The following is a 144179-nucleotide window of genomic DNA, read 5'->3' as shown; positions in this document are numbered from 1 at the left end:
TTGAGTAGGAAAATGTGTTAGCTGCAGGTTGGAAAGTTGTTTTGGGAAGTTTTAGTAAAATGAGCATGCAGTGACAGACGTCATTTGACTTCCTATCACTCATTAAAGAACTGAAAGAAAATTTTTTCTAGTTTTATTGATGTAATACTGACAAATGAAATTGCATAAACAAACATAAGGTGTATAATAAATGATTTGATATACAAATAAATCTTAAAATGAGTACCATCATAAAGTTACTAAACACATCCATTACCTGATGTAGTTACCATTTAAAGAAAATTCAGATAAAAAAATTAGTGGAATGTGAAATAAAAGTGGTCACTATGAAGAATGAAATCAGTAGAAATTAGTCTGACGTCAAGAAGCATATTATGAAAAAAATTTTCAGATCATACCAAAAGCAGTAATTCATCAAGGGGAAGTGGTAAATTTCACATAGAGGTGAAAAATAGGTTTTTGGATTATTTGACAATTCCATTAATGAAAGGAGTGAAAATATATTTAATTGGAAAAATGTTTAAATTTCTTGCTAACTTGACATGAAACACTTTCATCTAAAAAGATAACAGAAATCAAAATATACCACTACAAGGAGGTCATCGAGCCAAGATGGCTAATACATGTTAACAGTTCAAACTGTACTATTAAATACTCTATAAGAAAACTAGAAATTCAGCCATAAGAAAGAAACAAATCCTACCATTTGCAACAACATGGATGGAGCTGGAGGATATTATGCTCAGTGAAATAAGCCAGGCAGAGAAAGACAAGTACCAAATGATTTCCCTCATTTGTAGAGTATAAGAACAAAGCAAAACTGAAGGAACAAAACAGCAACAGACTCACAGACTCCAAGAAGGGACTAGCAGTTACCAAAGGGTAGGGGTGTGGGAGGGTGGGTGGGGAGGGAGGGAGAAGGGGATTGAGGGGTATCATGATTGGCATACATGGTTTGGGGGAGATCATGGAGAGAACAGTATAGCACAGAGAAGACAAGTAGTGACTCTGTGGTATCTTACTGCACTGATGGGCAGTGACTGCAATGGAGTATGGGGGGGGACACGATAATATGGGTGAATGCAATAACCAAATTGTTTTTTCATGTGAAACCTTCATAAGAGTGTATATCAATAATACCTTAAAAAAGAAAAAGATCTAGAGGTAAAAAAAAAAAAACTAGAAAATGTCCTGACAACTTTAACCCATACATAGAGTTTTCCCCAGATGTGACCACAAACCTCAATATGAACACAATTTTCAAATGAATGCTGAGGGAAATTTTTCTCAGCTATCAATAATAAACAAATTGTAATGAACCACGATCAAGGAAAATCTGAATTATCTTTCCATTCTAACCATAGAAAATATTACAAAATCATTTTCTTATGAAGAGAAAGAACATTTTAAATGTAGGGAAAAAGAATGTTAGAGAGGCGTGTGCGACAGTTAAGTAATAAAAAAGATTTTTCTGGATTGTGCAGTGTTTGTGATGGTGGTCAGTTTTTAAAAATCTTTTCTCATTTTAAAATGGATACTCTCTTCCCTACCTAATTTTGTATTATTTCATCTTAAAGAGGACCCCCAAGATTGAATAAGCTGCAAGTCCCACAAAACCAGGACCTGACCCTGGATGTGAGTTAAAATGGGAATGTATTTTTGTAATAAGAAATCGGGCCTCTTTTTGCAGTCTTTGCGGGGCACTCAATCTACAGCGAGCCAGGGTGGTCACCGGACCTTGGGTTGTACCAAGGCTTGACCAGCAGGTGGCAGTGGGGTAGAGCAATTCCAGATAAAAGCCCCAGTTGCCATCAAAAATAGCTGCAAGACAGGTTATTTTTGAATACTTCCTAGTACCACATGCTTTTCTTTAGTGCTTTGGAATATTTTTAGAGGAGTAGTATTTTAAGAAAGCTATGAAGCTAAATATAGCTTCCCAAACCAGTTAAAATATGCCAAAAGTCATATATTTAAATAGCATGTAGACCCTCCCACTCATATTGTAATTATTTGGTTATACCATTATAAGCACCGTTCTTCAGAGTTTTACTACACCAAAACCAGTTTCTCCTAAGAACTTGCTTCTTCTTTAGTACCCTTTAGGAGAAGCCATTGTTTCTCCATTTAAGAACAGCCTCTGCTCATCTTGAAAAGCAAATATGAATTTGCAGGGTCTGTTCCATGCAAAACTGAAAGAACTTCATTTTGATGAAAAACAGCCAAAACAGTCACAGCAGCCACATGGGCCAGGGGCAGGTAAACAAATCATAATCAGTTAAATCCATGGATCCTTTTCAACCCTGATGCCCAAGATCCTTGGCATAACAATTCACAGCAATAGCTAATACTTCCAAGGGTCTGGCATTGTTACACGTATTGTTTTATGAAGTTGAATAATACTCACAACAATCCCACCAGGTGGCACTATTGTTACTCTTGTCAGATGAGAAAACTGGGCCACAGAGAGGTTAAATAACTTGCCTTAAGTCACACACAGCTGGGCTTTGAGTCTAGACAGCCTGGCTCACAAATGGAGGCACTTAGCCACCTGCTACTGCCTTTTGCTACATGTTCAGTCCTATTTTTGTTCCTTCTGAAGACACCATCATTATAAAACAATCAGTAGGATCTACTCCGAGAACAATGGTATTGTGATATTCCTCTCTTTTAACAGTGATGTAAAGAATGCCGCTACTAAATCTAATTCTCTCCTGCAATGTTAAGGAAGCTGCCCTGGCCAAGCATGAAAGAGAGGGCTCTACTTCACCCCCTTGAGTTGTGCAGGACTGACTAGGGCAGCTGCCAACTCTCAAACTTCACACGGTATCTCACTGAGATTCCTCTCTATGAGGAGCGCCTCTCAGATGGTCCTGAGTCTCTCCTTCCGCTGCTGTGGAACTCGGAAAGGGAGAAATAGACTGTACTCACAGGCCCTGCTGCCTAGCCATCCGCTCCCTCCTCAGTCCTCACCTGAATCTGTCCTGTCCGCTCCGGGTGAGGTCACCAAGAATCTTCAGTCAGCCAAATCCACCTCTCCTAGTCTCTTCCTTGGTGCCCTTCTCCCATGGGGTCTCCTTCTACCTCTCTGCCCTTTCTTCCTGAGCCTCATTTGCTGACTGTCCCTTCTCTCCTCTCCCCTCCCTTTTCTCCCCTCCCCTCCCCTCGCTTCTTCTTTTCACCATCTTCTCTCGGTTTACCCCTCTTCCTGGCCCTCTTATCCTTCTGGCCCCAACTGTCTCTTAGACACTGACGATTTCCAACACTTTCTTATTCCAGCCACTCTCCCCTGCTCACATCTCATATTTCTGCATCCATATTATACATCTTTCTTTGGACGTCTCTGCTCAAACTGTCCAAAATACTATCTTCCATCACTGTTCCTTTTCTTATAGCCCTTGTCTCAGCCAATGGCATCATCCTTCAGTGCAGCGAGGAATCCCCTCCCCTCCCTCAAATCCCTGGTCCCTAAGTGCCCTGGCTGTGCCTCTGAGATGTTTCCAGGCCTTGTCCCTCAGTCTCCGTTCCCCCCGCACAGCCCTGCTCCCTCTCATGTGCGTCCTCGTCAGCTCTGTGCAGCAGCCTTTCCTAACTTGCCTGCCCTCGCCAGGGCCCCCATCTCCAGCTTCCACCCCACCAGCTTATCTTCCTAAAATAAAGACTGACAACATCACTCTCCTACTTTACGGTCTTTAGTGGCTTCTCACTAGGGAACGGTGTGTGTGCTTTGGAATGTCATTTAGGGACAGCTGTGGCCCCATCCCAACCTGTTTCTAAGCTCACCTCTGGCTACAGTGCCCACTCTATTCCCTCACTAGACACACTACAGTTGAGCCACATGTGGGCACTTTAGCCACACCGCTGGACTTGGTGAAGAACACATCGTTAGGCAGACAGTCTGGGTCAGTATCTAACCCTACCACTCCTACCTACGTGTCTTTAAAACTATTACTTAGTCTTTCTGCACCTGTTTCTTTATCTACAAAATAGCTGTAATGATTCTTTCCTAATAAGGATGCCTATTCGCTGAACAAATATTTATAGAGCATCTACTGTGTACCAAATGCTGTGCTTAGAACTCAATAAATATTAATTCCTTTTCTCTTCCTACTTCCTCCTCACCTTTGTTAACACGATTCTTTCTACCTGAGCAGACGCCTGCCACCACCCCACCAAATCCTTCAAGGGCAGGTTCAGTAGTTCTTTGAGACATTAATGAATGTCACAAATAATTGGTGAAGGAATGCCGTGCCTTGCCTTGAGGGTAGGGGGAGTACTTGGAACCAGTATTATACGATGTATTTTGTTAGCTTTCTAAGAGAATCTTTCCTCCTCTAGGCTCCTCTTTGGAAGTAGAAATGGTGTCTTATATATCTTTGCTTCTTGTGCCTCTAAATATGAACATAAATATATTTAAGATGAAAAAACTACAGTGTTTTCTGTTGCTACCAAGACTTTATGATTCTTAGCATGATTCTCTGGAAATTAATTGTAAATATGCACTGTGTTGAAGTGTCCTAAATATTTTCAAACTGCCTTTCATATTGTGCTGAATAACTTTCTGCCTTGATTACACACAACAAAACCTTGTCCATTTGACTTATGAAGTGCTAGAGGAAAAAGGCTTTGAATGAATGATGTTTGAATTTTCTAATATTGGTATTAAAAAACAGTTGATTAGTTAGCTAGAAAACAGCCATTGCTAATGTGTAGTATTTTGAATATAGTTTTGAATTATTGCTATTTAATTATTCTTGCTTCTGCTAATATTACACACATTTGATTATTTGGTGTTTTGTCTGTTTTGCCTGTCTCTTGCCAGAGTGTAAATGTTCAAAAAGGCAGGGATCTTGACTATTTTGTTCACTGTTCTGCCTCCAGAGTCTGAAAGGATGTTTAATATTTGTTGACTAGATGATGAATAAATGAATGTATATTACATTTTGATTTTTAATAGAATGTAGATTAAAATGTAAAATATTATGTGCACTAATCAATATATTTAAGAAGTTGAATTATAACCTAGATGATATTTGTAGATAACACCTCAAGATTTCATGTCTTAATGTCTGAGTTTCTAGCCCACATCCTACAGCTGAACCTTCTCCACATTCCTTTAGACCCAAATTCCTCCCCATTCCTTTCTTCTTTCCTTACGTTGAAATTTAGGCCCTCTCAACTTCTCTTTTATTTCAAAGTTAACTCATGTTAAGTTTACTCATGGTTCCCTTTCCATGCCTCACAGTTTCACTTCTGCACATTCCCTATTTTCCTAGATTTCTCTTTGCAACTCTCTGTGCCTGCATCCTATTCATCCATCACAGCTAATCACAGAAACCAATTTCACCATGAAGCCTTCTTGGACTTCTCCAGCCAAAGTAACCCACCCCTCATCTGACTGTTCCCAGTGCTGTGTGTACACTTCACATCTAACAGAAATAAGGCCCACCTTGTGCAAAGCATTGACGTGTTGGGAAGGTTAACAGAACATGGTTCTAGCCCTTGAGGAGTTAACTAGCTAGAAACTGCAGCCCAGTGAACAGCTAGGAAGCACTGTTATGAAGATGTTAGATCTCTGCTGAGAATACAAACTACCTGAAGCAGGTCTTTGATGTTCTCATCTGTAATCCCACAGAGCATGTTGTACAGTTCCTGAATAAGTACATGTTTCTAGATTATTTAAGAAAATTCTGGATTTCTACACAAAAAGTGTTTGCCTGTCCTTCATACAACATTGTCCAGAGAAGAAGTCCTCCACACTTTTCCCCAGAATAAGGTAAGTTTCCTTATGACCAGTCAGCAGAGACAAACGAGAAAAGCTGTGACTAAAAAAAGATTGTTCCTTCATGTTTTTTAAAATTAGCCTGCTAAAAGTGGAGACTGGAGCAGAAAAAGGGAAAGAGGTGAAGGAGAATATAGTTAAGATGTGCTAAGACCAGAGAACCCTGAGCAGGCAGATGGTCATTTTCCATAAGAAAGAAAGGGAGGGAGGGAGGAGGAGGAGGGAAGCAGAGGGAGAGAGATGGAGAGGGAGAAGGGAGGAGCCACCTTCTTTCTGGAAGAATGCAACGTTGCTATGCCCATCAGAAGCTAATGAAAAGTAGTTGTTGTGTTTTTAAGGGGGAAGATAAGTGTTTTTTTTTTTTAACATGGTTTCCTAATGTATGCTACAGTATGACCAAACCTAAAAACACACTAAATGGCAGAAGCCAGTCACAAAAGGCCACATATTGTATGATTCCATGTACATGAAATATCTAAAATAGGCAAATCCTTAGAGACAGAAAGCAGATTAGTGATTGCAGGGTCTGCGGGCAGGAGGATATGGGCAGTGACTACAGATGGATCTGGAGTTTCTTTTTGGGGTGATAAATTATTCTGGAATAAGTGTTGGTTGTTGTGCTATTTTGTGGTTACATATTTAAAAACCACTGAATTGTACATTTTTTAAATGTGAATTTTATGATATGTAAATTATATCTCAATAAAGCTATGCTTTCAAGTAACTGTCCCTGACAATAGGAACTTTAACGTCCAGGCAGAGGGCTCTCTCCAGCCAAGGCCTTTGCCACCCTCCCCTTCATCAAACCCCCAAACAGCAGGAATTATTCAGCCATTGTAATGTGAACACTTAAATCTAAAATTAGAGAGGTTTTTTCTTTTTATTTGAGAAACCATCCTTAATAAAGAGATTCATGCAAGTCTCTGTTTTTAATTGAGCTATTCAGTGATTTGTTAGGTGGTCTTTAAGAAAAAGAATTTTGTATAGGTATAACTTCTCACATTTACAACCTAATTAGATAATGAAGACTGCATTACCACTGTCCAGTGGTAAATAGTACAAGAGCTAACTAGTACAGGAGAGAATAAAAATGTTTCTGTTAGTAAAGAGGCTATTTCTAACATTATTATCCATCCAAAAAATCGGGTGCAACCTAAAGGTCCAACATTAAGGATGATTAAATTGCAGTGCACATTTCCAAATGAAAAAAAAAGTTTTTGAGGGGATATAGAATAATATGGGAAGATGCTCATGATATTTTCATAAGTGGTCAAAGAAGACACAGAATGGTTTATAAAGCGTGATTTTATCAATGATCTCATGTGACTATTCCTTCTACCTACCTCCCCTACCGACAAATCCATTCTAACAGGACCTTAACATTGGCCTCCCCAGAGCCAAAAAGCCTTGCCTGATATTTTGGGATTTCTCTGTCCTCATATGTTTTCTCCATTTTGCTCCTTAGGGTCTAAAATCCCTTTAACTGGAATAGAGCTTTTCATGCACAGTGAAGATAAAAGGCTAAAATGTTGGGTGAGCTAAATACTATAAACTTGTTACAGCACAGGTCAAAGACGTCATCATCTAGCCGACAGCACAGAAGCCAGGCATCTTCCTCTAATCTCTGGTCCTTCTGGCCTAGTGTTTCTCAAACTTCAGTCACTCACATGCCATCTTCAGGATTTTTGCTTATCCACCTATTCAATTCTTAATTTTTCCTTTAAATTAACTCACTTTTGTTCTTAAATATATTTTAAAACAAATGTTTATTATACAGTAGTTTCTAAATTCAGAGTCGAGTATAACAATTAACCTTTTAAATAGTGTCCATGTACCTAGGGGTTACGTAGGAAACACACAGAAATCCAGAAAGGCAGAGGGACCATGCCTGGGCAATGGGGCTCGGTCAGGTCTCATTAGCTGAGTGAGAGTTAATGCCTAAAAAGAGGGTCAGCCCAGCACAGCCCACTTGAAACTGTCCTGTGTGCCACCAGTATGCACTCACTGTACTTTGGACACTCTGCTTCAATCTTTGCTACATTTATTTGCAAATTTACTCTTCCTGAAATATAAACCTGATGTTACTTTCAGATCAAAAATTTCCAGTGGCCACTGCCTCGCACACCTTCAGCAAAAAGTCCAAACCCTTTCACCAGACATTCAAAGCTTCTGTAATACGGCTATAGCCTAACTTTAATGTGTTCATTTCATGGATAATATTTATTGAACACCTATGATGTGTCTTTCCAGCTTTATTTTCCACAACTATCTTTAATGGATAAAAAAAGTACCACTTTAACATATCTTGAACCCCAGTTACACTTAAACCCCAGCATATGTCCTGCTCCTTCCCATTTGTTCCTTTCTCATTGTATCCATTCCTCCCTGCTGCAATGCCCTTCCATCTGTCAAAATTCTTCACAGCTTCAGAACCCAGTTCAAATGCTTTCTCCTCTGTGAAGCCATCCCATATCCTTCTGAACCAGAAAGTCTCTTCCTCCCCTTCTCTCCCATAGTCTTTGGCCATCTACAGAGTATGCAAGTCTGTCATAGCCACATGCGGGCTAACTTCACAACTTACAGAAGGTGTACATTCCCAAAGCAGTCTTGCCTGACCAACCTCCCCTCCCCTACCAATGACCAGCCCAATTCCTTGCATCATTTAATAATGTTTTTTGAACTTACCTTCATATAAAAACTGTCCCCTAGCAATATCCCTACCTATTCCACAACATCTCAAGTTTTAAAAATGTAAATTAGCCGTAGGACACGTACTTATTCAGTTGTCACTTGTCCAGAGATACCTATTTAGGAAAGCTTTCCAAAACCAACTTTGCAGGACACCATGTTGTCTTCCACTGGTTCACATTTCATAACTGAGATGGAATGTTTCCAAAGACAATGAAAGGAAAGTATGGAGAATCAAAAGATCCATAAATCTTACCTGTGCCAACTATTGCAACCAGCAGGCCATGTAAAAGATGCCGAGAGGGAAAATCCCTTGTGAGTCAGCCATGGTGCCCATGGAAACCAGGGAAAAACACTTCCAGGTGCTTGGCCATCAAGACACTACCCCATCATTCTCTCTTAATTTCTGATCTAGCTGGAAAGGCCATAAAGTGATTTGTAAATTGATTTCGTGAGCTTTCAGCCATGTTAAAATTTTATGCTTTGTATTTCCCCTTCCCAGTTAAAAACCATAAAACTGAGCTCTAATTAGGCTCAATGAAGTGGCATGACATTTATTCAGAACTTCCTAAATGCACACCTGCCTCATAGTGGGGAAAAAAAAACAAAATTCATAGGGAGAAAAACATGAACAAAACCACTGACCCCTAAAGTGTCCAGCACTTTCTAGTTCATGTCTTTGAATCTCCAGTTGGGAAACTGCTCTGTGTTTCATGTCCCCTCAGCATTCTCCTGCTTTGATTCCTATTGCCTCCATCAACCCTAGGAGCTCCTGAGGTCTGCTTGCACCTCCTTCAAGGACCTGGTTTGTGCATATCCAAGAAACATTTCCTTACCCCTCAGCACAGTTGAGACCAGATAAAATTTTCAAGATTTTACAAAACACCAAAGGGCACAAGGAAAGTAAATCCAGGAAACACAAGAGCAGTCTGGTTCAGCAGTCCTCAAACAGGAGACATTCGGCAATATCTGGAGACACTTTTTACTGTCATAACTGGGGAGCTGCTATGGCATCTTATGAGCAGAGCGTTTCATCCCTCTCTGCTCCAGCACCTGCAGTACAGTGCTGCCAACTCTCCTATCATGCCCATGACATCCCCTCGGCCACAAGGAATCATCCAGGCCAAGTGTCAGTAGCGATGAAGAAGTTGAGAAGCTCTGGTCACAAGTTAAGAGCCAAAAGGAAAAAGAGGCCCCTGCTCTTTTTTGGAGTCAAAGTAGAGCTGTCTCAGATGACAGTCAGAATAAGATTAGGACTAGGACTACGAGAAAGAGTGGCCACTTGGAGGGTGTCATGGACAGACCTCTGTTTCACAATCTCTCCTTGGCATCTTGACATCTCTGTGGTCAAGTCCAAGAGGAACAAAGATCCCCATCTGTTATCCCCCTTACACTTCTCCCAACCAATTCTGGGATAGAGGCCTCTTGCCTAGTTGATGACACAATGAATTTTCTCCCCACTCAGGTACAACCTTACTCCTTACACCCCTTACACACAAGACTGTGTGTGGCTCTACCCTTAGAGCTAACAGCATAAAAACACATTATGCAAAACAATCACTATAGCACGGACATAACACCAACACTCCATATATGGCCCCCAAGGAAGTAATCCAGGTGTAAGTAACATCACACAATAACAGTTCTAGCCGCAGACGAACGGCGGCCCAAATAACATGGATATGAAGTCATTCAGTCAGTAAGTCCTGGTGCCAGCACACTGAGCAAGATAAATATGAGCTATAAAATGAATCAATAAGTTGGCAATTATAGTTAACTATGTCTCAGACACAAAGCTGTCTGCTTTAGATACATGATTTCAAATGATTATAACAATCATCCTATGAGTTCTGTACTTTAAAGTAGAGAAAATAGGATCAGAGAGAGGTCAGATAACTTTCTTAATAGTCATGCTTTTCTTAAGTTGAAGAGGCAAGATTCTAATCCAAATCTGTCTGAGGCCATACCCCAAGCTCATAACCCCTCTTAGGATACACCAGGAGTCATTGTTAGAGCCCAAGCCCATATTCTCTTCTGCCCCCTGTCTGGTTAGCAACACAATTCTGAATCCCTTCAGTGGCAACAATAGGAAGGAAAGTGAGAGTGGGAGAGGAGTGCTGATTCAGGCTTCTCCTTGCTCCTCCAGTAAATTCATTGGTTCAGTTGCATCGAGGAAGCATCTGGTTTTTGCACCTGAGGTTATATCCAGAGGAAGAGATCACAGGCCTTCTCCCACATGTACCTACATTGCCATCCTGCTACTAGCAAGGGCATAGTGCTCGGCTGGAAGAACCGAAGATAAGAAATTAAAATGCCTTTAAATGTTGGCCAGACTCAGACAAGAGAAAAGGAAAGGATAGAACTGAAGCAGCCAGAAAATAAATTTGTTCAATGTAATCCAGGAAGGAATTGCAAAAGTCTATCTTCACAAATGTTATAAAAAGCGTCCCACATGATTATCTGTGACATGGATCATGGAGCCCACCAGTCTGTAGCCTGGTCTAAATTCCAACGTTTCCACGTTCGGGAATGGTTAATCTTGTAATCTGGACACACCTAAGAGGCAATTGCTCCCTTTAATTGGTTAAATGCTTCTTTAACCTAGAAAAGATTAGCATTAAATAGAAATGAAGAAGCAAATCAAAGCTGTAAAATTAATAGCTTTATATTAACTTCAGGAATCAGTTTCCTAAGCATAAGGCCAATAGACAGCTGTTACTGCAAAGGTTATTTAAAGGGTTAAGAGATATGGCTGATTAGGAAATCTGATTAGCCTTGTGACTTCAGTTTGAAATGTTTAGTGGGTTTTTGGCTTGTACTTTAACCTGAAAAGCAACAGAAACCTTGAAGAAATATTTATCCAGCATTGAAATAGTTAAGAGAACAAAAAGATAACTATATTTATAAATTTAACTTATTGAATGTGTGAATTACCTAAGTGCACAGAAAGGTTTTGCTTGTTAAGTCTTGTCAGGCACTTAAAGCACGTAAGAAAATAAATATATTATGTATATAAATGCAGTTTAAAATGTTTAAAGAATTTAATTAAGTTCGTTAAATAGGACCAATGTTTGGGGGAATTCAATCTGTCCAAATTGAGTTAATCTAACATTCATCTGAGAGCAATTAAAGTTGAACTTGTTTTATTAGTACAACAAATTAAGATTCAAAAATAGACTTTGTGCTTTTCTTCCCAGAATTAAGGACATGAAGTCCACAAAGTTGCCTTTTCATATCAGTATTTTCATCTGGAAATTTTCTTTAAATATCAAGGATAATTAGGTTACTTTTGGAAAATGTCAGAAAGGAAGAAACTTTGGCCTCTGAGTCACTTTGGATCCTAGTATCCAACTGTCATATCTTTTCTTTTGTGTGTTGTATACCAGCAAAATTAGTTATAATATTAATCTCTGAGGAGTAAATCTTATTCTTTCAATGACTAGCAAAATTAGTGGTATATTTCCAGGGTGAGAGTTGGGAATTATTCCTTGATAGATCAAATTAAAAAGTCTTCAGGAAACATGGGAGCCTCCTTTTACATAATTTGATAAATGTTAACCTAGCTACAGTGGGTTTATTTTAAATGGAGGCTATCTGTATAACGTAACTGTCTAAGTAAACTTGAGAAACAAAAAGTATTTAAATCCTTTTTGCTGATAGCTTCCTTTTTAGGAACATACTAATCCCAACCACAGTGGTTAGTCAGGAATGGGGCACACGCTCACTGAACTAGTCATTCCTGAAACAGGATTCAGGAAAGGGCAGTTCTGGGATACAAGCAATTTTGGAATGACTATTATTAAGGAAGGAAAAAAAATGTTCTCTGGGTAGTCAGAATGAGTCAGACTCCAAAAGTATCACATGATTTATATAATGTGCCAGCCTTGGCTTGCTCAGGAGGTAAAGTCCTTGAGGACTTACATACTTATGTAAAAACTAATGCAAAAAAGTACAGAACATCACTGTTATTTAAAAGCAAGAATTTGAGATTATGGTGGGGGAAAGCCATTCAGTGATCAGGGGAGACTTACATGGCATATGCAGAAGGAATCCTATTCTGCATGTGCAGGCCCTTCAGTAGTGGTGCTGAGCATCTGTCACGCAGAGAGCATCTGCCTCAGGGACTAAGCAAGTTACAAAGTAATAAATAATAGAAATACATATCTTGGTGTCACATGGACATAGTTATTCCTGCCTAGGTGCCAACATTAGATTGAAAACCATTAAAATTTATTAGAACCAGTACCCAAGGAAGAAAGTGAAAACCTTCTCAGAGAATTGGCTATATAAATAGACTTCAACATCAGCCAGGCAGACTGCCCATATTCTCACATTTTCAAAGAACAGTTAATTCCAGTGCAATATAAATTGATCTAAAATATTTAAAAAATTACCAAATTATTTTATGAAGCTAGCATACCTGACAGCAAACTGTGACACAACTAGCACAAAAAGAGAAAAATATGAAAATAAGATTTCTTCCAGAGAGCCTTTTGGCATTACTTAGCCAAATTAAGTGCATTATGTGCCCTCTACTCAGAAATTAACCGCTGAGTATATATATCCTGGGGGTTCCTGAGGGAAATGTACATGGCAGGTCACTGGGACATGGTGGTGCTAGGGAGATAGAGTCCTGGGCATATATCACCAGGAGAGTGAATGAGTAATCTGTGTGGGCACACCTTGGAGTATTTTGCAGCAAGTAGAAGCAATAAGTTGGACCTGCTTATAGCAGCATGTATTGATCTAAAAACATGGTGCTTAGTGAAAAATGCAGAAAATGGAACAATACAATATGAAAAATTATTATCTTTCACTTAAATGAAAAATACATTACATAAAACAACAATATACGTTTTCCAAAAACACATTCAAATAGAAATATGCACATTAAGAGGGTTGTTTATTGGGGACAAAGACTGGGATATAGAATAAAGGAAATGCACAAATGCAGGGCCACATTCTGATTTCCATAGGCCCTTGGCCCTTTTGTATTTGTGGGCTCTTTTGTCCATAAAAAACCATTCAAAATCACCTTTTACAACTGTGTTAGTATAAAGATGGATATATTAATATTACAAATAAAAAACATCTTCTTTGACCTGAAACATAACCTTTACATCTGATTTTAAAGCAATTAAAACATTTTTGTAGACCCCTAAAAGTACCATGAGCCCCAAAACACTGTATTTACTGTGCCCCATGTTAAATCAGCTCCAGATAAAGGAAAGGAAGAAGTAGACAGGAACCTTGCATGAACCAGGAATAATCATGGCTACAAACTGATGAGTATGATTCATGCAGTCCTCTGCATCTAAGATCCAAAAACCCTTCCAGGAAAAGCAGTCCCTTAGGTGTGCTGGAGAACTCTGGTGCCCTGGGTATTATAAAGCTTAAGGAAAAAAGGAAGTTTCTCACCAACAGTGCTCTATTTGGGAAATGCTGAGTTAAACAAAATTAAGATAATTTTTATTATCATATGATCAGTCAGAACCTTTACAATACACTATAATATAAATCATAAATCTCCAAGGGAGTGAGCACAGGAATTGGTATATAGAATTTCCCAAAGTGATTGGGCAATAGAATCCTGTGGTGGAGAAGTCGGCGGTAGAGGCAATGAAAGCAGGAAATTCTCTAGGAAGCTTGGCCCAGGGTAGTAACTGTCCCTGATTCAGGCAGGTAAACTCACTCACCAGAGTCTCACCCTGACTAGGGTCTGCCCTGCTCACTCCAGCAGAGCTGGGCTCCCACTTGCTGGAGGGGGAAGATGTGGATCGTTTAGCCTGCAGGTTGCAAGGACAGCCCTGGGAGCACTGTGGCCATGCTGGGCACAAGGGCAAGGCTGCAACGCAACTTGACTTACAACTTCTGAATATTGAGACATGTGATGCGCAAGCTTTCATCCATGCTATTGCCATGGGGCCCTCAAATATTAGGGGCAGTCCTGAGATGATGTTCTTCTAAGAAGGATGATCCTATTGCACCATGCCAAAATTGGCTTTACATAATCAAAACCGCAATCATTCAGACTCTCAAGACCCCTTTCCCAGGATGTCTAGGCAGGCCAGATGTGGGTATCCACTACCTCACGAACTCAGAACAATCACAGGTCTGAGTCCTCCACCGTAGAAGCTCCTCCCTGCTTTCAGGGGAATGCACACACACACACACACACAGATACACAAGACACACAATACAGAGAAATACACACAGAGAGACACACATATAGACACACAGACTCACACAGATATGTTTACACAGACACACATGGAGACACACATACATACACATACATAAATACAAAGACATGCATGCACACACACACACCTGCACACAGATACACATGCAGACACAGCAAGGTTATAGTTATTAATCTAATCTTTGGGAAAATCCAAGGTCTTAGTTGAGTTATGACATTCTAGAGTTTGAAGCAAGGAATCAGAATCTCCCTAAATATTCTTCCCTGAGGCACTGGGTTGATTATTCTCCATTTGCCCCCTCAAGTCCATTCCCTGCCCCTTTCAGCCATGTTCTGTGTCCCATTAGGCTGGCCCCTAGGGACTTCTGGATGGGGCTTCCCTGTCCAACCAGCCTGCAGGCTTTGGGAGGAATGTACTAGAGGAGATGAAGGAGGAGAGGATGCTCAATTATCAGCCCTGCCAAGGAGGAATCCTGGTATGCTGCTATCACTGTGAAAGCATTTTTATATCCATACTCAGAAAAGTATTACACTGAGGAATAGTTCTTTACGTAACAAGCTGACTTCAGGGAAGACTGGACCCCTACTTCTACCCATTTATGAACCCTAATGAAAAGAGAATTATCCAATTGAGCTTAGAACAACTTAGCCTGGATTGGGTTCTTGGTATTTCACACATGGTTTTATTTGAGACTGAATAACCCAGTGTTTGAAATGTACCAGCATAAGGCCATGATATGATCATCTTGTTGAGACCATAGAGCCAGACCATTCTCTTCTGTGCAGTCTCTCCATTGGGAATGAACATCTGCAACCCCCAGTCATTTATGCAATGGACTGATTTGTTGGGGACGGTCTTTGTCTTCTCACATGTTTGTAGGCAGAATGGGAAAGCATTCACGGGAAAGCACCAGCTTGAGAACAACAACCAGTGCAGTCCTTGGAAGTTATCTGCCCACAAAAACATATCTTGTCCTCGAAGACGAGCCAAGACTCCTCACATGCTGATATAGCAGGAATGGAGAACAAAGAACATCCTGTTTACGCATTCCATGAGGAACTGAAGGAGCCCTGTTGTTTTTAATCATGCCTGGCTAGTTCAGTTGGTAGAGCATGAGACTCTTAACCTCAGAGTCGTGAGTTTGAGCCCTACTGGAGCCGTTGCACAGGAGCGTCAGCCCTCCCAGGTCTGTTTATCTTCTCCTTTTTCTCCAGTCTCACCCCCCTCTCTCCAGGTCCAGTTCGACTCGGCGCAGCTGGACCGCATCACTGATTATCAAAGGCAAACAGGCCAAAGACAGAAGTGAGGAAGAAACTCCCCTTTCTCTCCTTTCTCTCTAGGGATGGGGGAAAGTTAGCACTAACCCTGAAGCACTTAGAACCTTCCAGTAGGGAGTGAGCTTCCCCAGCCTGGTTAAGAGAGACCTGGGGTTAAACAAGGAGCCCGAGTACTGTTAGGGACACTGAGTACTTGTCTGGTTTTCTCTGCTGTATTGTATACCCTTTCATTATCATCAACTCTTCAGCAAACTATCCTTAAAATAGAGACATAGGGAACAAAGAGATAGGAGTGTAAGCAGTGTCCCCTCACCGGTGCAGAGTGGTGGAAACAGCATCAGGGAGCAGAAGATCACCTCAGCCAACAGAGAAGAATCCCATGTGGCTCAGCCACAGACACGGCCGCAGCAAGAGGAACATATGGGGAGACACGGGACGTACATCCTCAGGATGGCTCGGAAATCACTGAGGGTGCAGTGTAATCACCTGTAAGAGCAATTTGAGTTACGGTTAGGGTAGATCAATTCAAATAAATGAAAGAGAGAGACATGTAGGTTATACCTAATCTTGAGATACTCATTCAATTTTAGGAATTCAACTTCAAAAACATCACTCTAAATCATATATGATGATCCTTCATCCAAAGCTCATATAGTACAATTCTAAAACAGGTGGGTAGTCACTTAAAAATTCTGTCCCTACATTTGAAAAATGAAACAATTTTATACTCCAAAAAGCCAACTTGACTTGAAGCTATAAAAAGGAAACAATTCTTTCAAAAGGCATCTATTTAAATCTCTCATGCTACTGAGATATTAAAATAATCAGATGCAATTGGATGCTGCTTGATTGATGATCTTTGCTCATAATACTCCTTTAAAAGTGCATTCAGGCCTGCTGCTAATACATAAATCACATAACCACACAGAAAACTGGGCAAGGGGTAATTATGTCAGCTAATAAAAGTGAAAAATAGCCATCCATTAGAATTGGGAAGTAATTTTTATACAAAGTACAGCCTCAAAGTACAGGATCAGTGTGACATATTCAGGGTAGAGCTATCTATGTACAAGGAGCAAAAAGTAGGTAAATCTGATCTCAAAATAAACGTTTCTGTCACATAAAACCAAAAAGGACTTAATGCTCAAATCCAGCCTTGGAGTGGGACAGGGTCCTGGGACAACCACATGCACAGCACTAACCGGGTGTCCCCAGTGCGTCACTGAGCTTCTCTGGGATTCAGCCTCAACTGCAAAAGAGCGGGTGGACTAAGTCCTCTCTCAATTTCATTCCTTTTTTTTTTTTTTTTTTTTGCAAACTCCTTATAACATTTTTTTACTTTTATTATCATTAATCTACAATTACATGAAGAACATTATGGTTACTAGACTCCCCCCCTCACCAAGTCCCTCCCCACATACCCCTTCATAGTCACTGTCCATCAGCGTAGTAAGATGCTGTAAAATCACTACTTGTCTTCTCTGTGTTGCACATCCCTCCCTATGCCCCCCACATTATACATGCTAATCATAAGGCCCCCTTTCTTTTTCCCTGCCCTTATCCCTCCCTTCCCACCCCTCCTGCCCAGTTCCTTTCCCTTTGGTAACCGTTACTCCATTTTTGGGTTCTGTGGTTCTGCTGCTGTTTTGTTCCTTCAGTTTTTCATTGTTCTTATACTCCGCATATGAGTGAAATCATTTGGTACTTGTCTTTCTCCGCCTGGCTTATTTCACTGAGCATAATACCCTCTAGCTCCATCCATGTTGTTGCAAATGGTAGAATTTGTTTTCTTCTTATGGCTGAATAATATTCCATTGTGCATATGTACCACATCTTCTTTATCCATTCATCTGCTGATGGACACTTAGGTTGCTTCCATTTCTTGGCTATTGTAAATAGTGCTGCAATAAACATAGGGGTGCATCTGTCTTTTTCAAAATGGAGTGCTGCATTCTTAGGGTAAATTCCTAGAAGTGGAATTCCTGGGTCAAATGGTATTTCTATTTTGAGCATTTTGAGGAACCTCCATACTGATTTCACAATGGTTGAACCAATTCGCATTCCCACCAGCAGTGCAGGAGGGTTTCCTTTTCTCTGCAACCTCGCCAACATTTGTTGTTGTTTGTCTTTTGGATGGTGGCGATCCTAACTGGTGTAAGGTGATATCTCATTGTGGTTTTAATTTGCATTTCTCTGATGAAAAGCAATGTGGAGCATCTTTTCATGTGTCTGTTGGCCATCTGAATTTCTTCTTTGGAGAACATCTGTTCAGCCCCTCTGCCCATTTTTTAATTGGATTGTTCACTTTTTGTTTGTTGAGGTGTGTAAGCTCCTTATATATTTTGGATGTCAACCCTTTATCGGATCTGTCATTTATGAATATATTCTCCCATACTGTAAGGGACCTTTTTGTTTTATTGATTGTGTCCTTTGCTGTACAGAAGCTTTTTAGCTTGATATAGTCCCACTTGTTCATTTTTGCTTTTGTTTCTCTTGCCCAGGGAGATATGTTCATGAAGAACTCACTCACGTTTATGTCCAAGAGATTTTTGCCTATGTTTTTTCCTAAGAGTTTTATGGCTTCATGACTTAACATTCAGGTCTTTGATCCATTTTGAATTTACTTTTGTGTATGGTGTTAGACAGTGATTCTATTTCCTTCTCTTACATGTAGCTGTCCAGTTTTGCCAGCACCATCTGTTGAAGAGACTGTCATTTCTGCCTTGTATGTCCATGGGCTCCTTTATCATATATTAATTGACCATATATGTTTGGGTTAATATCTGGGGTCTCTATTCTGTTCCACTGCTCTGTGGCTCTGTTCTTGTGCTAGTACCAAACTGTCTTGATTACTGTGGCTTTGTAGTAGAGCTTGAAGTTGAGGAGCGAGATCCCCCCCACACTTTATTCTTCCTTCTCAGGATTGCTTTGGCTATTCAGGGTCTTTGGTGTTTCCATATGAATTTTTGAACTATTTGGTCTAGTTCATTTAAGAATGTTGTTGGTAATTTGATAGGGGTTGCATCAAATCTGTATATTGCTTTGGGCAGGATGGCCATTTTGACAATATTAATTCTTCCTAGCCAAGAGCATGGGATGAGTTTCCATTTGTTAGTGTCCTCTTTAATTTCTCTTAAGAGTGTCTTTTGGATCTCAGGGTATAGGTCTTTCACTTCCTTGGTAAGGTTTATTCCTAAGTATTTTATTCTTTTTGATGCAATTGTGAATGGAATTGTTTTCCTGATTTCTCTTTCTATTAGTTCATTGTTAGTGTATAGGAAAGCCACAGATTTCTGTGTGTTAGTTTTGTATCCTGCAACTTTGCTGTATTCTGATATCAGTTCTAGTAGTTTTGGAGTGGAGTCTTTAGGGTTTTTTATGTACAGTATCATGTCATCTACAAATAGTGACAGTTTGACTTCTTCTTTACCAATTTGGATTCCTTGTATTTCTTTGTTTTGTCTAATTGCCATGACTAGGACCTCCAGTACTATGTTGAATAACAGTGGGGAGAGTGGGCATCCCTGTCTTGTTCCTGATCTCAGAGGAAAAGCTTTAAGCTTTTCACTGTTCAGTATGATGTTGGCTGTGGGTTTATAATATATGGCCTTTATTATGTTGAGGTACCTTCCCTCTATACCCATTTTGTTGAGAGTTTTTATCATGAATGGATGTTGAATTTTGTCGAATGCTTTTTCAGCATCTATAGAGATGATCATGTGGTTTTTGTCCTTCTTTTTGTTGATGTGGTGGACGATGTTGATGGATTTTCGGATGTTGTACCATCCTTGCATCCCTGGGATGAATCCCACTTGGTCATGGTGTATGATCCTTTTGATGTATTTTTGAATTCGGTTTGCTAATATTTTGTTGAGTATTTTTGCATCTACATTCATCAGGGATATTGGTCTGTAATTTTCCTTTTTGGTGGAGTCTTTGCCTGGTTTTGGTATTAGGGTGATGTTGGCTTCATTGAATGAGTTTGTGAGCATTCCCTCCTATTTTTTGGAAAACTTTAAGGAGAATGGGTATTATATCTTCTCTGTATGTCTGATAAAATTCTGAGGTAAATCCATCTGGCCTGGGGGTTTTGTTCTTGGGTAGTTTTTTGATTACCACTTCAATTTCTTTGCTGGTAACTGGTTTGTTTAGATTTTGTGTTTCTTCCTTGGTCAGTCTTGGAAGGTTGTATTTTTCTAGGAAGTTGTCCATTTCTTCTAGGTTTTCCAGCTTCTTAGCGTATAGGTTTTCATAGTATTCTCTAATAATTCTTTGTATTTCTGTGGGGTCTGTCGTGATTTTTCCTTTCTTGTTTCTGATTCTGTTGATGTGTGTTGATTCTCTTTTTCTCTTAATAAGACTGGCTAGAGGCTTATCTATTTTGTTTATTTTCTCAAAGAACCAGCTCTTGGTTTTATTGATTTTTGCTATTGTTTTATTCTTCTCAATTTTGTTTATTTCTTCTCTGATCTTTATTATGTCCCTCCCTCTGCTAACGTTAGGCCTCATTTGTTCTTCTTTTTCCGATTTTGATAATTGTGACGTTAGATTATTCATTTGGGTTTGTTCTTCCTTCTTTAAATATGCCTGGATTGCTATATACTTTCCTCTTAAGACTGCATCCCACAGAAGTTGGGGCTTTGTGTTGTTGTTGTCATTTATTTCCATGTATTGCTGGATCTCCATTTTAATTTGGTCGTTGATCCATTGACTATTTAGGAGAGTGTTGTTAAGCCTCCATGTGTTTGTGAGCCTTTTTTGCTTTCTTTGTACAATTTATTTCTAGTTTTATACCTTTGTGATCTGAAAAGATGGTTGGTAGGATTTCAACCTTTTTGAATTTACTGAGGCTCTTTTTGTGGCCTAGTATGTGGTCTATGCTGGAGAATGTTCCATGTGCACTTGAGAAGAATGTGTATCCTTTTGCTTTTGGGTGTAGAGTTCTATACATGTCCATTAGGTCCATCTGTTCTAGTGTGTTGTTCAGTGCCTCTGTGTCCTTATTTATTTTCTTTCTGGTGGATCTGTCCTTTGGAGTGAGTGTTGTGTTGAAGTCTCCTAAAATGAATGCATTCATTCTTTTTTTTTTTTTTGAGAGGGCATCTCTCATATTTATTGATCAAATGGTTGTTAAAAAATTCTGTATAGGGGACACAATGCACAATCACTAATCAACCCCAAGCCTAATTCTCAACAGTCTCCAATCTTCTGAAGCATAATGAACAAGTTCTTACATGGTGAACAAGTTCTTACATAGTGAATAAGTTCTTACATGGTGAACAGTGCAAGGGCAGTCATCACAGAAACTTTCGGTTTTGATCACGCATCATGAACTATAAACAATCAAGTCAGATATGATTATTCGTTTGATTTTTATACTTGATTTATATGTGAATCCCACATTTCTCCCTTATTATTATTATTTTTTTAAATAAAATGCTGAAGTGGTAGGTAGATGCAAGATAAAGGTAGAAAACATAGTTTAGTGCTGTAAGAGGGCAAATGTAGATGATCAGGTGTGTGCCTATAGACTAACTATTAATCCAAGCTAGATAAGGGCAACAAAACATCCACGGATGCAGAAGATTTCTCTCAAAACAGGGGGTTGAGGTTCTAAGCCTCACCTCTGTTGATCCCCAATTTCTCACCTGATGGCCCCCCTGCGACTGTGCCTGTCTTAGGTTGTTCCTCCCTTGAGGAATCTTACCCGTCTCTGGCTAACCAGTCATCTTCTGGGGCCATACAGGGAAATGTAAAGTTGGTAAGTGAGAGAGAAGCAATATTCTTTGAAAAGGTTAGCTTTTTACTTCTTTGCAGATTTATGCCCTGTGGCTTCTATGCCCAGCATTGTCTTGAGGTATCTTTACCACTTGGAAGAATTATGATACTTGGTAATTTTCGATATGAGGCACGAATTCAACTAAAGGGTTGTAATTAGGAAGGAAGAAGAAAAGCTATAGAAGTAGCAGACGGAAGAAAACATGGAAAGATTGATTATTTATTTGACATATCTTCTTGTAGAGTAACTTAAGCATGTATAGGTTTTAAACTACTAATTAAATTGCGTACACACATTAACATAATAGGAATACAGCTACATAACAAAAGCAGACCTACAATTACCAGCTGTATCCAGTGAAACCAAGAAAACCAGTCAGGTACCCTAGGCATTTGTGAAAACTTATCAATGATATGATGGATATTGTCTAACTGAATTTGAATAGTTTGAGAAAAATCAGACAAATTAAAACAACACATTCCTGGGAACTGTTCACATCCCAAATGTTCTTTTAACAGTAGATAGTCTGTAGTCGCAAGATTTTGGAGCGCTGCAACTTGCACTTCTCCTAATTCTTGGTGGAGTTCCGACAGTATAGATCCAGTCAAATTTGTTGTTTTACTGTATGCACAGGCCAGCTTAGATATCTCCTTCTTCATTCCAATGGCAATTCAAGGAACCAGTGGGATGAATGCAGCTACAACTCCAACAGCACCAGGATCTTTGTTGAAGTTTTTTGATGATCATCTTCTGGAATGACTCTTCCAGAGAGTGCTGATGTTGGAAGTTCTTCTTCATATCGTATCTTAATTCTTTTTCTGGGTAGCCAAATTAGGCATTGATCCTCTGTATAAACACAAACAAACCCTTTGCCCAAACAAACTTTGATATGCCCTTTATACCATTGTGAAGAACTTATTGGAGATCACTGCACAGGAACTGCTTTTTTTTTTAAGAGAAAGGAATAATATCAGAAAAATGTATTTCCATAGCTGATCATCTGACACCCTTTAAATAATCAAAATTAAGGATATTTAAAGCATGCATTAATAGTTGATTTACAGTTAGTTTTATCCTATCAGGGAGTAATCCCCCTTTTCTTTCCTTTTTTTTTTGTTATCTTTAATCTACAATTACATGAAGAATATTATGTTTACTAGGCTCTCCCCTATACCAGGTCCCCCCAACAAACCCCTTTACAGTCACTGTCCATCAGCATAGCAAAATGTTCTAGAAACACTACTTGTCTTCTCTGTGTTGTACAGCCCTCCCCTTTCTCCCACCCCCCCATTATGCATGCTAATCATAATACCCCCTTTCTTCTTCCCCCCTTATCTCTTCCTACCTACCCATCCTCCCCAGTCCCTTTCCCTTTGGTACCTGTTAGTCAATTCTTGGGTTCTGTGATTCTGCTGCTGTTTTGTTCCTTTAGTTTTTCCTTTGTTCTTATACTCCACAGATGAGTGAAATCATTTGGTATTTCTCTTTCTCCACTTGGCTTATTTCACTGAGCATAATACCCTCTAGCTCCATCCATGTTGTTGCAAATGGTAGGATTTGTTTTCTTCTTATGGCTGAGTTATATTCCATTGTGTATATGTACCACATCTTCTTTATCCATTCATCTGCTGATGGACACTTAGGTTGCTTCCAATTCTTGGCTATTGTAAATAGTGCAGCAATAAACATAGGGGTGCATCTGTCTTTTTCAAACTTGAGTGCTGCATTCTTAGGGTCAATTCCTAGGAGTGGAATTCCTGGGTCAAATGGTAAGTCTATTTTGAGCATTTTGAGGAACCTCCATACTGCTTTCCATAATGGTTGAACTAATTTACATTCCCACCAGCAGTGTAGGAGAGTTCCCCTTTCTCCACAGCCTCGCCAACATTTGTTGTTGTTTGTCTTTTGGATGGTAGCCATCTTTACTGGTGTGAGGTGATATCTCATTGTGGTTTTAATTTGCATGTCTCTGATAATTAGCGATGTGGAGCATCTTTTCATGTGTCTGTTGGCCATCTGAATTTCTTTTTTGGAGAACTGTCTGTTCAGTTCTTCTGCACATTTTTCAATTGGACTATTTGTTTTCTGTTTGTTGAGGTGGGTGAGCTCTTTATATATTTTGGATTTCAAGCCTTTATCAGATCTGTCATTTACAAATATATTCTCCCATACTGTAGGGTACCTTTTTGTTCTATTGGTGGTATTTTCTGCTGTACAGACCCTTTTCAGCTTAATATAGTCCCACTTGTTCATTTTTGCTTTTGTTTTCCTTGCCCAGGGAGATATGTTCAAGAAAAGGTCACTCATGTTTATGCCTAAGAGATTTTTGCCTATTTTTTTTCTAAGAATTTTATGGTTTCATGACTTACATTCAGGTCTTTGATCCATTTTGAATTTACTTTTGTGTATGGGGTTAGTGAATGCATTGCATTCTATTTCCTCCTTTAGTTCTGTTTGTATTTGTTTCACATATGCTGGTGCTCCTGTGTTGGGTGCATATATGTTTATAATGGTTATATCCTCTTGTTGGACTGAGCCCTTTATCATTATGTAATGTCCTTCTTTATCTCTTGTGACTTTCTTTGTTTTGAAGTCTATTTTGTCTGATACTAGTACTGCAACACCTGCTTTTTCTCCCTATTGTTTGCATGAAATATCTTTTTCCATCCCTTGATTTTTAGTCTGTGCATGTCTTTGGGTTTGAGATGAGTCTCTTGTAAGCAGCATATAGATGGGTTTGCTTTTTTATCCATTCAGTGACTCTATGTCTTTTGGTTGGTGCATTCAGTCCATTTACATTTAGGGTGATTATTGATAGGTATGTACTTATTGCCATTTCAGGCTTTAGATTCATGGTTACCAAAGGTTCCAGGTTACTTTCCTTACTATTGAAGAGTCTAACTTAACTCACTTATTATGCTGTTACAAACACAATCTAAAGGTTCTTTTCTGTTTCTCCTCCTTTTTCTTCCTCCTTCATTCTTTATATATTAGCTGTCAAATTTTGTACTTTTTGTCTATCCCTTGATTGACTTTGGGGATAGTCAATTTAATTTTGAATTTGCCTCGCAATCAGCTGCTCCACCCTCCCTACCGTGTTTTTACTACCTCTGGTGACAGCTATCCAACCCTCAGAACACTTTCATCTGTAGCAGTCCCTCCAAAATAGACTGCAGAGATGGTTTGTGGGAGGTAAACTCTCTCAGCTTTTGCTTATCTGGAAATTGTTTAATCCCTCCTTCAAATTTAAATGATAATCTTGCTGAATAAAGTCATCTTGGTTCCAGGCCCTTCTGCTTCATGGCATTAAATACATCATGTCACTCCCTTCTGGCCTGTAAGATTTCTGCTGAGAAGTCTGATGTTAGCCTGATGGACTTTCCTTTGTATGTGATCTTATTTCTGTCTCTGGCTGCTTTTAACAGTCTGTCCTTATCCTTGATCTTTCCCATTTTAATTACTATGTGTCTTGGTGTTGTCTTCCTTGGGTCCCTTGTGTAGGGGGATCTGTGGATCTCCATGGCCTGAGAGACTATCTCCTTCCCCAGATTGGGGAAGTTTTCAGCAACTACCTCCTCAAAGACACTTTCTATCCCTTTCTCTCTCTTCTTCTTCTTCTGGTATCCCTCTAATGCAAATATTGTTCCACTTGGATTGGTCACACAGTTCTCTCAATATTCTTTCATTTTTAGAGATCCATTTTTTTCTCTGTGCCTCAGCTTCTTTGTATTCCTCTTCTCTAGTTTCTGTTTCATTTATTGTCTCCTCCACCATATCTAACCTGCTTTTAATACCCTCCATTGTGCTCTTCAACAATTGGATCTCTGACCTGAATTCATTCCTGAGTTCTTGGATGTCTTTCCATACCTCCATGAGAATACTGATGATTTTTATTTTGAACTCCCTTTGAGGAAGAGTCAGGAGGTCCATATCATTTAAATCTTTCTCGGGAGTTGTATTAATAATTTTACTCTGGACAAGGTTCCTTTGGCGTTTCATGTTTGTATATGGCGCCCTCTAGTGTCCAGAAGCTCTATTCTGAAGCTGCTCAGCCCCTAAAACAATGTTGGAGGTTGCAGGGGAGTAGTACTGGTGCCTGGGGGTAGGAAAGAGCTGTTCCCCGCCTCCCTGCTGCTGTGCCTGTCTCCACTGCCTGAGCCAGTGGGCTGGTCACACAGGTATAAGTTTTTGTCCCAGAGCAGCCAGATATGGATCCCTGCTTTCCACAAGCGGCCGGAATCCCAGTCTCCCCAGGAACTCTGCCTGTATTAACTTTCCAACCCAGTAATCATGCGAGTCTCATGAAAGCACCATGAAATGTAGGTTTGTGCTCCCAGAGCAGATCTCTGGAGCTAGGTATTCAGCAGTCCCAGGCCTTCCACTCCCTCCCTGCTCTGTTTCTCTTCCTCCTGCCGGTGAGCTGGGGTGGGGGAGGGGCCCGGGTCCCACAGAGCCACAGCTCTGGTACGTTACCCTCCGTGAGGTCGGCTCTTTTCTCCAGGTGTGTGCAGTCTGGCACCGTCCTCTTTCCTGTTGCTCTCTCAGGATTAGTTGCGTCAATTAAATTTTCTAATTGTATCCAGTTTTAGGAGGAAGCCTCTGTCTCTGCTCTCACACTGCCATCTTTAATCTCAGTTCCTTTCTAACTCCAAATTTCTCTTTATAATTGATGCAGAATTCATTCAATACTTGGAAGCCAAAGAAACCCACTTGTTGTAGGCTCTGACTTAAACAAAGCTTGTGATCAGTAGCTCTGATACCTGGTGTCCATCAGAGCCTGCCAGACATAGTCCTGGAAATTCTGATCCTGTGACTCTGAAGTGGGCATCAGGTGGTGGCATATTTGATAAATTTCTGGGATGATTCTAAAAATATGCTCTGAAATTTAAGATCTACTTGTTCTGCTAAGTCATCAGGCATGATGACCAGTTATTGAAAGGACTGCAAACAGAAGCAACATTTTCTGACAACTTGCTCTTTGCCAACACTGAACATATTATCTCATTTAATCTTCATAACAGTCTTAGGTTCAAAAAGGAAGGGCATCTTTCCTTAGGAGAAGCAATCAGTTCCTGTAAAAAGTAAGGCAATAAAGAATCCTAGATAATTCCTATAAATTAATTTCCCCTATTGACTCTTGCCCAGGTAAAGAAATTTAAGCTAACTGTATACATTTCTTTGTATATTTGCTTTCTTCTTTTGAAGTAGGGTAATAAATAAAAGTAGAAGTAAATTTCATAAATTCATCATTGCTGCATAAATACCAGCTTTATAAATAAGCTAATTGAGAGAGGAAAAAAAATCAACAAGAATTAGGACCCTCCTTGGAGACTTGTCAAGCCATCATTTAATTGTACATTTCATCTTTGTGTGTGCCAACCAACATTCCAGATAGATTTACTCAGCTCCAATAGAAAATTAAGAGCTCATACTTTGCACATAAATTCTCTTTAATGATGTTTGTGTTTCTTCCCTTAGATGTGCCAAATGCAGGGGAAGACTAATAAAAAGTTTTAAATTTCAGGTTGCTAGGACACATTACCCATTTATTCTGAAGGCCAGATCTCCATTGCTCATGCTGGAAGAAATTATGTTACTAAAACCTTCAGAAATACAGTCAGCTCTCAAAATGCTTACCCCAGAATATGTATTCAAATAGCACTTCTTTAGAAAGGCTACATGTTCTTTATTCTTAGTAGCTTGGGATGGTGCGCTGACAGTCCTATGAGTTAGCATTTGGTGAGATATTTACACCCCACCAGTAGTTCAAGCACCAGAGAGGAGAAATTTACAGGTATTTTGAAACTTCCAAGTGAAAATAGAATTTGACCCTTAGAAGGATGGGGGAAGTGAATGGAATTTTTCCCAATGTTTATTTTTGCATCATTTCAGATCTAAAGCTACTTCATCCAAGACATAAAAATTGGATTATGATTAGTTTACTTAACCTAATTATCATGTGTGATGTCTTATATTTTGGAGTATAATTTATTCAGATATTTTCAAATATGTTACCTGAGTGTTCTTTGCAATATTCAAAATCATTCCTACAGGTGGAGCTATCTATTGCCAAATGGAGAGAAATCCAGCATCTCTAGATTTTGCTAAAAGCAGGCTGAAGTCTGCAGAGCAGGAGAGGAAAGAAGCATTTTAGAATATTTAGTATATGCAGGCAGACTTTCACATAGGTGATCTCAGATTATCTCAGAATCCTTGAGAGGTGGGATTACTGGCCCATTTTACAGATGAAAAAGATGGGGCTTAGGGAAGTCCAGGGGTCACTCAGCTAGTGAGTGATGGAACAGGGATGGCACTCAGGTGGACTCCACAGGCCATGCTCGCTCACTTACACCACTCGGATGAATGTGGGAGCCGTCAGCCAACAGGGGGCCTGCAGAAGGAAGCATCTGGAGTACTGAAATGCCATTATCCTTTCCTTTCCTCTACTGCCTTGATATGATAGCACCTGTGACAAAGTTTGTGGCAAAGGGGGACAAAAAAAAGAAGCAGGTTCTAAAGTCCACCCAGTAGAAGACAGAACCGTGGATGCTGCCAATTCTGAACAATTTCTCCAGGAAAGAATCAAGCGGATGGAAAAGCTAGGATTTTCCATAGAGGCTTTATAGACATTGAAAGGAACAAAAGCAAGATTACCATAACTTCTGAGGTGCTTTTTCCAAAAGACATTTGAAATGTCTCATCAAAAGACGTTTGAAGAAGGATAATTGACATGATGGGTTGTGCATAGTCGCTAATAGCAAAGAGAGTTAACCAGCTACATCACCTCCAGATTAACCAAGATGAAGAAGAGGAGGAAGACAGGATTAAAATTCATTTACCTGGAATATTTTGTATGAGTTCCCAAATAAAACTTGGGACCAAAAAAATAATAATAATGCCATCAAGCAATCACCATGCATAGCGAGTGATCCAGGGAGGGTAATGACCCAGGCAGAGCCAAATGGAGAGCCTTCCTGAGTCTGACGTGGATAACGGGAAGAAGTTCCGAGTTGGGAAGCTGTGACATTTGGGTTGCCAGTAGCCATGTTCCCTACTGTGACCCTGTGGAGAAGGTGTAAAACGAAGTCGGAGGTAAGAAATAGAGGGAGAGAGGAAGAGTTCGGGTGGCGCCCACTGCCAGAATGGGCACCGGGGGTGGCAGCCCCATCTCCAGTCTGTGGGCCACCCTGGAAACAGCCTCAGCTGTAGAAACCAGCATATCCTCTTCTGCTCTCAAGGTGCGATGGCTTTCTCTCCTCTGGAATTGACAGAGCTTTGATTAACACACTTGGTTACTTTTCCTAGGAACTGAGAACTCCCTTGGTGTTCAGCCTTGTCTCTGGTATTTCTTTGACACGGTTTAGTTCACAATTCCTCCATTTAACTCCTTGAAGTTGAACTATATTGCCACGCATATATCCATCTCCTGAAGTCTGCAGAAATAAGTCACCCCGAAGAAACAACAGCTCCATTATTTTGGTGAAAACATTTAGGGATACTGATTAAGCACACACAGGATGGTGATGCCATGCACACGCCAGGTGCAGTGATGATTTACTGTGTCTCTGCAGAGGTGGCTAAATACCAGATATGGGATGACTAATGAGGGGCCTTTGTGGGGCCAGCTGCTTCCATTTCAGATTGGAATCCATCCTCGTGAAATGTCAGCCTTATTATCTGCTTTCACTCTTAGGATGGCACATTTTGTATTTGCCTTTACAGAATGTGTGCTGACTATTGGCTTTGCATATGCATTTACACCAGAGTTTCTCAGCAGCAGCACTATTGACCTTTTAGGCTGGATATCCTTTATGCTGGCAGCTGTCCTGTGCATGTATCATGGTGAGCTGGCTCCCACCCACTAGATGCCAGTAGTGCCTCCCGCCACTGTGACAATCAAAAATGTGTTCAGTACTGCCAAGAGTTCCCTACAGACAAAACTGCCTCCGGTTGAGAACCACTGGTTTAGACAGATTACCAAGTTCAGACATTTGGTCTTTAGAAGGTACTTTCATCTTCCATCATGTCCTTAAAACATGCTAGTTCACCATCTATATATATTTAGACTTCCAAATAATGGAGACCATTTCTCCAGCAACTGCTGGATTGGAGCCATTGTCTCAGGTAAGCTTCTGTAATGCATAGATACACACCAACACACGCACCAGTGTCTCTGAGCCATCACTCCCACAAGTCCTCTGACTGAACTAATCCGTATTTTCTAATTGCCTCAGTCACAATAACTAGCCTAAAACAAGGGCTTCAATCAAAGTCTGCTTCCAGTGTCCAGTTCTTTCTAGACCTGACCCTGTGCCCCCATATTTCTTCCTGCACAGCCTGGCATTGAAGCCAGCTCTCAACATGAGCTCATTCTCTATTAAGCTTGCCAGATTTAGCAAATAAAAATTCAGGACACCCAATCCAGTTTGAATTTCACATGAGTCATGAACAATCATTTACTCTATGTCCCAAATATAGCTAAAGATCCTACCATGCATGAGACAGCACCAGCAACTAAGAATTATACAGTCTATATGTTACATGAGACATATATGGATTTTATCTGGCAACCCTGTATCTCTCTCCTCTCTGCCTTGAACCTGCTGACTTGTGTCATTTTCACTAGAGTCTTTTCCCACCTAACTGCTTAGAACAGTGAAGACATTCCTTTGTCCAGAGCTGCCCTGGTGCACAGGGTGCTTGTCAGATTCTGGGTTACCAGTGTTTCACCCAGAGTCCAGTCGGTAACCCAGAAACCCATTTGGGTTTTTAACATAGGGAATTGGTTATATAGATGATGGAAGAGGCTTGAAAAATCATCAGGAAACAATGAAGTGATGAGCAAAAGCGTAAAGTGTCTTCCAGTCCTTAGGTTGGAGGGACAAAAGGAGGAGGCGGAGCTACTGAATCCCAGGGCTCGGGGCCACCTGGCAGAACCTGGAACTTGGAAGCAGACCGTCCAGTGGAAGCAGGAGACAAGACAAATGCCATCCCAGTTTCCTACCAGCGCTTCCCACCTGCCAAACCCAGTCAGAAACCAGCCATCAAGAAACCTGGGCCTGCACTAGCAGAAAGCAGCCTCAGTTTCTGACCTGATCCACACAAACCCTTCTCCTCGTGCTGGGGCTGAGCTGTCTTTTCTAGCTCCATGGAGCCCAGGAGAGGTGGGCTCTTCCTGTCTTTGAGATCTAGGTGAAGTCTTGATAGCCACTCCCTCATTCACCCGTGCCTACTCCAAATGTAGTAGAGAGACATTTTGAACTTTTAAAAAATCCTGATTATGTGCAATCTGTCACCAACTGAGTTTCCCCGTCATGAGTCACACTTTTGCTGTTCTAAGTCCTATTCTTCCCAGTTCTGCACTTCTGTATGCTCATTCTTAGAGCTGTTCACAGAGGCTCTCATTCTCCACTTGGAGGCACGTGGCAGCTTTGGACACCTCACCTCCTTTGAAGTCAAGTGTGACCATATGACTTGTGTTGGCCAAGGAAATGGAAGTAGAGGAAATATCTGTTTTAAAATAAGCAATAAGCTTTATGAGCAGGCACATAATTTATTGCTTTTTTGTTTTCGGTCTTAAGGACTATGAAAGTACTTTTCAAGGTGAAACACAGTCCCTCTATTAGTTTCCTATTGCTTCTGTAACAAATTACTACAGACTAAGTGATTTAATACAAACATGTCATCTGGAGGTCACAGTCCAAAATGAGTCTCACTGGGCTGAAGTCAGGATGTCAACAGGGCTCGTTCCTTCTAGAGGCTTTAGGGAAGAATCCACTTCTTTGCCTTCTTTAGTGTCTAGAGGCCGCCTGCATTCTTTGACCATGGACCTCCTTCACATCACTCCAACCTCTTCCTTGTGTGGTCACATCTCCTGCTACAACTTTGACTGTTTGCCTCCTCCTTATAATAATCCTTCTGATTACACTGGGCCTGCCTGGATAATCCAAGATGATCATTCTATCTCAGAATCCCTAATTACATCATCAAAGACCTTTTGCCATACATGGTAGCATATTCACAGGTTCTGGAGGTTAAGGTCTAGATATCTCTGGGGGCCATTATTCTGCCTACCATAGTCTTTGAGAGATTTCAGTGAGCAGAGTCCCATCTGCCAAGCAGTATTAGACATGCAGAGTAGAAAGTAAACTTTTATAGCATTTAGCCACCAAGATGGGGAAGGGGGGTCTGTTACTGGTCCACAATTTAGCCCACATTTATACCCTGAATCTTTTCTCTCTCCTGTCAGTATTTTGTAAAATTTAAAAATAACTTAAAATATTAAATGTGACTATTTTCTCCATAAAGTACACTTTTAAAATAATACACCATAAGCAATCTATGAGCAAACCAAGGGTTTTTTGTTCCTGAAAGTCTTCCTAACTTTAGATCTGTAGAGTAGACCTAAAAAGTCAGTATTATACATATTCAGTACTCTAGTAAATTCTTCCCTGAATCTGAAAAATCTTCATAGACTCCCTTTGTTCCAAAAAACTGGTAGGTTAGCAGTGCTGATTTACTTAGAAGTTGAACCAGCTGAATGTAAAAGGAAAACACCTCACTGAAAGATTATTAAACCTAGACCAGTTCTTCCTAGAAGTCAGGTGGGGGGCTCCCCCTCTTTCCTCAGGGCTGCTCAATGTGATACAAACACAACACAAGACCCTCTGATATCTGGATCAAGTGGGGGTACCCATGTCAATCCATGTATTTAATATTACCATGCTTCTGGGATGCATGTGCCATACTCTGTAGAACTCTAAAACACAAGTCTCCCCATATCTATGGGGAATATGTTCCAAGACCCTCAGAGGGTACCTGAAACCTTGGATAATAGTGAATTCTACATATACTATGTTTTTTCCTAGGCACACATACCTATGATAAAGTTAACTTACAAATTAGTCACAGTAAGAGATTAACAACAGCTAATAAAAGAGAACAATTATAACAATATACTGTAATAAAAGCCATATGAATGTGGTCTCTCTCTCTCAAATATTTTACGGCACTGGACTCACCCTTCTTGTTCTTGTGATGATATGAGATGATTAAATGCCTATGTGATGAGATGAAGGGACGTGAATGCTGTAGGCATTGTGACCTAGCGTTAGGCTACTATTGACCTTCTGATGATAGGTTAGGAGGGGAATCATCTACTACCAGATGGTGGTTGACTGCACGTAAGGAGGGAAACCATGGGAAGCAAAACTGTAGATAAGGAGGGACCACTGTATAAATAACTGCAATGCAAGCTTCTAAAAAGGCTTTTACAAAAGCAATTAATTTAGGTATGTGGCAGAAAATCCATAATTTATTCAATTAGCACTGCTTGTAGGAAACAAATCACAAAGAAACTGAAGCCCAGAGAAGCTGGATAATTTTCCTCTAAGCCCACAAAGGATTCTTGTTAATGTGGACCGAAACCAGATCCTCTGAGCTCAGACCAACATGCTTCCCATTACACCATGAGATTGTGAATAGTAAATTTAGCAATTACGTGACTGAATTAAGTCCTGCTGGCCTCCTTCAGCTTAGTGCTATGTGATGAGGAGGAAAGACTCATGCCAAGAACAAAGAGAAGAAACCAGGAGGTGACAGGTCCAGGCCCGGAGATTGGAGAGTTTTAATTAGTTCTCCACAAGATTCGAGAGGTAGTTGCCTTTTCCCTGTTTCTCTAGCTCCCAGTTCCTGGCTGTTTCTGTGACAAGGACCTTTAAATGGAGTGACTAAGGTTCTCCTGGAAAAAGTTCTTTTGAACCTCCCCTATTGACATTATAGTCAATGTCCTACTGATTATACTGTGTATACTGATTAATTCGGGGACAGCCAGCCAGAAAGGTGTCTGACATGGCGATCTATAGGGAATGATGAAATGTCCCTGGAAATGTAAGAAGATGAAGAGAGTTACATTTCCTCTTGCACCAGTAAAGTTAAATCAGGGAAGCAAGACCCCTGTGAGTATTATGGGACAGATTATTTATTATGGAACTAGACCTTAAACACAGTTTGGAGGAGATGAAGAAAAATTCCAAAAACTATCAGAGAAAAGTCCTGACCAGCCTTGAGCAGCTGCACAGGTCTGTGGACACTGGGTAAAACCAGCTGTGGGAGAAGAGCTGCATAGAAGGTTGGTGTAGAAGCATCTGGAAGGCTGTTGGCTCATTATGGCTTCCACCTCTGTGAGCTCACAGCAAAGCATCTCATGGAGGGTCTGGTCATTGCTGATCAGTAAGCCCAGCAGCTGGGAAGAAGAGCTGAACTCAGAGTAGGGAAAGCAAAGGGCAAAATGGAACCCACTGGCATCTCTGCAGCTGGCCCTGATTGCCTCCACCAACCTTCAAAATGTAATGGCTGCAAAACTGAAGGGACAAAACAGCAGCAGACTCACAGACTCCAAGAAGGGACTCATGGTTACCAAAGGGGAGGGGTGTGGGAGGGCAGGTGGGGAGGGAGGGAGAAGGGGATTGTGGGGTATCATGATCCATGCACATGGTGTGTGTGAGCTCACGGGGAAGACAGTGTAGCTCAGAGAAGACAAACAGGGACTCTGTGTCATCTTACTACACTGATGGACAGTGACTGCAATGGGGTATGGGGGAAGACTCAATCATAAGGGTGATGTAATAACCACATTGTTTTTCTTGTGAAACCTTCATAAGAGTGCATATCAATGATACCTTAATAAAAAAAAATGTAATGGCTGCTTCATTCCAGCCTCTCAAATATCACACAGATGACTCTTGCAGCACCTATAACTCTCAACCATACAGGGTACTCCCAGATCTAGGTATCTGGAAAGTGTAATTCCAGTTCAGCCAAGCTGACTGTACAAGGCCACCCAAGCTCTGCTCAGGGACAAACATCGCATGGCCGGAAGCAATGGCTTGATAAGCTGTGTGGGGTAGAATGGAGGCTCATGCAAGGATCTAGCTCCGGTTCATTCATGGTTGCTGTGCTCCTGGGGATGTGGAGCTGCCTGCCCACAGGGCTATGGCTGTGTGTGTGGAATATGCTGGTTTGGAGCCAGACCCGAATGTGGAGGTAAGGAAGCAAGGTGCCCCTATGGTATTTCTTCACTGCCTTTGCCTGTCACGGGGCTCAGCTTCTCTAGAAATAAACCATCTATAGCATATAGGTTTGGGGAGAAATCTGTAGTACTTATCAAAATTATAAATGCACTTAAACTTTGGGCCAGCAATCCCACTGCTGAGAATTTTGGCCTCACCATGAACCAGTTGTGTGAACTTGTATGTACCTACATATGTGTAAAATTCTGCTCTAAATGTATTCATTGCAGCATAAGAAAAAATTAGAAATTATCCTAACCTCTACCCATGGGTGCCTGGTTAAATAAACTGGCACATCCACTGACAGAATTCTATGAAACTAAGAAAAAAGAACAAGAAAATTCTCTATACTAATGTGGAAAGATCCCTGGAATAAGTTAAGAAGAAACAAAAGAATAAAAGAAAAAGAGAGAAAGATGCAGAACAATGTTTATAGTATGCTAACTTTTATATAAGACAAAGGAAGATACACATATTTGGATTTGCTAATATGTTGATAAAGCATGAAAAGGAAGAAACAGCAGCGGTTACCTATGGGGTGGGAAAGGTGGCAAGAATGTGGTAGACAGGGAGAGGGGTGGAGCCGGAGTTCTCAGTGTGCACTTTTGTGTACGGTTTTGCTTTTTGAGCTGTAGTAGTCTTTTAGATATTTTTTAAATTAAATTTGAAAACTTAAATTCAGGTCACTTTCAAAGAAAGAGAGGAAAGAAGAAGTTGGAGAAGGATCAAATTGTTAGCCTGGGACAGCTGATGTTTTGGTCAGACCCTGTCTCCACATGACCCAGACACTGGATTTGGGCAAACAGAATTCTATACAGCGAGTAGAGGAGGTTGGGAGGCAGAATGGTGTCAAGTTTAAGAGCACAGTTGATTCTAGAACCAACCGAGGTTCAAGTTTGGCTCCACAACTTACAAGCTGGGCAACCTTGGGTGAATTACCTAACTTTTCAGAGCCTCAGTTTCCTCATCTATAAAATGGGGCATAATAATGATGCCTCTTCAGTATGGATGTTGAGAATTAAATAAATTAACATATATGAAGTGCTTAGAATAGTGCCCAGCATACAAAAAGGACTCTAGAACACTGTTTTATTTATTTATCCACTTTTACACAGGACATTCCACTCAGGGAGAGATCATTAAGTGTGACTCCTCTAATCTGATTTTAACCTGGGTCAGGTGGTCTTGAATCTGCCCTAGGACTCAGTAGAAAGTGATTCTTTAATGTAACTACTCTGTAGGAATCCTTCCAGGAGACTCCTCCAAAACATTACCTATCTGATCCACCTTCCTTCCCAGTAGGGTTTCAGGGGGATTTCCTCAGGTTCAGGGTGTCCTCAGCTCTCCTCTCTTCTGTGAGAAGTTAGTGTGGGGATTCCCTCCAACAGTTGAGGACTGGATAGCTGTCCTACCGATGGGTTTCAGTGCCCGGCAAGTTCGCTATGGAATCAGTGTGACCACAGAAATGATAGTAGAACGTTCTTGTGGTGAAAGGGTTTATTACCTGGCTGGTTCTCCCGGTGGTAGGTCGAGCACTAGAGTTACGTCTGCATCCAGCAGTCTGCGGGTCTGAATTCCTCCATCATCTCTACCTCCGTGCAGAGCCCTGGGCTGAGCTCTTTATATAGTGACTCAGTCAATAATAGCTTATTGCCTACGGGTGTGGAAGCAGTAGTCTAGCAACAGGCCAGTTACATCATCAAATGGCTTAGGGTCAGTGAGGATCCTGGCCATAGGAACCCCAACTTTCCCCACATAGCCCACTCCCATGATGTCTCTGGATCTGTCTGGAAACAGGGTCCCACGGGGATGGTTCACATAGAGCCACAGGCTTCCATTCCTCCCAGAAAAGCCCATGAGGCAGGCAGGTGGCTCAACCTGGCTCCTACATCCCTTCCCTGGCTTCTCTGAAAAAGGGCAGGTGCGTTCTCCAAGGCCTCCTGGAGTGGTGGTGGTGGCACTTTCCACCCCATTTGGAGAAAGGGCCCCTGCAGGTAGGATCCTCCACCTGTCTGAGGAATGGATCTTCCTCTTATTAGCTCCTGCTAGTCCTGAATCCACATCTAGATCCCTTCCAAATGCTCCTCCTGCCCGGGCTGAGGACCCCTTCTCAGAGGCCAGACTCACTGGAAGTAACTCCTGTGGGTCGGCCAGTTCCCGAGTGAGTGCTGTCCTCCAGGCCCCTCGCTGGGGATGAAGAAGGAGATGGGGAGGTAGAGACTTGAGAAGAGCCATCTGTGTCTGAATAGGAGAGTAGGATGTGACCAGAGAGATGTGGTCAATTTTCTAGCAGTAGCAAGGGCCTAACAAAAGTGAGAAGCAGGAATTTATAGAGGCACTAACCTACTCACACTGTGCTGTTTATTGGAAGCACAAGTGTAGAAGTGAAAGAAAGCAGCTCTTGGAATGTCTAAGACCCTGTTCCTGCAGTGTAGACAGATGGACTCTTACTAAATTCATATTCCAATCTTTTAGAATTATGATGTGAAATGTCTGCAAGTCCCCTAGAAAAAGCAACTTCATCTCCTTGATGTAACGGACACTTCCAAGTCCTGCCCACATGCCCTTCTGTGAATAAAATGAAAGTTCCTGTGGCCAGAATTCTCATCTGGCCCTGGTTGGCTAGCTCACTACACACGTGTGGGCAATGTGTTATGTTGTTATTGACTCTATGTAAAGAGCTCCACCCAGTGCTCTGGGTGACACAGTGACACGGCTGCCAGGGTGCAGGAGAGCAGAGGCTGGGGTGGTGGCAGCACTGAGGACAGAGGCCCAGAGGCAGAGACCGGCTTGCTGCAGGCAGACTCACTCTGAGTGAACGGGATTCTAGTGATTGACCTGCCACTGTGGGAATAAAGTTGGGTATAACCCTTTCACCCCAAGAATGTTCTACTGTCATTTTCTTTGGTCACATTGAATCCACAGTGAACTTGCCCAGGGCTGAAACCCACTGGCAGGACACCTTCCCAGGCTTGTGCACCATCTCCCAGCTGCTTGGAGTGATGCACAGCTGCTCCTTCTCCTGGAAACTGCCCTTGGCCAATGGGAGCCACCTGCTGTGGTCTGAATGTTCCCCCCAAACTCATATGTTGGAATCCTACTGTCAATGTGATGCTTTTTGGAGGTGGGACCTTTGGGGCATGATTAGGTCATGAGGGTGGAGCCCTCGTGAATAGGATAAGCACCCTTAGTAAAGGACCCCAAAGTGCTCCCTAGCTCCTGTCATCATGTGAAGATACAATGAGAAGTCAGTGACCCAGAAGAGGGACTCACCTGACCTCAGCTTCCAAAACTGCAAGAAGTAAATTTCTGTTCTTTATAAGTTACCCAGTGTCTTGCCAATGGGTTTTAGCCCCAGGTAAGTTCACTATGGATTCAATGTGACCAAAGAAATGACAGTAGAATGTTCTTGGGTGAAAGGGTTACACCCAACTTTATTCCCACAGTGGCAGGTCAATCACTAAAATCCTGTCCACTCAGAACAAGTCTGCATGCAGCAAGCCAGCCTCGGTCTCTGCCTCTGGGCCTCTGTTTTTGGCACTGCCACTACAGCCTCTGCTCTGCTCTCCTGCAGCCTCGTGGCTCTGCCACCATGTTCCGCAGAGCACTGGGCAAAGCTCTTTAGATAGAGTCAACACCAGCACACTGCCACACCTGTGCAATGAACCAGCCAACCAGGGCCAGGTGAAAATCCTGGCCACAGGAACTCTCATTTTATCCACACCCTGTCTGTGGTTTTCTTATAACAGCCGAAGGGGCTAAAAAACCATCTCACCTTGCAGCTCACTGCCAATGACTCACTGAAATGAGGCTACAAAAGACCAGCCTACTTGTCTCAAGTGGAGACACACCTGTGGTGCAGGTCATGCCCCAGAGCTCCCGAGTGTCCTGGCTGGACCCACTGAGGCCACACTGTCACGTAGTTCTTGCACACACTCTCTTCTGCTTTCCTTTCTCCCTTTTTCCTGAGAGCAGGTCCTCTGTAAGTCATAGGTACCCAAATTCCTGCCTTAGCCTCTGTCTTCTTCTAAGGAGTCCCAATCTACAAGCCCTCTCTTTGCATTCTCCTCTGCAGCCACGCTGCCCTCTCACAGTTCCTAGAACCCGGGGCCTCTCACTCTCTGTCCTCTGCTCTCCTGCAGCCTTGTAGCCCTGCCACCGTGTTGCCCAGAGCACTTTATATAGAGTCAATAACACTCTGTTGGGCAGAGCTCTTTATATAGAGTCAATAACAACCTATTGCCCATACTTGTGTAGTGGGCAAGCCATCCAGGGCCAGGTGAGAACCTGACCATAGGAACCTTCACTTTATCTATATTACCACTCATTAAAAATTATAAACCCACTCAACACTCCCTTTCTCCCTTTCTTGTCTTAGCACCATTTATTATAATAGTAGTTTGTGCTTATATCATGCTTTAAGTGTGCCAGAAACTGCTGAAACTGCTTAACATTCATGAAATGCAATCCTCACAACAAACACAAAGTTTTATTAACCCCACTTTGGTGGCGAGGAAACTGAGGCACAGAGAGGTTAAGAACTTCCCCAAAGGTCATACAGCTTGTAAGTTATGGAGCCTTGACCCCAGGTGCTTTACTCCAGACACTGTCACTCCACTGAATTATCATACTGATTTATTTATTTACATTATTTACTTATTATCTTGGTAATTGTGTGTCTTCTCCTACTAAAATGCAAGCTCCTTGAGGATATGAATTTTTGTCTGTTCAGCCCCTTGCTGCATCCCCTAGTACCCAGAGAAGTCCAGGCACCACAATAGGCCCTCAAATATTTATTAAATTACAGAGCTTCCATGACCTCAAATTCTTCTTTCTGGATTCAAGGGGAAAACACATTGTAATAAGGGTAGGTTGGGTATTCAAATTTCCAATATCCAGAGTCATGTAATAAGAACATGTTTCTTCCCAACTTTCTTTTTAATGCTTTTTAAAAAAATTGAAGTATAGTATGTTGATATACAATATTACATTAGTTTCAAGTGTATAACATAGTGATTTAACAAGTATATACATTATGAAATGCTCATTCCCTCTGCTGTGCTTTTCATCCCCATGACTTATTTATTTGAAAATTGGAAGTTTATACCTGTTTATGCCCTTCACCTATTTCACCCATCACCCCACCTCTTCCTTCTTCCTTCCCATCTCAATTTAGCTCTGTTAGAAGTTGGATGGAATATATTTAAAGCACATGGTGATTGTTTAAATATTTGGCTTTCATTTTAGAAACCATGAGTGCCATGCAGCTGTGTCATCATTGGCTAAGATGATGAGCTCTGGCTTTCTGAATTCCAGACCAATCTGCAGCAATGTTGTGAAGGCCTTACCAGAGACAGTTGAGCCTGGGAGAAGACCTATATGAATTTAAGCAGAAAGTTCATGGCCAAGGTCATTTGTTATTAAATTTAGTACTGCTCATTGGGACTTCAGGGGACCCCCAAAATAACACTTCATCCAAGTTCTGAACTACTTGAGAAGTAGACCAAAAAAATAAGAAACAAGAAAATCAAAATACTATGTTTCCTGCTAAGAAAGCTGATATTGCAGAATCTGCCTTGGATTTGAGCCAAACATTTTCCTAAAACTAAACCCTGAAACTAGACAAACTCACCCATGGGTGACTACAGACCTCCCCAGGCAGGGCCTTGGCCCTGTAAACCTATACAGGAAGGAAAAGAGCAGGACACACATTCTCTGCGGGTACACCAGCTTCAGAGAGGACTCCAGCGGGAAGAGTTGGTTACTCTATCCAGATTCTCCCTCTGAACTCACCAGGTAGACAAGTCACCGCCTCTCCCCAAGGAGAGAGTGAGCCGAGTGAGTGATAGTGCAGAGAGAGACCAGGAGTGTCATCTGATGGATAGCCCTTCAAATAAAAGGAAACATTAAGAGTGGGGAATGACATTATACTTACAACAGTACCACCCCACGGCAATTGAACTATTCTTGAGCCAAACTTTAATCACATTTTTGCTTTATGAATCTGGTGTTCAAAAATATGCATTAGTCTCTTACAGCTACCATTTTCTTCTTAATTGCTTATAGCTAGCATTAGATTTAAATCATAGAATTTTGTAGCCAAAAGTGAAACTTAAAGATAATCTGGTCTACAGCCCTTCTTTTTACAGACAATGCAACTGAGGCCCGGCGGGGGTGGGGTGGGGGTGGTGGAATATTTTGTCCTATAACAAAAATGTAGGCAGGTTACCCAGAACCAGAACTGGGAACTCTGTTGTCTTTCTTCTCAGTCCAAAGCTTTTATTTCCCCAATGGCCTTTTTCAGCTTGCCATCAAATTGTCCCTGCTGCCAAAGAAAGGAAAGAAAAACCCCCACCAACAATGAGAAACAAAAATATAATATACATGTTTATTTCACAGCCAAGATTACAAAATGGATGGAAGAAAATGAAGTGTTCAAGGAGAAGACAGCTATCATTTCTCTAAATGATGTAAAATGAGGGCCTCATCAACTCTCACTGTAGTCTTCATACATCACACTGAAATTTTTCATCTAAGTACACAGTGTTATAGTTAGCTAAATCTCTCTGTTCAGGGAGACTTAGCTTTTTACTGTCATAAAACTCAAGAGTACCAGATAGTTTTTTATGTGAATATAAACTCCAAGATCCTAATGATGTCTGTTTTAAATTATTTATGCACAGCTCAAGCCTCCTAGGCATTGCTTTTTAAAAGTCCTATGTTACTTTGAATCATGCGATTTTTCTCAGCCATGGGAAAGGAAATTAGTGCTTTCTTCAAAAATCCAGAGGAGAGGTAATTCTTATTTCAAGATTCTCACTTCCTATAATGCAATATGCAATATGTATGGATGAAGGTTATAAAGTAGGATCCAAATAATCATGTTTGAAAATAGAAATAATTTATTCACATTATAAATATGGATAGCATAATAGTAATGATCTTTTAGTCTACATATCCATAATTACTGTGGGAGGCATCCAATTTCTTTGTTTACCCCAATGCTTGTCAATATGAAAAGCTAATGCTACATTTTAAATTTGAGAGAGTTTAGGGAGATACAGAAACTGTCTATGGGGAAATGTCGACTGTTTAAAAATTCCTTACTGAGAACTGTTTGCCTGTGATAACCTAACAAGCAGCAACTGTGAGCTGTCAGCTACATGGCTTGGGTGCTTGTAGCCCCAGGTGCTTCTGTGTGCTTGCTCTGTGCTGCCTAGGAGGGCAGGCCTTCGTAGAGCTTGTTGGGCATTGCAACACAAGGGCAACTGGCTGGCAAAGGGAGCAGAAGCCTTGCCAGATGAGCTACAGGCTCTCCCAGCAAATGCAGGTCACAGCATTATGGAAATGCACTGTGGTATCCTTTTTTAGTGGGATGTATGGAAGTTATCACAACCAGGAACCTATAATGGAGAAAAATAATCCACTGGCCTGATAATCTTGAATTGTAAAAGGTATTGCCCCCATGTCTGCAAAGTTTGCCTGGAGTGGATGAAGCTTTAAAAAATGTAGAGGGAGAGACTTGTGTATGTGTGTGTGTGTGATGTGGGGTGTGTGCATGTGTCTGTGTGACAGTGTGATGGGGGGGTGAGTGTGGGGTGTGTGCATGTGTGTGAGTGTTGACTGTTTGTCTATTTGTTTGGTTTTTAAAGCAAGTAGTTACTTCAAAGAGAGTTGTTTTTCTGGAAGAGTCCAGCTTCAGTCCAGACCTTCACTCTTCAGAGCCTTCAGATGAGTTTAGGGGTCTTTTTCTTTCAGGAAAAACAAATGAACTTACAGGGCTAACCTTCTAGAACAGCAGGCTAGAGTGCTGCCTACTCAGGGAAGTAGTTCCCACTACCTGCCAATTCCCCTGTGTTCCTAGTACTCCCAGCAGGGATTCTGATGTTTTACCCACAGAATCTCCAGAGCCCAGAGCTGAGCCTGACCCTTGAGCACCCCCCATAATTACTGGCTGGCCGAACAATTAATCACTGGTTCTAAATTTCAATGCTGTCCTTGTCACAGCTGTCACTGTGACCTTGGGCCAGTATTTAGCCTGTCAGGGTTTCAGTTCCCTCTCAGGACATGGGGCACGAAAGCTGCTGGGCTGTTGTGAGAAGTGGATGAGACATCTTGTGTAAAGGCCTTTAGCATGGTACTTACCGTTCATCATCAGAGGAGTTCAAATTGTTTTTATGTATGTATTTTAAATGATGTTTGCTTGTATGACAATATGATATGGTAACACCATAAGAATTAATGTTCTCATCTCTGAAGCTATTAGTTTGGTAGTTTTAGACCTTGCAAGGTAAATGATATTCGTAACTTTTTTTGTGACTATAAACTTTAACCTAACCATTTAGGACTTTTTCTGATACATAACCACTTAATCTGGAAGATTTCACTTTACTCTAGAATCTAAAACAAATGTGTTGTTGAAACACAGAAAGTCCTTATAACTTCTAAACCTCAGAAGTTCTCTGTGTTTATTAGGACAAAGAAGAAGGGAAAGAAAAGTTACTAAGCTGTACCTAAAAATGCAAAATTGACATAAAGTGTTTGGAATATTAATCGAAGTGTAGTATTTATCTAACAGAAAACCCAAAACATCATTATAAAATTATATTTACTCTCTATTTTGTTAATGACAAAGATAAACTTATATTGTGTATTAGTTAAGTGTATGTATATATACCTGTGTATATATATTTATATACATTATTTGTGAGATTTATTATAAGGCTCATTATTATGGTTCATGTGATTACAGAGGCAGAGAAGACTTGCGATGTGCCGCCGGCAAGCTGCAGACCCAGGAGAGCTGGTGGTGGGATGCAGCCCTGAGTCCAAAGGTCTGAGAACCAGGGGAGCCAATGGTGTAAGTTCCAATCCAGGGGCGGGGGAGGATGAGATGAGACACCCCAGCTCAACCGGAGAGGCGAATCCCCCCTTCCTCTACGCTGTTGTTCTCTTCAGGCCCTCAGTGGACTCAATGATGCCCATCCACATCCGGAGGACAGTTTACTGAATCCCAGAGATTATGTTTAGCCTGGGCACCCATGGCTTGTCAAGTTATGCATAAAATTAACCTCACGTTTTTATTGCTAATTGTTTTAGGGAAAAGATGAGTCCCAGCATTCCTAATAAAGAAGTTTAATTTTTGTGTCAGAAGATTCCAGGTCTCAGAGTATCTTTACTTACCTATCATTTTAATTATCATTTTAATTACACTTAAAACTTTGGATTTTTAATAGGACACTAATTCAAAAGCCCCATCACAACCAACGAGAAAAAATGTTTTTAGGCTTCATCACTGTTCACCAGCCCAAAACATTGGTTGGGACATTTCTCATTTCTCAGTGTAGTGTAAGGAGGAACTCAAAGATGGGCCTGCAGGAATATGGGGCTCCCAAGGCTACTAACCACATACCAGAAGGTCCAGGAAGTGCACTGATTATATCAGGTTATGCCAACCCAGCATCTTCTGGGTCATACTCCAAGACACAAAACAAAACAAGAACAAGAACAGCTAGCACACAATTAGCAATTACTTTGTGCCAGGAATTGTTTAATGGGTTTATGTATAGTAACTCATTTAACCTTACAATTACCCTATGCAATTGGTTTACTAATATTATGCCTATTTACAGTTGGGGAAACTGAGGTACTGAGAGGAAAAGTACCTTAACTAAGATCATGCAGCTACTAAATGGCAAAACATACACCAGATTCCTTGCACTTTCCCTACCCATGTACCCCTGGACTGCAGCAAAGCAGACTTTGAAGTTAATTGAGTCAAGTAATAAGGACTTCATGTGAGATATAATTTAATTCTTCCAGATTTTATTCTTTTGCACTCAAATTATTTTTTATGCTGAAATATTTTACTTAGAACATTTTTTAGGGACTGTAAATTGGTGCAGCCACTATGGAAAATGAAAGTGCTCAAAAAATTAAAAATAGAAATATCATACAGCTCAGTAATTCCACTTCTGGCTTTTACTAAAAAAAAAACACTAATTCAAAAAAGATATGCAGACCCCTATGTTTATTGCAGCATTATATATAGCCAATATATGGAAGCAACCTAAGGGTCCATCAATAGATGAATGGATAAACAAGATGTGGTACATATATATAATGGAATATTACTCAACTATAAATAATAAAATCCCGCCACTCGCAACAACATGGATAGACCTAGTGGGCATTATGCTATGCAAAATAAGTCAGATGAAGAAAGGCAAATACCATAAGATTCCACTTACATGTGGAATCTAAAAACCGTAACAAATAAACTAACAAACAGAAACACAGGAACAGATTCATAAATACAAACTGGTGGTTGCCACAGGGGAGGATGGTGAAGAAGTGGATGAGATAGGTGAAGGGGAAAAAGAGGTACAAATTTACAGTCATCAAATAAGTCATGAGAATAGAATGTACACATGGGGAATATAGTCAATAATATTATAACAACTGTGTGGTGACAGATGCTAATTGCACTTATCTTGGTGAGCATTTTCTAATGTATGTAAATGCTGAATCACTATGTTGTGCACCTAAAACTATTATAATATTATGTTAACTATTCTTCAATTTAAAAAAAGAAAAAGCTTTTTAAAATAATTTACATTATAGATATCATGACATTTCACCCCTAAATAGTTCAGTATGCAATGCAAAAAAATAAGGACATCCAATGTAACCAAAATAAATACTTACACACCTAACAAGCTGCAATATTAATCATCTTAGTGAATTTTAATATCATCTATGACCCATCATATTCCAATATCCATAATTGTCCCCAAAATAGGTCTTGTAGCTGTTCAAAATTATTTTCAAACTATGATCTAATACAGGACCACATGTTGCATCAGTGGTTGGACCCCTTGAATTTCTTATTCCTGTGTAACAGCTTGTTTTTATGGTTCTGATTTCCTGAGAATCCAGGACGATGGAATGTCTCACCTTTGACATTTGCCTGAGTGCTTTGTCAGAGTGTTTCATTTTTCCTACTTTTTCCATTTATTATCTGTCTGCTAGATTACTTTTCTGATACACAGAAAGGCAAGAAAATAACGCAAGTCTGCAGGCTGTTAGATAAGCCTAGAAAGAAGTCTCTGAAGACTGAAGAGGGGAATGAGCAGAAACTAATGACTAAAACATTTTTTGATATTATCTCTAGATTTAATTCATTTGAGTCATCCCTGGATGAATGACCACAGTAATCTGGAATACAAAAATGAACAGCCTAAACCACTTTCATTCCAAGCAAGAACTAGGCAGCTTTGTAATGGATGCCAATATGCAAAGTAGTATTTATGGTTTTTTGTCTAACAGGCTCTAATGATATTAGGTGCAAAGTCAAAGTGTAAAGCAGCTTTACTTTCCAGGCTTGGTTGCTTAGGCAACCAACAGTGTAAGACTGGTGAGTAATAAATTCAACCTCTTGCTAACTTGCAGTCATGAAAATCTCTTGCATTTTCATTCAAAGACAGCATTTGAATGTGCTTTAAATGTTCAGGAAATAGCTCTGGAAAACCTTTATTTGAGGTAGGTAAACAAAAGCTGTTTCTGTAGTATTATTAAAGTAGATTGGCTACATTGTTAAGATACTTCTGAATTCATCTACTCTTCAAATATTCTATGTGCCTACTTTTGCCAGGCTCATGGACATGTCGCAGGTGTGAGTTTTAGCTCATTTCACTAGGGTTCAAAAAAAGCCATATTCCTTTTTGACTCAAAATTCAGAGCACCCATCCACTCAGGAAATTAAATCTCATTAATTTGGTGCGGGCAGAGTGGGGAGGTAACCTTTCTCCCTAGGGTGGGGAGAGAGGATCTGGGGATCTGGCACAGTCCAGAACATTTTAGAAGGCCCTCTGTCCTTCTCGCCACTATTGAGATGTTCACTGTCAAAATCCACATGGTCCCTTGAAAGCAGTGGTTCACTCCAGATCTTTTGAAGGCTGGGAAGCTAAATGTTTAGTGAACTTCCCCCTCGGGGTGTCCTGCAGCTTTTTTGCCATGAGGTCTCCCACAGACCAGAGCTGTAGGAGAGAGTGATGCACTGATCTCCACTTCTCTGGCGCCTGCACACCTCTGCTCCCTTCCCCCTCTTTCAAAAAGCTCCAAATCTTCCCTATAGGATTGTTCCATTGTTTTCCTCTTTCAGCTGGGGCTTTTTTCCAGCAACAAAATTCTACATGGGAGTGCTGTTCTGATGCCTGTTTCATGCTTTATTTGTGAATGCTCCTTCTATCCCTGTAAAGCAAAAGGCATTGACAATCCTGGAGGTAAGGGCACCCTCTAAGGCTCTCTGGGAATGGAGACAGGAGAATAGCTACTGTTGGTTCAGGCTGCTGAATAAGTACAAAATGAAGATTAATATCTCAAGGTAGTTTTCTGGCCACAGATCTGAAGGTGAAAAAGGTAGTTCCTGCCACCAGGGATCTCACATCTTGGAAGAGAGGCTAATAAAGAGGCTATTAAAATACAGCACACAGGAGGAATCCCTGCCCCAGAGGCTATGGTGAGTTTTTCTGGAGGAAGTTGTTACCCACTGAGATGCTGTTTTTCCCAGGATTGTGTCCTGGAGGTGGTGAAGAATGAAGCCAATAGACAAGAGCACAGAGCAACCGGCAAAGCTTTTAATGAGTGGAAAGAAGAGACATCCCACTAGTCAGGAGGGGCTCCAAGGAAGGAAGCCATTTGGGCTGCAGTGTCTAGGGGATTATAAGTGCTGGAAAGGAGGAAGTCCACCTGGTGGCCTAGGACTTGTTGCTGGGGCTGGGCTGGAATCAGAAACTCCCCTTGTTTCTCAGGCTGGCTGTTCGAGAGAGTGGTTTCTTACGTGTTCCGCTTGGCCAGCTGAATACAATGCCTAATGTCAGCATCCCACTTGGCCAAGCTCTACTAGGGCAACACGTCCTGTTGTACCTATCCCACTGGTTACCTCCTGCCTCAAAGTAGTTGTTAACACTCAAACAGCACGCGTTACCCATGTGCCAGGTACTGTTCCACACACCTATATGGCAATACATACACAGTGGGACTGTGTTGGAGCCTAGGCACTCTGGCTCCAGTCCATGCCCCAAATCCCCAGGCTCCATGGATATCTCCAGTGAGACCTGAAGGGTGAGTATGAGCTTGCCGCTGCCAGGCATCAGTGGCTGAGGGTGGAGAAAAGGTGGATAAGGGGTGAAGGTGCCCTGGGAGGGTCCATGGAGAGGGTAACTGAAAACAGGTGCAGCTAAGGCTCCAGCAGCTCTTCAGAAGTGGGCCACTAGTATGCTGACACTTGTTTCCCTAATTCTGAGGAGAGTGAATCAGGTGAGGAGGGCTAACTAGGGTTATGAAGGGATTCTAGACATTTCCTCTCAAAAATAAATCGTCACTGACAGCACTAGATGTCAACAAGGTATATAGAGCAAAGGGACTCTCATTCATTGCTGGTGGGAATGCAAAATGGTAGAGTCACTTTGAAAGACAGTTCGGCAGTTTCTTAAAAAGCCAAACATCCTTTTACCATATGACCCAGCAGTCACACTTCTTAGTATTTACCCAAAGGAGCTGAAAACTTATGTCCACACAAAAACCTGCTCACGGATATTTATAGCAACTTTATTCATAATTGGCAAAACCTGGAAGCAACCAAGATGTCCTTCAGTAGATGAATGGGTAAATGAACTGTGGTACATCCAGGCAATGGAATATTAGGTTAATATGAACTATTAACATAGGAGAAAACATGGAGGAACCTTAATGCATATTATCAAGTGAAAGAAGATAATCCCAAAAGGCTACCTACTGTGTGATTTCACTGTATAATGTTCTGGAAAAGGTAAAACTATGGAGGTAGAAAAAGGTCGGTGGTTGCCAGGGGTTGAAAGGAAAGAGGGATAAATAGGCAGAGCACAGAGGACTTTAGGGCAGTGAAACTACTATTCTGATACTGTAATGATGGATATGTACATTATACATTTGTCCAAATCCATAGAGTTACAACACCAAGACTGAACCCTAACATAAATTAGGGACTCTGGGTGATAAGGATATGTCAGTGTAGGTTCATCAATTGTAACGCATGTACCACACTGGTGGGGGATGTTGATAATGGGGGAAGCTCTGCATGGAAGGTCAGGGAAAGAGAGGGGGTGTATGGAAAAATCTCTATACCTTCCACTCAATTTTGCTGTGAATCCAGAATGGCTCTAAAAATAAAGTCTGTTTTTTTTTAAAAAGTAAGTCTTACCACACTTCCACCAATTAAATTTGGATTAATAAGTCTCTCTAGTAAAATGGAATTATGCCCTGCAAGGAGCTAAATTTGTGCTTGGATTTATTCTGTTGTGAGTATTTTTCACCAAAAAAAAAAAAAAATCAAATTCCCTTTCCCCTTTTCCCTACCCTGACTCTAGCCAGGTGGGGAGGCTGCTCTAGAGAGAGGCTTGGGACAGACACCAGGACACAAAAATGACAATGAACCCTTGGAATGAAGACAAAACATCCGCCATGAGGTATTACTGGCCTCTGCTTGACACATATTCTACCTGCTTTTTGCACTCAAAGGCCTTCACATGTCATAGGCTATGGAAAGCAGTTCTGGAATATTAAAGTACTAAATTTACTTTCAGGATGTCTATTATCAGCATTTATGAGTGAAATAAAGCATAGGCCTGTCTCAAGGAAGGTGGGGGACACAACCAAATTGATGTACACCCACCTTCAGATTTCAGTTTCCCCTTTGGGTCCAGTTATGCTCCTTGGGGCCCGCTTTGCCTCTTGTTACATCTAGCAGGCTGAACATCAAATCCAGATGAACCTAAAGCAGCCTGGCCTCAGGGTCAATGGCCCAAAGCTCCCACAGAGAGCTGGGCAACCTGCCTCTCCTGACAGCAGTGCCAGCTCCCAAGGGAAAGCAGACTCCGTGCTCAATCTTCATTTAACACCTCATTTCAACCCCACCGCTCCACTTCTGAGAGATCTGACAGTATTTATTCCTGAGAGAGGGAACGAGTGACTCACGAGATCTTATGATTCACAGAGCCTCTCACAGACTAGGCGGATGGCAAGTGGAGAGCTGGGACAGGAAAAAGCTGGAAGGAGGGTGGGGGCTGCTCTGGCCACCACAAGGTCATCCACAATGCTTCCCCACCCACAAACACCAGGAGACTTCCCCACCAAGAAACCAGCCAGAGCACCTTTAACCCGGTAAGGAAGAGCAGCTGGCGGCGAGTGAGCTCCAAGCTCCTTGTGGCACTGAGCCAGATTCCTACCTGCATTCTGTTTAGTCCATTTCCACCCCTGCCCCACCAGGACCTGTGTTCCACCAGCCACACTGCCTTGTACCCTCTGCTGCCCCCGTCCCCACTAAACGCTTGTCTACGTCCCTCTCCCTCCCTTGCTGCCTGAGCTTCTGTACCTGTTTCTTGTTTTGTGTCTGTCTTTCTGTAAAAAATAGGTCTTTCTGTATATGTTTCAGTTCATGTGTCTCTTCCGCCTAATAGGATATCTGGAGACACACATGGAGAGGGGTTGGGAGCCTGAAGATGGAGCCAGCCCTCTAAGGTCTGCGACCTGGCTGGGCCAGGTCCCAGCTATGACCTTGGCCATGTTACTTAACTTCTCTGGGCTTCATTTTTCTTGTAGGTAAAGTTGGAATAACAGTAACTTTCTCAGTTTGTTCAAAAGGCCCCACAACCATTTTGTGAAGGAAGGAAGGGGACAAAAAGGAGAAAAAAAAAGAGACTGTGAGCCCCTTGAAATAAAGAACCAGGTATTAATCATTTTTTATTCTGTGCCTCATTAAATTCATTTATTCACTCCTGAGGGCAAACAGTGTTCCACTTACTGAACAAGATCAGTTCCTGCCTTCAAAGAGCTCATAGTCAAGAGGCTGTGACAATGGATGGCAGCAGTGGTGGTAACACAGTGTGATGACAACCCAGGGACATCAGAGTGGCACTCTTCTGAGCACTAGGCTCCAGGGCCTTATGTGACTGAGTTAAGTTCTTAGCACCTCCCTTAAGGGACTGCTGTAGGGATGGAGTGAAAAGGTGAAGAAAGACCAGAAGAGTAACTGGCACATAGTGTTCAACAGATGTTAGTTATGAATATTAAACTTATATACATATATATGCATAAAAATATACATCAATTTACACACATACGCATAATAGGTATCATTGTAGAGTGCAAGGGGAGCACAGCAGGTGGAAGGGAAACCGGAGTCTGGCAGGGCTGCCCGCAGGGCATGACCCGTAGGTCCGCCTTTAGGAATGAGAGAGAGAGGCTGAAGCAGAGGAACGCTGACGCTCCCGCACCTGAGAACGTCTGAGAAGGGAAAAAAGCCACTCCGTAGGCCCCTGGAGAGCGTCAGAGAGATGTGCTAGAGGTCAGACAGGAGCTGAATCATGCAGGGCCCTGCTAATGCATTTGGATCTTGCCTAAAGGCAGTGCAGGGTTGTGGAAATTGTTCAAGCTTGAGCCTGCCATGAACATTTTGGCACTTTCCAAATCAACCACATTTTTCATAGCATTAGCCAGCGATAATCAACTTTGTAGTCACCATTCTGAGGCCCTGTAGGATGCTCAAGCAAAGACTGAAAAAGGCCCTGCTCAGTGTTATATATTTCTAGTGCCAAGTATGTTTTATTTTATTCTAATTCTTTGGGAAGTGATAAATCCTTTGTGGGAAGGACCCATGTCTTTTATCTCTGAAAGTGCCTAGAACAATATGTGGGTACATTAGATTCGTCCAACAAATGCCAAGTGATAAATTCATATTATTAGGGCACATTACATATTGGTAACCTCTGGGTTTGTAGGCCAAGTAACTGAAACATTCTGGCAGAAAGTGGAAATGGGGGCAGGAACATAGACTTTATTGTAGCAAGTTGTTTAACGGACACATACCCTTAGGGTATTTGTTGGAAGGTAGACTTGGATATAATGAAGGGCTGTTCAGTTTTATCACAAAACCAATTAGAAAGCTGTGCCTTTCAGACCACAAATATTTCAGACCATAGGGCTATTTCTGACTTCTGGTAACACAATGAAAATTAGCAATTGAACTGTATCCCCTTAATTTGGAGAAGAGGGGAAAAAAGATTTGGTTAATCACCTGGAGGAACATGGGCTGGGGGATGTACTGGGGAAAAGGGACACAGCAAAACAGCAGTGTCTGGCCAGACAGCTTTAGCCCAGGCTAATTCATTCATGCCCAGCAGCCACCTGTTGGCGCCCCTGCATCTGCGGTGCTGAGTATGCAGCGGCCCAAATGGACAACAAGTTCTGTACCTCGTGAAGATGACACTGAAGCCAGGGAAACAGGCTGGAAACAAATAAATACACTGATAACCATCTAATCACAAGTCCTGATAAGTGGGATGAAAGAAAATAGGGCTTCCTGTTACCAAAGAGAAGAAGCAGACCTACTTTAGGCAGGGTGGGGGTCAAGGCAGGTCAAGGAGGACAAGTCTGAGGAAGAGCAGGAAAAAGCCAGGGCAAGACTGAGGGGAGGGGATTCCGGGCAGGGGGAGGCCTGCTCCAGGCCTCAGGTGACAAGAGCTGGGTGCACCGGACCAACAGGAAGGAGGCCCGGGAGGCTGGAGGAGGGGCCAGCAGGGGGCCGAGGGCAGGGGCACAGAGACCAATTAGGACAGTAAGAAAAGGTGAGAAATAATAAGGACTTCACCTGATCCACAGCCCTTCTTCCAACTCAACACACTCCGCGAGCCCGGCGTCTCCAGGGAAGAATCTTAGCTGAGGTGAGGGTGAGCGATACAGGTAATAAAGGCACCCAGCGGCTTCCCCCATGTGTCAGGGGTTGGGAGTGGCCGGCGAGGCGAGGGGAGGGGCAACGGAAAAAGAGGGCTTGGGAACCAAAACAGCTTGGCTTTGACCCCAGAGCCCCAGGATGCCCTTGCGCACTAACTCAGCTACCTAGTCCATGAGATGATAGTACTCAAGCCAAAGGGTGTAAAATGGATTGCACGGGGGTGGGCAAAATGGGTGGAGGTCGTCAAAAGGTACAAACTTCCGGTTATAAAATAAATGAGTCATGGGGAGGTATTGCACAGCATAATGACTATAGTTAATACTATATTGCGTATTTGAAAGTTGCTAAGAGAGCAGATCCTAAAAGTCCTCATTCTAAGGGAAAAAGTTTTTTTGGCAACTATGTGTGGAGATGGATGTTAACTAGCCTTACTGTGGTGATCATTGTGCAGTGTATTCAAACATCGAATCATATGTCGTGCACCTAAAACGAATATAATGTTATATGTTAAAAAAAAAATTGCTGACAAGCGACTGTACACGCCTGGCCCAGGAAGGGTGTTCAGTAAATGGTCGTTGCTGTTACTGGGAGAGGAAAGGAGTTATTTGAAGACATGGAAGAGGTGGAGTCTACCAGGCGCCAGGACAGGACAAGACTTGGGGCGGGTGGGCGTTTCAAAGAGGGCCGGGTCGGCCGGAGCAGGCGGGCCTGGGTGCTGCTGCCCCAGAGGAAGGCGGAGCTGGGTGCTCCTGTTGAGTGAGTGACTAAGCGAGGAGCGGCGAGCTGAGGGCGGAGCGAGAGAAGGAAGGCCGAGGGAAGCTCGGGGAAGGAGGTGCGGGCCGGGCGCGGGGAGCGGGGACCCGGGGACCCGGGACTGCGACGGGCGGGGCGGCCGCGCGGGGGGGGCGGGCTGCGAGCCATCCTCACCCCCGCAGGTGAGCCGGACGGCGGGGGACGGCGAGGAGGGCGGGCTCCTGTGCGGCCGTACGAACGGGGCCCTCGGGGGCGGGGGTACTTCGCAGGCTGCGCCCAGAGTCGCCCCTTCCAACCCCTCCTTGCGGGGTTCGGACTCCCGCCGCCACCCGAGCAGGGCTGGCGTGTGGAGGGGGGGCGGGGAGGCAGGTGGAGTTGGGATCTTGCTGGCGGCGTGTGGTTGGGGACGGCAGCGGATTCCTGCAGGCTGATTCCAGGCCGCCCCCCGCCCCCGGCGACCAGAAAGTGCGGTGACCCCTCCGCTGTCCGGGCAACTGCGCGCCACCCCCCCAACCCCAGACGGCGTACTGCTGCGCGCCTCCCTCCCGCTGCCCACTTGTCATCACTCTTGCCCCCGCGGAAGAAGCTGAAGGACCCCAAACCAGACCGGGCGTGGTGGCGGAGCCATACCTGGAAGGCAGGACCATCAGAAGGCTTGCTTGGATGAGGACTGGTGAGTGACTGGGTGCCAGGGGACGTGGCCACTAAAGCTGAGGTATGTATGGCATCTTTGTTTCTTGATTTGAGGCAAGGCCTATCCCTTACTAAGGAAAGATCATCTACTTTGGCTTTAGGTCAGCAAAGATTTGCTGGAGGTCCTCAAGAAATAGGGTGCCCAGGGCCACACAGACAGCTGCACTTTGCTGCTCCCACACTGCCTGTGTGCTGGGTGCTGAGCTGGGGCTTTATGAACCTCTCTTTTTCTTCATCCCTAGTCCTTGCAACAGCCCCTCAAGGTGGCTGTGTCCATTGCCCCCACTTAACAGGTAAGAAAGCTGAGGTACAAACCCATAAAGTCACTTGCGCCTAAGCACAGGGCTTGCAAGGAGTAGAGTGAAGATGTGAACTCAGGTTGAGTTCCAGGACTTTCCACCGCAGGCCATCACGCTGCCTCTACAGGAGCATTAAGCACCTCAGATGAGACCTGTTCCAGGTAAAGGTCCCCTTGGCTCCTAATGCCTGGTAGTTTAGTAGGAACAGAACTGTGTATGATAAGATGTTCATTTTGCAGAGAAATCCGTGGTAGTCATGGAGTCCAGGGGTGGGGGGTGGGGTGTATGTGATTGGGGGTGCACATGAACTATGACCCTCTTGGCCAAATCACTTCTGAGCCGTGTGACCCCTTCAGAAGCTCCCTCCCCTTTGTATCAGCTATTCCTTCTCAGTTATTTCCTTGACCTGTTTTTTTTTTTCATTTCTTCTCTTGCTGCTATTCCCTTGGCTTCCATGTTCACATTCTCCAGTACCCTTTTTTAGACAATTTTATTCATCTTTCTTGCTTTGTCTGTCATGTCTGAGGTGACAACTCCCAAAATCATCTTTCCAGCCTCCCCTTAATCTGTAACTCCAGACCCAAACTCTCAAATATTCTAATCCCTACTGACGAATTACAACGTATTCCCCCACAGGCACCCAAATTCAGTATTTACAAACTTAAATTCTTCCCCCCAGGGTCTTGGTTCATGTTTCTTCAGTTCCTTGCCTGGACTATTACAACACCTTCCAAGCTGGTCTCCCTGCCCCTGGAGTCCATCTACCCTGTACAGACCCACTTGAAAGCTCAAATGTCTTAGCCTTTGGTGTTTTCAGGCCTGACCAGAGAGAACAGAACTTTTATCCCCATTAGCATGCTGTGCATACCTATAGGAGAGCCCTTTGTATGTTACAGTAACTGCTGGCTTGTCTATCTTCTCCTTTGAGGGGTGAATTTTTACTACTAATTTTACCTTATCTTCGTATGCCCTGGCCTGGCACATAATAGACATTAAGTAAATATTTGTGTAATTAATGACCTTGTAATGAGTTGAAACTTTTTTAGGACACAATTTATAGGTAGAAAAACATTTCACTGTGTATAGTATGACGTTTCACTCCACTCTAAACCTGATCTGTCACCATTAGTGACTTAACTCGTGTGTGTTGGTGGGAAAAGAGCATTAGAAACTGAGTTTGTGGGATGTTGGAGATTAAGACTAATGACAAAATGAAAATAAGTTTTCCAAATAGATGAGTTGATGCTACAGGTGTTTTTAAGGTTGATACAAACACTCAGTCATAGCCTAGTAACTCTCCTCTGCTTTCCTTAGACATCATCTGAGGAAGTGGAGTACATTCAACTAGAAGAGAAGCAAAGACGAAGTCATTATGGCTTCCATGTCTACTCATGGAAACCAAGACAAAGGTCCCCATTTGTCACCACCAAGCAAGCAGGTATATTTTTAATTTGCAAGTCTGTCTTTGGAAGAGGAACGTCATATAGGACTTTCCCTTAACTTCATCCTTGACCAGCCATCTTGCTTTTTTCAGCCTGGCACATTAGTGGATGGGTTCAGGGAAAATGGAATGGGGAAGGAAAGTGTGTTTTGGGCTGCCTTGAAAAGGAGCCTTTTGAAATTTTATTTGCAGATCCTTTCTTTACTCTTCCCTGTTTAGAATCCAGCTTAACTAACTCTTACATAGGCTGTTAGTGATGAAGAGATTTCCTTTGGCAGAGCAAAACTTAATTGAATCTAACACAATGATTCATTATGCTTGTTTTTACTTTTTTTGTTACCAAGGCTAGTCATACAAAGGTGTTCCTGTTCAGGATAGCAGAGTCCTTAATTAGTACATGAGCCATCAGATTGAGAACCCAAGTGTTAACATGGGCACGATTTTTCAGCTTGTTAAGAATGAATATAGTGTGTTTCAGGGACATATAAATGAAAAAAAAAAAGAAAGTATTGTGATGGGTGAATGGAGTTCTTATTCTCTGGGGTCAACTTTTCAAGATGTTTAAGGAGCAAAGTTTAGGAGAGGCCATCAGACATACCAAGTTCACAAGGGAAAGAACTTGGACACCCGAGTTGCCGCTATGAAATGGAGAGCCCTAAAACACTCACGGCTCTGCAGAAGAGGACCACCAGAGCTCCACCGGGGAGACTGCTGGAGCTTCAGTCCTGCCCGCAGGACTCACAGCGACGGTGACGGTTGGTGTCCTGACCCTGGATGTGTACGTGTTTGTGTGTTGGGGCTGGGGAGACAGGAGGTGTTCCTTACTTCTGCTGCAGTCACAGGCAGACCCAGGAAAGATATTTATACCGGCGTAAGGAGGGCTGGCTGAGGAACAAGGTAAGTGGAGAATGCGAACAACCCCTTCTCTGGTCTCCGATACTCCCCGACCACCACCTCCCTGAGCTGTGCTGTGCTGGGGGAGCTGTAGAGGAAGAAGAGGGAGGCTGCCTGCTTGGGTTGTTGTAGAGCTCAGGGCTCTGAAGACTGGGTGCCATGAAGTCCTTCCACCTTGTCATCGTGCCTGTCAAGTGCTCGGCACAGCTTCTGCCCATGGGAAAGTGTTCAAGAAATGGTAATCACATTGATATCTACTGCAAACAAAGAGTCTAAAAAAAAACTGGCAAAATAGGCAAAGTAGACTTCAAAAGCCAAAGAGCGGCACTTCAACAAAGAAAACACTACAATTCCAAGAGATAAATGGCACAGGACCTACATAAGTTATTCACAAACAGGGAAATACAAGTGTGACTTGTATAAGAAGGAACAAATTAAATCAAACTTTCTAAAAAAAATTATTTGAACCACCTATAGAATGGGAAAAATTTTTTGCAAACCCTGATAAGGGTCTGGTATCCAGAGTATATAAAGAGTTTTACCACTCAACAACAATAAGAAATACAACCCAATTTAAAAATAAGCAAAGGACTTGAATAGGTATTTCTTCAAATAAGATATACAAATAGCCTACAAGCACATGAAAAGATCCTCAGTGACATTAGTTGTTAGGGAAATGCAAATCAAAACCACGATGAGGTACAACTTTATACCAACTAGCATGACCATAATTAAAACAGAAACAATTTAGTTTATTTAGCTTACATAAATTGAGTGATTTAAATTTTTACTAAACAAAAAAATTAAATGTGCCAATTTGAAGACAATAGCAAACAAATCAAAATAACAAGTCTTGACAAGGTTGTGGAAAAATTAGAACTCTCATCCTTGTTGGTGGGAAAATCGAATGGTTCAGCTGCTATGGGAAACAGGTCAGCAGTTCCTTAATAAGTTAGCAGAATCACCATATAGCTCAGCAGAACTGAAAACAGGTTCAAACAAAAACTTGTATGGGAGTGTTCATAGCAGCTTTGTTCACAATAGCCAAAAGGTGGACTATAATCCAAATGTCCATTTAATGGAGAAACAAAATGAGTATATCCATAGTGAATATTATTGAGCCATAAAAGGAATGAAGTACTGGTACAACATGAAATATGCTACAACACACATGTATCTTGAAAACATTATGCAAAGGAAAAAGCCAACCACCAAAGGTCACATATTGTATGATACCATTTATATAAATATCCAGAACAGGCAGATCCATACAGACAGAAAGCAGATTCGTCATTGCCAGGAGCTAGAAGGAGAAGGAATGAGGAGAAACTCCTTAATGGGCATGGAATTCTCTTTTGAGGTGATGAAAAATTTCTAGAACAAGATAATGGTGATGGCTGCCCAACATCGTGGATGTACTTAATGCCATAGATTGTATGCTTTAAAGTAATTACACTGTAAATATTATGTGTATTTTACCACAGTAAAAATTAAGGAGCCACTGTGTAACAAAAAATGACAACCCAGGTCCTATTACTGAGATTGCCTGAACACTGGAGGGCAGCCTGGCTGACGAATATGTAGAGATGTTCGAACACATTAGATGTCAGAGAAATGCAAATAAGACACTAAGATATCACTTAATACCTATTAGACTGGATAATGTCAAGTGTTACAAAATCCTTTCATTACCCTGACCTGCTTGGAATCCAGCTTAACTAGCTCTTCCGTGGGCCCCGTGCACACAGAGGAGTGTTCGGCACTGCTGGTCGGGTGGATATTGGTGTGCCATTGCAGGAGCACTCTACCAAGTCTTTGTCAGAGTGGAATATACATGCCCTACATTTTACTTCTGGATACATACCTGGAAAACGTTCCCACATGGGTCTGTAAGGGACATGTGGCGGGAACTTGGAGGCATCCTGGAGCATTATACAGCATTAGAAACAATGGACTAGATGTACGTAGCAACATGGATAGATCTTTACAGCATTGAGCTGATTTGAAAACATTCTTTTAAACATTAAGTGTACAAAACAATGCTATTTGCATAAAAAAGATGCACCCACTCAAAACAATGAACATCTTGCAAGAATGCATACAGAGGATCCATATTAAACACCCAGAATGGTGGTAAGGGGCAGAAGAGAATATGGGTAAGAGTAAGTGATACATACCTACAAAAGGGGAAGGATCATAAAAAACACGAGTTAGTCCAGATCATAACATATCAACATGATAAAAAAAATACCATGGAACTACTAAAAATAACTATGTCAACAGTTCCACCAGAAATTTCGTGTGGACTAAAAATAACTTTGTCAACCATATCAACAGTTCCACCAGAAATTATGTTTGCACATATAAATGTGCAAAAAAGAAAAAGACTGTTAAAACAGAAAGCAAACTATGGAGAAAAACAAAAAGCAGTCTGTTGAGTTCATAGCCTGAAACTGCATACTGAAGTCTAAATAGGTAAAGTGGAATACAGATCTATAAATAGGTAATTTGTATTGCACTGCTTTGAGTGGGATCCCAGACGAGTAAATATTTTGCTATTGGGGAAATCTCTCTTTTCACCCAAGAGACAACATTGAACAGACCTTAAGGAGACTAGGTAGCAAAGGGAGTGAGTAGCATTGCAGAGACTGAGTTGCATGGACAGGGGCTGGAGCTGAGAAAGAAAACGTGGCTGCAGCAGGAATCCATTGTGACCACTATCTATCTGTTCCATGCTCGCTAGTCAGTGCATAACTCTTTGCTTTCCAGCTGGGGTACCTTCCTTGCCTAAGCCCATCCAGCATTCCCAGCGGGAAGGCACTAACTGAAACTGGCCATTACTCTGTTGCTGGCAGTCTGCACAGAACTCATGCTGTGTGACCAGGGTGAATAGACCTCGCTGCCCTCCTCCAGAGAAAACAGAGCAGATGCTTTTCTGGTGATTTCAGTCAACTCACCATATAACTTTCCTTACAGAGTCTGTTGTTTTGTCCAAAATCAAAACTGCACATCCATAGAGGAGAGATTTCAAAGATTATCCGGGAATGTCAAGAAGAAAGTTTCTGGAAGAGAGGTAAATGCACCTCTCTTAATCTTTAACATATCTGCTGCAATAAACTGCCTAAGTAGCATATTAGAATGATGGTAATGATGTATTTGTGAGCAAGAACTTTACATAAATCCCTGAAGAACTTTGGTATCTGGGGCTGTTTAGAGTTTAAATCCATGTAGGGACCCTTTTAAGGGCAGAGATAATGTCTGATTTAGGAGCACTTTACCTCGCATAGCAAAAAAGTGATGCACACAATACTTCCCTTCATGTGGGTGAGAACACATACCCAGAGTGTTATTTAGAATTTCCTGAGAGAGTAGACCTTCCTAAATGCCACCAGACTCTAACCTTTAGAGCTCAGAATGATATTGGGTTCATTGCTTCATGAGCCAAGTACAGTGCTTCACATACAGAAATACCTATTAAATATCTGTGGAATGAATGAAAGCAACAGCCTTCCATGAACTTTTCTCTTACAATGTCTGAATTAACCTTTCTGCTGAGCCCCACCCTCTTTCTGGGCTTGCCTTACCTAAGACAGCAGTATGAATTCAGGCCATGTATTAAGGTCTCTTTGAATTTAAAAAATTCACAATTTGTCATACGAAAATGCCATAATAGAGCCAATAGGTATAGTCCCAATGTTTTGCACTTTGGAATTCTCATTTTGCTTTCTCAAATCATTCAAATTCACTATTAGTTGTTTGGGAAGTAACAGTTTAGAAACTGATATTCATTATTTATTACTATGATTATTTATTGCGCAACCAGAAATTCATGTTTTTTCTGACAACCTGAGTAAGTAAATTTAATTAAGCCCTAGTGATTAACATTTCACTATGAACCATTTGGCTACCGTCGGGTAGATATGAGTGGAAAAATTGGTTGCTATTTCATTTGTCTTGGCTACCAGGAAGAGCTATATGTTTATCACTGCTCTCTGCTTTTGGAAGAAGCCATTTTACACATTTTGACAAAACTAGAAACTGCCTTTGCCAGACTAACTTGCCTGTCTTTAAAATCATAGCTAAACATCACCCGTGCTTAATGTGAATGTAGCCGTTGTGAAATCTTCGGAAAACAGACACATCCAAATTGTACAATGAATGTCATGAAAGACAGAAGCAGGGAGCTACCCTAGACAGGGCGTGCAGCTTGTCGTGCTAGTGCTGCCTGTATGTAGTGATCGGAGTCTGGGGTGTGGTGCACAATCGGTGAGCAGGACATCAGAGGTGGAGAGGCAGGGGTTTAGGTTTTGTCTGAATAGTGCTGGGCCTCCCTCAGGGTGAGCACCTGGAGCAGAGCCCAAGAAAATCCCCATGCGGTGCTTAACAAATATCCTGTTGGGTAAGTAAAATAACAAATGACCTAAAACTCATTGCCCAGGTAGGTCAGAGACAAAACTCAAAGTAATTCTCCCTGACTTCTAGGTGAGGTGCCAAATTTAAAAATAACCGATATTGAGGGGCATTTTTGTTTTACAGCTCTGCCTTTTTCTCTTGTAAGCATGCTTGTCACCCAAGGATTAGTCCACCAAGGTAAGAGTCAATATTTGTTAAATAATGTAACTTAAGAGAGCCCAGTTTTCTGTGACCCTCCCACCAGCTTTTTTGGCCCCTGGCATTTATTTTCTAGGTGAAGGATTTATTTATGCAGGTTTTTGCCTATTTTCAGCCTGTGCCCCCATCTCCCGAAGATGTCCTAATCCCTAGAATGAGTAGCTGTATTAGGTTACACAGCAAAGGGCAAGTAATGTTGCAGATGAATGAAAGTTATTAATCAGCTGACCTTAACAGAGGGAGATCAGATTATTCTGGATTATCCCTATAGACCCAATGTAATCAAAAGGGTCACTGGGATTGAGTGGATCAGAAGGCAGAATTAGATGGCAGCTTGCAAAAGGCTTAGCTCAGCACCACTAGCTTTGAAGATGGAACAAGGGACCATGAGTCCATGATGGAGGGTGGCCTCTAGAAGCTGGAAAGGCAGGAAACCCTCACGCCTCCAGAAAGGAGTCCAGTTCTGCCAACGCCTTGAATTTAGCCGAGGGCTATCCTCTGAATGTTGGTGTCACCTCCAAAGTCACATGCTGGAATCCTAATGCCCAGTGTGATGGGGTTAGGAGGTGGGGCCTTTGGGAGGTGATTCAGTCATGAGGGTGGAAACCTCATGAATGGAATTAGTGCCCTTGTAAAAGAGACCCCACAGAGCTCCCTAGCCCGTTCCACCAGGTAAGGATACAATGAGAAGTCTGTGACCCAGAGAGGACCCTCACCCAACCTTCTGGCACCTTGGTCTTATACTTCAGACTCCAAAGCTGGGACAAATTTCTGTTGTTTATAAGCCACCCAGCCTGTGGTATTTTGTTAGAGCGGCCCAAAGGGACTGAGGTACCCAGTGAAACCCATTTTGAACTTCTGACCTCCAGAACTGTAACATAACAAATTCGTGTTGCTTTAAGCTAATAAGTTTGCGGTAGTTGTTAGAGCAGCCACAGAAAGCTAATGCAGTGCCTTTCTCTGTACCAGAGTCTCTGTGTCTCCAGGGGCTCAGTATGTGGTTAGCCAGGCTGTGGCCTCTCTTCACGTGCTCCAGGGAGGAGGGAGGTGGGGCTGGAGTCTGCCCAAGCACTCTTCATTAGCTCTGTGTCCTGGCAAGAGCCTGGATCTGCCTGAGGAAGGGCCCCGAATTTGTATAACAAATCAGGAGGACTGGCAGCTGCCCTGCATCTCCTCACATAACCCCTCCCTGCCTCTCAGAGTTTCCCAGTTTCCTCTCTATTCTTTCTGCCTTGTTCTCGTCTTTCTCCTTGTCTCCATCTCACCAGAGAACCCTAGGCATTATGTAGTCCCCAAATAACAAGAAGGCACATCACTCTGTTGAGGTCCATTATATTTAACACTGCTGATTACCAGCATCTTAAAAAGAGTGTTTGTACCCAGCAAACATCAGGGAAGATTTCTAGTTCTTTTTTGGGTTTCAAAGACTACATGTGTCGTATATCTAGGAGAATCCCACTTCAATCAATATTATTCTTGTTCTGAAAGGTGATATGTTAAATATGATTTCACTTGTGTGACTTGAAGATAGTGTTTTTACAGACATTTATTCATCAGTCAGTAATAAGCCTTTGTCAGACCATTTCTGACAACAACAACAAAAGTTTAGGGATTGTGTTTTATAAGTTAAACTACTCACAATCTACCATCTCTTGCGTACACTTTTCCACAGTTGTATGTTAGCTTTCTACAGCTGCCAAAATAAATTACCTCAAATATCATGGCTTAAAACAATGTAAATTTATTATCTTACAGTTCTGGAGGTCAGAAGTCCAAACTGGGTCTCCCTGGGCTGAAATCAAAGTGTTGGCAGGGCTCTATTCCTTTTCTGGGGGTGTGGAGCTTCCTTTCCCTTTCCAGCTTCTAGAGCCCACCCACATCCCTTGGCTCCTGGCCCCTTCCTCTGTCTGCAAAACCAGGAACATTGAGTCATGTTCCTCTCATACTATCATCCATCTAGTTCTGTCTCTGAATACCTTTTCTACATTCAGCGGTGATTATGATTACAGTGGTCCCACCCAAATAATCCTGGATAATCTCCCTACTTTAAAGTTATCTGGTTTGCAATCTTAATTCCATTTTCTACCTTAATTTCCCTTTCTTATGTAACCCAAAGCATATTCACAATTTCCAAGGATTGGAATGTGGCCATCTTTAGGAGACCATTATTCTGCCTACCACAGGCTTTAATGTTTTCATTTAAAAACTTGGGTAGCAGAACAAAAAGGCATGCTACAGTTTGGGAGAATATATTTGTAAATGACATATCCAACAAGGGGTTACATCCAAAATTTATAAAAAACTCACATGCCTCAACACCCAAAAAGCAAATAACCCTATTAAAAAATGAGCGGAGGATATGAACAGACACTTTTCCAAAGAAGAAATTCAGATGGCCAACAGGCACATGAAAAGATGCTCCACATCGCTAATTATCAGGGAAATGCAAATTAAAACCACAATGAGGTATCACCTCACACCAGTTAGGATGACCAACACAGAAAAGACTAGGAACAACAAATGCTGGCAAGGATGTGGAGAAAGAGGACCGCTCCTACATTGCTGGTGGGAAGGTAAACTAGTTCAACCATTATGGAAAGCAGTATAGAGGTTCCTCAGAAAACTCAAAATAGAAATACCATTTGACCCAGGAATTCCACTCCTAGGAATTTACCCTAAGAATGCAGGAACCCAGATTCTAAAAGACATATGCACCCCTATGTTTATCGCAGCACTATTTATAATAGCCAAGAAATGGAAGCAACCTAAGTGTCCATCAGTAGATGAATAGTAAAGGAGATGTGGTTACATACACACAATGGAATACTATTCAGCCTTAAGAAAGAAACAAATCCTACCATTTGCAACAATATGGATGGAGCTAGACGGTATTATGCTCAGTAAAATAAGCCAGGCCAAGAAAGACAAGTACCAAATGATTTCACTCATATGTGGAGCATACGAACAAAGCAAAAACTGAAGGAACAAAACAGCAGCAGACTCACAGAACCCAAGAATGGACTAATAGTTACACAGGGAAAGGGAGGGAGAAGGGGATAAGGGGCATTACGATTAGCACACATGACGTATGGGAGGGGAGCATGGGGAAGTCAGTATAGCACAGAGAAGAAAAATAGTGACTCTATAGCATCTTACTATGCTGATGGACAGTAACTGTAATGGAGTATGTGGTGGGGACTTGATAATTGGAGGAATCTAGTAACCACAATGTTGCTCATGTGATTGTATATTAATGATACCAAAATTTTAAAAAACTGTGGTAAATACAGACTGTGAATCTCTGAATTGAAATTCTTTGTTGAGTTATGTAAAAGAGGCAGGGCTAGTAACTAGTTATTGGAACTAAACGGTAAGCCTCACCTGTGCCTCGATATCTTTAAATCAGTTTCGACTTGTCCATTTCCTGTTCTTTTTCTATATGTTAAAGCTAATGCTTGCTACGTCCCCAGATAACTATTTCAGAGTCAAATTCAATCAAGAATTGATTTATAAATACTTTTAAGATTACCTCTTTGGATTGAGAATGTGTGTATATCTTAAACTTTGAAGGTTTCTTAAATCTAAATAATTTATAAAATGAAGTAATAATGTACTTATATATTACTCCTTAGGTTATTTAGCAGCTAATCCAAGATTTGGATCATTGCCTAAAGTTGTGCGTAAGTCATAGAAGTATAAAAAACAAAAAATGAAATAATTCTGTTTTTTTCATACCATATACAACTGTCTTTGTACATCTTACAACTATCAGGGAAAAGAGGCAAACATTTCTCCTTCAGTTGAAGTATAGCTGACATAACATATTTGTTTCAGATGTACAGAATAGTGATTTAACTTTTATATACATTATGAAATGCTCACAATGATAAATATAGTTACCATCTGTCACCATACAAAGCTATTACATTCTTATTGACTGTATTCCTTTTGCTCTGTTTTTTTTATCCCTGTGACTTATTTATTTTATAACTGGAAGCTTTTCTGTTTGATATATCCCACTGGTTATTTTTGCTTTTGTTCCCTTGTCTAGGGAGACATATCCTGGAAAAAGTTGCTAAGACTGATATCTGAAAGTTTACTGCCTATGTTATTCTTTTAGGAGTTTTATGGTTTCAGAACTTACACGTTTGAGGTGTTTGATCCATTTCTATTTTTTTTATATGTATGCTGTAAGAAAGTGGTCCAATTTCATTCTTTTGCATGTTGTTTTCCAGTTTTCCCAACACCATTTATTGAAGAGACTATCTTTTCCCCATTATATATTCTTGCCTCCTTTGTCATACATTAATTGACCATATAAGTGTTAAGTTTGTTTCTGGGTTCTCTATTCTTTTCCATTTATCTATATATCTATTTTTGTGCCAGTGCCATACTGTTTTGGTTACTAAAACTTTGTAGTATAGTTTGAAACCAGGAAGCCTGACATCTCTAGCTTTGTTCTTCTTTCTCAACATTGCTTTAGTTATTTGGGTCTTTTTTGGTTCCATATACATTTTAGGATTTTATGTTCTAGTTCTGTGAAAAAATGCCATCAGTTATTTTGATAGCAATTGCATTGAATCTGTAGATTCCTTTGGGTAGGATGGACACTTTAACAATATTAATTCTTCCAGTCCATGAGCATGAAATATCTTTCCATTTATTTGTGTTGTTAGATTCTTTTTTTTTTAAGGTATATCACAGATCAAGTTTAATAGGTATGTTAGATTCATTTTTTAAAAAGAAGATGCTTAAGCAACAGAGATATGGATGTCTAGGTTAACCAAATTGCCTCTGTTGACTCTCTGAAAAATCAATGTCCATTCTTTGCCACTTTGCAGTCAACACTTAGTCTAGTCAACACTTTCTGATATAAAGCTGCGCAATAAGGACTTCACATTAGGCAGTCCTCTTTAGAGCACAGACTAGAAGGGACTGGCAGGATATACAAGAGGATATCAGTAGTCAAGCCTCTGAATGATAGATCTGTTAGGGATTTTAATTTCCTCCTTTTGGCCAGTCTTTTCAAAATATTTTCTATAATGGACACAATAAATGAATGGATTTTTAAAATCAGGGACCTCCTAATACATTTACCACAAACGGAATTTCATCTTCTTCCACTCATTATACATAGACATGTACAAAGAAGATGTATTCCAGTTGACAGTCTTAAGCCTTATTCCCAGCAGGAAGAGCAAGTTGGAGATTTTTTCCATAGGAGATTCCCTCTGCCTCATGACCTCATTCCCCTCAGGCAAAATGGACTACAGGTCCCCATATTCTAGTCCATAAAGAGAATTAAGGGGTTTTCCTACCCAGTGATTTGCAGGCTACCCTTAGACACCACCCAAGCCCACCTGTCCCTCCCCTGGCAGCCTCAGACCCTTGTTGGCCAGCTGGGCCTTCCTCTGGCTGCCCATCTCTGGGACAGCACCTTTGCTCGCTCTTTCCTGGCTCTTCTCACACCAGTTCAAATCTGAGATCAGAAAGTCTCTAGTTCCCAAACCTGCTTCAAATTAGCTTCCTAAAAGGGACCTTCATCTAAGAGTTTTTGTTCATTGATTTATCATCATACTTTTAACAAAAAAATTGCTATTGTTAATAAAGAAAATTCTAGAAGATAATTAATGGAGGAGATTCTGAACCATTAAAGTATCTGTCTTTCCTAACCTGCTTTTACAGTTGCTGGTATCCTAGCATTTGGCCTTGGAAAGGCATCATACATAGGGATATGCCAGAGTAAATTCCATTCCTTTGAAGATCAGCTACGTGGGGCTGGTTTTGGTCCAGGACATAACAGGTTTGTAATCTGACTGAGGGATTGTAATGAGTAGAATTATAAAAAGTGAAATGAAAGATCATTCACCATTTATAATATTGAAGTTTTTTAACATCCATATGTTGAAAAAGAAACCTCATTAATCCTCAAATTTTGAGTTGTTACTATTCAACTTCAATTAATAATTATTTATTATTAACTTAGTTACCTCTTTCATTTGCTCAGCAAACATTTAGTGAGTGCTTACTATATTGAAAGCATTGGGCAAATCTCTGAAGCACACTTAATCAGCAGAATTGCCTTCTACTGTCACAGGGTCACACAAAATTCAAATAGGTTTCTTTGCTGCAGGACTTCTCAGAGCCTTTGCTATGTTAATATATATTGTGATTCTCATTGGGGAACATAAGCAGTGAGACTCTGGAGTTAATGCGTGATCTCTGCTGTTAGAGTACTGCACAGTGAAAACCAGTTCTACTACTTTCTAGGCATGTAATCTTGGATGGGCTTCTGAATTCAACTCTGATCTTTAGTCTTCTCCTTCATAAAAAATGGTGGTCCAAATCGTTTTTATGGAATGTTATAAGGAATAAAAGTGATTTATGATACTCACTAAGTGCTTAATAAGTAAGAGCTATTTCTAGCATAGTATTACAGGACTAGTGTTTGGGACACATTTTTCTAAAGACCCTCACATGTCACCATGGGTTCTTCTATTTGATAGGCAGCACAATACTGTGAAAACAGCATTGGACATGAAGATTATTGGCTTTTGGGGAGGATGAAATTATAGGGGTTTCATACCAAGAAAAAGCTTCTGTTATCCCTATAAAAAAAAAGTCTTGTGAAGTTTACCATAGAAAATCTCTCTAAATACCATGTTAAGACTAGAGCTTCCATTGTCAGAGTACAAACCTCTATTTTTGCTTCTATTCTAGGCACTGCCTGCTTACCTGCGAGGAATGCAAAACTAAACGTGGATCAAGTGAGAAGGGAGATTCACAGCCTTCAGCTTCCTAAACTTTTGCATTTGAAGTTTCTTAAACCTCTGAATTTGTACACACTTAACATGTCAAGTGTACTTTAAAATAATATAGTGGAATAGAAACATTGTGATTCTCTCACTCTATTGAAATTTTCTGCTGAAGGTTCTGAATTGGATTGAGCACTGTATGTTTTTCTGCTATGTAAGCACATGTTGGGAGCATCCACACACCAAAGGAAATGATGTTGCAGTCTAACTTGCTAAAGACTAAGTAAAAGATTTCTTATCTTTTGACCCTCCCCTGCCCCCATCCATTCTTTCACTCTGCTTTTGTTCAGGGTTTTAAGATCTCTAACAGAGGACAGGATGAATGTTGAGGAACTTGGGAAGTCACACCCCGAAGAAAAGCAATGTATATGAAGATGGAAACACAGGGCAAGAGAGATAGTATCTTAGAAGTATGGGAAGTGCTTTCTAAAATCTAGGGAACAAGATTTTTTTTTTTACAAACAGTTGAGGTGTGCATTACTTTATTTATTTACATTTTTAAAATTTTTGTATTGTTAATATATACTTACATGAACAGCAAGCATTGCGGTTACTCGATTCCCCCTGTTATCAAGTCCCCACCACACACCCAATTACAGTCACTGTCCATCAGCTAGTAAGATGCTATAGAATCATTATTTATCTTCTCTGTGCTATACTGCCTTCCCTGTGCTCCTCTTAAATTATAAGTGTGCTAATCATAATGCCACCTTTTGTCCTTAGCTCTCCCTTCCCACCCATCTTCCCCAGTCCCTTTCCCTTTGGTAACTGTTAGTCCATTCTTGGGTTCTGTGATTCTGCTGTTGTTTTGTTCCTTCAGTTTTTTCTTTGCTCTTATACTCCACATATGAGTGAAATCATTTGGTACTTGTCTTTCTCCGCCTGGCTTATTTCACTGAACATAACACCCTCTAGCTCCATCCACGTCATTGCAAATGGTAGGATTTGTTTTCTTCTTATGGCTGAATAATATTCCATTGTGTATACGCAGCACATCTTCCTGATGGACACTTAGGTTGCTTCCATGTCTTGGCTATTATAAACAGTGCTACGATAAACATATGGGTGCATATGTATTTTTCAAACTGGGATCCTGCATTCTTAGGGTAAATTCCTAGGAGTGGAATTCCTGAGTCAAATGGTATTTCTATTTTGAGTTTTTTGAGGAACCTCCATACTGCTTTCCACAATGGTTGAACTGATTTACATTCCCACCAGCAGTGTAGGAGGGTTCCCCTTTCTCCACATCCTCGCCAACATTTGTTGTTTGTCTTTTGGATGGTGGCGATCCTAACTAGTGGCCATCTCATGTGGTCTTGATTTGCATTTCTCTGATGTTTAGCCATGTGGAGCATCTTTTTATGTGCCTGTTGGCCATCTGAATTTCTTCTTTGGAGAAATGTCTGTTCAGCTCCTCTGCCCATTTTTTTATTGGATTATTTGCTTTTTGTTTGTTGAAGTGCATGAGCTCTTTGTATATTTTGGATGTCAACCCCTTATTGGATATGTCGTTTATGAATGTATTCTCCCATACTGTAGGATGTCTTTTTTTCTATTGATGGTGTCCTTTGATGTACAGAAGCTTTTTTGTTTGATATAGTCCCACTTGTTCATTTTTGCTTTTGTTTTCCTTGCCCATGGAGATATGTTCATGAAGAAGTTGTTCATGTTTATATTCAAGAGATTTTTGCCTATGTTTTTTTCTAAGAGTTTTATGGTTCCATGACTTACATTCAGGTCTTTGATACATTTCGAGTTTACTTTTGTGTATGGAGTTAGACAGTAATCCAGTTTCATTCTCTTACATGTAGCTGTCCAGTTTTGCCAACACCAGCTGTTGAAGAGGCTGTCATTTCCCCATTGTATATCCATTCCTCCTTTATCATATATTAATTGACCATATATGCTTGGGTTAATATCTGGACTCTATTCTGTTTCACTGGTCTATGGGTCTATTCTTGTGCCAGTACAAAATTGTGATTACTATGGCTTTGTAGTAGAGCTTGAAGTTGGGAAGCGAGATCCTCTCTGATTTATTCTTCCTCTCAGGGTCTTTTGTGGTTCCATATGAATTTTAGAACTATTTGTTCCAGTTCATTGAAGAATGCTGTCAGTATTTTGATAGGGATTGCATTGAATCTGTAAATTGCTGTAGGTTAGGCAGGATGGCCATTTTGACAGTATTAATTCTTCCTACCCAAGAGTATGGGATGAATTTCCACTTATTGGTATCTTCTTTAATTTCTCTCATGAGTGTCTTGTAGTTTTCAGGGTATAGGTCTTTCATTTCCTCGGTTAGGTTTATTCCTAGGTATTTTATTCTTTTTGATGCAATTGTGAATGCAATTGTTTTCCTGATTTCTCTTCTGCTAGTTCATTGTTAGTGTACAGGAATGCAACAGATTTCTGTGTGTTAATTTTGTATCCTGAAACTTTGCTGTATTCCGATATCAGTTTTAGTAGTTTTGGAGTGGAGTTTTTAGGGTTTTTTATGTACAATATCATATCATCTGCAAATTGTGACAGTTTAACTTCTTTACCAATCTGGATTCCTTGTATTTCTTTGTTTTGTCTGATTGCCGTGGCTAGAACCTCCAGTACTATGTTAAATAACAGTGGGGAGATTGGGCATCCCTGTCTAGTTCCCAATCTCAGAGGAAAAGCATTCAGCTTCTCACTGTTCAGTATAATGTTGGCTGTGGGTTTATCATAGATGGCCTTTATTATGTTGACGTACTTGCCCTCTATTCCCATTTTGCTGAGAGTTTTTATCATGAATGGATGTTGAATTTTGTTGAATGCTTTTTCAGCATCTATGGAGATGATCATGTGGTTTTTGTCCTTCTTTTTTTTGATGTAGTGGATGATGTTGATGGATTTTTGACAGTTGTACCACCCTTTCATCCCTGGGATGAATCCCACTGGATCATGTGTAGGATGATCCTCTTAATGTATTTTTGAATTTGGTTTGCTAATATTTTGTTGAGTATTTTTGCATCTATGTTCATCAGGGATATTGGTCTGTAGCTTTCTTTTTTTGTAGTGTCTTTGCCTGGTTTTGGTACTAGAGTGATGCTGGCTTCTTAGAATGAGTTTGGAAGTATTCCTCCCTCTTCTATTTTTTGGAAAAGAGTTTAAGGAGAATGGGTGTTATGTCTTCTCTAAATGTCTGATAAAATTCAGCAGTGAATCCATCTGGCCTGGGGATTTTGTTATTGGGTAGTTTTTTGATTACCGATTCAATTTCATTGCTGGTAATTGGTCTGTTTAGATTTTCTGTTTCTTCCTGGGTCAGTCTTGGAAGTTTGTATTTTTTTAGAAAGTTGTCCAATTTCTTCTAGGTGTGGGGACCAAGATTTTTAACTTAATGAAAAACATTTTGCTTGAATAAAGAGTATAATGCACACCAATTGCCCTTTTACTGACCTAGTTGGCTCAATGTCTCATTACTATGGTGGAGTTTTGGAAAATCTCCTCCTGTTTAGGCTACTAGCTCAGGCAATGTGTACATGCTCATGGTCAGCACTCAAGAACCGGGTTCTTTCATTTACTGCTAGTGGTCTGAAAGAATGAACACTCCCCATGGAACAGTTTATTTAGAGGAATCACTGGAAGAATTCCCAGAATGACACACTTTTGGGGCTCCTGGGAGCTTGGAAGCAGCCAACCCACCCCCAAGAGTTGGACTCCTGATCTCCTGCCATGTTTTTACGTGTGAGAAACAAACAACAAACACCCCTTTCCAGTGAAGACCTGTTTTTTAGGGCAGGTTGTCTGAGTCCCAAAGAAACTTCCCTTGATCCTTGCATTTTCAGGAAAATGCTTCATTGATGTGTCACCATTTGTATATTGTTTGTGTGTATGTGTGTGTTGTGTGTGCACATCTTGAAACCTGTACCTTCGAAGGAAAAACAGGAAGCCTCATTGGTAGTTAATACTTGGTATGAAATATTTTAAACATCAGAAATACTGGGAACATTTTATTTTTACATGATCACTGAGTGTATGAAATGGAATGATTCCTGGTTCTTCAGTTGATAAAGTTCTATTTCTGTATGTCAGTGCAGAGCCAATTTCATAGTTTCTTGGAAGCAGTTTAACTCTTGGCTCTGACAACTACCAATTGGTGACTGTTCATTATCTTAGCTATTGGCAAAAATGTAAAATTGGGCACATTTATTTCCTGCATCCTAGAAAATTATTTCCCAGGGATCAGAACATTTTCATATTGCTAAGCACAGCAAGTCATTTTGAAATCAGTCTCGGGGTACTGGGAAAAGATGAATCTGTTATTGTTGAGAAGGCACATTGTTTCTCCAGCTGACATCTTCATAGTTCTTCTGAATCAAATTGGGCTTATTTGAGCTCTCTGCTTTTCCTAAGTAGATATCATTCATTTGAAGCAGTTTATCACAGTGATCTTAGTGTGAAAGGAAATCAATAAAGAAAAAACTAGAAGGCCATCCAAGAAATCTCCAATATATTGCTGCATTATCTGTTTTATATATCAGAAGCAAGTATCTGGGGAAGAATGTCTGTTTCTTGTAGGAAGATGTGCTGAAGGAGCAATATTTGTCATGTAGCACTTAGCAATTACAAAGCTTTTCACCAAGCTGGTCATAAACTTAGGAAAGCAGTACCCTCGTAATGAAAAAAAAAATACTGTATATCTCACTTACTTAGTTTTTAAGCAGAGACTCTTTTCTCTGTGTCAGAATAGATGATTTATGCATTTTGTTAAAATTATGTAATAAAATTTATCTTGAATGACTTGATTTAAAAATGTCACTTAGGTAATTTTTTTATACTCAATGCAATCTGTTAATCAACAGAGAACTTCTCCACTTTGAAAATCCGCCCCCGAATGTCAACTATGTTTTATTTCACATTTTCTGGCAGAGCTTTCAGTGATTAACTCTGAGGCTGCAAAGTCCAGAAGCAGACAGATAAATTGAGTAAAGCTGGACAGGGGCTGGGGGCAGGGGGGTGGGGGGGTGTCGGTGCAGGCTTTATGTGAAATATCCTGGTTTTTAAATGTTTCTTTCATATCCAATTATTGTGTGCCTACTCTGTGCCAGGCACTGTCTTAGGTTCTGGGAGTGTTAACAGTGAACACAACCAACAAAATTCCACATGTTCCTGGAGTTTTTATATTCTCATAACTGGTTTGGGGCTTGAGATTCAAAACAAACCCCCCCTACCCACCATGGGAATCCCCTGTGCTGTCTGGGCAGGTGAGATGCCAAGACGTACATATGTATTTCCTGGGGAAGAACACCTGTTGGTCCAGGTGCAACCCAGTATACTGCCCAGCTGCCAAATGATGCAGAAAGTCAAGAAGCCCAGGTTTGCCTTCCTCCCCTTCTGAACTAGAAGCTCCTCCAGGACAAGAAATATTTATTTTACTTATGCCTCTCCACCTCCTGCCCCAAGGAGAATTCTTGGCCAGATTACAGGCACTTTGTGAATGTCAGCCTAAACCTGTAAAGGGAATGAGAAAGAATGGGAACGGGACAAAAGAGGAGGGGTCTGGGGTGTAGAAGTTAACATTAGGGAAAGAAATATCAAAAAGGAACCTCCCTAAATAGGGTTTGGAAAACCAGGGCTGTCACCACAACCCTTATGATTTGGAAGCCCAGAAATGGCTTCATTCATTAATTTGACAAGTATTTTTCAGTACCTACAATATACAAGGCAAGGTGCTCAAATAAATAGGGGTACATTCATATATAACATAGTCCCTATCCTCAGAAGAGGTAAGTAGAGGAAACAAGAAATACAAATAAATAATACAATGTAATATAATATTTACAGAAGAGATACAAACTAAACCCACTAGAATTCAGGTGCAACATGGTTACTTTTGCTGCCTTTGTAGATTGTAATACTGGCCCAGTTCCTTACTTCTCATATTCATGACTTTGTCATGTGATTTTGCATTTCCTTCCCAGAGTGAGTGGGGCATACTTACCTCTTGATTTTAGGTTGGTCCATGACTGGCTTTAGGCAAAACGAGGCAGAAATGAAGGTGTGCCACTTTCAAATTTAGGCCTAAAGAGACCTGTTTCCACTTGTTTCTGTCATGACCTTAAGAACATGCCCCAACACTAGATGCAGAGGCAATAGCCTGCAGATGATCCATCAGCTCCACACTTGCCTAAGATTTAATCCCTATAATCAACCCCTTAAACTATATTACTCATAGCAACTCATCTGCTTTTCTATCAAACTCTTGTCAAAGAAACTGAGTAGCGGGAAGTAGGATGGTGCCAAAACAAAAACCTAAAATGTAATATTGGTTTGGGGAACAAGTGGCAGATGGGTGCTGGCAGGACTCTTGAGGAGATTGTTAGTGAAAACCTAAAGGGCCTGGATGAGGGTGTTGACAGAAGCTTAAAGAGCCTAAAGAAAAAACTGGAAGGTCATCCAAGAAATCTCCAATATATTGCTGCATTATCTGTTTTATGTATCAGAAGCAAGTATCTGGGGAAGAATGTTAGAAGCCCATGCTAGCCCACGGAGACGCGGTCAGGCCCCAGCTGCTCCAGCTCCCTGCGGCATCTGACTGCATACTGAAGAGACCCAGAGACAAAGAGCTTCCAAGGAGGGATTATAAAGGAGAGGGAAATGCTACTGGAAGCTGGCAAACTGATTTTGTGGTAAAGTTTAGCAAAACTGTTACCTATGGTAACAGAAAATAGCAAATGTACCTAGTGAGCATGATAATCTAGCTAGGATTTCTAGGCAGTGTTGAGGGTGCCACCTGGCTTTTTCTGGCTTCTAAAATAAAATGAGATGCAGTAAGAAGAAATTCTTCCACTTCCAAATGTGATTTGTAGGAAATACAGACTCAGAATTCTGAGACGTTTAAGCCAGCAAAGGGCTCTCATATTCAAATAGCTTCCAGGCAAAGATTAAATCCTGAATGGGGCAATTCCTTTTTTGGAGGTGGTGGGGGCAATTACATTTTCTATTCAAGACCACCAAAGTAGGCAGTGCTTCTTAGGTCACTGCAGGTACATGTTGCCCATGGCTTATAGAACTTTAGGGCTGTTGTTCCTCAGCCTCGCAGGGAACCCAACATAGGAAAGAGACTGTTTCCAACAGACTTATGGGTGACTTTTGTTCAAAGGAATGGATTATAAATAGAATCTTACGAACTCTGTAAGTTTAAAAATTTTTCAGTTTGGATAGAGACAATATTAAAAAAAAGAGGCCTTGGGATTCCTGATTTCTGTAGGCAGGAAACAGGCTGAGAAAACGATTCATCTGCAAACATGAGCTACTTTTATGGGAAAGGCAGGACCGAGAGCCATGGTGAACCCCTGGGGAATATACCTAAGCCCTTGCCACCCACCGAACTGGCAACATGAGGCTGACTAGACTTCAGAATTGCCATGGGCAGGTGACTGGTCTACACCTGCACTACCTGAATGGGAACATCCAAACAATTAATGTTATGCCTAATTAGGTAAGTATTTGAGATGAACAAGACATATAACTTCTCTCTTCAGTTCGCAGGTGTTCAGATTGAGAGGAATGATACTTCACTCAAGGACTTTCCCCCAAGCATCCCTTCCACACCTAGACCTGGTTAGATGGTGAGCTCCTCGACTTTGAGCTATTACAATAGGATACAAACTGGAGGTCCCAGGAAGGTAGGTTTACTTTCTATGTGGGAGGGATGTGAATTACTGTGGCCAAAGAGTAGTTGAAAAGAAAATTACACCTTCTGTCTTATATATTCTTTTAAAGATGTGGCTAGGTGGGGAGTCTTCCATTTCTGCCTTTTGGTAGGCAGGCTTGTGAAGCTAAAAGACTTCATGACTTCTGAGGCTAGGTCACAAATAAAAGACAACAGATTTTGCCGTGCTTGCTGGCACACTCCCTCTAGGGCCCTAAGTGGTCACACGTCAACATGTTGTCTGATGTCCCTGTGCACACCCTGTTGCGAGGAGCCCATGCTAGCCCACGGAGACGCGGTCAGGTCCCAGCTGCTCCAGCTCCCTGCTTTCAGCTCCCTCTGGCACCTGACTGCACACTGAAGAGACCCAGAGACAAACCACTCAGCTGACAACTTCCTTACTTCATGACCCACAGAAAAACTGAAATCGTTGTTTTTAAGCCACCAGTTTTGGGATGGTTTGCAGCATTAGTTAACTGAAACATTATGTTTCTGGTAGAAAAGGTAAGTAGAATTTAGATAAGATCCCAATTTCATTTTCCACTCATCTGAACCAGAAACAAAATTAGGTCAATAATGAAAAAAGTATTTACTGAAGTTTTACTCCCATGGAACTTGCAAATTTTTCAAATATGACCATTGCCTTTTTAAGGCACTGAGCTACTTACTGTAGATTGATTTTATTTACGAGACACATTCGTATCATTATTAAATATTCATAGATGACGATTTCCTATCCCTACAACACACCACTTATAATCGTACTTTAAAAATAGATGGCAAACAATAAAACCATAAAAAAGATGCATGTTCCTTTATATTTTATTTACCATAAACATTAATACAGCAAACACTGAAGAAAGGCTTAATAGCTTTTTGATGTAAAGCTTAATACTCAAAATTAGGCTTGCTCCCCACACCCACCCCAATTCAACATGCAAGATCATTTACTTTCATATATGCTGATTCCAGAGCATTACAATCTCTTGATAGTTTTGTAAGAGAGTATCTTTGCCCTGTAACTTAAAACAATTTCACAAATTGCATATAATCACGGTATAATACCATCATTCATGTAGTTCCCCAAGGTGAATACATTCACAAAATATTAACATTAAAATGTTTCTAAAGCATCACTTTGTAAGCCAAACCACAAAAACCCAGGTTCTAGTTGTAAATGTGTTTATGAAGACTGCTGCTGAGCTCAAAGCATGCAGATATTCATGACCACCTAGATGAAGCTGGATATTGAAACTCCTTCAGTAGGTCCAATGATGCAATTTTTCATTCATCCCAAGTATCTCCATATTTGTTTACTTTGACTAGGAAAAAAGCACAAATAATCGATGATTCCAGATAGTAACAATGCACTATCCTATCTTAAGTTTGTTTCTATTATGATGAAAAGTTATGTTTATCTTTCATTTGAATAAATGCACATGAGAGTCAAATTATAATTATAAAAAGGGGCTGGCTAGACTTTTGTGAACTGGAAGTTGACAAAGGCACTAATGCACTCTATCAAGAACTTTATGTAAATATTTGATCCTCACAACGACCTTATAAAGTAAATACAACCCCCATACTAAGGATGAGAAAACAGATTAGTAACTTGCCCAAGGTACAAGCCTAATACAACAAACAGAACTGAAATTTGAAAACAGGTCTGTTTAGGTCCAAAGCCTGGGGTTGCCTTTATAACTTTACTATACTAGCTAAGTAAACATACATATTACAGCACACACACAAAAAATCACTGGGAAATAAAAAATTATGAATAGTTGAATTTCAATTTTTTACAAAAAATACAGTATTAGAGACAGTCAAGTCTTCAGGTTGTGGTTAATTCAATCTTCTCTCCCATGAGCTGTAATACTAGTACAAAGAAGGAAATGGTTTCCAGTATTTCTGCATTTTACATGAAATTCAATTCTGAAACATACTCCTCCATCTTCTCTACTCTTTGTCTCTCTTCTACATAGCTTTCCTCTGTGAATTACAATCACTGAGAAGTATTCATTATAATGTAAAGAAGCAGTTATCAAATTATGGACTAGAAATCCCTTCCCCAAGATTTTCAGGGAGTCTTTTAAGTCAAAACTACTTCATTATTATATTAAGGTATTATGTAGCCTTTTCCCTCATATTTTATCTTTTTCTCTTGTTTTTATACCCTCATGAATACAGGGGTGTCTTCCAGAAGCTACATGATGTATGGTGACATTGCTGCCTGACAGCTTATTGATAATGTCTGTGTTTTTAAAATTTCTCAGTCTTAATTTCTAATTAGGTAAATGCCAATAAATATAATCCATACAAATTATAGTTGAAAACTTTAAGTGACAGTTTCTGACCCAGTGAATCTACACTGTACCTTTTTCTATCTAGATTCTGGAACAGAACATTCTAGAAAATCACCAAAACATTTCCATAACTGGTGTTTTCTTTAATTATACAAAGCTCTAAAAAAATCAGCTTTCTTTCACGAAATTATTTCACATCACTATGTTATGTAATAGAACTTTAAGACTGTTCAGTCAAAACCACAAATGTTGAAATCCAGCAAATGCCAAAGGTTTAAACCCTATTTCCTTTTCTTAACCTTTATTATGATAGAAGACCCAACCAAAACACTCCATTTCTGATATATCAGTGCATGGTACTATGCTGTGCAGACATACAATAGAAAAGATTACAAAAATTAGAAAAACACTAATGCCTGCTCTCATGGAGCTTACAGTCTACATCCCCTAATTAATCAGCAAAACAAAGTATAAGTAAGCCTACATATTACAGAGAAATGGCCACCAAATGCATCAGGTTTATGCTACATTTTTAAAATGACAAACATTAAAAACTGTTGTTGGTTGCAAGTCTGTTTTGTAATGCTAGATTCTTTAACATCAGTAATATGAGAGAGATATTATCTATCATTATGAAAACAGAATTCTAAATGAAGCAACCACTAACAAGTGGAAGTAAAACTGACACTAAAAGAATGATCATAAAAAATACTAAACATTTTTATGTATGTTGCATTCTTTGTGGCATATGACTCACACAAAGGTACCAAGGACCCATTTCTTCCTTTAATTTTTAAAGTAGCAATAGAAAACCTTGAAACAACAACACAACCTCTAAAGTTCCTCAAGAGAAACATAAAATTCTGTATCAAATCAGCTACAAACCCTTATTCAAAAAGCCCTCTTCTGTTAGAGGTAAACTTGTGTGTCAGGAAATTTACTTGGGTTATTATATAGCTGTTCCAAAAGTACTTTTAAAAAATCTGAAAATTTATAATTAAAAAAACTTTTAAATTTATAAATAATTATAGAGCAAAAGTACTGTTTAAAAAAAGGTCAAACTCCTGTTTTGGAAATGCCCTAAAAGCTGGTCTATAAGGCATATAACTGTATTTCAATTTCACAAACATAAGAAAATCAATTTCATTACTCAAAGATGATTCTGATTCTGCCAAAAGTGGCATTACAGCCTAATTATCAACCTTAGGTCACTAGATCTGGTTTTATGCAATACATGCATCATTAAAAAACCAGTATCGATTCCCAAGGTGACTTCTTATAAAAGGAAACAAATGGATGTGTGAATTTTACGCTGTATTACAACTAGTCTGTGTTAAGTCATAATACTATTTGGACTTCATATTTTCTAACACAAAACGGCCTTTGGAACACCTTAAAAAAGGAAAAACTGGTAACTGTGAAATAGCTATTCTTAAATGTTTGGTTAATTGCTTGAGGAATTAAATTGCACATTAGGATAATTAATGTTTTTAACTAATGCTGCAGTTTCCAATCCTGAATAGTAAAGTGATTCAGACTAACTATCGTACCTTCTTTTTTTGGCATTCTTTCCTGCATAGGCCTGACTGAGGGGTCAGTCTTATGTGTTAAAGTTACTTCATATGACTCTCTGTTCTTATTCCTTAATTCCTCATATGTAATGTTTTTTCTTTTAGGACTTTCTTCAAGGTTGGGATCAGGTCCTAAAACAACAAACAGTTAATAAATGGTGATAAAAGGATTTGAATAAATCCAAAGCAATTAAATTTTATAAATGCTCCTTACCTACAATAAAAATAAAGTGAAATAAAGGATCAAATTATTACCACTATTCCAAAGTACCATATTTGCCCCAATATAATTACAAAACTAAAACCAACTTCCTTTTACACTTTTAAGCTTTTGTAAAATTTTAAATCTACATAAAAATTTTAAACCAACCACAGCTATGAATCTAATATATGCCAGCACAATTCAGACTCATTAAAATGCTACCACTGTTTATGTAACTAAAGAGAAACTTACTCTACTACTACCATTGAACAAAACCTGACATAATTCTACTTACTAATATTTCCATGGTTACATGTTCCTATAGCAGTCTATATGCAAACCCACCAATTATTAGAAAAAAATTTTTATTTTTGCATATTTAAACAAAAATACTTGAAAATAGCTATTGAAAAGTATAAAACATAGTCTTTACTCATATAGTATGCATCATTTTTACTTAGGTCTAATGAATGCAGTACTGAGGCAGAAAAAGTGGCAACTATAATTTTGACCAGCAAACAAGCATTCAATCTTTATCTCTCCCAAAGAGATATATTTGAGGTATGAATATTTATCAAAAGCATCAAATACTGAAGCAAAAAATAAGTGGTTTACTCTTAATATTGGTTAACAGGAACAAATACTGAACACAGTTTATAAAATGTATAATCAGCAAAAAAGGCCATATAATCATTTTTAAAGAAATTAATGCTCATGTAATTCAGTGAACTACTATTTAACTTAGTCTTACACACCATTCCAAAAGTATTTTTCAAAGAGGTTTTAATGAGATATATATGAATTGGGCATATCATTTTAATAATATAATCATTTTAAGTAACTAAAAACACAATTTTTCTAAGTGGTACTATTTTGGAACTCAATAGTAAGGTCCCAAAAATAATCCAGAATTTTCAAAACAATGTAACATTAAATGTTTTCAACCATAATTAAATGTTTTAAATTAACATTTAATTAAAATTTTCAACCATAACCTTTTTATCTTGCTACAAAGTATATTTCACTTCTATAAAGCAAACTTTAGGACTTATTTTTTACTAATTAAAATGTTATACCATTCTTGGAATTTTTCTTGCTAAAAAAGAATGTATTATAACCTCACATTGGGCTTAAAAGCACTTTGCATTTCATTAGTAATGAGTAATTACTGAGCTCATTTCCCTTCACCATAAATGATATTTTTAGAAGTCTGAAGGAGACAGCATGTACTAGATTACTAGTCAGGAACCCATTCAGCCAATAATTAGTAAATGTCCTTGGGCAAATCACTAAACTTCCTTGCATCCTGGTATTCTCAATCGTGAAATACGCAAGTTTGACTAGCTGATCTATTTCTTAAATTCCTTCCAGGTCTAATACTTTTTCTTACCATAAAGAAAAATATTTCATTGTTATGAAATTGTGACAAATAATGGAAACATCAATCAGACAGAAGATTAGGGAAAATTTTTTCGACACAAAAAAGGCCCAATGAAAATATCCTGCATTGTGTAGGCAGCATGACTTACTACTTTGGGAAGGTTAAAAAGAGCTGGAAGGAATAAAGAAAACGTAAAACAGTATTGATCTAAGTCTAACTATTGTAATAAACTGTCTATGGTTAAGTCTAATAACAACTATTAAGGAGTGCTTTCTATTTTGAAACATTAGTAGTAACTCCTTCAATTCCTGTTAAGAGAAAGCAGAACTGAAGGCGGCAAGTAGGACTTAGACAAAAGGGAAGGGTGTCCTGGTAAGAGGGACAGTGGCTGGGACAAAACAAAGGAGGCCACTGTTGGCCCTTGTGGAGAGCAAAGAACGGCAATCCTGACTTAGAGCAGGGGATGAGAAAGCAGAGCAGTGGACAGATGGACGGCTGTAGTGGATAACATAAAACATGGAAATATGGGTCTGCAAGCAGATACCAAAGGGCTTTTTGTTTGCTTGCTTTGACTTGGAAAAGAAATTACATGACGTGCAATGGAATTTTCTAATGCAAATAAGAAGGAAGGATACAAGTCATTACAAGGTAAGAGTTGGTGCACAGTTAGAATACAAGTAGAATGGATTTGAACTTGAGAGACTGGGAAAATGAGATGTAGTGAGGGACAAGGACAACTGCCTTTGGAGATAAAATAATGACTTTGACCACACTTTCCTAATCTGCCTACCTCCTTTCCTTTCTGATAATTGGATGTCTCTGTTTCTACCCATTCAGAAAAAAAAAAAAAGTTGAAGTTGAGATTCTCAACAATTTCCAACCTTTTAAGATTTTAATTATCTTAACTTCCATTCTCTCCTGTTTCTTTTTCTGCAAATTTAATATACACCCTCTCCCTGACCCTCTGACTTTTGCTCTAAAAGAATGCTGTCCAATGTAATTTTCTGTAATAATGAGAATGTTTCTGGCTGCACAGTCCAACACAGTAGCCATTAGAACATCTGGCTACTGAGCAAGTGAAATGCTGCCAAAGCAAATGAGGAACAACTGGTTTTTAAAGCTTTTCAGATTTTAGGATTTTAAGTAAGGAATTGCAGACCCTTACTTCCTGTTTCTAATTCATCTTTCACTGAAAGAAACTAACATTTGTTGAGAGCCCATTACTTGCCAGGTAGGAACTGATTACTTATCTTATTCCAAAAGTTCTTTAAGAGCGGTATTATCACCTCCATTCCAGAGATTAAGAAACTGAAGGGATCACAAATTAGTTATTTGCCTAAAGTTACATAAGCTAGCAAGTGTCAAACATGATTCAAATCCAGTCCTTAATCCAAAGGTGATGTTTCACTTACATTATGTGATCTTCAAAGCTAGTATTTACACAAACTTCACAAAGCATTTTCACATGGATTTTCTCACTTGACAACAGTTCTGTAAGGCAGGTAATCATTATTTTTCTCACATTACAGACAAAGTTGAAAGTCTTTAAGACCAGTCTATAAATGTAACTTTTTCTAGAGCGTCCCTGCCAAACAATGTCACTTCTTCTTTGCTATCCACTAAACTTTGGATATTAGTATTTTCCAATTAGTGAGATGTATTAATAACCTGTCCTTATGTTTCTGTATCTTCAAACAGTCTGAGGAAGAGTTTCTCAGGAACCAGAACCAGGACTTACTCATTTTACTTCTATACTTAAGCAGAGTGCCAGACACTTCCTGGACCTCAAAATATGTGGAATGAATGAAGAAATGAACAAATGAACAAACATGCTGCGTTTAGGCTGATAGTGGAAACATACAGGTGATATCCAGCAGAAAAGTCATCAAATAAAGTTAATACATACGTTGGACCATAAAATGGTGAAATTCATTTCAAGAGAAGTTTCTACCTTGCGCAATATGATCAGTAATACCAGTGGGAGCAGATTCATTCATAGAAGCACTGAATGGAATTGGTTCATAATGAGGAAGCATCTCTTTTTCTATGTCGTCTGCTGCTGGGGATGTCACAAAAGATGACTGACCACTCATATTTGAGTCGTATTTTGACTTTTGAGAATAGTGCCTATTAAAAGAAAATCATATTATATAAGAAAAAAAACATTAGCTATAGACTATATCTATTTAAAGTGTGCTACAGTATAAAAATCATTTTCTAAAGGAATCATTTAATTGTAACAGTCATTCAAAAGAGTTAAAGGGAAGTCTGTTTCATTCTACTATAAAAACATTGAAAATATGCTGACTTACTTAGACAACTTAAAAATTGTCATTCTTAATATAAAGAAAAGAAAATGTATATCCAATTATCTAATTACCAGGGTTCAGAGATCATTTTAATGTGTTTGAAGTTCTTTGGAAGAAAAAGTACTTCAGATCAGATTATGTGTCTATTTTCCACATTAATTGGGAAGTCACTTCCACAGCTAGCAAGCCATAAAACACTACTGTGCTAAAACAGATATAAGGAATGCTAACTCTCACGGGGTTTACATTCTTGCCACTTATGACAGTATATACCAAATCTATGTAATAACCTTTTTTACCTACCTATTCAGGCAGACAGATTCATTTATCCATACTTACACAATTTCCTCGCTATTTTAAACAACAAAAGGATTAAAAAGTTAAACATTTTTAAGAGATGAGATTGACATAATTTGGGAATTCAAAATTCAAGTCCAAGATAAGTAACAAAAGATGTTTTCCAAATTAAAATCCTTTATTCTGGGACATGCACTCCCAACAGGATATAGCTCTATATTTAAAAAAAGGTAGACATATTTCACCCCACTTTTAAAAGCAAAATTAGCGTTAGCTTGAAGCAAAATGGCAAGTTGTCAAAGGTCTTTCAGTTAGGCAATGTTTCATGCCCTGAATTACAGAAGTATCCAGTGACAGTTTTTTTTAGCTAACATTAAAAATCTTTGATAAGATCAGAACCTAGCTTACCCAGGTGGTGAAGATCGTCGTGGTTGTCCCAATCGTAAAGCTTCTCCAAGGGGAGAATTCTCAAGATTCCTGAACTTCTCTTGGCAAGTTTTCACATAAGAAAGCTTTCCAGCAAAGTATCCCATGATACAAGCAACTTATTTGTAAAAACAAAGAAAAAATGTGACCCAATGTGCCTTTTTAGATAAAAATCTTTTCTAAAAGAACATTTTAAAAAAATGTGATTCTAAGTATGTCTCTATGTGGACAGAGATTCCTAAAATAATAGTAGAAGTACCAAATTAAATCAGATTCAGAGTTCACAGAAAGATTCTGTAGACATAATTCACTTTCACAAAACAAAATAAGCCAAAATAAAACTGTTATAAGATAAATTCTACTTTATTATTTTATTAATATAGATAGAAAATATATGGTAAAAGTATAACGGAATGAAGAATCAAAACATCAGAGTTCTAACTTAGTCACAGAAATTTAGGCCATTCTTTTCCTGTAAAATGGGAATCATACCACTTGTCTAGCTAACTTCATAAAATTATTTTTAAAATTAAGTGCAACAAATCCTTTAAAATAATGAAGTATGAAGTGCTACCTAAATGTAGCTATTGATGCATCATGTATCCATTTTCCAATACAAAAAAAGCTAACCTGGGAAGATTCATAAAAAGCCTCAGGTATTCTTTTTTAGGGCAATTAAGCTTCTTTTCTATTAACTGTATTGCAAAATGTAAGTCAGTTATGCTTATTTTCATTTAAAATGTAAATTAGGTTTTTAAATTAGGCTTTATTTAAAAATATACTTTGATTAATCAGAGTATCTGGATAATTTTCTTTCCTCATAGACCAGGAGAATGTATTTTCAGATATTTTTGTATTAAAGTATCATTGATATACAATCTGATATTGGTTTCAAATGTACAATACAGCGGGTCAACAGTTACCTATGTTATTAAATCCTCATCCCCTCTAGTGCGGTTACTATCTATCAATATAGAAAGATGTTAAGAGAATCACCGATTACATTCTCCATGCTGTACTACAGTCCCCATGATCAACTACATTGTGATTGAGAATTACTGTGCCCCTTAATCCCCCTCACCTACTCCAAACCCCCACCTTAGTGCTGACTAGTCACTCCTCAGTGCCTATGAGTCTACTGCCATTTTGTTCATTGTTTTGCTTTGTTTTTATATTCCACAAATAAGGGGTATATATGGCAAATGCTCTACAAAATAAATTTGATAGCTCCATTACATTATAAAGAGAAAAAAATGACTTTTAAGTAACTAATGATTTTTAGTGCTCACAATAAAATGTCCAAGTAGTCCATTTAATGAAAAGCTTAAACAAAACTCATTAAGGCAAATAACCCAATTAACTGTTACAAGTTAGGCAAGACAAAATATCTGATTAAAACTGTTTTTCTTAGCTAAAAAAAAAGCTAAAGAAAACTAATTTTGTTCATACTTACATATAAGTTTAGGGAGGGAACCATATTTGGGATGACTTGAAAGGATTCCTAAAGTTAAGAGTAAATATTTCATTAATTGTTGAAGAAAACACATTTACATAATTGATGTTTTATCTTGTATTAAGATAAAGTTTATGCCAAGTTTATTCTAAAAGTATGTAAGAAAATGACAAACTATGGTAAAAAATGAAAAGAAACTATGCTAGTAATTATCTGCTAGTCATTATCTGGTCTCTTTTAATGTGAGACAGAAGTAGTTTAAAAGTTTAGCAATGAACATAAAAATATAGCTATTTCGGGAGAGGGGCGGAAGATGGCGGCGTGAGTAGAGCAGCGGAAATCTCCTCCCAAAACAACATATATCTATGAAAATATAACAAAGACAACCCTTCCTAGAATAAAGACCAGAGGACACAGGACAATATCCAGACCACATCCGCACCTGAGAGAACCCACCGCCTCGCGAAGGGGGTAAGATACAAGCCCCGGCCCCGCGGGAGCCGAGCGCCCCTCCCCCCAGCTCCCGGCGGGAGAAGAGCAGGCAGAGCGGGAGGGAGACGGAGCCCAGGACTGCCGAACACCCAGCCCCAGCCATCAGGGCCAGAGTGCAGGGCGCTCGATACTGGGAAAACAGGGCAGCAAGAACAGTGAGCGGGCACTGGAGGCTGGGCGACAGAGGGCATAAGAAAAGCGCGCAACCATTTTTTTTTTTGCTTTTTCGCTGTTTTGTTTTGGCGAGCGCTTTTTGGAAGTCTTAAAGGGATAGGGACCCCAATACTAGGGAAACAGGGCAGAAAAACCGGTGAGCAGAGGCCTGAGGCTGGCACCGCAGAATAAAGAAAAACGAACGACCACCCTTTTTTTTTTTTTTTTTTAATTAAAAAAATTTTTTTTTTTTTGGTGGGCGTTGTTTTGTTTTGGCGGGTGCTTTTTGGAAGTCTTAAAGGGGCAGGGCGGGTCACTTAATCCAGAGGTAGGGAATCCGGGATCTCTGGGCACTCTAACCCCTGGGCTGCAGGGAGCAGGGAGGCCCCTTACAGAGATAAATAGCCTCCCAGCCGCTCCTGCTCCAACGCGACTCCACCAGTTTGGAGTAGCTGCCCGAGCCAGGCCACGCCCACAGCAACAGCGGAGATTAACTCCATAGCAGCCCGGCAGGAAGCAGAAGCCCTGTCTGCGCACAGCTGCGCAGCACAAGCCACTAGAGGTCGCTGTTCTCCCAGGAGAGGAGGGCCACAAACCAACAAGAAGGGAAGTCCTTCCAGCCGTCACTCGTCCCAGTTCTGCAGACTATTCCTATCACCATGAAAAGGCAAAGCTACAGGCAGAGAAAGATCACAGAGACAACACCAGAGAAGGAGACAGACCTAAACAGTCTCCCTGAAAAAGAATTCAAAATAAAAATCATAAACATGCTGACAGAGATGCAGAGAAATACGCAAGAGAAATGGGATGAAGTCCAGAGGGAGATCACAGATGCCAGAAAGGAGATCGCAGAAATGAAACAAACTCTGGAAGGGTTTATAAGCAGAATGGATAGAATGCAAGAGGCCATTGATGGAATTGAAATCAGAGAACAGGAACGCATAGAAGCTGACATAGAGAGAGACAAAAGGATCTCCAGGAATGAAACAATATTAAGAGAACTGTGTGACCAATCCAAAAGGAACAATATCCGTATTATAGGGGTCCCAGAAGAAGAAGAGAGAGGCAAAGAGATGGAAAGTATCTTAGAAGAAATAATTGCTGAAAACTTCCCCAAACTGGGGGAGGAAGTAATCGAACAGACCACGGAAATACACAGAACCCCCAACAGAAAGGATCCAAGAAGGGCAACACCAAGACACATAATAATTAAAATGGCAAAGATCAAGGACAAGGAAAGAGTGTTAAAGGCAGCTAGAGAGAAAAAGGTCACCTATAAAGGGAAACCCATCAGGCTAACGTCAGATTTCTCAACAGAAACCCTACAGGCCAGAAGAGAATGGCATGATATATTTAATACAATGAAACAGAAGGGCCTTGAACCAAGGATACTGTATCCAGCACGACTATCATTCAAATATGACGGTGGGATTAAACGATTCCCAGACAAACAAAAGCTGAGGGAATTTGCTTTCCACAAACCACCTCTACAGAACATCTTACAGGGACTGCTCTAGATGGGAGCACTCCTAGAAAGAGCACAGCACAAAACACCCAACATATGAAGAATCGAGGAGGAGGAACAAGAAGGGAGAGAAGAAAAGAATCTCCAGATAGTGTATATAACAGCTCAATAAGCGAGCTAAGTTAGGCAGTAAGATACTAAAGAGGCTAACCTTGAACCTTTGGTAACCACGAATTTAAAGCCTGCAATGGCAATAAGTACATATCTTTCAATAGTCACCCTAAATGTTAATGGGTTGAATGCACCAATCAAAAGACACAGAGTAACAGAATGGATAAAAAAGCAAGACCCATCTATATGCTGCTTACAAGAAACTCACCTCAAACCCAAAGACATGTACAGACTAAAAGTCAAGGGATGGAAAAACATATTTCAAGCAAACAACAGTGAGAAGAAAGCAGGGGTTGCAGTACTAATATCAGACAAAATAGACTTCAAAACAAAGAAAGTAACAAGAGATAAAGAAGGACACTACATAATGATAAAGGGCTCAGTCAAACAAGAGGATATAACCATTCTAAATATATATGCACCCAACACAGGAGCACCAGCATATGTGAAACAAATACTAACAGAACTAAAGGGGGATATAGACTGCAATGCATTCATTCTAGGAGACTTCAACACACCACTCACCCCAAAGGATAGATCCACTGGGCAGAAAATAAGTAAGGACACGGAAGCACTGAACAACACAGTAGAGCAGATGGACCTAATAGACATCTACAGAACTCTACATCCAAAAGCAGCGGGATATACATTCTTCTCAAGTGCACATGGAACATTCTCCAGAATAGACCACATACTAGGCCACAAAAAGAGCCTCAGAAAATTCCAAAAGATTGAAATCCTACCAACCAACTTTTCAGACCACAAAGGCATAAAACTAGAAATAAACTGTACAAAGAAAGCAAAGAGGCTCAAAAACACATGGAGGCTTAACAACACGCTCCTAAATAATCAATGGATCAATGACCAAATCAAAATGGAGATCCAGCAATATATGGAAACAAATGACAACAACAACACTAAGCCCCAACTTCTGTGGGACACAGCAAAAGCAGTCTTAAGAGGAAAGTATATAGCAATCCAAGCATATTTAAAAAAGGAAGAGCAATCCCAAATGAATGGTCTAATGTCACAATTATCAAAATTGGAAAAAGAAGAACAAATGAGGCCTAAGGTCAGCAGAAGGAGGGACATAATAAAGATCAGAGAAGAAATAAATAAAATTGAGAAGAATAAAACAATAGCAAAAATCAATGAAACCAAGAGCTGGTTCTTCGAGAAAATAAACAAAATAGATAAGCCTCTAGCCAGACTTATTAAGAAGAAAAGAGAGTCAACACAAATCAACAGTATCAGAAACGAGAAAGGAAAAATCACGACGGACCCCACGGAAATGCAAAGAATTATTGGAGAATACTATGAAAACCTATATGCTAACAAGCTGGGAAACCTAGGAGAAATGGACAACTTCCTAGAAAAATATAACCTTCCAAGATTGACCCAGGAAGAAACAGAAAATCTAAACAGACCAATTACCAGCAACGAAATTGAAGCGGTAATCCAAAAACTACCAAAGAACAAAACCCCCGGGCCAGGTGGATTTACCTCGGAATTTTATCAGACATACAGGGAAGACATAATACCCATTCTCCTTAAAGTTTTCCAAAAAATAGAGGAGGAGGGGATACTCCCAAACTCATTCTATGAAGCTAACATCACCCTAATACCAAAACCAGGCAAAGACCCCACCAAAAAAGAAAACTACAGACCAATATCCCTGATGAACGTAGATGCAAAAATACTCAACAAAATATTAGAAAACCGAATTCAAAAATACATCAAAAGGATCATACACCATGACCAAGTGGGATTCATCCCAGGGATGCAAGGATGGTACAACATTCGAAAGTCCATCAACATCATCCACCACATCAACAAAAAGAAAGACAAAAACCACATGATCATCTCCATAGATGCTGAAAAAGCATTTGACAAAGTTCAACATCCATTCATGTTAAAAACTCTCAGCAAAATGGGAATAGAGGGCAAGTACCTCAACATAATAAAGGCCATCTATGATAAACCCACAGCCAACATTATATTGAACAGCGAGAAGCTGAAAGCATTTCCTCTGAGATCGGGAACCAGACAGGGATGCCCACTCTCTCCACTGTTATTTAACATACTACTGGAGGTCCTAGCCACGGCAATCAGACAAAATAAAGAAATACAAGGAATCCAGATTGGTAAAGAAGAAGTTAAACTGTCACTATTTGCAGATGACATGATACTGTACATAAAAAACCCTAAAGACTCCACCCCAAAACTACTAGAACTGATATCGGAATACAGCAAAGTTGCAGGATACAAAATCAACACACAGAAATCTGTGGCTTTCCTATATACTAACAATGAACCAACAGAAAGAGAAATCAGGAAAACAACTCCATTCACAATTGCATCAAAAAAAATAAAATACCTAGGAATAAACCTAACCAAAGAAGTGAAAGACTTATACTCTGAAAACTACAAGTCACTCTTAAGAGAAATTAAAGGGGACACTAACAGATGGAAACTCATCCCATGCTCGTGGCTAGGAAGAATTAATATCGTCAAAATGGCCATCCTGACCAAAGCAATATACAGATTTGATGCAATCCCTATGAAACTACCAGCAACATTCTTCAATGAACTGGAACAAATAATTCAAAAATTCATATGGAAACACCAAAGACCCCGAATAGCCAAAGCAATCCTGAGAAAGAATAATAAAGTAGGGGGGATCTCACTCCCCAACTTCAAGCTCTACTATAAAGCCATAGTAATCAAGACAATTTGGTACTGGCACAAGAGCAGAGCCACAGACCAATGGAACAGACTAGAGAATCCAGACATTAACCCAGACATATATGGTCAATTAATATTTGATAAAGGAGCCATGGACATACAATGGCGAAATGACAGTCTCTTCAACAGGTGGTGCTGGCAAAACTGGACAGCTACATGTAGGAGAATGAAACTGGACCATTGTCTAACCCCATATACAAAAGTAAACTCAAAATGGATCAAAGACCTGAATGTAAGCCATGAAACCATTAAACTCTTGGAAGAAAACATAGGCAAGAACCTCTTAGACATAAACATGAGTGACCTCTTCTTGAACATATCTCCCCGGGCAAGGAAAACAACAGCAAAAATGAGTAAGTGGGACTATATTAAGCTGAAAAGCTTCTGTACAGCAAAAGACACCATCAATAGAACAAAAAGGATCCCTACAGTATGGGAGAATATATTTGAAAATGACACATCCGATAAAGGCTTGACGTCCAGAATATATAAGGAGCTCACACGCCTCAACAAACAAAAAACAAATAACCCAATTAAAAAATGGGCAGAGGAACTGAACAGACAGTTCTCCAAAAAAGAAATACAGATGGCCAACAGACACATGAAAAGATGCTCCACATCGCTAATTATCAGAGAAATGCAAATTAAAACTACAATGAGGTATCACCTCACACCAGTAAGGATGGCTGCCATCCAAAAGACAAACAACAACAAATGTTGGCGAGGCTGTGGAGAAAGGGGAACCCTCCTACACTGCTGGTGGGAATGTAAGTTAGTTCAACCATTGTGGAAAGCAGTATGGAGGTTCATCAAAATGCTCAAAACAGACTTACCATTTGACCCAGGAATTCCACTCCTAGGAATTTACCCTAAGAACGCAGCAATCAAGTTTGAGAAAGACAGATGCACCCCTATGTTTATTGCAGCACTATTTACAATAGCCAAGAATTGGAAGCAACCTAAATGTCCATCAATAGATGAATGGATAAAGAAGATGTGGTACATATACACAATGGAATACTACTCAGCCATAAGAAAAGGGCAAATCCAATCATTTGCAGCAACATGGATGGAGCTGGAGGGTATTATGCTCAGTGAAACAAGCCAAGTGGAGAAAGAGAAATACCAAATGATTTCACTTATCTGTGGAATATAAGAACAAAGGAAAAACTGAAGGAACAAAACAGCAGCAGAATCACAGAACTCAAGAATGGACTAACAGGTACCAAAGGGAAAGGGACTGGGGAGGATGGGTGGGTAGGGAGGGATAAGGGGGGGAGAAGTAGGGGGGTATTAAGATTAACATGCATGGGGGGGTAGGAGAAAAGGGAGGGCTGTACAACACAGAGAAGGCAAGTAGTGATTCTACAACATTTTGCTATGCTGATGGACAGCGACTGTAAAGGGGTTTATAGGGGAGACCTGGTATAGGGGAGAGCCTAGTAAACATAATATTCGTCATGTAAGTGTAGATTAGTGATACCAAAAACAAAGCAAAAAAAAAAAAAAAAAAGGGCAGTTCCTGTATGGTAACCTCCAACGAGTTCTACACAAGGGTATAAAGGGCATATAAAAGTGTAGGCAAAGGGTCTGTTTGTGTTTATACAGAAGATCAAAGCCTAATTGGGCTACCCCGAAAATGAACTAAGATACGATATGAAAAAGAACTTCCAACATCTGCACTCTCTGGAAGACTCATGCCAGAAGATGATCATCAAAAAACCCCAACAAAGATCCACGCACTGCTACAGCTGTAGATGCACTCATCCCACCAGTTCCTGGACTTGCCATGGGAATGAGGAAGGAGATATCTAAGCTGGCCTGTGCATACAGTAAAACAACAAATTTGACTGGATCTATACTGTTGGAACTCAACCAAGAATTTGGAGAAGTGCAAATTGTAGCGCTCCAAACTCTTACAACTACAGACTATTTACTGTTAAAAGAACATATGGCATGTGAACAGTCCCCAGGAATGGGTTGTTTTAATTTGTCTGATTTCTCTCAGACTGTTCAAGTTCAGTTGGACAATATCCACCATATCATAGATAAGTTTTCACAAATGCCTAAGGTGCCTAACTGGCTTTCTTGGTTTCACTGGAGATGGCTGGTAATTACAGATATGCTTTGGTTATGTAACTATACTCCTATTATGTTAATGTGTGTGCGCAATTTAAGTAGTAGCTTAAAACCTATATATGCTGAAGTTACTCTACAAGAAGATTTGTCAAAGAAATAATCAATCTTCCCATGTTTTCTTCCGCCTGCTACTTCTATAGCTTTTCTTCTTCCTTCCTAATTACAACCCTTAAATAGAATTCGTGCCTCATATCAAATTTACCGAGTATCATAACTCCTCCAAGTGGTAAAGATACCTCAAGACAAATGCTGGGCATAGAAGCCACAGGGCATAAATATGTAAAGAAGTAAAAAGCTAACCTTTTCAAACAATAAGGCTTCCCTCTCACTTACCAATTTCACATTTCCCTGTATGGCCCCGGAAGATGACTGGTTAGCCAGAGACGGGTAAGATTCCTCAAGGGAGGAACAACCTAAGACAGGCACAGTCGCAGGGGGGCCATCAGGTGAGAAATTGGGGATCAACAGAGGTGAGGCTTAGAACCTCACCCCCCCTGTTCTGAGAGAAATCTTCTGCATATGTGGATGTTTTATTGCCCTGGTCTAGCTTGGATTAACACATAGTCTACAGGCACACACCTGATCATCTACATTTGCTCTCTTACAACACTAAACTATGTTTTCTACCTTTATCTTGTATCTACCTACCACTTCAGCATTTTATTAAAAATAATAATAATAAAGAGAGAAATGTGGTATCCACATATAAATCAAGTATAAAAACCAAATGAGTATTCATATTTGAACTGACTGTTTATAGTTCATAATGCATGAGCAAAACCGAAAGTTTCTGTGATGACTGCCCTTGTACTGTTCACTATGTAACTTATTCATTATGTAAGAATTTGTTCTCCATGTAAGAACTTGTTTGTTATGCCTCAGAAGATTGGAGACTGACGAAAATTAGGCTTGGGGTGGATTAATGATTGTGCATTGAGCACTGACTCCCCTATACAGAATTTTATTGTCGTTAACAACCATTTGATCAATAAATATGAGAGATGCCCTCACAAAAAAAAAAAAAAAAAAAAGGACAGACTTCCAATGGTAAAATAAATAAGTAACCAGGATGTAATGTATTGCATAAGGAATATAGTCAAGATATTGTAACAGCTTGGTAGGGTGATAGCTGGAACCTAGAATTATGTATATAAATGTTCTACCACTGTGTTGTACACTTGAAACTAATGTAATGGAATACTGTGCGTCAACTACCCTTCAATAAAAAATAATTATTTAAAAAAAAAAAAATATATATATATATATATATATATATATATATAGCTATTTCACAGCCGCTTTGGGCAACACAAAGATATAAGAAAAAACTAATATAGACTATTTTTAGTATTACCAGACATTAGCTCTTTTTATAACCCCAAAGAAGTTTAAAACTACTTAAAAGAGAGAACCAAGTAAATTAAGTATCAACAAAAATGAAGAAAATCCAATGACCCTACAATCTATCAGAATAGGTGAAGTCACTTGATATGAGGTCAATATACAAAAAATATATATTATTTCTATGCACCAGGAAAAAACAAAAACCAGGAAGTAATGAAGATGAACATTTTTTAAAAGACACAATTTATTAACAGTACCAAAAAATATCCAAGACCCAGGAAGTATAATGGAAAATATGAAAGTCGCTAATACATTGAAAACTACAAACCTTACTGAGAAATGAAAGCTAAATAAACAGAGAGATACACCATTGTCCATGAATTGAAAGAGTAAATACTGTAAAGGTGGCAATTCGCCATAAATTTACATATACATCCAATGTGATGCCAATTAAAACCAATGAAGTTTTCCCCCAAATTTTGAAGCCAATTCTAAAAATCACACAGAAACACAAAGAGCCAGAATAATCAAGGCACTTTTGAGAACAAAACTGGAGGACTATCAACAGATACGAAGACAGTCTGTTACACCTGAACAAAACCCGAAGAGAGTCCAGAAACAGAGCCACACATACAAAGCAACACTGCATTGTACTGAACAAAGAATAGTCCTTTCAAATTACACTGCTGGATCAACTACATATCCATCAGCGGGAAAAGTGTATCTCGATCCTACCTCATGCTATATTCAAAAACAATGAGATGATCCAAAAATTTAAGTATGAAATATAAAATAAAGTTTATAAAAGAAAGATGCCCTTGTAAGAGACAAAGATCTTACACAGGCCACAAAAAGCCCTCAGCATAAAGGAGAGATCTGATATATTGGATTCTACTACATAAGAACTAGTTAATCAGTGGGAAAAAATAACTGCAATACATACATCTGACAAGAGACTCTCTTCCAGAATATATAAAGACTTCTCACAAAACCAATAGAAAAAAAGACCATCCAGTGGAAAAATGGACAAAAGACTTGAACAGACACTTCACAAAAAGGATACATTCAAATGGGCTATTAAAAGGTCCTCAATTTCACTAGTCATCAGGGAAAAGCCAATTAAAACCACAATGCACTGTTCATTCACAATAGCTGAAATTCAAGACACAAAAATATCAAGTATTGGTAATGTGACAAAAATAGAGTTCTATTAATAAACTGGTAGTAGGAGTGTAAAGTGGTTCAGTTTGCAAAGTCTGACAGTACCTACTAAAGCTGAATAGATACATAATGTTTTGACCCAGCAAAATATCTACCAAGAGACACTATATTCTTGGCAGAATTATTTCCAGTAGTCAAAACTGGGAACTGCACAATAGCCAATGTATACAATGGGATGGATAAACTGTTGAGGTATACTCACACAACAGAAAGCTGTATGACAATGAGAACATATAATCTCATACATGGAAAAATGTGGATAATGTAGTGATGCACTGGTAAACCAGCTCTCCAAATAAAAAGCCCTGATTCTAATGTCAGTCAATTTCTGTTGAGTAAATACTTACAGCATGATAAATTTCAAGCTACCAATGGTTTAAAAACCAGCTTGCCAACACGTGGGCAACATTGTGCTTAATAGACTCCCCCCATTATCAAAGTCCCCACCACATACCTCATTAGTCACTGTCCATCAGCGTAGTAAGATGCTATAGAGTCACTACTTATCTTCTGTGTTATACTGCCTTCCCCGTGCCCCCACCTCCAACATTGTGTGTGCTAGTCGTAATGCCCTTTATTCCCCTTCTCCCTCCCTTCCCAACCACCCTCCGCAGTCCCTTTCCCTTTGGTAACTGTTAGTCCATTCTTGGGTTCTGTGAATCTGCTGTTTTGTTCCTTCAGTTTTGCTTTGTTCTTATACTCTACAAATGAGGGAAATCATTTGGTACTTGTCTTTCTCTGGCTTATTTCACTGAGTATAATACCCTCTAGCTCCATCCATGTTGTTGCAAATGGTAGATTTGTTTTCTTCTTAAGGCTGAATAATATTCCATTGTGTGTATGTACCACATCTTCTTTATCCATTCATCTACTGATGGACACTTAGGTTGCCTCCATGTCTTGGCTATTGTAAATAGTGCTGCAATAAACATAGGAGTCCATACGTCTTTTTGGAAACTGGGATCCTACAATCTTAGGGTAAATTCCTAGGAGTAGAATCCTAGGGTCAAATGGTAGTTCTATTTTTAGTTTTTTGAGGAACCTCCATACTGCTTGTCACAATGGTTGAACTAGTTTACATTCCCACTAGCAGGGTAGGAGAGTTCCCTTTCTCTGAATCCTCACCAGCATTTGCTGTTCCTAGTCTTTTCTATGTTGGCCATCCTAACTGGTGTGAAGTGATAACTCACTGTGGTTTTAATTTGCATTTCCCTGATAATTAGCGATGTGGAGCATCTCTTCATGTGCCTGCTGACCATCTGAACTTCTTCTTTGGAGAACTGCCCAGATACTCTGCCCATTTTTTAAAAGAGTTATTTGCTTTTTGGGTGTTGAGGCATGTGAGTCCTTTATGTATTTTGGATGTCAACCCCTTGTCAGATATATCATTTACAAATATATTCTCCCATACTGTAGGATGCCTTTTCATTCTACTGATGGTGTCTTTTGCTCTACAGAAGTTTTTTAGCATGATGTAGTCCCATTTGTTCATCTTGCTTGAGGAGATGCGTTCAGGAAAAAATTGCTCATCTTTATATTCAAGAGATTTTTGCCTATGTTGTCTTATAAGAGTTTTATCGTTTCATGACTTACATTCAGGTCTTTGATCCATTTGAGTTTACTTTTGTGTATGGGGTTAGACAATAATCCAGTTTCATTCTCTTGCATTTAGCTGTCCAGTTTTGCCAACACCAGTTGTTGAGGGGGCTGTCATTTCCCCATTGTATATCCACAGCACCTATACAGTATATCAATTAACCATATATACTTGGGTTTATACCTGGGCTGGCTCTCTAAACTGTTCCATTGGTCTGTGGGTCTGTTCTTGTGCCAGTACCAAATTGTCTTGATTACTGAGGTTTGTAGTAGAGCTTGAAGTCAGGAAGCATAAACCACCCCCCCACCTTTATTCTTCCTTCTCAGGATTGCTTTGACTATTCGGGGTCTTTTGTGGTTCCGTATGAATTTTAGAACTACTTGCTCTAGTTTGTTGAAGAATACTGTTGGTATTTTGCTATGGATTGCATTGAATCTGTAAATTGCTTTAGGCAGGATGGCCATTTTTGACAATATTAATTCTTCCTATCCATGAGCACGAGATGTGTTTCCATTTGTTGTTTATCTTCTTTAATTTCTCTCATGAGTGTGTTGTAGTTTTCAGAGTTCAGGTCTTTCACTTCCTTGGTTAGGTTTATTCCTAGGTATTTTATTCTTTTTGATGCAACTGTCAATGGAGTTGTTTTCCGATTTCTTTCTGCTAGTTCATCATTAGTGTATAGGAATGCAACAGATTTCTGTATTAATTTTGTATCCTGTAACTTTGCTGAATTCAGATATTAGATCTAGTAGTCTTGCAGTGGATTCTTCAGGGTTTTTTATGTACATCATCATGTCATCTGCAAACAGGGATGGCTGAACTTCTTCCTTGCCAATCTGGATGCCTTTTCTTTCTTTGTGTTGTCTGATTGCCATGGCTACGACCATATAAATGGCCTTTATTTTGTTAAGTGTTTTTATCATGAATGGGTGTTGAATTTTGTCGAATGCTTTATCAGCATCTATGGAGATGATTGTGTGGTTTTTGTCCTTTTGATTGATGTGGTGGATGACGTTGGATTTTTGAATGTTGTACCATCCTCCCATCCCTGGAATAAAACCTACTTGATCATGATGATCTTTTTGATGTATTTTTGAATTCAGTTTGCTAATATTTTGTTGAATATTTTTGCATCTATGTTCATCAGGAATATTGGTCTGTAATTTTCTTTTTTTTGTGGTGCATTTGCCTGGTTTTGGTATTAGAGTGATGCTGGCCTCATAGAATGAGTTTAGGAGTATTCCCTCCTCTTCTACTTTTTGGAGAACTTTGAAGAGAATGGGTATTAGGTCTTCACTAAATGTTTGATAAAATTCAGCAGTGAAACCATCAGGTCCAGGTGTTTTGTTCTTAGGTAGTTTTTTGATTTCCTATTCAATTTCCTTGCTGCTAACTGGTCTATTCAGATTTTCTGTTTCTTCCTGGTTCAGCCTTATAAGGTTGTATTTTTCTAGAAAGTTGTCCATTTATTTCTTCTAGGTTATCCAGTTTGTTAGCATATAATTTTTCATAGTATTCTCTCATAATTCTTTGTATTTCTGTGGTGTCCATAGTGATTTTCCCTTTCTCATTTCTGATTCTGTTTTTGTGTGTAGACTCTTTTTTTCTTGGTAAGTCTGGCTAGGGGTTTATCTATTTTGTTTACTTTCTCGAAGAACCACCTCCTGCTTTCACTGATTCTTTCTATTGTTTTATTCTTCTCAATTTTATTTATTTCTGCTCTGATCTTTATTATGTCCCTCCTTCTACTAACTTTGGATCTCACTTGTTCTTCTTTTTCTAGTTTCATTAATTGTGAGTTCAGCTTGCTAAGTTCTTGAAAATTTAATAATCAGCTCTCTGGAGCTGGTACAATTCAGTCCCAGCATACCACTGGATGAATCTCACAATGTTGAAAGAAGTTACAAAACAGAATTCTTGAGAATTGGCTTGAAGATGGTGGCATGAGAAGTGAAACAGAAACCTCCTTCCAAAACCACATATAATACAAAAATACAGCAAATACAACTAATCATGAAAGAGTGACCAGAAAGAAGACTGTGAAAAGAGAGACCTCACAGAAAAGGGTAAAGCAGCAAAGGCACAATCCAGCAGGACCCAGGCTCTCCCTCTACACCAGTTCACTGGTGGAAAAGAAACAGAGCTGGGAGGGAGAAGCCCAGGATGGCGGGATGCACAGCCATGGAGATCTACTTTGGGAGCACAAATCTACATTACATGGTGCTCTGGAGATTAGTTGGGTTGGAAAGCAAAGACAGGCAAAATACTCAGAGAGACTGAGATTCCAGCCACTTGTAGAGAACAGGGACTCACAACCGGCCACTCTAGGACAAAAGAAAGGCGGGCACTTTGTAAAACTTCCCAACAGTGAGAGGGCTGCTAAAGGCGCAAGTATTACACAGAGCTTATTGCTCAGGAGAAAGGACAAGTGGACAAAACATCCTGGCACACTCAGCCCAGCAGGTTGGAACTTTCAGTGGCTTGAGGCACTCCAACCCCCCTGGCTGGCAATGCAGCCCGGAGGTCCCCCACAGTGATACGCAGCCTGCGTCTCCTTCCTCCTGGCCAGCACCAGTTCGCTTGCCTGCTGTGAACAAGACAAGCAACGAGACAAGGATGACCACACTCCCCACTTTTATTCAACATAGCACTGGCGGTCCTAGCCATGGCAATCAGACAACACAACAAAATAAAAGGCATCCAGATTGGTAAGAAGTTAAACTGTCCCTGTTTGTAGATTACATGATATTGTATATATAAAAACCCCTAAAGAATCCACCCCAAAACTACTAGAATAACTGAATTCAGCAAAGTTGCAGGATACAAAATTAATACATGAAAATCTGTTGCATTCCTAGATACTAACGATGAACTAGCAGAAAGAGAAATCAGGAAAACAATTTCATTTACAATTGCATCAAAAAAAATAAAATACCTAGGAATAAACCTAACCAAGGAAGTGAAAGACCTATACCCTGAAAACTACAAGATACTCTTAAAGAGAAATTAAAGAGGACATGAACAAATGGAAACTCATCCCATGCTCTTGGGTAGGAAGAATTAATATTGTCAAAATGGCCATCCTGCCTAAAGCAGTCTACAGCTTCAATGCAATCCCTATCAAAATACCAACAGCATCCTTCAACAAACTATAACAAATAGTTCTAAAATTCATACAGAACCACAAAAGACCCCAAACAGCCAAAGCAATCCTCAGAAGAAAAAAATAAAAGCAGGGGGGATTATGCTCCCCGACTTCAAGCTATACTACAAAGGCACAGTAATCAAGCCTATTTCGTACTGGCACAAGAACAGACCCGTATGTCAATGGAACAGAATAGAGAGCCCAGACATAAATCCAAGTATATATGATCAATTAATATACAATAAAGGAGCCATGGCACACAATGGGGAAATGACAGCATCTTCAATTACTGGTGTTGGCAAAACTGGACAGCTACATGCAAGAGAATGAAACTGGATTACTGTCTAACTCTATACACAAAAGTACCCTCGAAATGGATCAAAGACCTGAATATAAGTCACAAAACCAGAAAACTCTTAGAAGACAACATAGGCAAAAATCTCCTGAATATAAACATGAGTAACTTTTTCCTGAACGCATCTCCTCAGGCAAGGGAAATAAAAGCAAAAATAAACAAATGGGACTACATCAAACTAAAAAACTTCTGGACAGCAAAGGACACCATCAGTAGAATGAAAAGGTATCCTACAGTACGGGAGAATATATTCATAAATGAGATATCTGACAAGGGGTTAACATCCAAAAAATGTAAAAGAACTCACATGCCTGGACACCCAAAAAGCAAATAACCAATTAAAAAATGGGCAGAGGATCTGAACAGACACTTCTCCAAAGAAGAAATTCAGATGGCCAACAGGCACATGAAAAGATGCTCCACATCGCTAATTATCAGGGAAATGCAAATTAAAACCACAATGAGGTATCACCTCACACCAGTTAGGATAGCCAACATCAAAATGCTGATGAGGATGAAGAGAAAGGGGAACCTTCCTATACTGCTGGTGGGAATGTAAATCAGTTCAACCATTGTGGAAAGCAATATGGAGGTTCCTCAAAATAACTAAAAATATAACTACCGTTTGACCCAGGAATTCCACTCCTAGGAATTTACCAATATACAAGATCCCAGATTCAAAAAGAAATATGCACCCCTATGTCTGTCACTGCACCATTTATAATAGCAAAGATATGGAAGCAACCTAATTGTCAATCAGTAGATGAATGGATAAAGATGATGTGTTATATATATACAATGGAATATTATTCAGCCATAAGAAGAAAACAAACCCTACCATTTGCAACAACATAGCTGGAGCAACAGGGTATTATCCTCAGTGAAATACGCCAGGCAGAGAAAGACAAGTACCAAATGATTTCCCTCATTTGTGGAGTATTACAATGAAGCAAAACAAAAGAACAAAACAGCAGCAGACTCACAGACTCTAAGAAGGAACTAGAGGTTACCAAAGGGGAGGGGTAGAGGAGGGTGGGCTGGGAGGGAGAAGGGGATCGAGGAGCATACTGATCGACACACATGGTGTGTGTGGGGGGTCACATGAGAAGACAGTGTAGCAAAGAGAAGACAAGTAGTGACTCTGTGGCATCTTGCTATGCTGATGGACAGTGACTGTGTGGACTTGATAATATGGGTGAATGTAGTAACCACAATGTTGTTCATGTGAAACCTTCATTAAGACAGTATATCAATGATACCTTTAAAAAAATTGTGTATCAATGATACTGTAATAAAAAAAACTTAAAAACGTATGATTTCATGTATACAAAGTATAAAAACAGAACTAATTTATGCAGTTAAGCTTTATACAACTGAGGTGATGAGAAAAAAGATGTGCCAACAGTACTAACATTCACAAACAGAAAACTGTTCCTTTATTCTGTCACTAAATAGTTACAGATCACTTACAAAATACAGGCATCATGTACTAGGAAATAGCAATGTACAGCAAACAAGACACTCTATTCAGAGTTTACAATCTTGAGAAGGAATGAACACAACAGAATAGCGATGGTTGCTGTTCTTCCAAATAGTCGGCTACCTATCACATGCACTATGTCATCTGTCAGCCACCAGACAGCCTGTTTTTTTAAGGAAGTAGCAAGATTCGAGGCAGACTTATTGAAGGCGAATTCAGTACTCCTGGCAACAGGTAAGTTGAATTAATTTTAGTGGCAATGCAGATGGAAGCAGACAGTTCACAGAGATATTTAAGAGCTGGACTTGAACGGACATTTACTGGACAAGGCAAATAAGGGATATAAGTGGAAAGTATGTCTCAGATTCCTGGATGAAGAGTGATGCCATTCAAACAAGGGAAAGATGGAAGAACTGGCTGGGGGGAAATGAATTCAATCTGGAATGAAATGAGTTCAATCTGAGAATCCTCCAAGGAGGGCAATTCATGTAGCAATGTGCAAAACATGGTCCTGGAGCAGTTATCTAGGCCAGACATAATTATGGGGATTTCGAGCAATAAATGGTCTATATACAGTTAATTACCCATCTTCAAAACCCACTTCTTCCAAGAAACTTTCCTTAATAAATATACACACACACACACACACACACACACTATATAGACCTAAAGTCAAACTATGAAGACCACCACAAATGGAAGAAAATCTACACTACTATATAAGCATCAAAAGATGATTTTTGTCTTTTAGCACTATATTCTAAAAACAGTGCATAGTACATATCAGACACTCAAAAAAACATGAAAAAGTGGAGGGACTGCCAGAGATAGAAGAAAAATCAGAAGAATGTGCAGTCATGGAAGCCAGGGGAGGGGCATGTTTCAAGGACTGGTTAAAGTTGAATAATGGTCAAGAACAAAAACCATCTACTGAATTTAAGCAACAAGGAGGTAGTGTTGGCAAGTTCTGCAAAGTTTTGGTAAATGTTAGAATAGATGCATATCTATGAAACAGGCTGCAATGGATTAAAAATAGTAAAAAGTAAAGTGCTCACTCATGAAGTCTGGCTTCAAATGTATGACAGCTAGGAGCAATTGGAAAGGGATATGAATGAAGATTTTTTTCAAGTTAGAACAGACCTGAGCATGTTTCAGTGTTGTGACAGAAAGGGAACAAGTAAAGAGGGAGTAGCTAAGACTATGTAGAATATGACACACTATGGATGAAAGCAGACATAATGTTAGTCATTCTGACTAAATGCAAAATGTTCTGGTGGATTCTGTTTTCCTTTTCTTAAGTTTCTCCTGATTTCTTTTTTGGAGACTGACTTTTCTTTATTAGAATACTCCACCAAAAAAAATAGGACCCCAGTACAATTTCAATAATAATAAATTAAGCCCTTAATTCTGGGAGGTAGTTATGAGTGATATCACATTCAATGTTTTATAAAGATGATGTGACATTCTGAACAGAAAATAAATGTCATCCCACAAATTAGGTTAAATCATTTTCAACAATTTATCCTTTCTAAAAAATGAATCACTAAATTCCACCACAAGAATCCAAGCAGTCATTATGGACAATTACGGTGGAAGATGTTGGAATGTTGCCGCTCATACATACGACTTTTGCAAAAAAATCATACAGGCATAAACTGCCATTGATGACAAACCAAATAATTAACCAGACAATGACTAAAAGTCTAGAATTTAGCTACAAGAATTTGGATCCTTGTATTTTGAGTAGGATTCACCCTAACTACATGAGAACAGTTCTAGCAGGATGTATCAGCAACTAGAAAAATTTGCCTGGTTTAATTTCCCTCTGGTTCAATTATATATGAAATTAGTTATGCATAGGAGCAAGGTGTAGCTTAGGAATGCTAGGAGGGAAAAAAAGATAGCTGTGATGAGATTTTCTTGTTGGTCTACATGAGTACATACAATCTGACCTCCCCAACTGGTACTTCTGTCTTACCCTCAAGACCTCCAGTCTCCTGCTCTAACTATGCCCAAAAGCTCTAAAAAGTTTACCTCACAAAATTACCATTTCTCCTGGTTCTTTCTACCTCAGCTATTCAGTAGTCTTCACTCCCTGCTGCATGACATTGCCTCTCTAACCACATCAGTCTCCTGACTGTCCCTCCCAATGGTCATGTTTATAATTCTGATCATCAGATCCCTCCTTCCTGATTATTCCTTCTCTTCTAATCTCAATGCTTCCCATCTTCAAAACCCACTTCTTCCAAGAAACTTTCCTTAATTATAGCAGCCCCACAGAAACCTTTCTTTCAAGACCTACAGCTCTTGGACTCTCTCTACACAATTTAGCAGCTGATTAAGTATTTAATTATATTCTCTATTTGCTTCAACATTGTGTTCACATTGTTTCCTCAGACGAACTACTAGCAACAATTAAATTTCTTTTGTTTAATCCCCCTCATGCCTAGCTCCAATCATTAGTTCAAGGCCAGGCTGGATTACCATAGACAAAACAAGTAGTATAATAATAAACACTGTAATTTCTGTTTATAACTTTCCTTAAGTTTTCCTTAAAAGTTACCAGTTTCATAGTTTTCCTTAAAAGTAATGTGATTAAGATTTTTTTGTTTCACACTGTAGAAACAATCTCAGTCTATAAAACAGCTTACTATTAAAGGACATGTAAGTGCATATTATCTTGACTTTCCATTTTTAAGATTCCTGTAATGGTAGCACATGAGGTTCTTTGGGAATTCTTTAAATAAACAAAAATAAATTTTACCTCCCAAAATCTTCATTTCCCTCAAAAACTACTTTTCTTAAGAGTTGTGTCAGTACTAATTCATATTAATGTGAAAAGGCTAAAATTTCCTGTCTTAGTCACATGTTAGGAGGTGCTATTTACCTAAAAGCATAGGTTTTTGGAATTATGTGGAGGCCCTCCTAAGATCATCACCACCCTTTTCTGGGACACCTCATTCCAAGGATGTAGTTCACATAATAAATGTAATAAGCATTTCATTTTAAGATACAGAGACTAATACATTTAATACTTATCTAAACTCAATTCTACATATGAATACACTATACTAATTTAGCCAATAGAATTTGGAATAAAATGTGTTCCCTTCACCCCATTATTTTAAGACAAAGCTGGTTTAAGGAGCTAGGAAGCTATTGATCTGTAAACCAGTGCTTAAGAATCACCTAGAACTTGTTAAATCAGATTCCTGGGCGCTATGTCAGAGATTCTGATTCAGGTCTGGGATGGGGCCCACGAGTTTGTGTTTCTAACCAAGCTCCTAGATGACAGTGATGTTGATGGCGCCCCCTAGACCAGGTTTATCTACCTCCGTGCAAACCTTAGGCAATTTTTTGGTTACTTTCTGGCTCTTGTAGACTGTTACTGTTTCTACAGTGCAGAACATCAAATTCTCAAATCAAGATAATGTGAGTCGATGGGTCCAGTAGAGACATAACTCTTCTGACACTGTAGAAACTTATCAGTGATGTTTCATACGATACATTGTCATACTTCATCTAAAAATCAGGAAAATAACATGTAAAAACATGATGTTATCCAAAATGCTAAGTAAATTAGAAGTTTAAATATTTACCTTTACTAATTAATCCTTGAGTAATCAACATACTCGTTGCAGCCAAAGGCACAGCTACAGAAGAAAAAAACTTGTCAACATTAACAAAAGGAAAAGATTTTGTCAGTTCATTAGGATAAAGTGTGTATCAGTTATACCACCTTCGAAGTACGTTGCACAATTATCATCTTTAAGAGATCTTTCCATTTTTAAAAGCTGTATTGTACATAGCCAGAGGAAATATAAAAGCAGCATTTTAAGAAAACATTACAAAATATTAAGTGATGTAACTGAGAAACTATTGAGAGTTAGGCTATAAAAGAGCATTCATTATTATCATCAATTAAGACAACATAGTAAATAGTGACCAAAAGTTAATTCCAGGTTAGAGGAGGAAAAATTAATGAAGGAGCAAGAAGCATATTACAAACAAGAGCCACTACAGAGTAACACGACTAAACTCCACACATCATGCTAAGTGCCTTATGTGCATGACCTCATTTGCTTTTTACCATATCTCTACAAGGTAGATATTTTTATTTATTTTTTATTACTGCCCCTATGAAGCTTAGAGATGTTAATTAATTTGCCCAAGGCAATATAGCTACTTCAGTGCCAGGTTCCAGATTCTAATGAAGACTATATGATACTAGATCTCAATCTTTTAAGTACTGTATTACAATGTATGAACCAAAACATGATATATTTGCCTGCAATCATATGGTGATGGGGACAAGAACTAAAAAGCATGTATTTTAAATACTGATGGTTTTTCTTATAAATCAATTCCTTAAAACTAAATGAAAATATTAGATCTGTACACATATGCTTATTAACCCATTGTGAAAAACCCAGTTCTCATTGTAATCTTAAAGGGGCACATAGCTAAAAACCACTGTTTTCTATACCAGCAATGTCCAGCAAACTTTTCTATGCTGGGAGTGGTCTATGTCTGTGCAGAAAAGATTAACACAACAGCCCTTAGCCAATCCTTAGAAAGGTCTGCTTGCAGGGTCCTTGGCTGATGTCTAGAAACGAACAGTTTCCTACACAAATATAAAACAGCCTGAATGAGTAGTGGCTCACTGTGCCTAAACTGCTTAAACAAATACAGTTTATGCTGAACACCTTGCTTTCCTTCTGGGAGTCTGCAATTTAGGTAACTGCTAGGCGAAGGGTACTTATAAGACCAGCCCCAGTAAAAAACCCCAGGCATTGAGTATCTACTGAGATTCTTGGTAGGTAACACCACAGTACGTATTATTACAACTAGCATCTGGAGAAATTTAGCGTGTCCTTTGTCCACTGGAGAGGACACTTGGAAGCTTGTGACTTATCTTCTCTAAACATCACCCCATCCTCCTTCCCCTTTGCTGATTTCATTTTCTAAGCCTTTTTGCTGTTATTTTTTATGTAAATAGCTGTTTGTGGCTGCCACACTGGACAGTGCAGTTCAAGACCAGGTTTTAGGAAATGTCTGTAAAGGACCAGATGGTAAATAGCTTACGTTTTGTGGGCCACACAGTCTCTGTCCCAACTATTTGACTGCCATGTTAAAAGCAAAAGCATTGAGACAATACAGAAACAAATGAACATAGCATTGTTCCAATAAAATTTTATTTACGGATGCAAAAATACGATTTCATGTGATTTTTAATGAAACAAAATATTCTTGATGTTTTTCATCATTCAAGAATGTTTAGCTCATAGCCATATAAAAACAGACTTGGCCCTTGCTTGGACTATAGTTCCAGATGTAGTCCTAGACTAAATTCTGGTCTAGACTACACATGGGCAATTTAAGAACTAAGGTAATTAGGACATCTGAATTATCAGAGAAATTTCATGATTAAAATCCTTAACTCTGGAATAGGGCATGAGCTTTACCACCAGACACAACTTGTAGAAACCCTTAAGTTTGGATCCTTGATCTACTTACTAACAGACTTTACCTTTGCTGGAAAAATGGTTTCTTTAATGTGGGCTGGTTAGAATAATTTCATGTATTATCATTTAAGGTTTTTCATAGGACAAGTCTCTTAATTATAGCATTAGTACAATATGCAGTCATTTTTTTCCTTCAGCTTGGTTCAAGGTTGCAAAATGAAGCACTGAAGAGTCATGTAACAAAAGGCAATGAGTTAGTTAGCCTTCTCTCGGTAACTGACAATGCTTTCTCCATTTCACTTTCTCCTTAGGCCAAGATGGTATAATGCAAAGAACAGTCTGATTAAGGAGATTCTAGTACTAGTTCTGCCATTCACCAGCATATCTTTGCACACATCTCTTAATTTCTTCTTAATGTATAAAGGGTACTGGATTAGAACTAGGGTCTCTTTCCAACTCATGTATTCTGTCACAGAATAAGAGAATGTTAAATTGAAAGGTACTTCAGAGATTATCTAGTCTTCATCCTAATCTGAGTAAACTGCTATCTAGAAAGAACAAGTCATCTGCTTAAAGCAACACAGACGGTTGGTCTGTGGTAGGGCTCAGATCAAAACCCAAGTCTCCTGACTCCAAGGTCAGTGGCCTTTTCCAGTGCACTTCATGACTCCTATTTCAGTCAATAACTCTGGTTCTTTAGGCACATCAATAATACTCCTGACCAAAAGCTATTCTACATTATGACCATGGTCCCAAACATATCCAATACAAGGACCCTTAAAATTCCTTAAACTCTTCTTCCCTTAAAATAGCAAAGTGCTACTCTTAAATTGTTTTCAATTAAATTTTATTTCATTAATCACAACAGCACTAATAACCATTTGATAGCTTAACACTTACATAACAATTATAACTGTTAATCCCCATAACAATCCCATGATAGGTTAATAATCCCCAATTTACAGATGAGGAAACTGAGGCACACAGACATTTTGGAATTTGCCCAAAATCTCAAAGCTAACAAGTGACAGGGCTAGGATTTGAATTTTACAGGGTCAGGCTCCAAAGTCTATTCTCTTCTCACTATAATGTCTCATTAAAAAAACAATACTATACATGTATATTATTCACAAAATCTATAAATGATGCATGAAACAAGTATTAATTCATACACCTTTTCAATAATTCCAGAGGTTGAGAACTACTGTAATATGTAATACACATTAAACTGACTCTTTTACGTAGATTCTTTCATTAACTGTATGTTTAGGCACAGATTTTATCAGTACATAGGGCCACAATTTTAAGCAACTGGAAATAAGATACCTTCAGTTATATTTTAAGATTAATACAAGGTGGGTTCAAGGAGGAATAAATAAAGTAACCTCAAAGAAACAGAATGACACTTAGATAGACAAGTCTAATTTTTAATTAGGATGACTGTAATTGACTACATTTAACAGACCTAAAAAATGTGTAAAAATTACCTTAGTAAGTATATGTATTTTTTGCATATTCCTACTTTCATCACAACCTTTTTTAAATCAATAGAACAAGATGATACTCTCCAGAGTTAACATGGATTTAACTATTCATTTACATAAATATATACGTCACATACTGCATAGAATGGTCCTTATTTCAAGATAACAAATAAATACAAAGTTTCCTATGCATGACTATTAGTCCTTTCCTTGTAATTATATATTGAAGTCTCTATCATCTGTGCTTACAGCACTATTAAGCATAAATAACACACCAACTGATGAAAATGGACACCCTGTTAAGTCACTGAAGTCACCCCATTTTCAAAATTCCATTCTGCTTTTTTGTTAGAATTACTTATCTGAAAGGAGCTCAGTGAGCATGTAAAGCACACCAGTTTTGTTCAAAAGCATCATGTTTTATGTTACTTTCAACATTCTTTGTATTTAAAAAATAAAAACTTCATGTATAAAACGTCCATAGTCAGAAATCAAGAGCTGGTAGTATAACAACATTTCACAATGATAGAATGGGAACTAGCCAATTTTTACGTGTAATGGTTAAAAGTAGAAGAGTCAAAATCATAAGCTTTTGTTTCAGACAGACCTGGCTTCAAGTCCAGACATAACAACCTACCAGCTGTACATACGAGGTAATTCATTTAACATCTCTAAACTTCAATTTATTCATCTGTAAAGTTAAGGGTATAGTTATCAACCCTATGACGTGTTTTTATATAATCATGGTAAATGCTATTACTATTATCAACAAAATGCCTCATCATCTTGAAAGAAGCTCTTTCACCACTACTTCAAAATATGGATGATTCTACTTCCTTAGTCAACCTCTTTTAGCAATAACCACACTACACCAGAAGGTGCCAATTTTTTCTACATTGAGTCAAGATAATTTCAGGTACTAAAAGTCAAATTTTATTGATTAGAAAATTTAACTTACATCTGAACCAGAAGCTTTCATCATTACATTCTGCGAAGACTCTTCTTTCTTCCTCTGTTGGGATGTAATCAGCCCCTATGTCTTTTTACCAGGGAAAATCAGCAAATATTGTAACACCAATGGAAAAACCAAGTCTAAAAACTTAGCTCTGTCTAAACATTAACAAAACATACGCTTTTCTAAAAAATGAAGTAATGAAACAAATGGCTTATAAATTTTTAATGAACTTTAACTACTATCTGCTAAGTCAGGACTGGCTACATAATGTGCTGGATCCAGGGCAAAATGAAAATTAGGACCCTTTGTCAAATTATTAATTTCAAGATGGCAAAGTAGATCATTAAGCCAAGTGTGGGGGGATCCCTGTGCGACTGCACAGGTCACATACCCATGAAGCAAGCTAGCACAGCTGCTACTGTTACTCAAGGCAGTGGAATCTCTCTACATAGAAAGTGCTTGTAATTTTATTTAACTGATAGTTACGGGGAATTGGTCTTGGAATTTCTGCATTCGGCTCTCGAAAATCAGTCCTCCCATTCATCTTTCCTGCATCAAAGACATTTACATTAAGTATTAGAAACAATCAGGAGGTAAGTCAAAGTAAATCCAGATAGTTATTATAAAATTCCCTGTCAACATGGTAATCAACCAACAAATATTTACTAAACACTACTACACCTGAAGTACTTGACATAGAAAGTTACCCAAATAAAAAAGTCAGACCTATTACTAATTTTGAACTGACTATTCATTGCAGGTCCCTTAACTGAAAAAATAGGTGCTTTAGAAGTACTTATCAACTGATTATATCACGCTAAAATATAAAAGGATATCAATAAAACAACATATTTTTCTTCCTCCTAGAACTGGTTTATTTCACATTATCCTATGTTTTGGTCCTTTCAGAAATACATGCCCAGTGATTGTTGATAATCCCCCCAAACTGAAGAGGAAAAATCTCAAGTCATTTCTGATTCCATTTTTCAAAAGTTAAATAGTCATCAGGAAACAGTCACTACCACAAAGCAGTACTCAAAAAAAATTTAACAAAAACGTCATATTCTACTGCCTGTGCTGTAAAGCTAAACAAATTCTGTACCCTCCAAGCCTTCCTCATTCCCCGAAGAGACTTAGCCCCTTCCTCCCCCAGACTTAGAATATATGAAATTTTTAAATGCATAGCATTTCAAGATCATATATTTTTATTTTATAATTATTTTTAACCCATGCCTCAGGACTCAGGAGACACAATAGATTAGATAATTATGCATTTTACAGAATGCTTACACAAGGTTATTCTCACCTTAAAAACAATTTACATGAAAACGGGAAATGGCATACCCAATGCGAATAATAATTGGGGCCTTTCCATAATTCGCTTATTCAATTAATTCCTCACTAAGGATCTACTACATGTAATCCTTTAGCTAGGGAAAAAGAAACATAAGGACAGGATGAATTCATGAATGGATGGAACTTGATCAATAAACAACTTATATACTAAAACAACCGTAAAGAAAAAATATAACCTCACTTCCCATACCAGCATCATACCTAGAAACCCCAGAAAGAGACTGTCAGGGTTGACAAGGCCCTTTTAGCCTTTAAGTTATTTTAGCTCTTTAAGCTCTTAATCACAAAGAAAAAAACTGAATTGAAACCTCGGCGGCCTACGACAGATCCCGCACTCCATCCCCTACCCACCATAGCTGCCTCTCCCACTTGCAACCCGCCTCCGCCCGCGCTCCCCACACACACCCGTCACCACGAGTCACTCACTCCCTTCCTCCCCAGGTCACCCGCACTCAGGTGCCCGAGACCCCAGGCGCGGCCTACCCACCCTCACAGGCGGGAAAATGGCGCAGAGTGAAGGCTGGCGGAGAGCCGTGCGGAGGGGGGAGTGGGGCGGGGCGGCTCTCTGCCGTCATCCACGCACCTCCCGACGACAACGAGCCCGGGAGGTCAGGGACAGAAGGCCCTGGGGGGATCCGAGAGGGGTCAAGAAGGAGGACAAGGGCGCGGAAACCGGAGGGGAGTGGTACCGCAGTAGAGGTGGGGGTGGGGAGCAGACGGCAACCCCGCTGCCGAGGAATCACCCAGCTACGGCTCAAAATGACCGCAACCCGGAAGCACTGGCGCGTACGGAAGGAAATGACGTCAAAATCTCCCCGCGGGCACTAAAAGCAATCAGTCTCGAAATATACGAAGGCGACCGAGTCCGTCGGCCCCGCCCTTCTCTGCTCTCCCCTCCTCCCTTCGCTTCCAGCCGTGGAGCTCACGAGCTGCACTACGGCTGCGCGTGCCTCCACTGCAGGCCCGGAGCGTCGGTCCGCACCGCCCCTCGGTTCGCTGCGGTGGGAGGCCCTGCTTAATGTCCTTGCGATGCACGTCTGCTGTGCCCACGACCACTGACAGAAATGTTCGGGATCCCTTTTCGTCCCCTTGTTGAGAGTTCCCGACTTTCCTTGGTTTTCTCTGTTTTTAGGCTTTACATAATTCATTTCATTCTTTGAGCCTCTAGGCTAAGTAGTATAAATCCTAAGCATGAGTACTTGGCTGTTACTTAAGGCGTGGTAGTTACCTCCCTGAGACGTGATTTTTGCATCCGAAAAATGTAATTAACACCTATCCTACATAATTATTAGGATTAAAACAACACACCTGAAAAGAGGCTTAAGTACTTGATGTTCATCCATGAATGGAAGTCTTAATTGAACTCGGGGCGTTTGACTTTTGTTCATCAGTCATGCTGCCACATCCAGCCACCACTCGATGTATTTATTCTACAAGCATTTATTGAGTGCCTATTCTAAGGTAGATACTGAAAGTTACTGGGCTTTCAACAAAGAATACCGGTTTGTTTTTGTTTCAACTCCTAAAATACTCAGATCTACCTCTTTCTGAGCCCCTCTGCCACTGTCCTCATTTCATCTTTTTCATTGCCTTAGAGATGCCCCAAATTATTCTCCCACAGACATTTAAGAGAAACAGCCTAGGTGATCCATCTAAAGCACAAATCCAATTCTTTAAAGCCTTTGGTAGCTCCTACAATGCACAGAAAATAAGGCCCTTCATGGCTTCACCTCTGTCCTCCTGAACCTTACTTTCCTGTATTGTCTTGTTCACCAATAGGAAACACAACCTACCATCTTTGCACTCACTATCCCCTGTATGTTGTTCCCCCTGGTGCAGTGCTCCTCCCTACATGATCAACTCTGTTGGTATTTCAAAATCCTACTTTTATATTAGTTTCTTGATGAAATCTTCCCTGAAACAGACCCTAAAGAATTAATCACTCCCCCTTAGCACCTCTTTACTTTGTTCATACTTCTGTCACTATAATGTTGTAGTTCTGCATTGTATTGTGATCTTTCTGCTTCCATATCTATTACAGAGCTCCTTTAGGTCAGAGACCTTGGTTTATAAGTCTTTAGACTCCCAAATATATCCTTAAGATAATAATTATTAATAATGTTCATTTTGTTCCTGGTACATGCTAAGCTGGTTCTGGGCCCAGGGCCTTTTCAATTGCTGTTCCCTCTTCTAGAATGCTCTTCCTCCAGATGTTCACATGGCTTTTTGTCTCAGATTACAGCTGATACAACATCAGAGACACCTTCTCTGATCACCCTTAAAATAGCACTCCAATACTTACAAGGAAGAATAAAGCGGGGAGAATTAAGCTCCCCAACTTCAAGCTCTACTACAAAGCCACAGTAATCAAAGCTATTTCTTACTGACACAAGAACAGAGAGCCATAGATCAATGGACTAGAATAAAGAGCCCAGATATGAACCCACACATATATGGCCAATTAATATATGATAAAGGAGCCATGGACATACAGTGGGGAAATGACAGTCTCTTCAACAACTGGTTTTGGCAAAACTGAACAGCTACATGTAAGAGAATGAAACTGGATTACTGTCCAACTCCATGCACAAAAGTATACTCAAAATGGATCAAAGATCTGAATGTAAGTCATGGAACCATAAAACTCTTAGAAGAAAACATAAGCAAAAATCTCTTGCATATGAACATGAGCAACTTTTTTCTGAACACATCTTGGGCAAGGCAAACAAAAGCAAAAATGAACAAATGTGACTACATTAAGTTAAAAAGCTTCTATATAGCAAAGGACACCATCAGTAGAATGAAAAGGCATCCTACAGTATGGGAGAATATATTCATAAATGACATATCTGAACAAGGGTTTAACATCCAAAATACATAAAGAACTCACATGCCTCAACACCCAAAAAGCAAATAACCGATTAAAATATGGGCAGAGGATCTGAACAGCCACTTCTCCAAAGAAGAATTTCAGATGGCCAACAGGCACATGAAAAGATGCTCCACATTGCTAATTATCAGAGAAATGGAAATTAAAACCACAATAAGATATCACCTCACACCAGTTAGGATAGCCAAAATCTGAAAGACAAAGAATAACAAATGCTGGTGAGGATGTGGAGAAAGGGGAACCCTCATACACTGCTGGTGGGAATGTAAATTAGTTCAACCATTGTGGAAGGCAATATAGAGGTTCCTCAAAAAACTAAAAATAGAAATGCAATTGACCCAGGAATTCATCTTCTAGGAATTTACTCTAAGAATTCAGGATCACAGATTCAAAAAGACAAATGCACCCCTATGTCTATTGCTGCACTATTTACAATAGCCAAGAAATGGAAGCAACCTAAGTGTCCATCAGTAGATGAGTGGATAAAGAAGATGTGTTACATAAATACAATTGAATATTATTCAGCCATAAGAAGAAAACAAATCCTACCATTTGCAACAATATGGATGGAGCTAGAGAGTATTAGGCACAGTGAAATAAGGTGGGCAGAGAAAGAAAAGTACCAAATGATTTCACTCATCTGTGGAGTATAACAACAGGGCAAAAACTGAAGGAACAAAACAGCAGCGACTCGCATGCTCCAAGAATGGACTAGCAGTTACCATAAGTAAAGGGGTTGGGGAGTTTGGGTGGGAAGGGAGGAATAAGGGAGTAAGGGGTATTATGATTAGCGCATATAATATGGGGGGGAGCATGGGGAAGGAAGTACAGCACAGAGAAGAGAAGTAGTGACTCTGTAAGATCTTACTATGCTGATGGACGGTGACTGTAATGGGGTATGTGGTGGGGACTTGATAATAGGGGGAATGTAGTAACCATAATGTTGCTCATGTGAGACCTGAGTATAGACTGTATATCAATGATAGCTTAATAAAAAAAGAATAGTACTCCGGTCATTATCCATGTTACCTCATGTATCATTGTCATAGCACTTATCATGAACTAAAACAATTATTGTTTATTATCTTTCTCCACTCACTAAGGTAAAATATCCATGGCAGTAGGAGCCTGACAAAATGATTGACACACAGTATGAAATCAATAAGTGCTTATCAAATGAATATGTTGAGTACATTTTTACAAGAAAATAAACAAAAATAAAACTATAAGACTGTGGGTAAAGTTGTAACATTTCCAGAATATCTCACCTGGCTTTGGTTCATTTGCATATCCTCAGGGGTGGGGAGAAGTTCATCTCCATGTCAATGGGTAATTACCCGGGCAACTGAGGGCATGTCTGAACCTGAGAGGTTAAGGGGAAGGGCTTGCTGGCTGGCTGGCTTCTTCCAGAGCAGGGGAGAGAGACAGCACTGGACTGCAGTTTGTAAGCAATAAACGGGTTTTAAACTTTATTTCTCCCTTTGACTGATTTCGGTTTTTAGAGGTATTTTGCCCCAGGATTTCGTCTCCCCGGACTTACATTCTGGCGCAGTCGGCAAGATTCCTCTGAACCCAAGATCTGTCATAATGGGTGCAACCTTTGGAAGGGCTGCCCCTGTGGATGGTGGGGAGGCCCCAGCAGATGCAGTAGCAGAGGGGGCCTCTTCACTTGTTATTATCCCCCCAGCTGTGGGGCTCCAATTTGCGAACCCCTACTGGGGAATTGGTCTAGGGTAAAGTACCTCTTAAAGGGGTGGGGCCTTCCCCAGAACTGGGGAAGGGTGGAAACACTAGAAACTGCAAAATTAGACCTCCATGAGTTGGAAGACTGCTTGGAGACCTTAGGTGGCCGTGTAGTAGCTGGCATTGTAGGGTCTCTTTTCACTGAGACAGTGGAAAATGTTATACAGGAGAAAGAGAGGGTTAGCAAGAGGGTTAGCAAGGAAAGAGAGGGACTTAGGCAGGAGAGAGACACACTTCAACATCGCTTGGAGGAGCTGGGCTGATAACCTATGGGATGCTATTAAAGAAGAGAGACAGTTACTGAAAAGATAGGTCATGCTCCTAGAAGACTCCTTAGCGGCAAAGGAGGAGGCATCAGGAAAAGCCGCATTGCAGGAGGCCATAGGGGAGGGGGAAGGAAAGAGTAGTGCCTTCAGCCCCAGAAATGGTGAAGGAAGAACTGTTGGTGAAGGAACCAGAGGAAGAAGAGGAGGAGCGGAGGCCATTGGCGGATCTGCTACCCAGGCCACGGCTGGAGGTACCATCTCCTGTTTTAAAGGCCTGCCCAGCTGTAATTAAGAAAATAAAAACGAAACAACTGCGGCTCCTCGGAGAGAGGAGCAGCCCCCTTCCTAGGTTGTGGAGCACCCCATGCTCCACCTCTATACCCAGGAAAAGCTGGTGGACATGAGCATCCACTATAGGCAGAGGCCATCAGAATCTCTGCCTCCATGGGTTGTATGTCTCTGGGATATGGGGGTGGAGAACATTGTTATGTTGGGTACTGAGATGAGTAGAATGGCTTCTCTGATGACTCACCCTTCCCTCTGGCAGTGGTTGCAAAATTCCCATGCCTCCAGAAGTCAGACACTCCTGGAATGGCTGAGAGCTGCCATCAGGGTAGTTGGCCTAATCAGGGTGATTTACCATATTTTCCCAGTAGTTGGAAAACATATGCAGAGCTCCAGCAGGTACTGCAGGATTTGGGTATGAAAAATATCATCTGTAGTATGGACCCCTAGGGCCCTGATGAGGAGGCATTCACTACAGGAATGAGAAATCTGGTGCTGCATACAGCTCCCACATCTCTCCTTGGGTCCCTAGTGAATACTCTTGCCCCCCACTTAGGACAACCCATAAGTGAGGCTACTTGTAGTTAGCAGGTCTGGGAGACGTTGAAACAATAAGGGCACAGAGGGAAGTATGGGCCATGACTGAAAGGAGAAGTGCAAAAGGCCCCGTGAAGGTCTCGAGGACCCAGATGTGGGTTGACCGGGTTAGTGAAAGAAAAACTCAATGGGCAGCCCAATAGAATATTGTTAGAACTGTGGCACCAATTAAAGCCAGAGCAGCAGTTCCAGACGCTGAGGTCCAGGACACGGAAACCAAAGTCAAGGCCTCACACCAGGCCTCTGTCCCTGCAAAACTTCATGGGAGGCAGTACTCAGATTCACCTGAGCCCTCACCCCCACAGGAGAATGATTGGGCATCACGGTTCAACTGAAGAGGGGGTCAAAGTCCCCACCTTGGGGGACACTGTGGGGACCAGAGGCCACATGTAGAATTAGCAATTCATTGGCTCCCTGTGAATGTACAACATGTCCTGGTGCTGGTGGACACAGAAAGCCAGATGGCTCCTGGCATATGACTGTAGACTACAGGGAATTGAATAAAGTCACACCCCCTTTGCATGCTGCTGTCCCCTCTATAGCAGACATTCTGGACACCCTCAGCCATGAGCTGGGAATGTATCATTATGTAGTAAACCTTGCTAATGCTTTCTTCTCTATTGACATAGCACAGGAAAGCCAGGAACAGTTTGCCTTCACATGGGAAGGTCAGCAGTGGACATTCACTGTCCTTCCACAGGGATACCTCCACAGTCCCACCATCTGTCATGGACTTGTAGCCCAGGACTTGGCCACATGGGAGAACTGCCAATGGTGCGGCTGTACCATTATATTGATGATGTCATGCTCACGTCCGATTCTCTTTCAGATCTAGAAGGTGCAGCACCTAGACTGGTCACATGGAAGAAACTGAAAACAGTGCGGTTATATCACTACATTGATGACATTATGCTCACATCTGATTCTCTTTCAGATTTAGAAGGGGCAGTTCCTAGACTGCTGCAACAACTACAGGAAAAAGGATGGGCTGTGAACAGCACCAAGGTTCAGGGACCTGGTTTGTCTGTGAAATTCTTGGGGGTTGTCTGGTTGAGTAAAACTAAAGGTGCTCCTGAAGCAGTTATAGATAAGGTCCAGGCTTTCCCCACCCGTACCACTGTGGTAGTATTACAAGAGTTTTTGGGTCTTTTGGGCTACTGGAGGGTGTTTATCCCACACTTGGCACAAATTCTGAAGCCCTTATACCGGTTGGTATGAAAGGGCATCAGGTGGGACTGGGATGAGACATGTGCAGCTGCTTTTACTGCTGCCACACAGGCAGTCAAGGCCATACAGGCCTTGAATGTAATGGACTCATCAAGGACCTGTGAACTAGATGTTCATGTAACTGAAGATTGTTATGGATGGGGTCTTTGGCAGTGGCTTGAACGGACACACCAACCTATTGGATTCTGGTCACAGCTATGGAGAGGAGCAGAGGTGTGGTGCACTTTGATAGAGAGGCAACTGGCTACTGTGAACCATGCCTTGCTGGCTACGGAGCCCATCAACGGAACAGCTTGGACCAAGGTAATAACCACCTATCCCATTGCGGGATGGGTACAGGACTGGGCCCAAAGGCCACAGAGTGGTGTGGCACAGACACCTACACTGGCCAAATGGGGCACATATTTATAGCAGTGTAGCACCCTCTCTACTAGCCCCTTACGTGGAGAACTCCAATGCTTATTGGAGCCAGTGACCTATACCATTGGAAAGCAGAGAGAACTTGCTTTTGAGCCATTGGTAGCTGAGAGTCTTCATCAGGAGGGATAAGCCCCTATATCTGAGGATGCTTGGTACACAGATGGCTCTAGTAATGGGCAGCCCCTAAAGTGTAGGGTTGTGGCTTTCCATCCTAAGACTGAGACATTATGCATGGAGAATGGAGAGGGGAAGAGCAGCCAATGGGCTGAGTTGCAGGCAGTATGGTTTGTGATCACCCAGAAGCCTTCCCCCATAGTTGTCTTCACTGACAGCTGGGCTGTCTGTCGGGGCTTGACCCTGTGGCTATTGACATGGTATCATGCCAACTGGATGGTTGGTCACCAGCCCCTTTGGGGGCAAGAGTTGTGGCAAGACCTATGGGCCTCTAGTCAGACTAAGACCATTACCGTATATCATGTGACTTGCCATTTGCCTTTGGCATCCCCAGGGAATGATGAAGCAGACTCACTGGCCCTGGTGCGCTGGCTAGAAGGAAAGCTTGCCTCTGATGTGGACCAATGGTTATACCAGCATTTGTTGCACAAGGGGCAAAAGACAATGTGGGCTGTAGCCTGTCAGTGGGGCTTGACATTGACCTTTAAAGAAGTCAGCAGAGCCCGGAAGGAATGCCTTGGGTGCTCTAAGAAAGACTTAGAAAGACTTAGACCGAGTCCCACAGCAACATGGGACAATAGTAAGGGGGCCAATACCCCTTGTTAGGTGGCAAATAGACTATATTGGGCCTCTGCCCATATCTGAAAGATATCCGTATGCCATGACTTGTGTGGACATGGCTACTGGAATATTGGTTGCTTTTCCTGCATGTTGTGCAGATCAGGAAACCACCAAGAAGGCCCTGGAGCGTCTCTTTGCAGCATATGGCTGGCTGCAGGTGATTGAGAGTGATCAAGGCACCCACTTTACTGGGCATGCATTATAGGAATGGGTGCAGCAATTAGGAATAAAGTGGAAATTTCATGTACCATATAATCCTACTGGGGCAGGCATGATAGAGAGGTACAATGGTTTGTTGAAATCTGGCCTGAACTCAGACACCAATAGTCTATAGGGTTGGCCAGTTCACCTATGAACAGTGCTGTGGCGTTTGAATGAGAAGCTACGTAAAGGAGCTTTGAGCCCTATGGATTTGCTCATACACCTTGTTGCCTCTCCTATACAATTGTACGTCCAAACCAAAAAAAAGTTATTAAAGCCAGGATATGGCCAGCAGAGCAACATCCTCCTGCCAGCCCCTACTACATTTAGCCCTGGAGACACTGTTGAATGGACCTGGCCCTGGACATTTCGACATATGGACCAGTAATGGCTGGCACCTTGGGGGAAAGGCCTGGAAGCTGACCTTCTGTGTATTCCTGGAATAACAGCTGAAAGGCCCCCAAAGGTCACGGTAGTGTACCTAAAACATCCAGGAAGTATGAGCATCTTGCTGGGAAGTTTTGTTTTATCTTTATGGCCAGTGCCTGTCCCTCCCGTAGCCCTATATATTGACCCATCTGTAACTCCCACAGGGAGGGGGGTGAAAGTCTGGTATACCAGACCAGGATGAGATCCCATTCCTGCCACTGTTTTATCACAGGACCACTCTCTTGCATGTATCCTACCTTATGGACAAGATTTGCCTATGCTGGTGTCTTTAAAACATGTATTTTATCCCCCTCAGTGTTATTTTCTCCTACAGTCCTTGTGGCCTGAATGCGCCCCCTGGCTGCAGCTGCTGCATGATGATTGCTCTGAACCCTCAGCTACTGCCTTCCTATGGAATGGACGAGCTATGGACTTAATCTGCATAAGACTTTGAACCTAGCTGAATCCTCTGGCTTGAGGATTTTATTGCTGTTGCTATTGTCATGTCATTAGTCTGGTCACAATGCTCCAGTTTTCTCACCCAGGGACCATTGTGGAAGAAGGGGAACAAGTAGATTCTAAGGCAAGATTTCTGAAGGGGTGGCCTGTGGGTAAAACTGAAACATTTCCAGAATATCTCCCCTGGTTTTGGTGCATTTGCATATTCTCAGGGGTGGAGAGAAGTTCATCTCCATGTCAATGGGCAATTACCTGGGCAAACAAGGGCAAGTTTGAACCTGAGAGGTTAGGGAGAGGGGCTTGCTTGTTTGCTGGCTTCTTCCTGAGCTGGGGAGAGAGATGGTGCTGGACTGCAGTTTATAAGCAACAAACGGGTTTTAAACTTTATTTCTCCCTTTGACTGATTTCAGTTTTTAGAGGTATTTTGCCTGGGATTTCCTCTCCCCAGACTTACAAAGACATACTAGGTAAGCTTTTTGCTAAAGCAAAATCTGCTCTTTGCTTTCTGACTAAATTGTAAGATTCCGGAGTCCAGTTTTATCACATTCTTTAAATTTACTGAGCCGGGCCTAACACATGATAGGTATTGATGAATGTATTTTCTGTTGCCTACATATTTCTTAGCAATCAAGTCAATTAATAAATTGGATTTCTATTGATGAAAGGGTATGGAGCTCTTTCTATGGGAATAAATATGATACTGCACATTCAAGGGAAACTATCATTTTCTGTGCTGGCATTTAGAGGTTGTTGAGTCCATTGATAATATGGCCAATGCAACAATCAAAGAATTCAAACATAAACTGTGTAAGATCCAAAGTCTTACTTGAAAGCTATTTCACATTTGATGGAGCCTACGGTATTTATTAGCCAGTTCAGACCATGGTGTTTTAATCTTAAACTGTGAGATCACCAGAAATCATTATACTTGGATTAAATTAAATCAGCTCACTACCTCCACCGAGTTAAGATCTAACAAAATCTCACCATAAGAAATGTGTTCTTGTTGGACAATATTTAAAAAATTAATTATAAAATAATTGTTTATATACTCATTAATTCATGTAAATGAAACCCACATAATAAATTCCTCCATGATTTCAGTGTCAAGAAAAAGTTTGTCTTTTCAGGTGAACTCTTGAACTTCCATAATCACGATAATTATTTCAGCATATTTCCACTTATTCTCCATGAGGGTAGAGACTGAGTCTTATTTGTTCACTGTAGACTATCCAGTGTTCAACATATATTTATTGCTCAAAATGTAATGCAATATGGTGATCATTTCATAAAGCATATAAATATTCTTATTTTTATTACTATGTTTTATACCTGAAACAGATATAATATTGTATGCCAGCTATAATTCAAGAAAAAAATAATGTTAAAGAAGCCATGGGAAGACTATGTCCCAAGAAGGAAGGAATGGTCAATCATGTCAAATGCTGGTAACAAATGAGAACTCTCCATTAAATATAGCAATAACTTCTGCAAAAGTAGTTTCATTAAAATCTAGATTCCAGTGGGTTAAGAAAAGAGTGGGAATAATGTGGAGAAAAGTGTGACTATTCTTTCCAAAAGCCTAGTTGTTTGGTGAAAGGAAGATACAGCATGGTAGCTAAAAGGAAAATAAGGACTGGTTGAAGGTTAGTTTTGTTTCTGTTTTTTAAGTCTATAGAGAGTTGTCTGTAATTGTTAAAGGGGAGGAACCAGTGAAGGGAGGAATTGAAAATACAGGAGTGAGCAGAGATAATTAATCATGTAAAGTAGATTTCCCAAGTGGTGTTCAGTTAATGTGCTATAGGTATGCCACAAGCTCTTGATCCCTTCAGCCTCTGGGATGAGCTGTGGTCAAAGCCCACAGGCCAGTTGCCTGCAATCTGAGTGACCTTCTTTAATGTCCTCTGAAGGTAGCTAGTGGAAAATAAAGTCTAATGACATGTCCCTATACTCTACAGGTGATGAAAGGTGGGCAACATTCAGCTCTTCACCCTGAATGGCAGAAAATTCAGCAAAAGGGGATGTCGCTTGTTGCCCATTGTGGGCAAGGGACACTTAAAGCTACCAGAGATATTTATGCTCTAGATGACCAGGAAGCATGGCCGGCATCCCAAAGTGTAGCCAGTTGGGTGGAGACACAAGGAGACAGGGCAAGGGCTCCTCGTGGTGGCAGCCCCAGGGAGTAGTCCTAGAGAGCAGCCCCAAATATCAGTCTTCACAGTAACTGGACATGTCTAGCCTTTTGTAGTTGATATATCATTTTTGAGGTATCCAGGCTAGCTGCAGGGGGACTACTCAAACAATGCAAATTACAGCTCATCATTATTTTGATATACTTAAAATACAAAAAATTCATTTGGATTCAAAATTCTATGTTACATTTGTTAATGAAAAATAAGAAAGATCTGTTAGACTAGCACACATAATGTGGTGGGGGGAACGGGGAAGGCAGTATAGCACAGAGAAGACAGGTAGTGACTCTATAGCATCTTACTATGCTGATGGGCAGTGACTGAAATGGGGTGGGGGGACTTGATAATATGGGTGAATGTAGTAACCACAATGCTGCTCATGTGAAACCTTCATAAGATTGTGTATCAGTGATTCCTTAATGAAAAAAAAACTCTTTTTAATAAAATGTTACATAAAAAAAGAAAGATCTGTTAGCCTTTAGATAAAATTTTAATTGTAAACATTGAACGGTTATTACATTCAAAATTTCTCATTGAAGAGAACTATTAAGAATTCAAAGAGATAATCATTAAAAGTCAGAAAATTTGTGTAGCCACTTTAAATTTACATCTAATATTTAGAGTTATATTTAGTGAAGAAAGTTTCAGGTTTAAGGGACATTATCTGAAGTCTTTTTACAATGCAATATTAATTCAAATAGAGTCAATTTATTGTCTTTTATTTTCTACCCTAGTATTCCATATTTTACTTTTTAATACCATTACACTATAAATATATACCTATATGTGTAAGTAAATATGTATAGGTATATTTACTATATATATATTCACACACACACACACACACACACACACATATATATGAGCCCTCTGTAGAAGCCTCAGTCCTCTCCAGTTTATTCTAGTGAATTGCACAAATGTCATTTTTCTATGTTTACTGTTATGTAAAAAAGGTTGGGACATACATAGAAATTCTGTGGAGAGGTAGAGATAGAGATGAGACAGAGGATAGTGCATAGATGATGGATCAGTGTAAATTGGACAACTGATGCATCCTTTGAAACAGGGAGGAAGAAGGAAATGAAAGGTACAAAATACTAGTTAATATATTTCTGAATGAAAGACAAGGCCGTTGAGGATACTGGCAAAAAAATATTTGAAATGATGGGCAATAGAATTGAAGTTGGGTGGGGAAAGAGAGAAGAATCAGGTAGGTATAAAGTTGGGGCTATCTGAGACCTGGCAGTCACCATGACAACAAAACATAGATGTATGTGGGCTTATCTGTTTGGGGAGCAGGAGGAATTCAGAATTGCCCAGAATGTAAGTATTTCATAGTCAGTGGATTCACACTGCTACTACAAAAGGCTTTGTCATCATTAAAATGCAGTTGATGGGAAATGAAAGGGAGGGTAAAAGAGTTTGAGGTTGCTGGGGTTCTGAGCTGCAGGATAGTTCCACAGGTTGACCTCCTATCCCTTAGCATAGGAATCCCAGGATTTTATAGGAGCTGAAGCAGTGCTACCTGAGAATGGAAGGAGAGATTGTCTCCACATGGTCAGACCCAGGTTACTTCATGGACCTCAAGAGTAAAGTCTGCATTTATTCACATATAAAGCCCATTCTAGTTTTCAGACTTCTGTCAAGAGTGTAACACTTCTTTAAGATCCTGCAGAAGGCAGGCTTCTCAAGGAATGTGAATTCACTGGCAGATTTAGCACATGACTCCAAATAAACACAGTTTTAGGCAAATGAAGTTTCAAGACAATTTACCCCCAGCTCCTCCTTGCAAACTCATTGTCATTCCTGAGTCTCTGCTACAAAGTAATCTTACATCTGTCACTGTGTGAATTTCTTCTAGAGCTAATTTGAAGGGATTTCAGAGATTTTGGAATCCTAGCATGTATCTGAAATTATGCTTAGACATTTTCCTGGGGGCACATTTTGTGCTTGGTTTCCCTTTCACAGTGGAAGATATGAAGAAAAGTATCAATGGAATTAGGGGTCTGTGTTTCTGTGTTAATACGAGCTTAAAAAGAAAGAGTCAATATTTTTGAGATCCTAAATCACATAAAGAAAGCACGAAGCACAGGGTGCAGCACTTAGTTTGTATGCAGTAAATGTGAGTTCTTTTTTACTCTTTCTTCAGGATTTGAAGTACTAGAAAGGAATTTGGGGGAAAAAAGAGAGCAAGTGAGATAGAGAGGTGTAAGCATACAGGTGATGTAGCAAAGACTGTTAATCCCTGGTTAACAAAAGCAATCATTTGTCCAGCTTTCTCATTAAAATTTTAAATAAGTTTATTTTTAAGGGAAATGTAGAGCTTCCAATGATGAACTATCCTGATTCTAATCAATGCTGTGTGGTGGCTAATAAATCCCAATTACGTCATTTATTTGCTCTTTCATTGATTTCAGCTCTCTTTTTGGTATCCTATTATGTTCAAACATGAATCTGTCAAGTTTGTTGTAACTACACAGAGTCAACTCTTCGTCAAAGGGTAGAGAAGAATTTTTTTCCATATCTAGGTGACCCTCTCTTTTGCTAAGAATCCTTTCACTACAATGCATATTTGAAAAGAAAGCCTTTCTGAATAGCCATCCCCTGCTTTTCTTTCTTATATGAAAGTTTCTTTTGAAGGCAGAAGCAGGAAGGGGGAGGGAAGTCCTCCACAGGAGGTGACCCTTGCAGCCTGCTCCTCATGCTGTCAGTCAACCAGAGAACCATCTGTCCTACTTTAGATTTCAGGAGCCATCTTGCACATCTGCTGTGCCTTTTCTAATGTCACTAAACCCACTAAAAGCTGTTAGATGAGTTGGGGGAACCAGAGTGCAGCTGTGCTTGGCTGATTTTGTGTATTTGCAGCTAGGTCCTACATGCCAGTCTCAGTTTTGAAGTTATTTTTTTAATGAAATTAGAACAAAAGAAATAACTCATTTTATAATAACTCCTAATAGAGTGAACCTTAAAATTTTGTCCTCTGAAAGTTTAAAATATATATAAACTCCCACCAAATGTTTAAAATTCAAGACCACTGTAAATATTTAAGTAATTATTTATGAGTTCCTCTTAAGAAAAGTATCAAATAAAAAAACTTTTTAAGGCTGACTGAAGAGCCAACTTTCTGAGATGGAAGCAAGTTTTTGGTATCTATATGCAAAAGTATGCAGGCTAGAAATCTAAAGTATTAAGAGTTTAGGCCAGTTTCTCTCTATCAACTTCAAATTGACCAAAAGACAAATACAGTATTTGTTTATTTGTCTATGCAGGAAATGAGGATTTTTACATTCTTGTGAGGCTATATGATAGAATTTTAAAAGCTTATTGAACCATAAGAAATTAGTCCTGGCTGCATGCCTATATGCTCTGAAAATTCTCTTCAGTTTTTCTCAGTATTAGCCCCTTTCTCATTAAAATTTAAAATAAGTTTAATGACATGTCCCTGTACATGATAACACTTGCCACACCAAAGTTATTTGTTTTCTTGTTTAAGCCACATAGTGATCATTGCTTTGAGAAAAAGGACTCCCCCCTTCCATGTTTATATGAACAGTATCAAGCATACTAGGCTCTTGTTTAAATGTTTAGTTAAATGAAAATGAATCAGGGCAGGAACATGGGACAAGCATCATGATTAACTTTTCCTGCCTATGATGAAAAATGCGGAGATATAAATAGTATAGTAAGAACAGGAGGGACTCCATCTTAAGGCTAAGATTCCATTTAGAAACCAGAGATTTAGGAGGTAAGATTCCTAACATACTTTATAGTAATCAGTCAGTAACCTACCCTATTTTAAGGCAGGGCAAGCAGTCCTAAATGATAAGTCCACACTGCTTGAGGGTAACCACTATCTTGGAAAAGAACAGGATCAAGAAATTCCTTGTGTTAAGTTTTTCTTACAGAATATCTAGGGGACTGACCATGGATAATGTCACAATGTCTCTCATTGGAAATAAACATCATGAGTCCATAAGTCATGTCAAGCCTATGCCCCCACCCCCACCCTTTGCCACCATTCTCAGAATCTTTAAAAGACACAAATCCCAAGCTTAAGCGTGCCTCCACTCCAAGGTTATCTATACTCCCCTTTCTTCACAAAGGTGTGTACTTGGCCTTAAAGAAACCCTTCTTGCTGCTCAACTTATTGCATTTTGTCTCTGTGCTCTTCCAGTGGTAAGTATCCTTGTTACCTTGCTATTTTATTCAATTATCTAGATTTAAGCACAAGTCTTCTCTTCGTTCTACTTCAAACAAGTAGGCAAGGGCTACTGAGATCTCTGATCTGAGCTTGCAAGTTCTTGTCACCTGGGTGACCTGGACAGGACCGTAGCTATACAATCATGCTTTTTAGTAGCCTGTCTGAAAATCTCCTTTCTTTGCCTTTGGGAAGTTCTCAGAACATAGTCTCACTCCTTCCAGTGCTCTACAGTTCTCCCAAGTCCTGGGGTAGTAGGGACTTAGCTTCCATGCTGTGCAGATTCAAGCAGACACTGAAAAGCAGGTGACCTTGGCTTTAGGAGTTGGCAAAAGATCTGCCCTATGTCGAGCAGGAGCTCAGTGAGCCTGCCTTTCCTCCCTCTGTTCTTCCTTGCTCTCTATTGCCTGTGCAGCTGCTGCCATTCACTACTGCTCTCGCTTTAATCAATTCCTTCCTTACCTACACTCTTCTGACCTGTTCAAGAATTCTTTCTCAATCACAGTCAAGAACCCTCCCTCATCCAGAAAGAGGTTTCACCTAATGTGCACAGAGACCTCCCCAGATGCAGCTGCCCAACAATACAAAGTCATTTATGTGTGTAATAGAGAAACTTTGTGGTATTTCTTCAAAGGACCTTGAATAGATGGAATTAGCACCCACAGGTTCTTATCACAACATCTGCTTTCTCATCTGCATCTGTCTTTCTGAAGTGGACTTGTCTGAAGTAGAACAGAGAGGAGACTTGTGCTTAAATCTAGATAATTGAATAAAATAGCGAAGTAACAAAGATGCTTACCACGGGAGGAGCACAGAGACAAAATGCAATATGTGTGCCAATATATTCTCTTTCCTCCTGTTACTACAGATCTTCCACCGGTGTTCCTATCCCAGACCAGCCCTATACTAGAGACGGAGCCTATCTTCTCATCCTCTCTCATTTACCCAAAGGCATCCCTTCAATAGCTCTATCTACTCTTTCTGACATCCCTGATTTCCCTTCATTGTTGAAAAATTCCCATTGACTTATCAACAAGCTGTCATTCTCACACCTTTAACAACAAAACCTGCAAAGCTTCCCTTGACCCCACATCCCCATTTGGTTGCTATTCTATGGCAAAACTCCTTGAAAAATTTGTCTTTACTTCTGTCTTCATTTCCTCTTCTCCCAGTCTCTGTTGGACCTAATTTGAGCATGTTTTTATCCTTCCTTTTCCTTGGTAAATGTCCTTGTATAGTCCCCATGACCTCCATATCACTAAACTAATGTCTCAGTCCTCAATCACTGCATTGCTTGACCTATTCTAAAGCATTTGACACAGTCGATCACTCCTTTTTAAACATTTTCTTCAGTTGGCTCTAAAATATCCCACTTCCACGTTTTTTTTTTCTTCTATTTTACTGGCCTCTCTTTTTCAGTTTCTTTTGCTGGTTCTTTCCCCCCTCTCTGGCTTCTAAATTTTGGGGTGCCCTTGGATTTGGCCTTGGACATCTACATAGTCACTTCCTCAGTACTCTCTTCCAGTTTCAAGGTTATAAATACTATCTGAAAACTCTCAAGTTTAGTTTTCCAGTACAGACCCCTCCCTCTGGAACTTCAGACTCATGTATCCATGTACACATATATAATTGGCATCTTAAACTTTACATACCCTAATCCAAATTCCTGATCACCAACTCTATAATGGAAGAAAATTAACCTCTTATTTTCAATCTTTTCCAGCTAACTTGAACGCAAGTCCTCTTTCCATTTAATTAGGTCAGAATCTTTGGAGGCATCCTTGACCCTTTTTTGTTGTACACCCTACATATAATCTCTTGGTAAATCCTACTGGTTCTAATACCAAAGCATATCCATCACTGATCCCTTCTCACTAGGCCCACCACTACCACCCTGGTCCATGATATCATCATCTCTTGCCTAAATTATTGCACAAGTCCTCTAACTGCTCTCCCTGCCTTGCTTCAACCTAATCTTAACATAGTGGCCACAGTGATCTTGTTAAAGTCCTAGTTAGACATTGACTCCTCAGTTCAAACCTTCCAATGGCTTCCCATCCCTCTCCAATAAAAGATAAAGTCTTTATAATGTCATACAAGACCTTCCAAATCTTTCTCAACCTCCCTTCTGGACCTCATACTCTACTATTTCCCTTACTAAGAACACTAGAGCTATGCTGCTCTTACAGTTTCTCAAACATGCCAAGTAAGAGCCCATCTTAGGGTCTATGTAATTGTTTCCTCTGGGTGGGATGTCTGACTGCCCTTGGATATGTGCCTAATTAAGTCTTTCATCTATTTCAGATCTTTCTTGAAATATCATCGTTTCAATGAGCCCTTCTTGATCATCCTGTTTAAAAATCACATCCCCTCTCCTCCTTCTCTTCCATCCTCAATCCCTGCTCATTGCTAGCATATCCTATTCCCTCTCCTACTCCCTGCTTTTTGTTCCTCTTCCATAGCACTTACCACCACCTGTCCTATTGTTCTGCTTACAAGGGGAGCAGCTACATTAATTAAAACTGTTTTACTAGTCCAAAGAAGAAAGGATAAAGGCCTGAGCTAAGATAGTTGAAGCAGTGACAAAGGCAGGAGAATTGATTTCAGAAATAAAATAAAATGCATAATCAAAAGGACATTGTTACCAACTAAGTAGGGTGGTTAAAGAGGAAGAGCACAAGAATGACTCCTGGGTTTCTGCCTGTGGTTACAGTGCCAGATGATAGAACCACTGACTGACATAGAGAATACTGGAGGGGAAATTGATGGAGGGCTGAGTTTTGGACATGCTGATTTACAATGTCTACAGGATACCCAAGTGGAGGATTGTAGAATATTGGTGTGGAGCTCAGAAAAATATCTGGGCTAGAGTTAGCAGGCTTTTGATGGAGTTGATGTCAGATGGTGGATAAAAATCGTGCATTTAAATGCACAGCATTTAAAGCATTGATTCCCAATCCAAGGACTTTGAGCATCAGATCACCTCAGGAGATTTTGAAAATATGGGTTCTCTGGAGCCCTTCCCCAAACTTACTGAATCAGAATTTTCAGAAATGAAACTGAAGGACCTATACGTTTTTGGAAAGCTCCTGGTTGATTCTGCCGGGGCTAGTGTGCAGCATGTCAGAGGCAACTGAGAACCAGTCATTAAAATGATGGATAGAAGAGTCCAAGAAATATTACTCCAAAGAATAGGTTAGAAAAGTTAATTGATAACACCTAACATTTGTTGTGCACTTACTATGAGTCAGGCAGTGTTCTACATATTTCAGAGTAATATCAAATGAAATCCTCACAACAACCCTATAGATAGTAGGTATTATTATTGTCCCCATTTTACTATTCCATTTATTATTACTATTCTCCATTTATTATTTCAGATAAGGAAGTGGAGGCACATAGAGGTTTGCATAACTTATTCAAGATCACATAGCTAATAAGTGATAGAGGCAGGATTTAAATTGGGCCCATACTCTAAATCAGTGCCTCTCAGACTTTAAAGTGCTTACAAATCATCTAGGATTTGTTTAAGAACTAGATTCTGATTGAGTTAAAAAGTCAGAGATTCTGCACATATAGCAAACTCCCAGGGGAAGCCAATGCTGCTGGTCTTAGAATCACTTGAGACAGCAGAGTTCACCACTGGTTCTCAGCTTGGTTACATATTAGAATCACCTGGATGGATATTTTAATAAATAATGAGGCCCCCACCCCAAACTAATTCAAGCACATTTTTTGAGTGTGGGATCTGGGCAGGGAAGAAACTAGGGAACTAGGGGTGGGAATGGAACACTGAAAGTAACTAAAGTTAATTTTTCCAAAGTGGAGAGGATGGCAGTAATGATACTGTGTCATCAACCAAAGAGTGTGATTAGTCAAATCATTCTGTGTAACTGTGATCTAATTTTTGTAAAAAAAACCCACACAATTTAAAATGATTTTTAAAATATATTCTGTAAATATCAAGAAAAATGTAAAGTCTTTCTGAGTAAAGATAAAGAAAATTATAAAAGTAACTCAAGGAAAGGATGAAAACCAACAAAGTTCAAAGTTTACAAAGAAGATATTCTAATGAAAGCAATAAAAATTGAATGTTTATTTCAAATGTTTTCCCAAGTTTAAGTGACAAATGCTAAAGCCAGACATGAAGCTGTGAATGAATAGAATGTGGGTAGTTCTAATTTTTGAAGTTCTAGGATATTGTCTTTCCTAGAAATCAATGATTTATAAAACCAGCATAAAATGTATATATCCACATACCCACATAAAAAAAATTGCTTATCACTTACATTTAAATGATATAATTTTCTTCTAAATAACTGCAAACTAAACATACATGGATATGTAGATAAACTAGGATAAAAGAGACAAGAGAGAATTCTGATAAATCTTATATATGTTCTTTTTGAAGCCTATCCAATATAAGTCATACAATTAGCAAGACAAGAATTCAGATTATTATCTGTATACCCTCATCCATTCCTTTCCATTGCTGTGTAACAAATTACCTTCAAGCTTAAAACAATAAACATTTACTGTCTTGTAGTTTTTAGTGGGTCAGGAATTTGAGAGTGGGTTAGCTGTGTAGTTCTGGCGCAAGGTATCTCATGAGGCTGTGGTCAGTCAAGTTGTTACAATTATCTGAAGCCCTCTCTTGGAGCTGCCATTTCCAAGGAAACACACCCCCATGGTTGCCAGCAAGGGCCCCACGTTCTCTCCATAGAGCTGTTTGAGTGTCATCATGACCAGGCAGCTCGCAGAGAGAGCATTTTTCCCCCTTTAATTCTAATAGTTTATTTCCTAAACCCTAGTTACAAAGTTCAGAGCAAGTTTTCAGCTTTAAATAGTGACACATACGAAGTTTCAGACATCTATTAATGAGTGCAAACCCCCAACACAATACACCAATGTGATTTCATGTATTTAGAGGGAAAATATTCCCTGGTTAAGTGGAAAATTGTGCAGATGGCTCCTGGAAGACCTTCATTCTAAGTTGCTGTATAGTGAAACCATTTTATTTAGAAGTCTGAATCTTCTCTCTTCAGTTTTCTGTCATCTACATTCACTGAGTAGAGCCTGCATTGATCACTGGGACTCAATTTATTCTAGGGTTCTGGGTTATTCTTTCTATCACAACTGACATCTGGAATGAACAATGCCAGGCACAAGACATACGGTGCTGCTCCACTACCTCTGGCTCCAATTAAGATGAAGAAGGGGTCAAGCTCGGATGCTTCTTGGCCTTACTGACAATCTGGAAGAATTTGATTGCAGCAGAGGCCACAGGTCCAGAAGGGAGAGCCAGAGCAAGTATTCAAAGAGATAGAAAGGGGGAAACTGCTATGCCTTTTGCCATCAGACGCTACCACCATCACTTCCTCCACATCTGTTAGAAACAAGTCACTGTGCAGCTCACACTCAAGAAGCGAGAGAGAGAAAGTTTCTCCTTGCTATCTTTAGAGTTCTTGGATCCAGGTGCACATGAGGTACAAATAGTCACTATTTTGTAGTAAATGAGAAAGTTGGTGTACAAGTGGTGCTATAGGATCATAGGATTGTAGATAGAATACTGGAGTGCTTCACAGTAGGACTGAGCATCAGGCAGTCACCCATCTTTTGTGACCTTCAGCAAATTAATTTCTCTGAACTGATTTTTACTCTGTGAAAGGTGGAAGATGCTCATAGTGCCTATCCCACACAGTTGTTGTGAAGAATAAATTAGATAATTCATGTAAAGCATCTTGCATGTAGCAAACTCTCCATAAAGGCTATATGTACACATTAGAAAAAGGTATGAAATAATATACCAAAATTTTAATGGCTTTTTTAGATAGTGAGCTTACTGATAAATTTTATTTTTTACTACTTTCCATATTTTAAAAATTGTAATAATAAAAAATGAGATTAGGGTATCTGTCTTCCTATAAAATACAAAATAGAAGGAATCATCACCAACAATATTAAATATCTCAGAGAGATTTGGTGCAGTTTCCCATTGAGAAGATTGGTCTATAACTATACTAGCAGATTTCTCTCCAGATAAAAATGCATGGGAAAGAGGAAATCCTGGGAAAGTTCTCAGTCAAAAGGGAACATTTGAAGGAAGTAATAATATCTCGTATTTATGTAGCACTTTTTACTTTACAAAGCATTTTTACAAATGTTCCTGAATCACCAGAAAAGGTCGTAAAGATACGGTTATTTCCACTTTACAAACAAGAAGCTGATGCTCAAAGAGATTAAATGACAAAAATAACAGAATTTGCAAATAACACAGCTGGGATTGAATCGAGTCTTCTAGGTTCAAAGAAAAAAGATGAAGAAGTAAAAAGAACATAGCATTGTTGCTGTTTCAGAATCTGGAGAACCTTTTCCTAGAAGTTGCCCATGATAATAATATTAGATATTTTGTCCTGTGACTCATTCTGAAATATCTTTTCACTCCTTAGGGAAATTCCATAATATTATTTTCATCTTTAAACGGTATTTTGTTTTTTGTGTTGTTTGGTTTTTAATGGACAACAATTTCCAGTGTAGATGATTACTATACTTGTGGAGTTCTTACTAAAAAAATCAAATTTCAAGAAAAATTTGAGTAAAGCAAATAGCTCTGGAGTTTTTTAGTGTGTATGTATTTGTGTTGGGGTCGGGGTGAAGGGAGGGTAGTGATAAAATGAGCAACTCCTGTTGACCAAAACTGAATTAAACGTTTACAATCCAAACATGAATGAACATAAGGAAGTTGAGAAGCTAAAGATTAATCACTCCAAATCTAGAGGAAAATGGCATGTGGATTTGTAAAAATAGGTAGGAACCTTAAAATAAACTTGGACAGGAATAGTGTGTTTGTCCTAAAGGCAGGGCAACAAGTCTGCCGCTCACATGAAGAGCAGCAAAGGCCATTAAAGGGAATGTTAGGAAGGGAGTGACATTGTCAAAAGGGCAACAGAGGAAGTTGATTCTGGCAGCAGCTTTGGGAAAGGACTTGAGAAAAAAAATCTGGAGAAGAGGCTTTTCTCGGGGAGCAATGACTATACAAAATACATAGGTGGGGTTGCAAAAATGGAAAAGTTTAAGCATACAAGATTCATCTGTTTTAAACTTTTATGGAACCTTTCCAGCTCAAGTCCTTTTCATCGAATTTTAATTTTCATCTGTCTCTCCACTATCCTTTTGAATTTAGCTTTCATTAAAACCTACTCAAAATCATTAAAACAAGTCTATTTTAAAATCCACTGTCTGATTTGACCACCTGCATTAACCTTAGGTTGCATCCCAACAAGGCTCAGGCATGTGTAATCAGCTGCGGAGCCCAATCATCTGGGCATTCCAAACTCCAGCAGTAAGCATTAACACCTTGGACCTGAAATTCTAGAACAGAACGCCCATTGTTTCAAACATCGTTCTGTGTCATGAATTTATGATAAGGGGTGTTAGGTTAGGGGGGAAAGGCTGTTACTCAGGCTTGTTTAACCACTTTTAACTTGTTGGAACATGAGTTTCAACTCTTTGAAGTCTAGTCCTCTCCTATTTATCTGAAACAGTTCATTGTTGAATAAACACCTAGGAGCCTATAAGTTTTCTCTTTTTCAGACTGTTGCTAGTTTAGTTTGCACTCAGCTGCTTTGTATTTTATGTATATAGAAAGGTTGTATGTAGAAAAGCTCAGAGGACCCAAGGAAGGTGTCGAAACTCAGCCTTGGTAAAATCAGCGCTCTCCCTACTGTCACCCTGCCCTCAGCAGGGTGGAAGGAAGGGCCATGGGGCTGCACCTTCCCAAGGAGCATGAAACTGCCCACCTCTCTCCTACAAAGTGCTAAGAAATCAAGCCTAAAGTAGGGACTGCCATGAAAATTGATACCCACCCTCTTTTAAGTGACCATCAAAATTCATTTCATTATGCCAAATAGCTTATATACTTAAGCAGCACAAATAAGTCCAACTGCCTGGGTCACTCATTATCATTCACAGAGTTCAGTACATCCACAGATCTGAATAAGTCTCCCACTGCTTCCCACCAGCCAAACCCTTCTACTGTGTGCTTTGTAATTTATGGTTCCTCTTTCTTTAACTAAAACTTAGCTAGCCTTTGAAGACACTACATTGTCCTCAGCTTTCTCAAGTGGTAGCTGTGTTTCCTCCCACACTCCACTTAAAGAGGAACTAGAGATGATGTCCTCATTTCTCATTGCTGCTTTTAGATATTTTTATTGTTCTTCCTCCCTAAAAAGACAACATCAACAATAACCAACTCAGCTTCTCTGAAGCATGTGCTATCAGACCACTACCCCTCTGAGTCGTCTAACAGCCTCTTGCTAATTCTTCCTTGTTCAATGAAGATTTCAGATTTTGTTTTTCTTTTCTCTCCACCATTACTCTACACTCCTGTACTAGGTGACTTAAGCATCCACAAAAATTATCCATGTAAATACCCTATCTTCTGAGTTCGTTAATCTCACTTCCAATATTATTTTCCTCCACTGATTTCAGCAAAATACTATCATGGTCATGTGGCTTAACAAACTTTTACCACATGTCTATCTCACCTCCAGAAATATCAATTTTCAGTATTCCATCCTATTCTGATCAATCATCTCTTATCTTTCTAGCTCTACCATCACCACCACCCTCAATCAATCTCTTTGGAGTAACCAGTCTAATGGCCTGCTATTTCTTTATTGTCCATTTTCCACTGTGTTACTGTCTTTTCTCCTTATGTGGTTCACTAAAAACCCACTCCATTGCATATATCCACAACTGCCTTGCCTTTCTCACTTCCAATCTTATTCACTAGAAAAACCCAACCCTACCTTAAACACAATTCTTTATATACTTCACATCAGCATCGATCCGTTGAACATGGCTAGAGCCCATGTGGGCTTCTCATACTTCAAAAAACTTCTAACCATTGTCTTGCCAATGGGTTTCAGCCCCGGGCAAGTTCGCTATGGATTCACTGTGACCAAAGAAATCGACAGCAAAACGTTCTTGGGGTGAAAGGGTTTATTACCTGGCTTGTTCTCCAGCAGTAGGTCAAGCACTAGCATCTCTGCCTTCGCCCAGAGCACTGGGCTGAGCTCTCTATATAGCACAATAATAGCTTATTGCCTACAGGTGTGAAAGCGGCAGCCCAGCAACAGGCCAGTTACATCATCAGGTGGTTTAAGTTCAGTGAGGATCCTGGCAATAGGAACCCCAACTTCCCCACACTCCACTCGTCCAGGATTCTCGCCTTACAATCTACATGCTTTCAATCTTCCGCAATGGTCCCTGTGCAAGAAAGCTGGAGCACTGTAACCAGATTCCACAATAGCAACAGAGGATAACAACAACCTAGAGATAATAAAAATTAAGATACAGCAAGATTTTGATAGAAAAATTATAATAATCCTCAAGCCAGAGCAAGTTCCCAATCCACAAAGACTTTAGGGGCAATAAGACACATGTTTTAATGCCACCAACATAGGCAAATCTTGTCCATCAGGTCATATGCATGCAAGAAAGTGGTCCTGTGATAGGACTGTAGCAGGAAGGGGGTCCTTCCAGGTCTAGTATACCATACTTTTACTCCTTTACCCATGGGGGTTACTGAAGGGTCTATATATAGAGCTACTGGAGGTGCATGCACTGGCCACAATGATAAAACAAAACTCCCGGGTAAGATGCTCTTACCTTCTGGCCATTCAGGATATACTACTGTGACCTTTGGCGGCCACTCTGCTGTTATTCCAGGAATACACAGGAGGCCAGCTTCGAGGCTTTGTCCCCAAGGTGCCAGGAGAGCCAGCCATCGTTGGTCCATGTGTCGAAAGGTCCAAGGCCACATCCACTCAATGGAGTCTCCAGGGTTCAGTGCAGTTGGTGCAGGAAGCATGATGTTATTCTGGTGGCCAAACCTCAGCTTCAGTGATTCTTCCTTGGTTTGTACTTGCAATTGTATGGGGGAGGCAGCCATATGTGCTAACATGTCTACGGGCTCAAAGCTCCCTTTTGGGGTCTCTCATTTGAACGCCGTAGTACAGTCCATAAGTGGACTGACCATCCCCACAGACTATTGGTATCTGACTTTAGTCCGGATTTTAACAAGCCATTGTGCCTCTCTATCATGCCTGCTGCAGTAGGATTGTATGGCATATGAAACTTCCACTTGATTCCCAGCTGCCATACCCATTCTTGCAGTGTATGTCCAGTAAAATGGGTGCCCTGATCACTCTCAATCACCTGTGGTCTGCCATAGGCAGCAAAGAGATGCTCCAGGCCTCTTTTGGTCACCTGCTGGTCTGCACAACAGGTAGGAAAAACAACCAGAAGTCCAGTAGCTGTGTCCACACAAGTCATTGTGTACTGATATCCTTCTGATACAGGTAGAGGCCCAATATAGTCTATCTGCCACATGACGAGGGGTATAGGCCCCTTAGCAATTGTTCCATGTTGCTGTGGAACTGGGTGTAAGTCTCTTTTGGAGCACACGACACACTCCTGCCGGGCTCTACTAACTTCTTCGAAGGTCAAAGGCAAGCCCCACCGATGGACTACAGCCCTCATTGTCTTTTGCCCTGCATGCAGCAAACGCTGATGTAGCCATTGAGCTACATCAGAGGCAGGTTTTCCTTCTAACCAATGTATCTGGGTCAATTTATCTGCCTCATAATTTCCTGGGGATGCCAGTGGCAAATGACCTGTCACATGGTATACTGTAATTATTTTGGTCTGACCACAGGCCCATAAGTCTTGCCATAGTTCTTGCCCCCAAAGGGGTCGGTGACCAACCAGCCAATTGGCATGCTACCAGGTTGGTAGCCACAGGTTCAAGCCCCAATAGACAGCCCAGTTCTCAGTGCAGACAACTATAGGAGAGGGCTCCTGGCTGATCACAAGCCACACAGCCCGCATCTCTGCCCATTGGCTGCTCTTCCCCTCACCATCTTCCACCCATAGTATCTCAGTCTTAGGATAGAAAGCTATGGCCCTCCATTCTGGGGGCTGCCCACGGCTGGAGCCATCTGTATACCATGCATCTTCAGGTACAGGGGCTCTTCCCTCCCAGGGACTCTTTGCTACTAATGGTTCAAAAGCAAGTTCTTCCTGCTTTTCACTAGTATATGTCACCAGCCCCAACAAGAATTGGAGTTCTTCACTTAAGGCCCTACTAGAGAGAGCATTACACTGCTGTAGGTAAGCACCCCACTTGGCTAGTGTGGGTGTTTGTGCACACCAATCCTTGACTTTTGGGTCCAGTCTCGTACCCATCCCAAGATGGGATAGGTGGTTATTACCTTTATCGGGGCCCTTCCAGTGATGGGTTCTGTAGCCAGCAAGGCGTAATACACAGCAGCCAGTTGTTTTTCTATCAAAGTGTATCATACCTCTGCCCCTTTCCAGAGTTGTGACCAGAATCCAACAGGTTGGCGAGTTCGTTCAAGCTGCTGCCAGAGACCCCAGCCATAACCGTCTTCAGTGACATGAACATCCAGCTCACAGGGCCTTGATGGGTCTATCACACTCAAGGCCTGCACAGCCTTGACTGCCCATTTTGCTGTAGTAAAGGCAGATGCACATGTCTCATCCCAGTCCCACCCGATGCCCTTTCATACCAACCAGTATAAGGGCTTCAGAATTTGCACCAAGTGTGGTATAAACACTCTCTAGTAGCCTAGAAGACCCAGAAATTCCTGTAGCAATGTTACAGTTGTGGGGGTAGGAAAGGCCTGGACTTTGTCTATAACTGCTTCTGGTATAATTTTGGTCTTACCCAACCAGATGACCCCCAAGAATTTAACAGACAAACCAGGTCCCTGAACCTTGGTGCTGTTCACAGCCCATCCTTTCTCCTGTAAATGCTGTAGCAGTCTAGGTGCTGCACCTTCTAGATCTGAAAGAGAATCGGACATGAGCATGACATCATCAATATAATGGTACAGCCACACCGTTGGCAGTTTCTCCCATGTAGCCAAGTCCTGGGCTACAAATCCATGACAGATGGTGGGGCTGTGGAGGTATCCCTGTGGGAGGATGGGGAAAGTCCATTGCCATCCTTCCCACGTGAAGGCAAACTGTTCCTGACTTTCCTGCTCAATGTCAATGGAATAGAAGGCATTAGTAAGATCTACCACATAATAGTATGTTCCTAGTTCATAGCTGAGGGTACCCATCAAGCCTGCAGTAGAGGGGACAGCAGCATGTATAGGGGGTATTACTTTATTCGGTTCTATATAATCCACAGTCATACGCCAGGAGTCATCTGTCTTTTTTCAGGCCACACTGGGGAATTGAAAGGACTATGGGTGGGCTTTATAATACCCATCTTTTCCAGCTCCTGGAGAGTTTCTCCAATCTCTTTATGCCTTCCAGGCAGGTTGTATGTTTGGTATTAGTCACCCCCTGAGGCACAGGCAAAGCTATGGGTGGGTGCCTAGCATGTCCCCTCAGAACTGCCTTCACCACACGTACTCTCAGTCTGAACTCACCTGCAGTGGTCTGCAGCCATAGACCCTGCAGGATATCAATCCCCAAAATATACTCAGGAATAGGAGATATATACACAGTATACTCTTTTGGGGGTAGATGCCCTATTCTGAAAGGGATTTGGGCTTTTTTCACCCTGATAGCCTTCCCCCTGTATTCATCTATGATACTGGGGGTCCTGGGGAACCGCTTAGGGTTACCATGAATCAGTGAACATTCAGCCCCTGTGTCCACCAGAGCAGGACACGTATATTCTGAACACGTATGTTCACTGGGGACCAATAGACAGCTATTTCAACATGTGGCCTCCGGTTCCCCCCTGGTCCCTCAGGGCAGATACCTTGACCTTTCCCTCAGTCAAACCGTGTTCCCCAATAACCTTCCTGTGTGGGCTCAAGTGAGGTTGGCTTGTTCTCCAGCAGGAAGTCTTGCAAACACACAGGCCAGATTTGTGGCTCTGTTTCCAACCTCTGCCTCTTTGGTCTTAATGGCTGGAACTGCTGCTCTGGTTTCAGCTGTTGGGAGATCCTATTTGATTTCCCATCTAATTTCCTTCCATCTGCTCCTGCCCATATTAAACCAACCCACATCTGGGTCCTTGTAACCTTCATGGGGCCCTGTAAATTCTTCTTGTGAGTAACAGGTCTTATTTCTTTCCAGATTCTCGTTGCTTCTGCCTCTCCTAAGTCTGCTACTGTACGTGTCACCTCGCTTCTGGGATGCCCTAAGTGAGGGGAAAGAATGGCCACTAGAGACTCAAAGAGGGATGTAGGAGCCGTTTGAAGTATAGTATTTCTCATCCCAGTAGTGAAAATCTCTTCACCTGGGTTATAATTCTCTGGACTATAGATGGCATTTCTTATGCCTAGCTCTTGTAGCACCTGCTGGAGCTCAGCCTATGTCTGCCATCTAACAGGAGAGGATGGCAGATCACCCAGATTGGGCCACACAGCACAAAGTGCAGCCATAAGCCAATTGAGGAGAGAGTGACTCTCTGGAGTCTGATGTGCATTTTGTAGTCGCTGCCTCAAGGCGGGCTGCACTGTCAGGGAAGACAGCTTTCCCATCTCTGATCCCGACAGAACAATTCCATCCACCCCTCAGTCCCACAGCCACTGGCTCAGCCTGAGTATAGGGGCGGACCATAGAGTGCTCCACGACCTGGGGAGGGGCTGCTCCTCTCCTTGGGGAACTTTCAGCTACTGGGTTTTTATTTTCTTTACAACCACTGGGCTTGCTTTCAATACAAGAGGCTCCAGTGCCTCTGGCACCACCCCTTCATCCTTCCCCAGCTCCTCCATTTCTGGGGCTGATGACACCTTTCTCTCCCCTCCCGCGAGTGCCTCCTCTGCTACAATCTTTACCTTTTCTACTGTGCGTCACAGCGATGCCACCTCAGTCTTCAGAAGGTCTCTTACCTTCAGCTCAATGCTTCGCAGCTGACGTTCTCATGCCACCTCCGCCTGTGCTTCTCTCAGGAGTTCATTTTTTTCCTTGATGACTTCTTCCTCCTTCAGAACTGCCATCTCGTCTCCAATAGCACTTAGCTGCCAGCACTTTGATGCTGCCTCCTCCCACATCCAGGCCATCTCCTTCCTCAGGGAATCCACAGAGGTTTGCAGCTCTCATTCTAGTGCTGTTCCTCCTGCATCAATGCCATTTCCCTCCTCAGGGAATCTACTGAAGTTTGCAGCTCATGTTCTCATGCAGCCATTTCTTGGGTCTCCTCTGTACACCTTTTTAAGACTGTGAGAAGCAGCCAACCCACAGTCCCCATTGCCTCAGAGGCACTCTGCTTCTCAAAGGATCTGCTCACTCTACCAAGAGCCACTCCTACTGCCTCAGGTGTCACCTCCACTTGCCTCCAGTCCTGGGGTGTGGCCCAGTCCTCTAGGAGGCAAGCCACCTCAGACCACATACCCATTGGGAGATGATCCACTGTCTCCCCATTCACAGGGACAGCCCGCTGAAGCACCCCTCCTATAAGGGCAGCCTGTCTTTTCCCTTCATCAACAGTGAACCCTGCCAAGTTTTGCCAATTGTCTTGCCAATGGGTTTCAGCCCTGAGCAAGTTCACTATGGATTCACTGTGACCAAAGAAATCGACAACAAAATGTTCTTGGGATGAAAGGGTTTATTATCCGGCTTGTTCTCTGGCGGTAGGTTGAGCACTAGCATCTCTGCCTCCATCCAGAGCACTGGGCTGGGCTCTCCATATAACACAACGATATCTTATTGCCTACAGGTGTGGAAGCAGCAGCCCAGCAACAGGCCAGTTACATCATCAGGTGGTTTAAGTTCAGTGAGGATCCTGGCCATAGGAACCCCAACTGCCCCACACCATAAAATTCCTGTTGACAGTCTTGCTGCATTTCTCTAGTCTTTTCCACTCTCTTAGATCATTACTGTACACCTTCTCCTCTATCTTCAAAGGTCAAACATCCCCACCCCACTTCTCACTTTTAGGTAATGACAACTCTTCCAATTTGACTGAGAAAATAGAATCAGTTGGCAAAAAACCACCTCATTTTTCTTCCTTAAATGTATCAGCCTGCCAGCACCTGTTCCTATGTATTTTGCCTTCCTTTCCATTACCCTGCATGACTGTCAGTGTTCTCATCTGAAGCCAACATTTCCACATGTGTATTGATTCTGTCCTTTTGGCCCATCAATGATCTCAATACACCATTAATCCCTCTCTCCCCTGCATGCACAATTTTTCCTTTTCTTCTTGATTATTCCCATCAGCATACAAGCAGGATGTAAATTCTCTCTAGTATCCTTGTCCTCCTCAACTAATGTCATATTTTCCTACTCCTTTTTACCGCAATAGTCCATTAAAATTTATCATTACCATCTTCACTTTGTCACTGCATAATCTTCAATTCAACTCTCTCCATTTCTGGTGTTTACATTGACTATTTCTCCAAGAATACTCTTGTTAAGATCAAACAATAAGATCTATATTGCCAAATCTGTTGTCATGTCTAAGTTCTCACCTTGCTTGATTTTCATAGCATTTGATTTGATGATCATTCCCTCCTTAAACATTTCTTCACTTGGTTTCTTGAGCACATCTTTTTCTTGCTTCTCCTACGTCACTGGCCAGTCTTTTCAAGACTGTTAAATGTTGGAGCACATCAGGGCTCAGTCATTGACCTTTTCATTATCTTTGCTTGTTCATGCTAATTTCCTAAATGCTCCCACTTCATAGGTCTACAGCCGTAAGTGCCATCTCTACAATAAAGCCTCCCCAATCTATCTTTCTGGACCTAACAATTCCCCTGAGCTCAAGACTCATATCCCAGCTCCAACTTGATAGCTCCACTTGTATGTGTACTCTGTATCTCAAACTCCAGCTCTTCATTTCCTTTCCCAAACCTGATCCTTTCCATGTGTACCCCATCTCAATAATTGGCACTCATCTTTCATTCCTTTGACCTGGAATCATCCTGTACTCTTTTCTTTCCATCATTTTTCCCTCTATTTTCTTTTCAGTGCATAAGCAAGTCCTATCAGCTCTATCATCATAATATATTCAGGATCCAGTGAAATCTCACCACCTTCATTGTTACTGATAGGGAAAAAACTTTCAAAGACAGCAGCCTAGTCCAGGTGGCTCCCTTCTGCTGCTCTTCTTAGCAAAGACAACAGGAAGTCCCTTAACTTCCCCCTCTCCTTCACTCCCCACTCTGCCAGGCACTTACTCCCTAAACTTACTCCCCCTTGCTTGCTCCTTTGGTGTGCACATAGGAATGTTACAGTTACAGAAGCAGAAAGATATACATTGCTCCCTTTGCCTTCGTTTGGGGCTCAGACCTTGGGAGATTACTCCCCTCTGAGCCCGCCAGTGTAAAATAAACCCTCAACACTCCAAGACTTCCAAGTGCCGCTAGGTTCTTCTGTCAGTGATCCAGTCCAGGTTTTTCCAGTATTTTCCGTAACATTACCATTCAAGTTCAGGCTAACATAACCTCTCCTGCAGTTTTTAACAATATTCTTCTCACAGGTCTCTCTGGTTCAAGTCCTGCCCTTACACAATTCATTTACAGAATCTAGAATTATCTTTAATTGGTAAATCAGATTATGTCATTCATCAGAGTAAAGCCCTACAGTGTTCTCCATTGCATTTAGAATACAAACCCAGTCTTTACCCATATCTACAAGGCTCTAATGACCAGGCCCACCTCTCTGACCTCATCCCTATAACTCTCCCACTCCTTCACTCTGATTTAGCAACTTGGACTTCTTGCTCTTCTTTGAATATACCAAACTTGCTCCTGTCATAGGGGGAAATACAGATTGGAGAGAATCTGACTTTGCTTTTAGGATAGACAAAAACATAGCAATGATTTGGTTAATTAAGCATGCTGGGTTTCAGATGGATCTATCAGTTTAGTCAAATTGCACTTGCAATGTTATACATACAGTATTTGTTGATGATTGTTGATGAGGTAGTGAATTCCATGGACATGTCAGAAGCCCATAGTCATACAGTACTTTGACTGTTCCTAGTGCTAGTTGCTCTTTAGCCAAGACTGCTTTGGTTTGAGTTATTTATATCACAATGTACTTCTTTTTTTCCAGTGGGGGATGAGATGGAAGATATTGCTCTTGTGATTAATATATTAATAACCTCTCATGAAACCTACCTGCGGGTTATTTTTTTAATCAACTCAGGATTTTTCTTCTTCTCTGCTCCTTTCTTACTCTCTCCTGTCAGAAAAGGCCCACCCATCTCTTTTCC

At 40.4% G+C, this 144179-nt stretch overlaps 2 protein-coding genes and 2 pseudogenes across 18 annotated transcripts; 2 read left to right on the top strand and 2 right to left on the bottom strand.

The window, feature by feature from the left end:
* Positions 1-28089: 28089 nt before the first annotated feature.
* LOC130683957 (60S ribosomal protein L22-like) lies at positions 28090-28648 on the top strand (annotated as a pseudogene).
* A 24612-nt stretch (positions 28649-53260) lies between these two features.
* Positions 53261-68150, top strand: OCIAD2 (OCIA domain containing 2). 11 transcript variants are annotated; one of them, XM_057502211.1, is made up of 9 exons: positions 53261-53398; positions 53746-53992; positions 54306-54472; positions 55626-55749; positions 59623-59719; positions 61183-61236; positions 64890-64937; positions 66943-67060; positions 67978-68150. In XM_057502211.1, exons 4-9 carry the CDS (start codon positions 55684-55686, stop codon positions 68057-68059), a joined length of 465 nt encoding a protein of 154 aa, XP_057358194.1. In that variant the 5' UTR covers positions 53261-53398; positions 53746-53992; positions 54306-54472; positions 55626-55683; the 3' UTR covers positions 68060-68150. The 11 variants fall into 11 exon arrangements, with proteins under 11 accessions (XP_057358194.1, XP_057358195.1, XP_057358196.1 ...); XM_057502212.1 differs by having other exon boundaries at positions 53385-53501; XM_057502213.1 differs by lacking the exon at positions 53261-53398 and adding an exon at positions 53409-53501 and having other exon boundaries at positions 53782-53992.
* Positions 68151-76562: 8412 nt separating this feature from the next.
* Positions 76563-112035, bottom strand: OCIAD1 (OCIA domain containing 1). Of its 7 annotated transcripts, none has more exons than XM_057502210.1 (9): positions 111692-112032; positions 110396-110458; positions 109913-109993; positions 105605-105658; positions 85699-85746; positions 84228-84363; positions 83165-83340; positions 79610-79762; positions 76563-77078 (listed from the first exon to the last, which is right to left on the bottom strand). In XM_057502210.1, the coding sequence occupies exons 2-9, from the start codon at positions 110451-110453 to the stop codon at positions 77041-77043; spliced, it is 744 nt and encodes a 247-aa protein (XP_057358193.1). In that variant the 5' UTR covers positions 110454-110458; positions 111692-112032; the 3' UTR covers positions 76563-77040. The 7 variants fall into 7 exon arrangements, with proteins under 7 accessions (XP_057358193.1, XP_057358191.1, XP_057358192.1 ...); XM_057502208.1 differs by having other exon boundaries at positions 111753-112032; XM_057502209.1 differs by having other exon boundaries at positions 111849-112032.
* A 19950-nt stretch (positions 112036-131985) lies between these two features.
* Positions 131986-140958, bottom strand: LOC118916062 (cytochrome c oxidase subunit NDUFA4-like; annotated as a pseudogene).
* Between the last annotated feature and the right edge of the window lie 3221 nt (positions 140959-144179).

This window comes from Manis pentadactyla, chromosome 5 (assembly GCF_030020395.1).
Source record: "Manis pentadactyla isolate mManPen7 chromosome 5, mManPen7.hap1, whole genome shotgun sequence".
NCBI lineage: Eukaryota > Metazoa > Chordata > Mammalia > Pholidota > Manidae > Manis > Manis pentadactyla.
Note: the sequence above shows the minus strand (reverse complement) of the source record. Positions and strands in the feature narration are given on the sequence as shown.

What these genes read in the sequence shown, in the direction of transcription:
- OCIAD1 (XM_057502208.1), bottom strand. Translation starts at nt 111,840, where the DNA reads ATGACGGCAGAGAGCCGCCCCGCCCCACTCCCCCCTCCGCACGGCTCT. An exon ending in CCATTTTCCCGCCTGTGAGG is followed by an intron (nt 110,459 to 111,752) that starts GTGGGTAGGCCG and finishes TCTTTGATGCAG; the next exon opens with GAAAGATGAATGGGAGGACT. An exon ending in AATTCCAAGACCAATTCCCC is followed by an intron (nt 109,994 to 110,395) that starts GTAACTATCAGT and finishes CCTGGTAAAAAG; the next exon opens with ACATAGGGGCTGATTACATC.
- OCIAD2 (XM_057502211.1), top strand. Translation starts at nt 55,684, where the DNA reads ATGGCTTCCATGTCTACTCATGGAAACCAAGACAAAGGTCCCCATTTG. An exon ending in TGTCACCACCAAGCAAGCAG is followed by an intron (nt 55,750 to 59,622) that starts GTATATTTTTAA and finishes CTTTCCTTACAG; the next exon opens with AGTCTGTTGTTTTGTCCAAA. An exon ending in AGAAAGTTTCTGGAAGAGAG is followed by an intron (nt 59,720 to 61,182) that starts GTAAATGCACCT and finishes TTTGTTTTACAG; the next exon opens with CTCTGCCTTTTTCTCTTGTA.